At 29.1% G+C, this 101,124-nt stretch overlaps 2 protein-coding genes and 1 long non-coding RNA gene across 3 annotated transcripts; all 3 read left to right on the forward strand.

Annotated features, from left to right (window-relative positions):
- Window positions 1-23,207: 23,207 nt before the first annotated feature.
- Window positions 23,208-58,764, forward strand: LOC129971457 (streptococcal hemagglutinin-like). Its single transcript, XM_056085238.1, has 11 exons — window positions 23,208-23,336; window positions 24,315-24,428; window positions 24,517-24,551; window positions 25,634-25,763; window positions 27,293-27,363; window positions 28,560-28,716; window positions 37,676-37,748; window positions 38,343-38,430; window positions 38,715-40,008; window positions 43,372-43,543; window positions 54,774-58,764. Exons 2-11 carry the CDS (start codon window positions 24,421-24,423, stop codon window positions 54,945-54,947), a joined length of 2,202 nt encoding a protein of 733 aa, XP_055941213.1. The 5' UTR covers window positions 23,208-23,336; window positions 24,315-24,420; the 3' UTR covers window positions 54,948-58,764.
- A 17,227-nt stretch (window positions 58,765-75,991) lies between these two features.
- On the forward strand, window positions 75,992-91,671 carry LOC129971887 (RNA polymerase II elongation factor ELL-like). Its single transcript, XM_056085863.1, has 9 exons — window positions 75,992-76,129; window positions 79,888-79,932; window positions 82,484-82,617; window positions 85,856-85,972; window positions 86,163-86,197; window positions 86,663-87,029; window positions 87,136-87,206; window positions 91,149-91,459; window positions 91,663-91,671. The coding sequence occupies exons 1-9, from the start codon at window positions 76,001-76,003 to the stop codon at window positions 91,669-91,671; spliced, it is 1,218 nt and encodes a 405-aa protein (XP_055941838.1). The 5' UTR covers window positions 75,992-76,000.
- A 170-nt stretch (window positions 91,672-91,841) lies between these two features.
- Window positions 91,842-98,793, forward strand: LOC129971458 (uncharacterized). Its single transcript, XR_008784804.1, has 3 exons — window positions 91,842-92,118; window positions 96,914-97,085; window positions 98,370-98,793. It is a non-coding gene; the product is annotated as an uncharacterized LOC129971458 (long non-coding RNA).
- Window positions 98,794-101,124: the final 2,331 nt, after the last annotated feature.

Consider the following 101,124-nt stretch of genomic DNA (forward strand, 5'->3'; position numbering starts at 1 on the left):
AACTGTTGCAGCCATTTTTTTTTTTTTTTTTTTTCAAATTAAATTTCTCTATACATATAGAGGTTTGTCCCGATTGACAGAGCAATACGTAGCACAAACCATTGAAGCTATGAAAATGAAATTTAGCAGAAAGTTACCTCCTGATTATTCTGTAAAGACTGTAGCTCTCAAAATTTTAATTAGAAGTTTGATTAAAAAATAAAAACAGAATTTTAATAACTTTCTGCTCTAACATGGAATCTTATTATCACATACAAATTATTTTCACACCGTTTAAAAAGGTAGCTTTCCAATGATACTATTTTTTTTAAATGAATGCGTTTTAGTAATTTTTGGAAAATTAGTTTTGAATGTAGTTTGTAATAATGACTTTTATTGTAATGAAATTTTAAATAATGTCATTGCTTCATCGATTATTTAAGTCACGTTAAACATATTTAACGTTGTGATTCCAGCGTTGAACGACTGGTCAGTGGAGTTTAAAAACTTTAATTACTGGAACTGACGAACTTCGCATACAGTATCTGACAATATCGGGGTTGGCGAGAGAAAGCAAGCAGGGCCCAAAGTCCACTAATGCAGGGTGTGTACTGAGCACAAACCAGCGTATTTTTTTTAAGTATAGCATGTTTTCTAACGTATAATAATGCATTGTCAAATTTACAATCAGAAATAGAAATTCGATTTGAGTTGGATTTCAAAGTAATTTTCTATTTATGGCGAAATATGTTATAACAATTTTGATTCCCTGAAGTAATAGGGTTATACTCTTTCCTACGTTACCATTAAAACAATGACTATGGTTTTGGAATAAATCAGCGAAATATTTATTCATCAATTATGTATTTAATACGCATTAATTCTTTCCTTTTTCAATAAATTAACTTCCAATGTGTCTTTTAAAAACGATTATTTTTGAAAAATTATTAATTAATTTAATAACCAGAGCAGAATAGATTGCTAATAAGACAATAATGGCCTTAAATTGGCATGAAATGTTATGCTTTTCAAATATGTTATTTAAAATTTTGCAAGTGTAAAACTTTGTCAGCTTATTTAAAATTACAAAGTCTCGAAATATTTGCCATTTGCTCCATTTATAAGTAGATCTTCTAAATTTTGCGGTGTTAAAACAATAGTCCAAGTAACTTGATACTAGTTTTCCTCTGTTAATGATGGAGGTAATCAGTTTTAAGTATTCTATTTTATTTTTAATCCTTTTGAATTGGCAACTGTAGATCTTGTAACCATGTGAGCAGATTAATCAAATTAAGTAATAATTTCAGTTTTCTATAATACTGCAATCATATATCTTTATAAAAATGCGCTCAATGGTTTTTTTTTTTTTTTTTTTTTTTTAGTTTTCTAGTATTTATCAGTTTTTAAAAGTGGTCGATATGCAAGCAATTTCTTTTCTATTTCTGATGGGAGAATTCGTACTGTAATGAAAAGTGACAAAACTTGGACCGGTGTATTTATTTTACTAGAAATGCTTGAAAATTATGAAATGAAGGTAAATGGGGGGGGGGACATTACGGAGAATGTAGTACAAAAGATCTTGTACGTAGATGAAAGGGAAAACCAAGTGTCATAACAAAATTGTCAGATATGCTACGTCCAGGGTTTTCGTGGTGTTTTGAAACGTATTGTAATGTTTATTCAATATTTCGATATTTGGTAAATTTTCCGAAAAGAACAACATCGAAATTACGAAGCTGTTCAAAAATTTAAAGATTATTGTTCATGGAATATCGAATCTGAATTTGTTAATGAAATGGTACATTTTAAATTCTACATGTCACAACTTCTCGAAATAAACGAAGGAAAAGTACCTGCAAAGAATTCTTATTAACTAATTTGTGGTAATATGGTGTAATGGCTGTGTTGAAAATTTGCAAATGCTTAAAGGTCAGAAATGCAAGCAGCTTCTACAAACTAAAGCTGCTGAAGAATTATTATAGTTTGTCGATAATTCAAGAATGCCTAAACTTTTTAGCTGTCAAGGCCAATAAATATGATATATGAAAAAATTTGATTTCCAAGATAGTTTAAAAGAATGTGTATAAAACAAATTGAGGTAGGTTACAACATGAGATTGTACATAATATAATAATAAAAGATATAAACCTAAAATATGATTCGTTTTATAATTCTATTACATAATATTGTTTTTAATTTCAAAAATATCCATCGTATAAGTAAAAAGTGTTTAAGTGATGCTAACAAGTTTTGATACATTTTTACTAAACAACATATTTCGATTTTGAAACTTTTACTAAAATAAAATATTTTGATTTATTCTCACTTTTTTTTTTTACATAAAATTCTTAATGAAAAATTTTTAAGTCAACAATTTTTAAATAATTAATTTAATCCGTTAAATAATTTTAAATTATTATTTCTAAAAATTATAAATTTACTAACTTAATTTTAAACTTTAGTATTAATTAATTAAAGTAAGATAATAATACAAATTTAATTATTTTCATATGCATTTTCACTAAAAAAACTAAGATACAGATATACAGTTGAATGAAAGATACCATTCAGTTCATGGGACAAAGAACGTTGGCACTGTTTATTCCAGTTCGAATGGAGTTCAGTTATATTAATGTTCCGTTTTAAAGCAACACTATTTTGAGGTGGATCTAGTAATTTTGAAACCGTGGTTAGATGATGGGGACGACACCTGAGCTGGCACTCCCTCTCCAAACTTCCACACCACACCAGCGGGATGACGTCTGGCCCCGATGGATGGATTTAACGTGCATCAGATCCGCTTACACGACGGTTCTTCTGTGTAATTGGGTTTCAAACCTGAAACTCTCCGCTTCCGCAATTCGAATGGAATATAAATAGGAATATTTTCGCTCAACAGGTTTATAATAAAACTCGTAATAGTTAATGAAAAAAATTGGGGATTTATGCAACTCAAACTATTCTTTAATTGAATAGATTGCTTCAGGAAAAACTTAAATAAATAAAAACTAAACTCACGTATTTTTCAAGAATAATTTTTCAGCTTCAAAATTTGAATGCTTGGACACTGTAATGTCCATCCTAATGTAATGTAAATACGCAAAGACAGAAATAAATCATTGTCACGCTATCATTTTATTTTACCAAAAAAAATTAGTATAAAAAATAAAAATAAAGGGCGGCAACTTTATTAATTTATCGAATTGACGTCCTTTTACAAGTGATACAAGAGCAGAAGCGTGAAAGAGACCGAAATATTTATTCCCGGTGATTATATACTATGAGATTCTAATAGGGATTTCTTTACACGTGTCAATTTAGGTAAGGGAAATTTAGAAATCTTTTAAAAGAATTCGCTTAGCTTGACAGATTTTTATCCCTTCCCTTGGAGCTTGTGAAAGTGCAGATTTAAGCATTTTTACAGAGCTCGTATAGCATTAATTAAATAAAAAAATATGGAATTGGATCAGCAAATAAGAGCACTTTAGCATGAAGTTACTATTGGTTGGATTAAAATAAATTAGGAAATTAATTAAGATTTAAATTATATATATATATACGAAACACATTTTGGTTTAAGTAGAATGCAGGTCGAACAAACAGTGAAGAGACTTTGTATCTTCAATTTCGTTTTATTCTATTAAGAGTGGCAGGCATGATTTTAACAAGACGCAGCGAGGCACAAAAAGCAGAAGGTAAAAAAGGAAGAAGGGACGAAACCAATGATCACTAGTCTTATATAACATAGGATTTCTGGACAGGCGCCAAAGGAATAAATGTGTTGACCATTGACACCTTTTCAAGGGCAAAAGTATCACTTTCATTTGATATGTATGTCATAGTTCTACGTCAACCTTTTTAAAATGCATCTGCTGCCAAAAAAACATACGGATTAATAAAGCAATATTGGCAAAAGCAGGTCGACCTTTTAAAAACGGATCGGTTTTCAAAGAAGCATACATAATAATAATGCAATATTAGTAAAAGTAGGCAAAAATATTTATGCGATAAAAGATGCTGAAAATTGCCATTTATGCTTTATTCATTGATTACACGATTTCGAGTTTCAAAACTCCCTAACCAAAACAACATTCATAAAAATACTTATTTTAAAAGAAATGTTATAAATTGTAACATGCTGACAGTGCTTTGGCATTGACGCACTTTATCAAAGGGATTTTAACAAAATTATTTTCTAATTGGTTTTATTCAAAAGAAGACAAATGTTTTTATTATATAAATCGAAACTTCCTTTTAGTTGGTGTCATTCTGATCAGTCAGTATTTTAAGAGGTGCTGTTTATAACTTATAATAGCTATAAATAAATAATGATATCGCGATATATTGAAAAATATCGACATGTATAGGACGATATATCGCAATGATTAACTTCCGTCATCACCCATCCCTACCAAGAAGCCGAAAGCAGGGAACTATTTATTACTATCACACATTCTAGGAAATGCGCTTGTTCAATTACTGGTGTTTCTCTTTGTGCCGTTAAATGATTCGCTGAGAATGATCTTAATCCAAATTTTTCTTCATCTAAAAAATGGAACGGGATCTTTAAAAAAAAATATTGATTGATGAATTTGACTGCAGCGTTATAAGGTGAATAGTGTATGATTTTGTTTAGTTATATTAACGTCTCGTTCAAAAGCAACACTAGGGCTATTTTGAGGCGGATCTAACAATTTTGAACTATGGTCAGATGACGAAGACACTATTTTCACTATTTTTTTTTTTTTCTTACCTAAATTGACACATTTTACAGAATCTCAATTCACACAGAATTTCCCTAATAGAAATATTTTTCATTATTTGCAGTCTCACTGATCTAGAAAATGAGCTAAAATAGCTTATTAGAGGAATTTTTCAAAATTTTTTCTCCGTAAGTAGACAGATACCTTAATATATTTGGTTGATAAAGGCTATAATGTTTCTATTCCGAAATAAAACGAATTTTATTGAACTAGTTTTGTTCTAAATGTTAATTCGTACCTTATGCATTGCCGCACCGTTCATCTAATTGCGGTGAAACTTTGCCAACTTATTGCTTGCACTTGCGAGAAGGTTAGAGGCATAGTACAAATATTATATCTAATATATAAAAATGAACTTTTGTTTGTTCGTATTTTATGTGCTGCTTGTCATCTGATGGCGATAAAACTTTGTCAATTTATTGCTTTGAACCTAGAAAATCCATGTTTTTCACATGGTCCAGTGTATGTTCGATACTCATGACTCGGTCAGCCAAGAAATTAATCGTTTTGCTGAAGACGGAAAAATATATATATATATATATATATATATATATATATATATATATTGTCTACCCTAAAGCACTTGAATAATAACGACAAAAAAAGTATATTATTTATACTTCTTTATATATCATTCAATTTCAATGAATATATTCTTGCCGATAAGAAAATAAATATCATTCTTTCAATCATTCCTAATTAAGCAAGATAGCTATTTCAAATTTCAAACGATATTTCCAAAATTATTTCTTCTGCGGTAGCAACGCGCCGGGTATCCGCTAGTGTATTATAATTATTCCTATAATCATATCTGCATCAATGTACTTCAAGCTTTTAATCATAGGTGAAGCAACATATTAAAAAAAAAAATACTTCGTTATAGTTAAAGTTCTTTCTTACAGAAGCAATTTATCATGAGCTAGAAGCGGCGAGAAAGTAGATGTAAACATGTGGATTTTCCTCTTCTTTGAGTAACTGCCAGCAAAGTAAATACAAGAGAATGGGGAACCACATGGTCTGTAGAGATTGAGAGCGCAGAGGGGTCTTCTGTTGGAAACTTCACTTGGATAGAAAAGGGGAAATTTGCCTATTGTTGGGTTACTATTGTTGAGCTACTTATATTCTGCGAATTGTTGAAGATGTTTTCTGCCAATCTGAGCATGAATTGCCGAATGGGAGAATCTTTAAGGCTTTTCCTGTCTCTTGCGTTTCGCTGAAACCTGAACAATAATCCCATTTAAATTTTTTTTCGCTGTGGAAGCCCAGATCGGGGATGCAGAATAAATGGGGTGCAGACGGGTGGGATAATTGGGCTATTCGTCGTCGGGAGAAGGGCTAGAATTTCTACATGTGATTGAACATTGGGCATCGAACCTTGTTGTATATTTCCCTGAAAATTTGAACAGGGGATTTGAATTTTAGCTGCTTATCAAAGATACCAAGTATTTCACTTCGTTTTTCCAAACAATTTCGGTACATTAAAATTTAATCCTTAATCAATTGTTTAGGCTTTGGCTGAAGATATATTCTGTTCCAACCTAATTTGGCAGGAGTGTATATTTTATGTATGCCAAAGCGCAGCCGTTGTCATGGGAACTGGGTTAGTTTAAAGTACAAAGTTACCAGAAATGTAACTCGTTAGCCGAAACTTAATCTCGCAAATTTTTTGCCAAATAATAAATATTTATTAACTTTATTATATTATCATTTTAAGTCAGAGAATTAATTCTTTCCTTATTTTCACTATTTTGTTTAATATTATTGGTGCATTATTTTAATAAATCATTAAAATTATTTTGTTTTAAGTTAATACTTATTTATACGCGATTGAAAGACTGATTCAAATCCCATATAACTGAAAGCAATGCATAAGTGAGAATGGCTCAGGTTTCTATTTCTTATATTAATGTTTTTTATCAGGTAGTATTATTCTTTATCAGGTATTTATCAGAGACTGAAGTTTAGAAGAACTATTAAACAAAATATAATAATAGTTTTGAGTAATAAGCATTGTATAACAACAATGTATGACATTATTTGCAATGAAACAGTATACCATGCTTAATAAAAAGCAACGTTGTAATGTTAAACTGAGAATTTTCACAATTGTTTTAGGATTTTCTCATTTAAGTCTAAAAATAAACAAAAGAAAGAAATTTAATAAATTAAAATTTTTGAATTAATACAATAATTAACGGATTTATATTAATAATAGATAATTTTTCATAATATATGTATATAATGATATTTTAAACTCTTAATTTAATCCAAATTAATTTCCAAAACTTTATCTGAATTTAGCCCATCGTAACTTCATACTAAAATATTATCTTATTTCGTGATCCAATTCCACTTTCGGTTTAATCAATCCCTTTGTAAAAATAATGCGCCATCAGTACTACGTATCAAATGAAAGTGATACTTTTGCCCTTGAAAAGTTGTCAAAGGTCAACACATGTATTCCACTGGCGCATGGCCAGAAATCCAATGTTATATAAGACTAGTGATCATTTATTTTCGTTCCTTTTTGCCTTCTGTTTTGAGCCGCGCTGCGTCATCTTGTTAATAATTATGCTTTCTCGAAATGGATATTAATACGAAATTAAAAATACCAAGTCTCTTCACTGCTTCGAACCTGCATTCTGCTTAAACCAAAAATATGTTACATATATATATATATATATATATATATATATATAGATAAAATTATTGACTTAAAATGTCTATAGTTATTGATTTATGAAAATCAAACATTACAAATTTAATCCAGAAAATAAAGTATTTACAAATATATAAATAAGTTTCCGTCCTTTATAGTTGCTTCGTTTATTTGTCATTTAATTTTTTTCCCACATTGTCAGCCAATATTCTAAGTTCTTTATAAAAAAAATGGAGAGGAGAGATTTGCATTGCAGTTTTGCTTCGTACTAGGAAAACCATATCATCGGATTACATGCTTGTCATAATATTTTGACGTATATCATAGCGCTAAGAGGCGATTTTTTTTGGTCCACATTTTTCCCTTTGATCTGGCTGGCAGAATTTTCTCCCTTTACCTTTTTCTAAAAAAATGAATGTATAAAAAGAGCCAAATGAAATGATGAAGGGAATAAATACAAACGGAAATACAGAGGAAAAAAAAATTCTAGATAAATCATCAGTGATGGAATGTCCGCCCTACCACCCCATTTTGATAAGTAAAACTCACAGAAAAGGAGAAATTCCTCCTTCTCTGTGGTAAAACTAACTCTGCCATAGTGCATTTTTTTCCCCTGCTTGTATCAAAGTTGCCAGTAATGAGGAGATTTTAATTTATTTTATTATTTCTTTTACCTCTAAAGTATCATTCGCTCAAGGAGAGTATTTCCATTTTCAATAACCTCAGATTTCTTAAATTAATGAGAATAATATTACATTTTTTCTCTAAATTAATGTAAACATTCTGAATTCAGTAAGTTATAAATGATGTTTAAATATTTAAGTAAAAATTCTTTGATTGCTTTTTGTTTAGTTTTCACCAAACTGAAATCTAATGGAGAGTCTGCCATATCGAATCTGTAATGCAAGTTGAGATAGACTGTTTTTTCTGTTCTAAAATAGTCAAGAAATATTTGCGGAATAGCATTAATCATTTGTTTCGCTTATTTATTAAAAATGATATTATCAAAGAATTATTCACAAGTTTTCCGAATTAAAAGCAGGAAAAGTGACATTTTGATATTTGATGCCATTCAATAATTGTTTCTATGTTTGTAAAATTTTTACTATCAGCTTTTTTTTTTTCATTTCTTTTATTGTTATATCAAAAGCATAAATTTAATACTATGCAATTTGCACTTTACTATTCAATATGCACTCCCTTTAAAATTTAATTAATTTTTTTTTCTTATTTGGACTTAATATTTCTTTATCGGAAAATACGCTAGATTATAGAATATATTCATTCAGATTAAAGAAAGCTGACATTGTTTATTATAGTTCGAAATTCAGTTTAGTTTAGTTATATTAACGTTCTGTTTTAAAGCAACACTAGGGCTATTTTAGGATGAACTTTGTAATTTTGAACCTCGGTCAGATGACGAGGACGACACCTGAGCTGGCACCCCCTTTCCGTACCACACCAGTGGGAGGACGTTTGGTCCCGCCGGATTTAACGTGCACCAGATCCGCTTACACGACGGTTCTTCGGTGGAATCGCATCTCGAACCAGAAATCCTCCCATTCCGAAGCCGAGACCTTCCCACCAGGGCACCGCCACACTAGTTCGAAGTTCAGAAAGAATATAAAATTTTCCTCTAATAACTGTTTATTAGAGTAAATTTTTTTATAATTAATAAAATAATCTCGTAATTTTTGAAATCAAGCCCATTTTTACTTACTTGTATAACGAAATATGCAAGTTGAAATTATTGTAATCGCCAGAAATTCAACACAAGATTTTGACAAATCTCAACATTTCAGACTTCCCCGTATCCATAAAGTACAGTTTGGGAATTATGTCTGTCTATACGTCTGGGAACACAAAAGTTCAAAAACGTCTTAAGGCAAACAAATTGAAATTTGGCTGTGTAGTCTTTACAACAAATTTATAGATTTCTATCAAATTTAGAATGAAATCTGTTGACATGAAGACTGTCAGTTTGGTAGTTCGAGTACAAGTGAAAACGATAGACAGTAAATAGCTATACGAATAAAATCAGTATACTAATTTAACATCTAAAGTTAGTTTAGTTTAGTTATATAGACGTCCCGTTTTAAAGCAACACTAAGGCTATTTTGGCATGGACCTAGTAATTTTGAATCACGGTCTGATGACGAGGACGACCCTTACGCTTGCACCTCCCTCTCCAAACTTCCACACCACACCAGCCATTTAAAGTTAGATACTTATCGAATTGTGAATTAAATCCATCAGAGTTGATCATTTGTTAGTCTAATTTTGCATACATTTTAGTTTAGTTATATTAACGTCCCGTTTGAAGCAACACTAGGGCTATTTTGGGATGTAAGGCTAGCGTAATTTTGAACCGAGGTCAGATGACGAGGACGACACCTGAGCTGGCACCCCCTCTCCACACCACACCACATCAGCGGCAGAACGTTTAGTCATGACGGATTTAACGTGCAACAGACCCCTTATTTAACGTGCACAACGGTTCTTCGGCGGAATCGGGTCACGAACCTGAAACCCTCCGTTTCTGAAGCCGCTTTTGCATACATGTGAACATGATAACACATGTAAACATCAATGAAATTTGATATGTGATTTTGATATTAAAACTGAATTCGGTTGTAAAAAAAAGCTTTCGAAGTGCATGTTTGATTTTCTTCACCGTACTATGAAGCGCAAAATTCATTTGCGGGTGTTTCGAAATAAAAATCTGAGGACTTCTGGCTTTGAAGGTATTGCCCACTGTCCACGATTTTATGTGGGAAGGGAGATTATGCCTTTCTTAGAGAGCATACAGGAAAGTTACGAAAAGATCATTCCTGCTAGTTAAATTGAATAAGCTTCCTTTTTTAAAACTTAATTCAAGAAAAAAAAATGTTATATTTATTAAGTATATATGTATTTTTCATTTTGTTTCCATTTAGTATAAAATTCGAATGCTTGAACATTGTTGTGTCCATCCGTGTTAAAAGTTCAAAAGAAATCACTGTCATTTCATTCTTTTACAATATTTAATAAAAGTGTTTAGAGTAAAAAATAAAAATAAAGGAAACAATTTTTTTTTACTTATTTAATCATATACATATATATTCAAGAAATTCGATCAATCCACAACGAATATATGAAAATATAAGTGTATGTATGTGTATGTGTATGTCTATGTATGTGTGTTACAATTTGCAATTAATTTATTCTCTAAAAAATATTTCCAGTATCTTTAACTTCTGAGTTGATCGTAATTTTTTCACTGAATGCATTGATTCTGAAAAGGCTGCGCGGGCAAATTCTTCTCTAAAACTATATAAGCTCAAAATATTTTCTCAGCCTTTCTTCCCTATTTTCTGCCTACCTATTCTTATGCTACAATTACTCATCACAGCTTGTACAGAGGATTTTGACAGTATATCAAAATTGGACTGTTTCCTTGGAATTACAAAGAATAAAAATCGCAAAGTATGTCCACGACTTTTGCTTCAAATCAAATTTGTTCATAAAATCCCTTTTACATACATATACAGTGGCTCAAAAAATTGAGAGTACACCTTACTTTTACTTGATTTTTTTGGTGGTATCTGAAGATATTTTACCCGATTCTTCTTGCAAAACTTGTTTTAAATGGGTTTTGTTCCTAATTTTGTGTTTTTGAACTACTTTTTCGAGTATGACCCACGAATATTCAATGGCATTGATGTTGGGGTACTCTGGTGGTGTGTGTAATTGCTGTTTACAATGGAAAAGACACCATATTTTGACGTTACGTGCATTCTGTTTGGGGTCGTTGTCTTGATGGAAAATGGTATTTCCATCTAAACCCTAATTTTTAACACTTTCTTTTAGATTGCTGCGACCATATGGTTCATCCAACTTGTTGTAGAAACGTTTCAAATCATAGGCAGAAGTGTAAGTGCTGAAACTACGCGAAATGTCATTAGACAAGCTGAATATAAAAGTCGCATTGTTAGAGAGAAACCGTTCGTCAACTTGCTAATTCAGAAAAAGCATTTGAAGTTTGCAAAAACTCATCAAATGAAGACCAATAACCTTTGGAAGAAAGTAATGAAAGAAAATTCACATTTATGGCAGTGACAGACATCGTACTGTATGTAGAAAACCTAATACTGCTTTGGATCCAAAAAATTTACGTCCTACAGTTAAACATGATGGTGACTCCGTCATGATTCGAGATTGCATGGCTTCATCCACGGTAGGAAATTTAATTCTTACAGACGGCATTATAAACCATATGGTTTACTTGGATACACATCGCAGCAATCTAAAGGAAAGTGCAAAATATTTGGGTTTAGATGGAAATTCCATTTTCCAGTAGGACAACGACCTCTAACAGAAAGCACGTAACGTCAAAATATGGTGTCTTTTTCATTGTAAACAGCAATTACACACACCACCAGAGTACCCCGGCATCAATGCCATTGAATATTCCTATGCCATACTCGAAAAAGTGGTTCAAAAACACAAAATTAGGAACAAAACCCATTTAAAACAAGTTTTGCAAGAAGTATCGGGTAAAATATCTTCAGATACCATCAAAAATTGGTCGAATCGGTACTGTGATATTTAGAGGCTATTATAAGAGTCAAAAGACATGCAACTTAATCGTGACATTTTCTTTCTATGCGAGATATTGCAAAAATTTCATTAGTGTATTCTCAATTTTTTGAGGCAAAATTCTGCATATGTTCATTTAAAATACTTCTGAAACTTTTCAATTTAGAAGTTTTTCGTTGATTTTTCTTTATTTTTACTCCTAAATTAAACCATTTGTTATGTGTAAAAATAAAAACATGTTTGCACTTCACGGTAATGTGTTATTTATATTGAAAGTCGGATTTATCAAGTAAAAGTAAGGTGTACTCTCAATTTTTTGAACCACTATGTATGTATATATTGTGTCAATAAATTGTGTTTTCTTTGTACAACTGAGGAGAAATCAGAACTATAGATGCGTTAAATAATATACAGGAACTGCCTTCAAATTAGAAAACAAGCATGAAGATAAAGTGAAAAGCTCAAATAAGTTAAGTTTCTATTACTTTTTGTCATCAATATAATTTTTCCAGAAGGGGCCTCAAAATATTTCAGTGCCTTTGGCTTCATATTGTCAAAATCCACCTCTGCCCGCGGCGGTAGTGGGACAGATGCGTACAACGATTTGCGTACAGTTCATAAAAAAGCCAATAAATCACACGTAGCTCTTTGAAAAAAGGGGCTAGGGAGTAATTATTCTAGGTTTGCTAAAACATATGTTATCTGTTGGCAAGAGTATTTGGCCTAGAAAATGTATTGGTATTTTAACTAAATTTTGATGCTTAAACACAGGGAAAAAACTTTTATTTCTATGTGTATATGCTGGCTCTGTACACACCAGGCCATCTGCCTATCAAATTTGGCAAATATATATTTTGGTGGGTAGGAAAGTGATTTTTTGAATTTTTAATTAGAATTTTAATTTATCAAAAAATAAGAGAATTATTTGATAACTTTCTAAAAATTTACAGTAAAAAATAGTTTTTACTTCTAAATCATATAAATTCTCTGCATTATTCATTCAAAATCAAAGTATGCTAAATATAGTTCTCATGAAATGAAAATCAATAAACTTTAAAAAAATCCGAAATAGAAATTCCATTCTAAAAAAAAATACACCTGAACTTAACTATTACCATCACAAACGATTCCCATTGTTTTAAAATAAGTGGATCATTTAAATGTGCATTTCAGCTAATTAATAGCACATAAATCAATAAGAGAATTTAACAGTGATAAATTTACTACTATTTGAAATTAAATCTGTTCAAAGCTTTTGAATTTCTGGAACTCAAATAAATAATTCAAATACACATGAAATAAATAATTTAAGAAGCCTGATATAATAAAAATACATCTTATTTTATATTTAAAAATCTAGTATTCTCTTTTATGTGAAAACTTTATCTTTTCGTACGTAAATATAAACGGAAGATCTTGACTATAAAACATACATGCTATGTAAGATCTGTATTCTTTTTACAGAATAAAATTAAGCAAAGACTGATAAACCAATAAAATTAATGAATTTTTTAAAAATTTTTAAGATAATTTACGTAAGACATAACAGTATTTTTTGTATTAATACTTTTAAATGCACTGAATTGCATGTTTTTTTCTTCCAAATATACGTGTGTTAAATTTAGTATCTCTACGTACAATGGCCTATATTTTAAATAGACCGATAGACGCATATATATGCATTCACTTTTATTTTTGGAAGAAAATCTTATTTTGTTAATTAAAAGTTTTAGATTAAAATCTGAATATTCCACACTTAAATTTTTTAAATAATTTTAAACGAAAAATTTGGAGATATCTGAAATTTAAAGTATATGCTTCCATGTTAAAAGCCAATTTTTTCCATTCCCTCCCCCCCCCTCTTTTGTGTGTGTGCGTATGTTATCAGGTAGTTTGTTATTTGAGTTCCTAAAACAGTCCTTAATTTATTTTATGAATTAAAAATAAAATTCGGGATATTTTAATGGAACATTACAACTGAAAATGGAATAATAATAATACGTAAGAAAGCATTTTTTACTATTTTTTTAAACTTATCCCGCATTTACTATTTATTTGATTTTTATACTATTGCAATGTATTGAATATTATTTTAAAATATTCTCAGTGCGATTTCTTTTGTCTTTTGTGACTTTTTTACAAATTTAGGTCATTTTGAAACGCTGTATTCTCTTATTTTTCCATTGATGATGTAAATTTTGAAAGTAGAATACATAAGAAGATTATATAGAATACTTATATAAATGTTTGTTAATTGGAAAATGCATATGCAGGTAAATTAACATAATATTCTAGTTGGATGAAGAAATATTTAAATATGACGAGTCTGATTAAATGACAAATCTTAACAAACAGTGATTAGTTAAAAAAAAGCAAAAAAGAAAAATACCCTCAGCTCTTGATAATTTTTAGTAGTTGTAAAAAGGTATTTAGTTCTATACTCTCATTTAATGTCAGAAGGCCCTGCAGTCAAATTTATTCAAGTTATGATCAAGTATTGATTAAATTAATTTTAGAACTTTATTCTAGTAATATTCCTAATTACCATTTACAAGTTATTCGTTATGTTATTTTATGATTCTAAAAAATTTGGAGCTTCACAGTTTAAAAAAATTTCCCTCCTTATACAATATTGTTTAGAGTGTTATAGAAAGTTTTCTTTTGTTTTCGATATTTTGCTTAAAATTAATTTTACGTTTTGACTATTTTTTTTTTTATTTGTACAATATTGAAATGGACTAGAAAGGAACTTGTGACTTCAGTTTTCAAAATTTACTACTTAAAATTGCTGAATAAAAATTAAATTAAAATCAATAAAAAATTTGGATGGTAAAAGGGGCTTCGAGATTTATATTATGTCAGGACCCCTGGAAGGTTTAAAACGGCCATGAATTCTTCAGCTGTTAGAAATAATTATATTGCTTAAAATACGGAAAAAAAAAGCATAGCTAATTAGTAAACATTTTAATAAAGGTGTAAATGTATACTGTTGAAGAGTGTATTACCAGAACTTCATTTAACACTATTTTTAATGACTTATTGTACATATATGACCGATCTTTAATAAAATTAAAGTTTCTGAAGAACATATGCTACATATATTAATGTAAAAATCATTTTTCTTAATTCTTGTTTTATTTTTTAACAATAGATTTGGATTTGGATTTAATAAACAGTGCAACTAGAAGAAAATTAAATTTGAATTCAGTTTGTAGGAGATACTAATTTTCGCAGATACTTCATATAAAAATGCAAGGTCATATAATGAAAAAATAATTTATCTTAATCAGAGTACAGATTTTTAAAAAATGTAACATTTAAATTAAATCTACGGTGATAAACAGAAAAGTTTAAATTTGTAATGGCGTTCTACTCTGGAAACTGATTTTTTTAAAAACAAATACAAATCCCTCCTTACAAATCCTTCCAATTCCACTAACCTCATTTAATTGTACTTTAAATTTAAGAAATAATTTTTAATTGCCTGTATTTAAATAACGAACTTATTGAATTAAATAAACGAATCAAGAAGAAATAAATCAAAAATTAATGAAACGCAAACTCTTTTGTTTAATGCAAAGCGTTATATTTATGTAAAGTAATGCATTTATATTTGAAATCTAGAAAAAATGATTATTATTTCGAAGTGGGTACACTATTTATATGAGCAGAAATATCATTCCCCAATGTTTTTATCTTACATTTTTAAATATATACATTGAAAAGCAATCCATCTTTCATAAAAAGCAAAGTGGAAATGACTCCTATAGTATTAAAACGCATGAAATTATATTAATGAACGTATCGTTAAGTATTCGAAATTGTGTCAAACATCAGGCTAACTCTCGCCAAATATGACACTTTTAGATAACGTTTAAGATGTTGTAACCTCTTCTAGAACTGAACCTTATCAGTAACACAACCGCATTGTAAACGAGACAACTGATTGACAGTTTTATGATTCGTACGCAAAGTGTATTGTACGCAAAAGTCATACAACCGCCTGCGGCGACGTTCTCTGGAACCATTCTGTGTCGTAGTTTTGTCAGTTCATCTTCTCTTTCTTCGTTTTCTGGGGCAGTTTTTCGGCTCTTTCTCCACTTTCTTTTTGGGACGTTCCTCTACTGTGTTATCGACCATTGTCTTAGTATCATCTTCAACATAATTGAGATCTGAGATGATTGCTTCTTTGATCTTAGGTTTGGTTGCGCTTGCATCCATTGTTAGTCCCAAATCTTCTGTAAATTTTAGGAAATATTCCTTTTTTTTTATAAGTAGATAAGCCATTTTGGAAAAAGAAATCAAAGTGGCGATTCGGGGAACAAATTTAATTTTAAATTCAGTCCAATATTTCTTATAAACTTTCATCCTAAGGAGAAAAATTAGTTAAATAATACATAAAAGTTCACTTTTTCAAAGAAGAAGAAAGATAAAACGTAAGTAAAAGGAAATAATAATGATATCTGGATAAAATAAACAAATATTGAAAAGTTTTGAAATCTAAAAATGATACTAACATTATTCATAAAACGAAACTGAAAAAATTATAAAAGAGTAGTGTTTTTAATAAAAATTTATTCGTCTTGAAACATCAACAATAAAAAGATATTGAAAAATGTATGGCAAAATAATATATATATATATATTGTTCATAGTAATATATCACCAAAAGGAAAGGGGGGGGGGGAAAGGAGAAAGAAAGAAAGAAAACAAACACACAAAATATTCCTAAAAAGGTATTCCCAAAAGCAGAACAAAATATATCTATCTTTAATTGGCAATAAAAATATTATCTCACCCAGTGTTCCCATACAAAAAAAAAAAAAAAAGCATTTAAACCTTTTCTACAGTTGCGAAAGTAAAAAAAAAAAAAAAAAAAAAAAAAAAAAAAAGACATTTATTTACGCTTATTCTTTAAACGCTTAGTCGTAACTCCCGTTGGATTTAATAAATATACTCTTTATATTTATATGGAACTGGAAAAAAAAGATAACTCTCTCATATATATAAATAATTTTCTTTCTTATATATATATATATATATATATATATATATATATATATATATATATATATATATATATATATATATGTAATGCTATTTTAAACTCTTAATTTAATCCAAATTAATTTCCAAAACTTTATCTTAATTTATAGCCCATCGTAACTTCATTCTAAAATCTTCTCTTATTTGTTGATCCAATTCCACTTTCGGTTTAATTAATCCCTTTGTAAAAATAATGCGCTATCAGTACTACATATCAAATGAAAGTGATATCTTCTGTACCCTTCAAAAGGTGTCAAAGGTCACACGTGTATTAAATTGGCTGGCGCCTGGCCTGAAATCCTATGTTATATAAGACTAGTGATCATTTGAATAGCATATAATTAAAAGACGGGGAAAAAAAAAAACAGTATGGAAAGTTCAAATGAAAATGAGAAAATAATGCATATATTTCATATTCAAAATGAATCAATATCGATGAGCGGGTAAGGTCTCGACGTTGATCTGAAATAGGGATTGCAATATCGGACCAACATTTCAATACCGGTATTCGGTATTTTTAGATCATAATACTGGGATACCGTTTTTAATATCGGTATTAGAAATTAAAAAAAAAAGAAAGAAAACACAGGTGTTTCTTTGTTTTATTTGCCAGTTTTATTAAAAAGTGTAAATATCACAAAAAATAATTTGTAACTTATAAATTATAACAGCATATAAAGAATCACAAGAAAGTAAAGGAACATCTTATTTATTTAAATCACAAAAAAAGTGTAAATATGACTATTCAGTCTCTGGTATTATTACAAATTTTTGAAATGTGATCTTAAAAAACATAATGCTTTAATTGTACTGTCATTAAGCCTGAAAAGTAATTTTGTCTAAAAATTACCAGAGGTCGAACACACTCTTTCGGCATCTATGCTAATTGGCGGTACTGTTAGCAATGCGCGATATACTTTTCCCAAGTATTTACCTTTAAATCTCGCATCTTCAAATAAGTCGATTTCTCGTCGGATGGTTTTGGATATAGCTGATTTCTGTATTGTATTTTGGTTCGTTGAAACATTTTTATTTATCTCTAATTCTAATTTTTGTTCAAGAGACAATTCCTTTTCAGTATCGACATCAGTGTCATCATAATCTTCGATAACTGAACCGAATTCTTCTTAATGTGGATAGATTTGTAGGTAAAAATTTTTAATAAAATTTACTCTAAACTTAATCAGATTTGAATTTGAATTTTCTTTTCTTCTTTTTCATTTTCATTGTTAAAATCATTATAATTATGTAAATACCATAAGACATTTTCTATTTCGGTAAGCCTTTCTTCTGTGCGATTTTACAATGTAATATATAATTCTTCAGATAGTGATGTGTGCTGTTCTTTCAATGACTACAAAATGAAATTTATTGTTGCATTAGCTGTTAATAAATTAGAATCTCTCCGACATAATGCCTCAATAGTCAGTTTTATTGGAAGTAGAGCTGATATAGTTCTGGATATAAGGTCGAATTCACTATCTGAAAAATTAATTTACAGGTTTAAATCGATTATTGCTTTTTGGATTCGATTTCTCAGTTTCAAAACTCGTTCCATCATTAGGAGTAAACGGTTCCAACGTGTTTTAGAATCTAATATTAACATATATTCTGTTTTATTTTCAGTTAGTAAATATTTTAGTAATATATCATTTTTTATAGAAGAACGTTTAAATATCTTAACAATTTTTCGAACTTTATAAATTATAGGAAGCAATTTTTGATGGGTTAATATTTTATCCTCATTAGCAATCTTTTCTTCAGCAATTACATTGTCATTATCTTCATTGTCAATATCTCACTCTTACTCTGTTCAAAGTTGGAATCCGAAGTTTCTATATCCACAGTATTTGGATTCTTCTGTTCTTTATGTTTTTGGTATAATACATCTATTACTCCTAATTGAATCCATGTGCATAGCACAGTTGCTGATTTCCACCAATCAACTTTCCAACTTTTTTCATAACTGTTGCTCCATCAGTTGTCATGGTTACAATATCTTCCTTCAGGGACAATCCATGTTTCGCTGATTTAGATTTAAGCATTTAATTAAGCCGTTAATTAGCTAATTAAATTCACCCGTTAGGGAGACATAAAAACAAAAACGTATACTATTTTGCTATGTTAGCGACCCTGAACATATAATGGAGACAATTTTAAAAACTTCTAGTAAATACCGAAAAACCGGTATTTAAACTTGTGAATACCGGTATTACAAAATTGTACAAATGCCTCAAAATACCGGTATTCGGTATCCCGGTATTGCAATCCCGTATCTGAAAGTGAAAACCGTTAAGAGGTGACCCCCCCCCCCCAAATGCTCCTAGTTAAAATTTTAATCTAATTAAATTGAAAAATAAAAATAATGATGTTTTTAGGCAAATATCTAATGCGAGTAAATGAGTTTAAATCCCGGGGCCGAGTTCCCAATTTGTAGGACGGTGTTTAGGGGGTAAAGTGAAATTTGAAAAAAGAATAATAACAATAAAATTAAACAAACAACTAATTTATTAAGCTTAAACAAAATTAAACATTTCAATATTATACATACAGTGATTCAAAAAATTCAGAGTACACCTTACTTTTACTTGATAAATCCAACTTTCAATATAAATAACATATTACCGGGAAGTGCAAACGTGTTTTTATTTTTACATATAACAAATGGTTTAATTTAGAGTAAAAATAAGAAAAATCAACGAAAAACTTCTAAATTGAAAAGTTTCAGAAGCATTTTAGATAAACACACGAAGAATTTTGAATCAAAAAATTGAAAATACACTAATGAAATTTTTGCAATATCACGCATAGAAAGAACGTGTCAGTATTTCGTTGCATGTCTTTTGGCTCTTATAATGGCCTCCAAATGTCATGGTACTGATTCGACCCATTTTTGGTGGTATCTAAAGATATTTTACCCCATTCTTCTTGCAAAATGTTTGTTGTATTAAATGGGTTTTGTTTCTAATTTTGTGTTTTTGAACCACTTTTTAGTATGGCCCATGAATATTCAATGGCATTGGTGTCGGGGTACTGAGATGGTGTGTGTAACTACTGTTTACAATGAAAAAGGCACCATATTTTGATGTTAGGTGCATTCCATTTGGGGTCGTTGTCTTGATGGAAAATGGTATTTCCATCTAAACCCAAATTTTTAACACTTTCTTCTAGATTGCTGCGACCATATGGTTCATCCAACTTGCTGTAGAAACGTTTCAAATCATAGCCAGAAGTGTAAGTGCTGAAACTACGCGAAATGCCATTAGACAAGCTGAATATAAAAGTCGCATTGTTAGAGAGAAACCGTTCGTCAGCTTGCTAATTCAGAAAAAGCATTTGAAGTTTTCAAAAACTCATCAAATGAAGACCAATAACCTTTGGAAGAAAGTAATGAAAGAAAATTCACATTTTTGGCAGTGACAGACATCGTACTGTATGTAGAAAACCTAATATTGCTTTGGATCCAAAAAATTTATGTCCTACAGTTAAACATTATGGTGACTCCGTCATGATGTAAGGTTGCATGGCTTCATCCGGGGTAGGAAATTTAATTTTTATATACGGCATTATAAACGATATGGTTTATTTGGATATACTTCGCAGCAATCTAAAGGAAAATGCTTAAAATTAGTTTAGAGGAAAATTTCATTTTCTAGTTGGACAACAACCCCAAACAGAATGCACTTAACGTCAAAATATGGTGTTTTTTTCATTGTAAACAGCAATTACACACACCACCAGAGTACCCAGTACTCCGACGTAAATATCATTGAATATCTGTGGGCTACACTCGAAGCAGTGGTCTAAAAACACAAAATTAGAAACAAAACCCATTTAAAACAAGTGGTGTAAGAAGAATGGGGTAAAATATCTACAGATACCACCAAAAATGGGTCGAATGAGTACCACAACATTTAGAGGCCATTATAAAAGCCAAAAGACATGCAACGAAATACTGACACGGTCTTTCTATGCGAGATATTACAAGAATTTCATTGGTGTATTCTCAATTTTTTGAGGCAAAATTCTGCGTATGTTTATTTAAAATGTTTCTGAAACTTTTCAATTTCAAAGTTTTTCATTGATTTTTTTTTATTTTTACTCTAAATTAAACCCTTTGTTATTTGAAAAATAAATACATGTTTGCACTACCCGGTAATGTGTTATTTATATTGAAAGTCGGATTTATCAAGTAAAAGTAAGGTGTACTCTCAGTTTTTTGAGCCACTGTATATATATATCGTATATGAAGTATGCAAAGAAAAAATATGATTATCTCCCCCATAAAAAATGACACATACACACCCAAATGGTATAATGTCTCTCTTTGTGTTCGGCTGTCTTGGAATGCGATAACTCAAAAGCGGTTTGGGCTGGACAGATGAAATTTGGTTCATGTAATTACACCAAATTTGTTTTCTACAAAATTTTGAGAAAGAAGTAGTTTTCCTCTCCGGCTATGCAAATATAAGTTAACATGATAAATACAAAAGGAAGACAGCTAGATGGATAAAATTTGGTACACAGATTTAACACGTAAAGTGTAGAAATCTATCACATTCGAAGCATGTGCATTCTGTTTGGTCTATAAATGTGTGACTACAATTGTAGTTTTATATGAAATTTTATTTTCAATGGATTGGGGTAAAAACTCGTCTAAAACACAAATTCGACTTCTATTAATCACATGCTAGGGAATAATTCCCCCTATAGACCCGTCGCGAATCACACGACAGATACAGTTAAAACACTAAATTTACGCCAAAGATTTATATTTCATAACCATTGTTTGCTTATGTTATGCGAAACGACTTTATCCAAGGTAACCGTAATTTCATCTAGGAGTAGGGAAAAGGATGAAACCTTTATTAGAGCATGAAGTTTTTTGGAGATTACTCCCATTGCCATTTTTAATATCAAAATAAAATTTAATTTAAAAGAATGTATTTCATTAGACAGGTGTTTATATAGTTTACTAGTATTCTTAAGTCTAATGTTCATATTATTTCACAAACTCTCCAGACTATAATTTTTACCCGATTATCAGCAAGAAATTGTAATGTTTCTTTAGTAAATAAAAACAAATGGTTTTTCATTGTCCTCCACCCACCCTCAAAAAATCACAAATCTAAATGACCTAATTTTAGGGCAATTTCGAAAATATGTTTTTTACATTCGTGAAGCAATTTTTTTTTTTCAAAAATTATTGAAAAAGCAGAATATTTGGATAGTTTTAAAATCTGTTGTAACTTACACTTTCATAGGTTTACTTTAATTTTCTGCACCATTTTAAACAAATATTGTAATAATAAGTTATTTATAAATAACAGTGTTTGATGTTTCTTTTTAAAGATTTAGTTACAAAACAAATATTGAAATAATACATATAATTATTAGTATAATCAAAAATGTTAGTTTATCACTATAAAAAGATATTGTTCTCAATTATTAAAGTTTGTTGAAATTTTTAGTTTTAAAAACTTTGTTTTGTTTCTCTAAATAATTTAACAGATAAAGTTTGATCAATGCAGCTGTTAGAAATATTTGATATTTTTGATTAAATATTGATATTCAATTATTTATTTGACGGTCTAGGCTTTTTTTTTGCCTCTTTTATTCATTAATTTTTTTAAAGAAATTATATAGTCTACCAATCGAGATATTTATTTGAATTAAATAGTAAAAATTAATTGACTATGAATTGCTTTATTGTTCGAATTAATCGTTTGATTAAATTGAAATAAACTGAATATCAGAAATTCTGTCTCTTCTCTCCGGGGTATAAAATTCCACTTTATTCTGACATTCCAATTATTCTTTTTTTGAAGAGAAAAGTCATCATTAAATTCACAATAATATCATTTATCCATTTGGTTCAACTACCTGTTGACTTGATCTGATTCTCCAAAAAAATTTTTTGTTAAAATAACAATCATATATTCTCGAAGTGACCTTTTTTCATTTTTTATAAAATATAAACCAACTTCACTTTTATAAAATATATAGAATATATTATTATAATAATATATACCAACCCTTAATCCTCACGTATGCTCTGTCAAGAGATAAACGTCACTTTTATTTATTACGAACTCTCATGCATAGCCACGCCTACTCCAATATGATTGGCATGGTAAATTCTGTCACCGTTCTGGTGAGTAAACCTACCGGGATCTGGGAAACCTGTTAACTCAGAGAAGGAGAACTCTCTCTCTGTACTTGTTAACTTCATTGTCCACTTTCTGTTGCGGTCTCTTTTTATCTCTCTTCCTTAATCTTCATTCTGTATAGTGGGAATTCTCCGCATCAGCGTAAGTGCTCTTTAACTCCTAACTGACTAAAGCTTCAATTTGTTTTTGTATGTGTACTCGCTCTTGTGTTTATAGATGAAAATGCTTGTTCTCTACATCTGGAAACTGGGGATGACAGCCATTGTTGCTATAAATCCTTACTTCTTACCCCTTTCAAGTTGAAGAGGAGAGGATGAAATCTGAAAGTTGCATTTTTGAAAAAGTATTTGTTTAGGAATGTCAGAAATTATATTTCTTATTCTTCTGAAACTGTATTCAGAATCAAATTTTTTCATACCACGAAAACAAACACAGATGATAATGATTCTAATCTAATGGAACAGTGACTCCAATGTACTAATTCGGATTTTTCGCTCAGGTGCTTTATAAATTGACATGATGCAACTCTTAATATAGTTATATCAGATAAAAATTTTTATTAACTTGTTTAAAATATTGATCTTTCTATTCAGGTATTTTTTGAAATATTAACTGAAAATCAACTATTTCAAATCTTACTGGCTTGTATATTTTTCACAATTATATAACATGAAATTAGCCCATAATCTTCCTGTCTATAGCAATGTGTAATCCACTGTAAATCTGTGGAAATATTTAGTTTTTAATGAATAGTTTCTTATAAAACAAGAACTGAAATTTCTTTCATTTGCATATAAATTGTGGGAATGCATCTTACTGTTGTTTTGTTCTTTCATATTATATTAATGGTAGAAAAAAATAAGGAATAATGTTTAAAACAGTAGGAATATTGGTTAATCCAAAATATAATATACTAAGTTGAAATAATCAAACATTGACTTGAAATTATTTACATGAGAAAAGCACTTAATGTTGTATATATTTGATAGAAATTAGTAATTTATGAATGATTTAAGAAATAAAGTTTATTGTTTTTATAAAATTATAATTTGGATGTAGTTGGTTTTTTTGGTTGTCAATTTTTTTACACTAGTTTTATGAACTTATTGGATTTTTTAGAACATTGGAAGATGTAGCTCTTGTGCAGCAACAAAAAAAATCAGTATTAAACCAAGTGTTAACAATTTTGAAAAAAACTGGAACAAAAATAACAAATCAACAGAAAATGAGCCAGTAAGTAACAATTTAAAAATTTATACTTTCAAGATTTTTATGCAAATTTTTTTCGATGTTTCTTTTCCCTTCTTCTTTTTTTTTTTAGATGCAGAGAAGATAGAATGCCGTATTCACTTGCCAGTATGTATAAAATTTATTCTCTAGTATCCTTTATTATTTTATTACCAAAGAGCTTCTTATATCTGGTTCTGGACTTCTATCCACCTACATCTCTGTTAAACAAGACAAGTAGCATTACATTGAACTGGAGTTTTTACTTTTTAAAATTAAATATTTCTGATTTTTTTTGAAAGAATGTCAAAGTTTATATTGAATCCAATTTTCATAATGTGAAAATTTGAAAAAATCTCGTTAGTAATTCTTTACTAATGAGATTTTACTTATTTACATACTTATTAATGATATGAGCTAATTCCATTAATTTTCATGATGGGGGATGTATCTTATATTGTTGAGAGAAGGTGGAATATATTCTTAAAGAAATAATTTGAAAATGGAAGATAAATATCAAACATTAATATTAATCATGAATTTGTATAAGTTTGAAAAATGTAGTCAAAATATAAATACATGGCGGTACTTGCAAAGTTATTTTAATAATTGTAGAAAATTTTGATGAAAGGAAAAATAAAAAAGTCATGATTTAAAGTTTAGTCTGTATCAATTAAGTTTTCTATTATCTAATTACAATCTCAATTTACTTAAGGATACTACTATGCTTGAATGAATTTATATAAGTAGCCACTTGTATCAGTTTGAGAAATTTCAACTGTGTGAGAGGAATTTAAATTTGGATACATGTTTTTTTTTAATGTAAAATCTATGTAAGATTAACATAGAAAAGATACAAATAGGAAACTGTTTATAATTAAGAATAATTATTAGAATTAAAAACAATAATTAAAAAAATTTTCTTATTCTGTCAAAAATATGTTATTTAATTTATTATATGCAATGTGATATTTTATTTCTCTAATGTATAAATGAAATTTAAAATTTTCTTTTCTGTCCTCTACTGCACTTATTTTAGTCTAGTTTAATTAACTGTTAATTTTCTTTCTAATTTGTAATTTTTCTTATAATGTTTCAGCATTAGACAATTACTAATGTTGAAATTAAAACAGAACACAAGGTTTGCTAGATTGTGTAAAGAAATTATATAAATTTCTATAAATCCTTATAATTTCTCTTCTTAAAAACAGAGCTCAAGAAAGTAGCAGCAAAACGCTTAAGTACTTTCACAAAAGCATCTGGTTCAATGGCAGTAAATAGAAAAGGAAAGAAAAAGTTTATAGCCTATAAAGGTTTTGATATTGTGAGCCAACCATTAAGGTATGTTTAAAAGTGTATGAATTGTTATTCTTTCTTAACAATGCTTCTTTCTTCCTTGACTTTAAATGAAAACATAAGTTAATTCTGGTATAAAAATCAAAAGCAGTGTTTGGATTTGACTACTTGAAATGTCTAAAATTTTCATATATAGTATATGATCATTTATATTAGAATATTTTTAAGTTTTAGGTGTTTGTTAAAACTGTTTTCTTGGTAACATATATTTGATTTTCAATAATTTTATAAAATTTTTATTTCAAGTATATTAAAATGAAAATATTCTATATTCATTGAACTTATAATCGCATGTATTAATTTGTGATGTTTTTTTTAATGTTCCAATTTTTTGTTGTGAATTTGAAGATTATTGCCCAACAATACGATTTCAGTTTGCTATTACAAATAAATGTGTTTTTGTTGTTTTATAGTGAAAACAGTTAATTGTTTTTTTTAAATTCAGGGTGTTCTTGAATTAATGGACCGAACTTTAAAGATAGGTAAAATACATGTAGAGAAACATTTTTTGTATAGCAATAGGATGTTGGAAATGAAAAATGTTGGCACAAAAATCAAGAAATACTGTGAAGCAAGCAGTTTCTGGAGTGGTTGAAATGAACCACTCTTGCAGTACTAGTGTAAGCATGGAAAAATTTTATGATTGAGTTTTATTCTAGAAGCATAGCACGACATAGCATAGAAGATGAAACACCTCTCTTCTGTTACAATTTACAGCATTGTGCACAAGATGCATGTCTGCTTTCTCAAATCATAAATTGCTTTGTCACACAAAAATATTTTCCAGCAGCATTTTGAAGCTCTTGTAATATCATTCAAAACTATCAACAATTTGAAAATACCAGCTAAATGAATTTTCATAACAATTCAGTATTTTTCTTTCCAAAAATTCAGTTTTAATTAATCTGCATCATTAAATTTTTATGTTGTCTGCTCTAAAAATATTACCTAAGAATTTTTTCTTTCATTTTCTTGACAGTTCTTTTTTTTTTCCTACATCTTTCAACTTGCAACTTCCTATTGCTATACAAAAAATGCTTCTTTATATGGGTTTTACCTACCCTTATAGTTTTGCCTATGAATCCAGGGACACTCTGTATATACTAACTAATATCCTGTAACATATATTTTTTACTTTACATTAGATATAATATTTTGCTAGATAAAATACCCTGTATTTATAATTCAAATTTCAATAATTTTCATTGCAAGAACACCCTAACCATCTTAAGCAGAGATGGAATGGATTGTTGTTTCTTGATTGTTGATATTATTCTTTCTTTTACGGTATCTGAAAAGAAATTATTTTATTGAAATGTATTGTTTGGCATGGAATTAATGATAAATCTTATTGTATATATATATATATATATATATATATATATATATATATATATATATATATATATATATATATATATATATATATATATATATATATATATATATATATATATATTATTTTAACTGCTTTTATTTTTTAATTAATTTTATGTTCCTCTCTTTTTAAACAGAAAAAGGATCATACATATGTTAGCATTAAAACCTAGTAAAAAATCAGAAATTCTGGATAGGCTGATAAAAGGTATGTTGAATTCAAAGTGTATTTAATTTTATAAATTTTCACTTCTAGGTAAATTTCTATGACATAAAAAAAATGTTAAAATGTTTTTTTATTTATACAATAGAAATTGTTAACATATATTACATTCTGCTTTTTTTGTGTGGTTTTTGTTTAATGTTATCCCAAGTAGAAATTTCATGTTATAATAATAAACTAAGAATTCTATATTAGATTAAAATTGTCTATGAACTTGCCATTGTAAAGATATATTTATGTATTTAAATGTTTGTGGAATTTGTGGGTAACCAATTTAAATTATGAAATATATGTTTTGTACCCTGCACATTTAAATGATAGCTTTATTCATACCATTGTTTTTGTAATCATTGTTCAAGTAATTTCTGACAGTTTTCTGTTTTTGTTGTTTTAAAATTCATGAATTTTGTATGCAACATTTTTTTTTTAAACTTCCATTTAATGTTTAAATTGTATGAAATGGCTGTGATTTTTATACTTATTTTACTCATTTCAAACTTTACTTTTTATTTCAAGAAAGAAAATTATAAAAAAATGTATTCAAAATTTAGAAAATATTTTTCATATTAACTAATATATTGAATTTTATTAGATTTACACTATATGTTTAATGTTACCTCTCATGTTTTAAATGTACAAAAGGGATAAGTATTCCTTTATTTTCTGTATGACAATATCTGTTTTTATAACTTGGAAAGCAGAGGACTTCAAAAACAGTTAGATGCTATTTGCTCAAGAGAATGATATTGATGTTTTTTTTCTTTTCTCTCTCTTGTTATTCAGCTGAAATCAGTTTTAATACAAAATATCAAAGCAGATGTTTTTATCACTCTTTTATGCATTTAATTTGAAATTTTAATTGTATCTTTTGAATTTTTAGTGCTTAACTCCAAGAACATTTGAAGCTTATTATTTGCATGAAAAAGTGATATAGCTAAACTGTTTGTAATTTATATATAGATGAGACATTAAAAAAATGTTAATGTATATATTTCTCTATTCTAAAAGGAAATGTTTGCATATTAAATAATAGCGTGCCTGATAGCAAACTGAACTCAAAATTTTAAATCTGGAATGAAGTGGTTGCAATATTTTAATGTATCCTTAATTTTTTTTTAAATTAAAACTTTTTTTTTTTAATTTGGTTCCTTGTATGCTGACTCTACTGATGTTTCTTCTAGAGGGTATCTCTGAATATGAGAAGACAAATGTATTTACCTTGTTATATCAGATTAGTTCATCAAATATCAAAATATTTCATCTGAAAGCCCAATTGTGGCAAGAAGTTGAAGATGACTGGAGGTTTTATTCGCCAGAAGAGGCAATAATTGTTCGAAAGTAGGTGACCTTCCCTCCCCTTCCTCAAACCTTTCTTTCATAACCAACTTTTTAAGAGCTTTCTTCTGAGCCAAGCAATAATTGCTTGATGATTTATTAGAGGAAAAAAAATCATTTCTGGTATCTATTAAAGAGAATAAATGGCAATTCTACTTATCTGTGAAAATTTGGAAAGAATGCTGGCTTGGTTAGCATCCTCATCATTTGATCAAGATTTAAAAGTACAAGGTCTTTCCCTAAATGCTATTTCTCGTGTGTTATAAGAAGAATATTAATCTTCACTAAACTATGATTACTGATACTAACTGGCTGATTAAAATTGCTGACAATGCATGTTTGCAACTTTCTTTGTCATTAAAAGCCAAGTAACAATAATTTTTAAAAAGTATTTTAAACTTTTAAAATTTCAGTAAAACTTTTCAATAAATTGTACTTATTTGTTAGTCATTAATTGTTGTTTAAGTTTTATTTTCATATCCATGGGATTTAAAAACTTGGATGGGGATGGATAGTGATTAATGTATATCTTCTGAGGAAAACTTAATTGCATTAAGGCCTTATCACACGGCCAAATACCGTCTACACTTTCGTGGACAAACGCGCATGGAAAAATGTGTGTAGTGACGTCACGTGGGGATTTGCTGTATGGTAATCCTAAAACACAGGTGTACTTTATGGCTAATTTATCGCTCTTTATTCGCTTTTTCTGTTTGGTGAATATCTGTAGTTTACACATTTCGTTAGTGGGATTCCTGTTCATACATTCCATACATTATATCCTGGGATATATTGCTGTTCCATCAATTTTGTTAATTTTTCAGTAATAATGACAGGTTTACGTACAAAAAAAAATCTAATAATTGCATAATGTATCTGTATTGCTATTTCATAGATTAAATTGTGAAAATGAAATTGAACACAGAAATATGCTAAAAAAGCGATTTTGTGAGTTGGATTTGCAATTAATTTTAAAAATAAAAACTTCACTATTATTTATTAATTAAAGCATTAAACAATAACAGAATCATTCATATTTCTGCAGTTCCCTTAAATGTACTATATAATGTGCTGCACAATATTTCAGCGGTAAGAAAATGAATTGATCCTTATTAACTTTCACAACAGCAAAGAATTAAATAATTTTTCAACTGTATGGAAGATGTTAATTACATATTTTAGAAATTCAAAAATTATACCATTATTTTTAAAAAAATTAAAGATTTAATCTGATCAAATACAGTTTACAAAAAGAAGACAGTTCACATAAACATTAATAATTTTTTTTTAATTCTGAAAATAAATTTTATTGGTTTTAATGACTATCTACGGGTGTCAATATCTCTTCGTCTTCTGATAATTATTGTACAAATTTCTTCGTGTAACATTTGTCTTTAATAATGAATTATTCAGTGGATTCCAAATAGCCAGCTTTTGATGAATAAAGTCGGTCAAAACCCATTTTTTATCACATGACCATAGAACATTTTGGACATGTGTTTACAAATTAGTTTCATATTAGCGACAATCGCGCCATTCTTGGCAACTACGTCAGTACCAAAGCCATGCATGACTGGTTGAATTTCGTTTGCAAACAATATTTCCGTAGCTATCTTCTACATTTTCAAGCTGGTTGAAAAAAGCTCACGATGACGGAAAACTTGCTTGACCGGTTGCCTGCGGGTAAAAACGGAAAATTGTCCACGAAAGTGTAGACGGTATTTGCCCATGTGATAAGGCCTTTAAAAGATTTTAACCCTTTTACTGTGGTAGTCAAGTATGACCTGTGTATGGAATTGTAATTTTAAGTTACTGTTAGCCATTCATGGACATTATAATTTGACAAAAGTGTGAGCATTCTATGAACTATTAATTGATTCAATGCAAAAATATATTCTAAAAGATAGAAACATTATTGTAATATAATTAAAAGTATTTGTGGCTATCCTTGTAAGTAATTGGGCTAAATTCAACTAGACTTGACACATTATTATATAAAACATGAAAAAGAATATTATTACTTTTTCAAAATACAAAAATTAATTAAAAATAACTTCTTCTATTTTTTCTTATAATGTTTTGAACTATTCTACCATAATTTTTAAAAATGTTTCTTTTTTAAAAATTTGGCTTTTGATAATTCTTGTATTGATTTTAAAGTAATGATTTAACAGTGTTTAAAAGTAAGCTTAGGTCAATCGCTCAAATGAATATAATTTTTCTAATATTCAGCATTTGTAAGCAAAATTTGCCGGACTAATATAATAAATTGCTAAAATTATCTATTAGTAGTTTTTAAAGATCGTTTGTTCAATTGATGATTCTAATCTTACTTAAAAATGTTTCAGGTGATAAAAGAAATGTTTACATTAAAAATATTTTACGGGAGAGATTTTAATCTTGAACAATTCTGGGTATGTTAACAAGTCTAATAATGGTGATAATAACATAATTGAAGAATCTAAGTTCTCATGTAAAATTTTGTTACAAATAAATCTGTTATACAATTTTCTATATAAGACAAGTATGATATTATTCAGTTTAAAAATTAAATTGTTTATTAATAAAATTGTTGTAATTTGAACTATTTTGATTCTTATCATTTGATATAATATTTGGTAGTATATGTTGTGAACAACAACAAAAAAAATTAACACTTGACGTTTTTTGATTTATTATCACATTTATATAAATTTTGTGTTGCTTGAAATGACTATAGAAATTGGATTTGTTCCACACATCAAAATGATTAATCAAATTGATTAACATTGTTAATTAATTAATATTGTAAAATTTTTGCATTGTGGACACCAAGATTTTTTTGCGGAATTAATTTGTTATCTAGAAATTAATTTCTCAATGAAAATTGTTAGAGTTATAGGTTTTAAAAAATGACACTTTCAATGTTAAATGAGTCTTTTGAACTTTTCGCGATATCTCGGAAACTTATATATCTCTCAGAAAAAAAAAATCACTTACAGAAAATTATCATATTTCATAAAATGTCAAAATGCATACATAACACAAATTTAATATTTTTATGAATTTTTAAACATAAATGTGGGGAAAAGTGAATTGTAACAAAATGAAATTTTTGCATCAGAGCAATGCTGAAATGTCAGAATCCAAAGAATCATGCGCATATCCCAAATAGTTTTTGAAATATTTACAAAAATTGCGAAATTCTCATAATCAATTTGCAATACCCGCTTTTTGAGGGGCCGTATATTACATTTATTTGTATTTATAGATCTACCCTTTATGAAGCCCAAGTTCTAATTGCTCTTATAATATGGCAGTTTATATAATATTTATTTTCAAATCAGACGATTTTAATTGAATAAGAATTTTGCTAAAATTCGAATTCAGGATCGATTGATTTTAAGAATGTTAAATTAATTTTTATTCTTTATCAGCAGTTCAAGTAAATGAAATAAATATTTAAGGAAATCCATATCATTTCTTACCATTCATCAAATTATGTAATGCTAAAATAAGGAAATTAACGCCAATTATTATTTAATGTTCAGTATTCATTCATATTTTTTTAAAAATTAGATGAAGGATATTTTCAAACTATCTGCAAAATCTTTCCCTTAAAGTTATGAAATAATCTCCCCATTGTGTTTATGTTTATAAAAAGCATCGTTTGAAACTTCTAATTTAAGAAATTGTAGCAGGATAATGTGCTTGGCTCAGTTTGTTTGTATTTATTTGTCTTGATTGCATCAGTCATGCATAACAGAAAAAAATGTGTATCACTGTGTCATTTTATTCAGTAGCTCTTATCAGCATTAATATTGGTACAAATCTGTAATGTTGTTTCCTAGCTCGGTTAGGTCAATCACTGGAAGGACCGTTTTACGATCAACTGTGGTGGATGCTGATCGGGTGCCTAACCAATGATATCGGAGCTTGGCGACAAAATAGATAATACTGGAATCTTCCAGAATGTTTGCGCTACTGCCAATAGGAACCGAGATATGCCTGATTGTTCCAGAACCTTCTCTGCCCGGTTCCGGGAACTATAAAAGGCTGGCAGTCTCAGCTGAAGACAGTCATTTTTCTCATTTTCATGGCATTTGCAGTCTCCAGCCATGGAGGGAGACGGACGCTCTGATGACTCCTGTAGTGTCAGTAGTGTTAGTAGTGGGCCATGTTGCTATTCTGCACGTGTCTTCGAAATCATGAATCACTGTACTGAGATTAGAAACTTAGATAGAGAACTAACTGCAGCTAGTAATAAATCTTGGCAAATTAAACATAAATTAAAAGGAGATTGCAATCCAGAGGAAAAAGCTTCCCTTCTAAAACGCTTAGAAGTACTAAATAGAAAAATTCAAACTAATGAGGAGAAATTAAAAAACGCAAAACCCTGCTTAAAAAGAAACTGCACTAAACATGATGGAAATAAAAACCTCTGTGCACACATCAACTACCAGCAAATTAGATCTCATCAATTAAACTCAATAGCAAATTCTTTTATCGACACCTTACAACAAATGAAAGATGATAACCTGGAACATACAAGCCAATATAAAGAAGACTATATTAAACTACAAGGAATCCAACATGATATCAAAAAGATTGAGGAAGAATTATTTGAAGTTAGCCCCTGCCCCATCATGAATTGCGACAAGCATAATTTAGAAAATGAAAATCAGCCCTCCCATCCTGAAACTATGATGGAAACGACAGAAAGTAAGAATAATAATCTTGAAGAAATGGAAACCGAACTGCCCTTTCAACCTGTTGACAGAAAACACTCCTCAAAAAGAAAAAATTCAGTTGAAAACCCAGAAGTCACCACCAGAAACAAATTTCAGATTTTAGAAGAAGAAGCACAGCAACCAAGAAAAGAAATCCCCCCCATCCAGATGAAATTAACTGAAGGATATAACTTAGTACTGCAGCAGCTCAATAGAAAATACCCTAAATCTGAAAATAGCTACTCTAATGGATTTATCAAGATCACCCCAGGCAGCGATGAAGAGAGACAGGGAATCCTGGAATTCCTGACTGAAAAGAAACTAGAACACATCATCTCCGAAGACCCCTCCGATAGACCCATTAAAATCATCATTAAAGGACTGCCTCTTAATCAAGATATAAATGACCTGAAACAAGAACTTGAAGCCCAGAATTTCAACATTGGACGCATCTCACAGCTTAAAAATTTTAGAAATAAGACCCTCTACCCTATTTTCCTGGTGGAAGTCAAGAAAACTGGTAACTTTAACAACATCTACAATCTTAGAATCCTATCCTATATCAGAGTTAAAATAGAAACGTACAGAAGACCAGCAAAAGCTACAATGTGTTTTAGATGCGCAGGATTTTATCACAGCGCTAGGAATTGCAGATGCAATCCGCGCTGTATAAAATGTAACGGTAATCATCCCACAAATGAGTGCTCTCAGAAGGAAAAAGTACAAGATCCCATCTGCATCAATTGTAACAACACAGGACATCTGGCCTCATGGAAAGGTTGCCCTGCCTACCCAACAACTGCCCCATCGACAACTAATAGAAAATCCTATGCTGACATCCTCAAAAATAGGAAAAGTAATGCAGAAAAAATCGTAGAAGCAGCTCAAAATCCCCCTGCTCCCAGACAGAGACCCCAGCCTCAACAACAGATACCGGATCCTACCCCAACTTCAACAGATCACAGCCCTCAAAACAACACCCTGGAAATGAAAGAACTTATTGAAACGTTAAGAGAAATAAGAAATCTCCTGAAAGAATTTCCTGGATTACTCTCAGTTGCAGCGAAATTAAAGGGAACTTCTTCCAAAGAGGAAAGAAAACTCATTCTCCTTAATGCACTCCTGGACTAAGTTGAAGCTCTACCGCCCACCTGCAAGTAGAAAGTCTCTGATTGGCCGCCCAGAAACAATAGTTCATCCGCTGCCTGGACCCTCCGAAAGACCAAAATGCTTCTACTTCTCCCCCACCTACTCCCTTGACCGTCTGCTTTACTATTGGCTGAGACAGCTCACCCTCTCTCCCTCACCTGCCATGCGACTTTTCTTCAGTCGACTATGTTTCATTTTCTCTTCTACCATCTCAGGAGACGTTACAGTCCATGTAAACTTATTTCAAGCCAGGTCACATCAATTTTGCCATGTAGGAGGTAGCCCACATCGGGCGGGAACTCCTTTAATCTGTGTCATTTTCTGAAGACAGTCGTAGAAAGAGTCGCCGAAACGTTTAGAGTTGCATAGCGAGTCAACGGCGAATAGTTGTATCTGTCCAGCGAAGCGTAGGTGTTGTGAGGAGCTCAAGTGTTTGTCATATGCTGGTGTATATTATAGAAGCTGCATCGAGTCGTGTAGTAGTGACTCTGCAGTTGGATGCAGTTAAAGCGAGGAGACAGTGTAGAATTAAAGGCGTTTCGAAAGACCAAAGAGAGTAGATTCTCTCTTCCTGCTGAATTCTGTATGGCTGCTTTATATGCTGTGGTTGTTTTTACTATCGATTACTATTTGTGGGCTACTGTTTGTTGTGTGCTGCTGTGTATTGCATGTGTTGTCTGTGTAATATTTGGTTCATGTAAAGTCCTGAATTTTCTGGAATAAATATTTTAGACTTTTAAAGGACAGTTTCTTCATCGACTAACGAATTGAAAGAACCCTGAATTTATAACAACAATTTCCTTTTGTTTCAAAGAATGGATTTCGTAAACCCCATCAATCGGTTTATAGACAGAAAGCCATTGTATAAATAATATGTTAAAAAAAGGCTTAAATGTATCATGTAGTTCAAGAGTTTTCAATGTTGTCATGATTTTAAATACGATTTTTTCTATATATTATAAAATATGCTTATGTTTGTTAAGCTTCTTCGTTTATTGCATTCAATCCAGTATAGCTTCCAAATCTCTTTTGTCCAACAAATTGGATCTAAAGTTCGTTAAATTAACAGTTTAGATGTCATAATTAATCTAATCATTTTCTAATAGATCTGAAATTTAAAAAAATTGGCACAGATTAAGCCTTTACAAAATTCCACCCATCTATCCTTTTTTTTAAAAAATAAATAAATATAAAGACAGTTTAAATGTTCCTTAAGACAGTTTAAATGACACTTCATTCCAATTATTATTTTGATGTAAAAAAAAAAAAATTCATTCTTTTATTATGTTTCATTTTTGGGTTAGTATGCTCACAGACAGGGATGTAATTAAAATATACTTTTTAGTTTGGTTGCAGAGTTGCCTGAAAAATGAAAATTTACTATAATCTAGTTATTAATTTGTTTCAAGACTATTGTTCGTTATTCTGTACATATAGGGACATGTAAAAATTGTTTATTTAAAATATTGTTTCCTCGTCGTAAATATTATCCTCATGCAATTCTTTAGCCAGATAAGTTAAATTTCATCCCACTAATTAATTTTAACTTTTATAATATTTTCTTATTTTAAAATTTTATCATTTTAGTACTAACAGATAAATTTTTAAATGTTAGACATTTGCTTATATCATTCAAGTAATTAAAATGTGGTTGATCTATATTTCATAATGGATTTGACAGCACATTTAATTACCATAAAAATTAAGATGGTTGTTAATTTCCTCGGGTGGGATCAATTAAAAAGGCTGAAGGATGCATTGATTTAAAAGATAATGGAAATGCTTCAATATTTAAATAATATATATATAATTTAAAAAGTCATCTGCATTTTAAGAAAAAAATCTGAATCCTATTGTTTATTTTTCTGAAATTCCTATGAATAAAAACACAGTTTTTTTATTTTACTACTAGCCGCCTTTGGCGACCAGCCGGTTCGCCAGTATTACCGCTCGCTACAATTTTCAATCAAATATTTTAAGTAACTGGTCTCTTAATATATTCTCAAACAAAACATTTTTATTCTTCAAATTTTGATAGTCATAGCAAACTTATACTGTTGTTTAGATCATTTCGTTCAATTTACTATATATATTTTGCTAATTTGTTGTCATTTCCGGTAAAACTTCAACTTTAATTTAAAGTGGAAATGATGAAATGGCAATTAATATAAAGATATTTTTTAATAAAACCAAGCGTTTTATTTTATTTATCATCTTTATTGTTATTTATTTATTATTATTATTATTGAATATGAGTATTGCAAACAGAATCGCTCGGTATTTAAGTCTTATGTGAACTACAAAATATTTTTCATAATTTATGTAATATCTCAAACAATAATTCAACAAAAATTTCTCAGATTCAGCAGAAAATTCAGTTTTTAGTTTTGCTTTCAAAAGGATTGAAATGAAATCAATAAAAATATTTTGTTCCAGCCTATATATATTTTTCAAAAAGTATGAAGTCTAAATTTAATGCAGTAAGGTATCAGATTCTGAGAAATATTCTGGATACACCAAATTTTAAATAAATAAATGAATGAATGTTTCTATTTTCCACGATCAACTAAGACTTATTTATGAAGTTTTGAATGTTAAAAATTTAGAAAAACTCAACATTTTCATAATCTTAGGCCATTTAATCTTCATCATGCAAAATTAAGTATAACTTGAGCTTACTGCAAATTTTGAAAAAAAATTTGACACACATTAAATAAAAAGGTCTGCTGAATCGAGTGATTAAAAAAATCTTCATTTCTGTAATGGAAATATTCTGAGACAATATTTCATTAACATAGTTTCGAACTAGTAATTAACATAGTTGATGAATGGCTACCTTCAGTTGATAAATTTGGTTAATTAACTCAGTAAATCAGTTTGTCTATCTCAACAAAATCTGTCTCTTTAAGCCATTTCCATCGATACCAGTTTTGTGAAGATGTGATAATAGATTATAAAGTTACTGAGTTTTTTTTTTTTGATGTTGTTGAAGATTGTACAAATAATGATAAGTGGAGTAAATTTTATCTTTTAGATTTATATATTTTTGGTTGTAGAATATTTGTTTAAAAAACGTTTTTTAATAATATATATTTTTATTATAGAAAGAAGCAAGAGGCGTGTCAAACTGATGTAAATATAGAACCCAAAAATCCATCAAATGTTCTACCTTCAAAAGTGAGAATTTTTATTTTGATTGTTAAAGAACATATTAAGATTTTGATTACATTGTATGATAGGCTTCAAAAACTATTAAACTATCAGTAACTTAAAAAAAAATGCAACTTTATTTTGCTTTTTTACAAAAAATAAATTATTAAAACATATTTGCTGCTTTCGATTGCTAAGAATATTAAATATTTGCATTCTACCATATAAAAATGGCATTGACTTATTTATCACTATATTTCAAGCATTGATTTAGAATCATGTAAACGCTGTTGTTTCAATTTTTACATATTGCAATGTGTTTTGACTTTCTGTTCAACCCATATCAGTTTTCATGTTGATGTAATTTCTTAAAAACAAATATTATTTAAGTAAAGTAAATAGAAAGTAAAGTGCCAAATCTTTAGAATTATTGTGATTACTTTCCATCTATTAAATTGAAATGTAATTCAAAATTCATGTGATATTCATTAATAGAAATATCATTCTTAGTATTGTTTGTTGTTGGTTTGTATTCCATTTCTAATAAAATTAACAAATAATTTTATTTAAATATCTGAAATACCATTATTATAACTAAACATTTCAATAATTTTTAAACAGAAACATTCATTAGTGGATGATACCATTGCCAGTTCTATGCCTATCCAAAAGAAACAGAAGGAAAGTAGTGTTAAAGAAGAAAACCCTAGTATGTCTTTTTTGTAATTCCTCAGTTTTTCTTTTTCATTTTATTATTATAACGATTGTTTTAATTTTTTTTACTATTTTAATACTAAACATATAAGTTTCATGAATTTTTTTTTCGTAATTGAATGTCTTAATTAATTCATCTAAAACACCAAGAACTTGCATTTGTTATTATAATTTTATTGTGTAATTCCAGATTATATTTCAGTTGTGAATCTGTATCGACTTTGTTTATAAATATAATTATTGATTAATATATATTTTATTGAATTCTCTTTATTTCAGGCCTTTTTTCTTTACTTCAATATGTGAGGAGGAATTCCACACATAAGAATTGCCCTAGTCCTAATTTTGAATCCAAGGAATCTAACAATCAAGTTACATCTCCTCCATCTTCTAACAAGAAATATAAAAAGATTGGAAGAATTCAGAGAAAGAAAGATGAAAATGCGCCTTTGAGCCATTCAGAAGAAAAAAGTGATATGCCTTCCACTGTTATAAATATGACGCACCCTGTCCTTCTTAAAGATTCTTGTCCGGTAGAGAAAATTACCAGTCCTTCTGTAGTACCATCTTCAACAATTGGTGACACAACATTAGACCCTAATAAAGTGTCTTTTAATAACTCTAGTTCATTTCTTTCCTTTAAAGATGATTCTTGTTTAGCACAAAAAGCAAAAGTTCCATTTCTGAAAGAGGCCCAAAGTAATAATACTTCTCAAATTGTGGGGAAACCTACCATTTCTAAGGCTGAATTACAGAATTTGGATTCATTTAATTCTAAATCAGAAGAAATTAATGAAAAAGGCATTCTTTCAACAACTGTGATGGAATTACCTGAACTAGTCTCCAAACAAGGAGAATTTGTACTTACTGATTGTTTAAAAAATTCTGAACCTCATGCTTCGAGAATACAAGAACTTTCTTCACCTTCTGCATTTTCATCTTCACATTGTACTTCTTTATCTTTATTTAATCCTAAATCTGAAGAAACTCACGAAAAAGGTATTCTTCCAACAACTATTATGGAATTACCTGAACTAGACTCTAAACAAGGAGAGTTTGTACCTACTGATTGTTTAAAAAATTCTGAACCTCATGCTTCGAGAATACAAGAACTTTCTTCACCTTCTGCTTCTGCTTCTTCATCCGCACTTTCTGCTGCTTTATCTTCATTTTTTGCGTCTGCTTCTTCATCCGCACTTTCTGCTTCTTTATCTTCACATTCAGCTTTTTCATCTTCACTTTCTGCTCCTGCTTCCTTATCTTCACTTTCTGCTTCTTTATCTTTGAATTCTGCTTCTTTATCTTCACATTCTGCTTCTTTATCTTCCCTTTCTGCTTCTGCTTCTTTATTTTCACATTCTGCTTCTTTACCTTCACATACTGCTTCTTTATCTTCACATTCTGCCTCTTTATCATCACATTCTGCTTCTGCTTCTTTATCTTCATATTCTGTTTCTGCTTCTTTACCTTCACTTTCTGCTTCATCATCACCTTCTGTACTGTATAGTATGTACAAAATTCTGGCAACTCAAAATGCAAAGTCTCCAGATCATAATGCTGACACTTTTAAAAGGTAAGTAAATTAGTTTTTAAAAGTATTTCTATTGGTTATTTCAAACCGTTTTAATTCCGACACAAATGTCAGCATTTGTATAATTTAGTTACTCACCAAGAATAACCAAGAGAAAATTTGGCATATTTGTGTCAAAAAAATTAAATGAAATCTTCATACTTATGGTTTTTCCAAATAATTATAACTTGAAATATTCAATCCAACTTTATTCCAATCAACAGTCTTTTCATCAAAGTTAGAAAAAGTTCTAATTTATAATCGATGAATTTTTTACGAATGCTGTTTATTAGAATCCTTGTTAAAAAATAAAAATATTTTATAATCTGTCTTATTTTGGTATTAACAGTATCTTTTTAAGATTTATATATATATATATATGCAATCATTTTTGTTAATTTCTTTTAATATAAATATTCAGTAATGACTTGTCATCTGTATGTATAAAATAATTTTTTAGTGCTGCTTATTTTAAAAAAAATTGGAACTCTCTTTTATTTATGAGCCTTACAGACCTTTTGTTTCCCCCATCTTTTTTAGAAAAACTTTCAGTTATTAACAAGAATAAGGCTGTTTACTTTGGAAAACTGCAATTCATTCTTTAAATCTCTATGCCTCCAGTCAACTCAACTTTTATCTCGCATTCATATATACTAGGGAACTTCTCTCGTCAACGGCATTGTTATCCGATACTGTATGCAATGTTTATCAGTTCCAGTTAGCAAGTTTATAAATTCCTCTGACCATTTGTTCAATGCTGGAAGTTTAATCTTTCTATGATATGAGAATGTACATGTTCCAATCGGCCTACTTCCGATTCAAAACTCAAAGCCTCACGATGGAAACATTCTTTGCTTATATCGCCAATATCTAAATATTTAATCAATTTTTCACGTATAGCCACCAACTTAGCAGCTTCTCGATCAGCTTTTCTTTTCAAATTGCTAGATTTTTGCTCTGTCTTTCTTCGCATTTTCCTTTAACTGATATCGCTAAAGCTCAATTACTATTAAAAAAAAAGAATGTAGGTTATCATGTATATTGCTCAGGTATTCAGACAATTGCTGGACAGGAGACGAAAGTTATTTATCAGTGTTACTACAAATGGTGTGTCTAATAGTAAAGTTAAGAAATAATATTGTTCTAACTCATTTACTGTTAATTTGGCGCTAATTATAGTTTTGTTTTTTTATGTGAATTTCACCATCAAGTGCAATATTAATTTTCATTAAATACTTCAAACAATACTGGGAAAACTAACCTCAAATATCACGGGTCAGGTAACTCCCTATCTTGAATCATAAAGCGACAAGGTCACCAAATTTCTCGCCAAGATTGGCATGTCAGGGATACGTTTACCACTTTGTAATAATATATCTATCTATATAATACACCAGGTGTCCTTGCATTCATAGGAGAAACTTCGAGGATACGTAAAATACATATAAAGAAGCACCTTTTTTGTATAGCAATGTGAGTGCGAGAATGAAAAAAATTGTCGAAATGAAAAGGAAGCTCATTCCTTATTTAATATCATAGTAAGTGCACAAATATGCCACTACCAAACATCAATAGAGGTTTGGTAAGGTTTAGCAAGTGATTGGCGTTTTCTTTTGAAGTTCCTTGGTGTTTCATGAACAGTTGCAGCAGCAACCGAAAGTTTTGCAGTGAAGTCCTCATTAGAGTCAAATGGAGTCTTTTAGACACTGAATTTTTCTGCCTTGCTTGTATTTATTCTTACTTGTTCCACTTATGCTTTTCATTTTCGACCTCATGTTGCTGTTCAAAAGTGCTTCATATATATATACATATGTATGTCTATATACATACATACTAATATATATATTGTAAGAAATTTTCGGGGTTCGTTTGGATAGTGGGAGTTATATGGTGTGGAGAACGCTCAATCACCAGGCGGCAGTAGAAAATAAAACAACGACGTTTATTTACCCGAAGACACAGAGGGCAGCACAAAGACGACAACTATATACAGCACAGAAGACGATTATCTTCAGCCGAGACGTGCAGCATACAACAGACTCTACTGCAGACAGTAGCACATAGCTTAGTTCAATACTAGCTTCACTCCGTCGCTGCTCCGCTTATTTCTGGAATGCCAGTTCTTTACCGTCGGTTCCGACTACGACCCTCCGATCTGGTTCACGACCCTCGGCAGCTGCGGCTGCTTCCTTTTATAAGTCTCAGGAGGCGGGGCTAGAAGCCTCTCAACCAATCAGGCGTATCTCGGTTCCTACTGGACGGATCGTGAAAATTTTCGATATTTCGGGTATAATCTATTTTGGCGCCAAAGTCGCCAAGTTTGTCGCCAAGCTCTGGGACCTCGTATGGAACCAACAATGCTGGGAAGCCGCATCACAGATTCGTAACAATATATATATATATATATATATATATATATAGAGAGAGAGAGAGAGAGAGAGATACATACGTACATACACACATATGTAAATATGTATATATACATGCATATTGTATATATAAAATATATACATTATTAAAATCATATAGCAAACTTCAAAAGTAAGTCAGATGTAGAAAGAAGTCAATTTCTATTATAGAATGTGGGCTAACAAATGCAAAGGCGAAGTATTATTTCTCACTGAATTAAAGGAAATGGATGCATCACATGAAGATTGCAACAAGAGTTGAATCTAAAATCATGGGATAGGTATAGCTTATTAAAGCACTTTTTAAACAGAAATATGTGGGCTGAAATGATTATGTTAAAGATAGACAAAAGAAGATGAAAAGATAGAATTATTGTAAAGAGATATTTTGCAATTGTATAATTAAGCAATGTTTTTCTTCGTTTCTTTCATATCTTTATATCCATTTGTGTGTGTCTCAATACTTCAGTTTTGCCATTATATAAAATATATTTTTTTAAATATGTTCTATAAAAAAATTTAAAATTTTTTAATTTTATTGAGCTATAGCTTCCCTGAAACTTCACCCAGTGATTGGAAGTTTACCTGTGTTGTAAAATTAAAATGCGACTCACCCCCCCCCCCCTATTCTCCAGCTGACAGTTTCTTGTATCAATTCTTTGCTTTTGCTGCCTGATATTCTATTCTAAGAGTGATTTTTTTCTTTCTGTTTGTTTATGTTTGTCCTATGATTTTAGAATCCCATTTCATACATACATTATTTCTAAATAATAGTTGCATGAACTAATTGTATGACAGTTCTATGAAATATTTATTCTACTTCTTTTAAAAGAACACGCTTGGATACTATTTTTCTCTAAAATTATGGAAGAGATATATAATATTACAAAATTTAGTGCTGAATTTCACTTGCATGAATTATAATGTATTGAATAATGTGTACAATTTTCTCTTTTAGGAAATTTCCTAAAATTACTTCATTTGTGCAGAGAGACATATATAAAGAACAGTTCGATTATGAATTACCTATTTACGAAGCATTATTGAAATCTGTGAACAAAGCAAATAAAAGAATGAGACGTTTAGAAGGCGATTTGAAAACTTTTAAAGAAGGAACCCTTGAATATGAAGTAAGCAATTTCTGTTTAATTACTTATTGCAACATATCTTAATGACCCTCTGGAGGGCCAGTTATTCAATTCCTACTATTAGTTCACACTCTACCTATATATATTTATTTATGTATCTTGTTCAAATTTTCAATCTTTTTTAAAATAGTTTTTATTCATCCACTCAAATTTAAATACATTTTTTTAAACTTGTAGTGGATGACACTTGATGTAAATTATCAAATATGCAAGTGAATCTTTAAACTGAAGAATTTCTTTGAATGAGCAGTTTTAAAGAAATATAAAGCAAAGTAGGAAGTAGGAAAGCATAAGTAGGAATTGACTTAAATTTTTTTATATTACTTGTTTTGATACGATAGCTATCGGACGTTAATATAATAAATGTCTAAAGTGTGCATGCAAGTGAATCTTTAAACTGAAGAATTTCTTTGAATGAACAGTTTTAAAGAAATATAAAGCAAAGTAGGAAGTAGGAAAGCATAAGTAGGAATTGACTTAATTTTTTTTATATCACTTGTTTTGATACGATAGCTATCGGACGTTAATATAATACATGTCTAAAGTGTGCATGCAAGTGAATCTTTAAACTGAAGAATTTCTTTGAATGAACAGTTTTAAAGAAATATAAAGCAAAGTAGGAAGTAGGAAAGCATAAGTAGGAATTGACTTAAATTTTTTTATATCACTTGTTTTGATACGATAGCTATCAGACGTTAATATAATAAATGTCTAAAGAGTGCATGCAAGTGAATCTTTAAACTGAAGAATTTCTTTGAATGAACAGTTTTAAAGAAATATAAAGCAAAGTAGGAAGTAGGAAAGCATAAGTAGGAATTGACTTAAATTTTTTTATATTACTTGTTTTGATACGATAGCTATCAGACGTTAATATAATAAATGTCTAAAGAGTGCATGCAAGTGAATCTTTAAACTGAAGAATTTCTTTGAATGAACAGTTTTAAAGAAATATAAAGCAAAGTAGGAAGTAGGAAAGCATAAGTAGGAATTGACTTAAATTTTTTTATATTACTTGTTTTGATACGATAGCTATCAGACGTTAATATAATAAATGTCTAAAGAGTGCATGCAAGTGAATCTTTAAACTGAAGAATTTCTTTGAATGAGCAGTTTTAAAGAAATATAAAGCAAAGTAGGAAGTAGGAAAGCATAAGTAGGAATTGACTTAAATTTTTTTATATTACTTGTTTTGATACGATAGCTATCAGACGTTAATATAATAAATGTCTAAAGAGTGCATGCAAGTGAATCTTTAAACTGAAGAATTTCTTTGAATGAGCAGTTTTAAAGAAATATAAAGCAAAGTAGGAAGTAGGAAAGCATAAGTAGGAATTGACTTAAATTTTTTTATATTACTTGTTTTGATACGATAGCTATCAGACGTTAATATAATAAATGTCTAAAGAGTGCATGCAAGTGAATCTTTAAACTGAAGAATTTCTTTGAATGAACAGTTTTAAAGAAATATAAAGCAAAGTAGGAAGTAGGAAAGCATAAGTAGGAATTGACTTAAATTTTTTTATATTACTTGTTTTGATACGATAGCTATCAGACGTTAATATAATAAATGTCTAAAGAGTGCATGCAAGTGAATCTTTAAACTGAAGAATTTCTTTGAATGAGCAGTTTTAAAGAAATATAAAGCAAAGTAGGAAGTAGGAAAGCATAAGTAGGAATTGACTTAATTTTTTTTATATTACTTGTTTTGATACGATAGCTATCAGACGTTAATATAATAAATGTCTAAAGAGTGCATGCAAGTGAATCTTTAAACTGAAGAATTTCTTTGAATGAACAGTTTTAAAGAAATATAAAGCAAAGTAGGAAGTAGGAAAGCATAAGTAGGAATTGACTTAATTTTTTTTATATTACTTGTTTTGATACGATAGCTATCAGACGTTAATATAATAAATGTCTAAAGTGTGCATGCAAGTGAATCTTTAAACTGAAGAATTTCTTTGAATGAGCAGTTTTAAAGAAATATAAAGCAAATGTGGATTTTATCTCCAGATTTAAAGGTAATTTTTCCTATTTAGCTTCTTGAAAAATTGATATGGAAGCTTTCAATATACAGCAATTTATTTTTATTTGTATAAAGTATAGTAGCCATCAATGAACTTTTTTTCATGATTTTGATAAATTTACTTGTTTTAGACCTTCTTAGTTTGATAAATGCATTTTTGGAAGTATGTCTGTATTGAAAAAATGAATTTAGCCACACACAAAAAAAAATTCTTATTCTTAAAGCAATGCTTATTAGAATAAGATAATATAAAAAGCGACGAACTAGATAAATAAAATTTGTCATTAAAATTAGCGAATGATTTCAAAGTTTAGATCCAAATATACAATGTAAGGGGTCTAAAAAGTATACTTCTGACTACTGCATAATGTTTCTGTCTAGGGTTTAAGGTAGTAGGCCTCCACGCGGTGTAACCTGGTTCACACTAAATCTGGCAACGGCTTTACCTCCTTCCTTGTGTCTCTGACATTATTGGACCCATTCCACCGAAGAACCGCCTTGTAAGGGGGTCTGTTGCACGATAAATCCGTCAGGGCCAAACGTCCTCCCGTTGGTGTGGTGTGGAGAAGGGGGTGCCCGCTCAGGTGTCGTCCTCGTCATCTGACCGTGGTTCAAAATTACGAGGCCCGTCCCAAAATAGTCCTAGTGTTGCTTTAAACGGGACGTTAATATAACTAAACTAAACTAAACTGACATTATTGGAAGGCTAAATATCTAATGGCGCCATAGCCAATCTAGGCATTTGTAATCTATACTTATAATAAAGCTCAATGTGTGTGTGTGTTGGCGCTCTACAGGCCAGACCGTTTGACCTACAGCTACCAAATTTGGCACATGTATACCTTGGAGGCTGGGAATGTGCACCTGGGGTTCCTTTTTTCGAATTTTTAATTAGAATTTTAATTATTGATTAAAAACTAACTTTCCAGCCAAAAAAATCTTCCATTTTCCCCACCGCCAAATAAGTAAGGCTTCAGTTTTTTTTCTCCCAACAGTAATGAGGCTAGGGTTAACATTTTTCTGTTTATTTTCTTAATGTTTGATGGATTTAAAATTAACCATTGTTAATTAGTCGATCTTTCAGATTCATTCTGAAGTACTTTTGAATTAAAATAAAACAGAATAAAGGAAATTAAAAATGTCTAATCCGCATAGCGTTACCCCAACTGGCGTAGAAAAAATCACGTATTTGCGTTACGTAACTGGCGTTGAAAATTCACGCATGCGCATTGTGTTCTGAATTCCGCATTGTGTTGACAATTATTATCAACGGATGCGGACTGGATTTAAATTATTTTTAGGTTCGTTGTATGCTTTTGTAATTAAAATGTATTTATGTTAGTTATATATTTTTTTGTATATGCTTATAGTTTTAAGTACATCGTTTTTTAAGTAGTTTTTTTTTAAACCTGTTTTCAACCGTTTATTTTAAACGATTCGTTTTATTTTCTTAGTGTTTGATGCATTTAAAATTAAACATTGTTAATGAATCGATCTGCTCATAATGAATCTAAGAAAATTTTGTTGACAAATTCTTGAGATATTACATAAATTAAAAAAGATATTCTTTAGTGCCCATAAAGTTTAAACGCTGAGTGACTCTATTTTCAGTAATCAGATTATAAAAAAATTGCTTTGTTTCAGTAAAAAATATTATTATATTAATTGCAGATTAATTCTTTCCACTTTAATTTAAAGCATAAATTCTACGGGTGCTAACAGAAAATTAGAGAGATACATATTACGTTATGACTGAATGCCTTTATAATATTATGAATAAATTATATGACAATCAAAATTTGAAGTTTTAAAATATTTTGATGAAGAAGCTATTAAAGTAGGAATTGCATAAAATATTTAATTATTAAAATTTTAACGAACATTAAGATTGGCGAACCGGCTGGTCGCCAAAGGCGGCTAGTAAAAAAATAAATAAATAGATGTTTCTATCGAGATGAATCGTTATCTGGTTAATAATATTTCAGATTAACTAAATGAAAGCTGTAGCAGAAAGTCTCATAATTAAAAAGAATTAAGAATTAAATAAAAATTACTACTTGTTGTGCACATATATAGTAACATTAATAGTTTTGCTTCCTTTCAATGTGATCTTCTCTATCCATGATGTCCATGAACTAGTAATTCAATAAGAGAAAGAAAACAGACATGACACATGCCTGGAAAAAAAAATTATGCAAAAACTGCTTAAAATATAAAGATATTTTTAGAATTATTACATAAAATGATCTCAAACATTGATAAAATTCGATTTCGAAAATGCCGAAATTCGGGTTTCTGCAGAAGTGAAATGCTAAATACAAAATAAAAATAATGCCGAAGAAGCATTCTACTTATTAATCTCCATTACAATCCAACATACACCCTTCCACATTCCCTACGCCATAACTGGCAATATTTATTGATATTTGGCTATATGAATCTTTTAGTGATTAATTATTTTGTGCTTCTAATTCCTGTATGAGACAGGGTATGAATAGAAGAAAATATCTGTCAGCGAAAGTTTCAGGGGATGTATGGGCAATTACTGGTGGTGGATACATCACAATTAATCGATTTGTCGGTGTCTGGAATGGAAATCTGAACCATTCTCAGCCTTGGGTTATTTTTTAAAATTGTTAAATCTTCATCATCTGGAAATTCTGCAATAGTTGCGTAATCAATTGGAGATGGTATTAACTCTGGAAAGAGCATCTGCAACAACGTTTTCTTCTCCCTTGACGAAACAAATATTCGTTGAAAATTGAGCAATGTAACTAATTTTCTTGCTTTTCTTGGAGAGGCTTTGTCTAAACTGTGTTGAAAAGCGATGGTGATAGGTTTGTGGTCCGTATAGATGTTGGAAGACCTTCCCTCTAATATGTACCTAAAATGCTTTATTGCGGTGTAAATGGACGAGAGCTCCGGATCATATGCGATGTACTTTCTCTCTGTGTCGATTAAGGTGCGTGAGAAGAAAATTAATGGACCCGTCTCTCCCTAGTCAATTTGATGAATAACGGCCCCGATAACTGTATCAGAAGCATCGCCTGTGAGAAATATAATAGCGTCAGTTAAAGGATGAACCAGCATAGTAGCGTGAGCAAGTGCATTTTTGGGGTTTTTGAATGCATTGCGAGAATCTTCCGTCCATGTTAGCGGTACTTTACTATTTTTGCATCTTCCCCTGGTGGATGATGTGGGTTTGGTTATGTTTTGTATGACATCAACTTTCGCCGAAAGAGGTCTTATTCCTTCAGTTGTGATTCAATACCCCAAATTTAATAATTTGGGGTATTAAATCACAACTGTTTAGAAATTCCAAAAATACATTTTGCAACACTGATGCATAAACCATAGTCGTTTAACCTTAGAAAAACTGTGTATAAGTGTTTACGATGCGACTCTCGGTCTGGAGAAGTGATTAATATGTCATTTAAATAGAAGAATGTAAAGTCCAATCCTGATAGTACCATATTCACGAATCGTTGAAATGTCTCTGCCGCTTTGCGTAAACCAAATGTCACGAATGGGAATTCAAACACCCCTAAAGAAGTTATAATGGTCGTTTTTGGGATGTCGCTTTCGTGCACTGGAATTTGTTGATAAGCTCTAATTAATCAATGGATTAAAAAATCTTGTTTTCTTGTAGCATATAGCCACAGTTGATGAGGAACAGTAGAGGATATCGATCAGGATTGGTGATATTATTAAGCGCCCTGTAATCTCCACATGGCCTCTAATCACTTGATTTCTTTAGGGTGAGATGTAGAGGGCAAGTCAAACAACTTTTTGAAGATCTGCAAAGACCTTGTTGCAACATAAACTCAAATTCAGCTTTTGCTGCTTTTAATTTTTCTGCTAAGAGTCTTCTGACCCTAGCCACAACCGGGGCCGCTTTAGTTTCAATGAAATGTTCAGTGTTGTGATTTTTGATTTTATTATTGATTAGTGTTGGCCGCAAAAGATCTGGAAATTGTTTGAGGATTACTTTCTTACTGATTCTGTACTGCATGAAGCATTGATGAAATGACATCGTAGGCAGTGGCGGATTTTGACAAATTGAGGACACTGGCGCTAAATTATTCTGAAACCCACTTCTAGATAAATTGTATGATGATTAAAAAATAACATGAACAAATTTATTTGCGCTTTTAAATTCATCTTTATGCTTATTTTAGTTATGTAATATATATATATATATATATATATATATATATATATATATATATATATATATATATATATATATATATATATATATATATATATATATATATATATATATATATATATATATATATATATATATATCCCTTTATCTTTATTTTTTTCTGATTTTTTTGATGATATTAAATGATAACAGTGATTTATTTCTGTCTTTGCGTATATACATTACATTAGTATGAATATTACAGTATTCACGCATTCAAATTTTAAAACTGAAAAATTATTCTTGGTAAATACATCAGTTTAGTTTTTATTTATTTAAGTTTTTTTTAAGAAATAAAATATATTCAATTAAATAAATAATTTGAATTCATAAATCCTCAATTTTTTTCATTAACTATTACGAGTTTGATTATAAACCGAGAACTGTTGTGGTAAAATATTCCTATTTATATTCCGTTGGAAGTGGAATAAACAGTGCCAGCGTTCTTTGTCCCATGATCGGAATGATATTTTTCGTTCAACTGTGTATCTGTATCTTATTTTTTTTTTAGTAAAAACACATATTAAAATAATTAAATTAGTATTTTTATCTTATTTTAATTACTCAATACTAAAGTTTAAAATTAAGTTGATAAATTTATTATTATCAAAAATAATAATTTAAAATTATTTAATGGACTAAATAAATTATTTAAAAATTGTTGCCTTAATTTTTTATTAAAAAATTTTAAGTAAAAAAAAATATGTCAGAATAAATCGAAATATTTTATTTTAAGAAAGGTGCCAAAATCCAAATATGTTATTTAATGAAAAGGTGCCAAAACTTCTTTACATCACTTAAACACTCTCTACTTATACAATTGGATATTTTTGAAATTAAAAACAATATTATGTAATAGAATTATAAAATGAATCTTATTTTATGTTTATATCTTTTATTATTATACTATGTACAATCTCATGTTATAACTTACCTCAATTTTTTTTTTATGCACATTCTTTTAAAGTATTCTGGAAATCAAAGTTTTTGACGCATCATGTTCATTGGCCATGATAGTTAGAAAGTCGTTCAGACGTTCCTGAATTATCGACAAACTATAATAATTCTTCAGCAGCTTTAGTTTCGTGAAACTGTTTGCATTTCTGACCTTTAAGCATTTGTAAATTTTCAACACAGCTATTACATTCGAGAAAGTTGGTTGTACCATAAATCAGTTCATAAGAAATTCTTTGCAGGTACTTTTTCTTCGTTTATTTCGAGAAATTGTGACATGTAGAATTTAAAATGCACCATTTCATTACTAAATTCAGATTCGATATTCCATGAACAATGTTCTTTTGAGTTTTGAGCAGCTTCTTAATTTCGACGTTCATTCTTTTTGAAAAATTAACCAAATACCCAAATATTGAATAAACTTTACAATTCGCCTCAAAACGCCACGAAAGTTCTAGACGATGCATATCTGACAATTTTGTTGACACTTTGTTTTTCCTCTCATCTACGTACAAGATCTTCCGTGCTACAATCTTCGTATTATGTTTTTTTTTTTCGTTTGTTTTTATCACATAATTTTCAAGCATTTCTTTTTTGTTAAGTGTGTTTTCAGAAAATTTCAACTGGGAGAATTCAAATAGTTATATATCCCTTATTTACTATGGACATTTTTAAAATAAGAATTTATAAATTGTTTTCTTTCACATAAAAATATTAAATTAATAAAAAAAAATTACAAAGCCACAAAATTAAAATAATCATTTTATTTTTTATATAAATTACGTTCAATTCTTTTTAAATTAACATATACAAAAAACTATAGAAGGAATTCTCTTTAAGTCATTCAAAAATGACAATAAATAAATATTTATAATAGCTGATAAAAATTGTGTTTTTAATTTTTTAAACTACATTTGTTTATCTCTACACTTTAAAAATGTGTTCAGAAGCTGGCATCTTCAAAATTCTAGCGAAAAGAAAATCTCGTGAGAATAAAACACTTTGGAAATATAGACGACAGGAAACGAAAATGCACAGAAATCTCTACAAATCAATGTCATCCCCTCGGCCTAAGGTCAAGGGTGAGGTCAATGTCACACCCTTTTGTCGGTGCAGGGAATGATACTATAAAAAAAAAAAATAACATTTCTTGTAAAAGGGGGAGCTCTTTTTTTCTTTATCTTATGTTAGCTGTGAAGTCAGTTAGCCAACGAAAAGAAAAAAAGGATCTCAAAGATCTACAAACAAATTTGAAATAAATAAATTCTTAGAGAAATATTCTGAAATTTGACAGAAAGTTAATTTTAATTATATTGCATTCCAGTACACTATCCTTGTAAATAAAATAAATCAAACACAATTGCTCATTTGTTTCCGAAAAAAAAACACAAGGCATTTAGAATGGTATGCCATATATCCTTCATTTGTTAATAATATTCCAATTATATGATTTTGGGAATTATATTGCAATTTATTCGGAACAAATAGTTTTGATATATTTCGTTTTTTTTAATAAATATTTTATAGTTTTTTTATATCTTAGAAATTTTTCGAATATCACTACTTTTGCAATTATTTATTTACTTTTGGTTTTTTCGTTCCTAGTTAGTTCCTCTTATGTTTTCGTTTGACTCTTCATTTTAATTGAATACTTTTTTCTTTTTTTTTTTCTCAGTAAAGGAAGGGGGGGGATTGTGTGTAAATCTGCAACCAAAAAAATAACTGTCGATTCAATACTACGATATAGTTTTTGAGCCCCCACCCCCCGTGGTCTCAAATCATGAGGCGACCGCCTCCAACGCCTGTGCGGAAATCCGCCACTGACCGTAGGATGGGTCATCAATAGAGGACAATTAAGTGATGCTAATCAATTTACGATTTTTGCTGTCAACTAAAAGGTGGAAGTGAGACAAAAAGTCAATATCTATTATTAGTTTATTGACATCAGTTATCACAAAAGGTCAATCAAATGCTCTTCTTAGTCCAAAATCCAATTTTAGCAATTCTTGCCCATAAGTCTTAATTTTGGTTCCATTTGCAGCGAAGAGTTCCAGCTTTGCAACAGATCTTTTTCTTTTCGATAATGGTGGAATCACGGAAATTTCGATTAAAAATTGGGTGGTGCTCTCCTTGTCACACACACACACACACACACAAAAAAAAAAAAAAAAAATAGAAAAAGGACGACACATCTCGGCCCTCTGTCGTCTACGAGAGTCGGGGATTTAATTTTCCTGCGAGTATACGTTGGTTTTGTTAGGCCAATTGCAAGGATTATTGCATTTGAAAGCCTTATCGCCAAACCTTGAGTGATAATAACATATTCTTTCATTTCCGCTACTACGCTTTTTTTTTATAGAATTACTTCGAGAACGGGATCTGAACCGTTGACGTCTAGAATATTGTCTTTTATTTAGTTCGCTAACTTGTAGGGATAACTCTGAAATCTGTTCTTGTAGTTTAACTAAAACATTGTCATCTCTAGAGCAAGCGTCTCTGATGTGACGTGGATTTAATTTCCCACATTTTATCGGCCATTGTCGCCAATTTGGCTAAATCGTCGCCACTGATAGATGAAAGGCTCGAGATTGCCGTGGATAATCTTTGAAGCCAGAGAGTTTTCAGAAAAAGCTTCACCTACCTTATCTGAAGCTAAATTCTTCATTTCATATAACAACTGTGAAGGTTTTCTGTCACCCAATTGCACTTCAGTTAATAATTTTTGGATCTTTTGTGTTTCGGTTTCGGCGAAGATGGAAATTAGTCTGTCTTTAGCCACGTACTTGTCGGCCCTTGGTGGATTGATCAGAATGTCCGACACTTGTGATCAAATTTCAGAGCCAATGGAACTCACGACATAATCATATTTCGTTTAATCCGTCGTAATTGCAGCATTTCGAAATTGAGCTTCCAATTGGAGAAACCATAACTTTGGGTCCGGTTTCCAAAACATTGGGGCTTTAATGCTAACTCTAGCGATCGATGTCGCTAATGAAGCGGATATTTTATGTTAATCTTTTACCCATAATAAACTTTTAACTCTTTAAGTGAACAAAATTAGATGATGCGATGACTTAAGAAAAGGAACACATCTCGTTTATTTTTTATCAAAAACAATAATATCCTATGTTGCCATCTTACAAAAATTAAAACGTATATAAATTAAAAATAAGATGAAGAGGAAACATAAAGGATGCTACACACCGGTTTAATTTCGTGATTAAAAAAATGCTGTCTTTGCTTTAATTTAAATTTGTTTTGTTAAATTTTGAAGCTGTGCGATATATTGTCTGGCATTGGCTTCAAAAAATACTTTGGAAAAAATGCTTCAGCTAGCTTTTTTTAATTTTAATTTTGCTTCTTCTTACTACGGGTCTGGCTGGCTTCTTTTTTTTTATTTAATTTCATGAATTTGTTTCCGTTATTTGTGAAAACTAAGACTTGTTAACGCATTTTCATTTCTTCGTAAAATATATAATCACGTTTTTCTGTAATTTTTAAAAAGTTAAAATATGCTGCTGTTTTTTTTTTCTCACAGAGGTTAAAAAACAAGTTTTTATTAAGTTGTCAGACTACTCAAAAAATGTCTTTACTTAACCGCAGAATTAAAAAAGCGATAAGACAGTTTTTGCATAGTCTGACCATTTTTGAAAACTTCTATTCTTTTCTGTTAAAATAGTGACCTAAAAATAAATTTAGAATATAGCTTTGTTCTATCCTTAAATTCACGGCAGTTTTAGCCAGTGGTCCTGTGATGATAGCCATTCTGGAATGCTTTAGTTCTTATAAGACTGCAAATAAAACTACTAAATAGAGTGAATTAATGCTGGATAAAATTTACACTTTCCATCCCAACCATGTTAAATCTTATTTTTTTTATCGCATATATAAAAATCAAATACAAAATGTTCGTGCTGTGCTTTTATATCATTATTGCCATGGTTGTGCGATATGTGCAGAAATTTTGTTATATTGATTATTTTACTTTTATAAGTAAATTAACTTTTACAAATTTTATTTTGCAGGCTGCTTTGATGGAACTGTGTAAAGCATATAAAATGTACATACAAGATAGCATGTACAAAGAAAATTGTCGAGTACTGTGCCGTATGCGTGACTCATTGTTTTACTTAAGGCATCTTATTCTTGAATTTGACAAGGAACATGATAGAGATTTGTCATCAAATAATTCTGAATAATTTTTATTTTACTTTTTAATTTCCTTTTGGAATGAATCTAGATAGCTATGTATTCATTTATTAGAATGTTCTTAATGCCATTTGTTAGTTGGTGCTTGTCTTGCACCAAACTTTTTTAAACTATCTCTCCCTGACTGTATTTATTTTGTAATAGAAATTGAATTTTAAATGGCATCCATCTCTATTTCCCCATTTCTAGTTATTGTCCATTTTCATCAGGGTAAGTCGTGTTAGTTGTACCTTTCACTGTTATCACCATCAGATCAAAGTATTCATTTATTATGAAGAAAAGCTCTTAGCATATGTTTTTTTTTTCTTTGTTAAATATTAAGTATGTGGTAACAAGTTGTAATAATTTTAATTTAGTGAATTCTGCCATATATTTAGAAACTATAAATCGTTTGCATAACTTCTATTCCTTTTTGTGATTTAGCACAGGATGATTGAAATAGTGGATTTCCTTTATTTGAAAGGAAGCTTGTTTTATGAATACGAAACATCTAATCAATGTTGCAGTCTGAGAAAAGAAGAATTTTTTTAACCCCGGTTTTTTAACAAAATTTAATAAAAGAAACCTAGATGTTTGTACAGAACTTTAGACTAGGGATGTTTGTACAAAATATATCAGTGTGTAGTATTCTAGTCAGTGTTTTAATAACTATAGTTTCTGTAAAAGAAGAAAATGTTAATCTTATATCTTTAAATTAGCAATCCTTGTGTGTGTCTGTATATAAATATATATGTATTTCATGTATCTGAAACGGCTCTAACGATGGCTCAGATTTTAAATTTAGGTAAAGTTTTGCTTTTTAAGTTTATCTATATAAAGTATCTTTCCTGTAAAAACGCGATTTCGAACGCACACACACACACACACACACACAAATGTATAACTAGCCATTAGAGTCCAAGAGATGGCCATATTTGGGGAAAATGCGCCTATGTGCAATAGATGCAAAGTTAATTTTACTATTTGGCATATCTTAATTGAATGTCCCGTCTTTAATTCATACCGTGCTCGTTTTTTTTACCTTGTCTTCAACATTGCAGGACTTAGTGGGTGAAAGATACCACCCAAATATTTTTAAATTCTTAAGAGCTACTGGCTTTTTAACTTGTATTTAGACTTTTTAATCATTCTTTTTTGCGTTGAACATTCCTTTTTGTGTATTTGTACGTTTCATCATTGTAACAAAATCTCATGAATCATAGTTTTTAAATTTTAAGATGTTAAAACTATTTTCACATCATTTTTTTGGGTGAAATTTTCTTTATATGTCTGTGTTAATTAAATAAATGGGTGTTTTCTTTAACAAATTTTATACTTTTACCATTTGATTGGCGCAGTATAGCCAAATATGGCTCTTGCGCCAGTAAAACACACAAAACCAACCAAGAGATGGCGTTACATGTCCAAGCAGAACGTAAACAAATATATGTAGCCATCCGAGCTTCAGTAAAAATCTTATAGCTTTAATCGAGAAATTCTTGTATATGTATATATATATATATATATACAAATTTATTTTGTGTATTTTGGATACAGCTCTAACGATTTGGATCAAATTTTATATTTAGATAAGGTTTTTATTTATAAGTTTATCTATATATGTGTATTTCCTGAAAAAATTCGATTTTACATGCACAAAAAAATTTATAACTAAGTATTAGAATAAGTTTATTCAAGTTATTAAGTTTGTGCGAGCAGTGCAGTATAGTGTTCAAAACAACATGGCTGACGAGTGTGTTGCGGGTCTTCGGGTTCGAGTCGCGCGTTTTGCTTTATTTTATACTTAATTATTAATATTTAATATTTCTGCTTTTTAAGTTTATCTATATAGATGTATTTCCTGACAAAATGCGATTTTACCCTCACATAAAAAAGTATTTTCTTACATTAGAGCCTTCTTCTATCTGCTCTCATGCTGACAATGTCATATAGCGCCATCTCGGACCCGATTTCACCATGGCAAAACTGAGTGTAGGTTCAAAAATATAAGTACAGTAGACTCCCGATTATCCGCGCCTGCTCACAAAGTTTTTTTTTTTTTTTTGACTGATTTTTTTAAAAAAGGTGTAGTTTTTCAGTTATGCTTTTGTAATTACATAATACATTACAGTATTAAAACAGTACATATGTATTAATTTTTCTTGTATCCTTGACGCCTCTCATAAGTGCAAAGCACTTTTCTGTTTTCATTAACAAAATGCATTTTAGGTTAGTTTTGAGTGATATACTAAAATATTAAGCGTTAGTTAAACATTTCCTGCTGTTTATTTTACGTTTTATTGTGCATAAAACGATTTTTCAAAATTGGAATGACTGTTTTTTCTTTTGCTATACCCGTTTTTAGCTTTTTTCGGATTATCCGCGGCGGCCGCGCCACCCGATTCCGCGGATAATCGGGAGTGTACTGTAATGATAAATAAACTGTAATGCAGCAAATTGTTTTGAATAACATGTTAAACTAAGTCCACTGATGATTTTTGTTTTCTTTAAATGACCAGTTCATATGTAGGTAAGATTATATTTTTTAATAATTTGTATCCGATGTGGTATTCGTATCTAAATGTATTCTTAATATATATATATATATATCAAGCTAAGCTTGGTCTTCCTTGTACTGAATGATTATTTATTATAAAATGGGCAAATAAATGTTTGAAATCCTTTATCGAGCTCATACTAATTAATAAACACAATTATTTAAATGTTTCAGATGTCCTTTTAAATTATTATTGAAAACTGATTTACCTCAGTTTCATTTTCATTTTTCAGAGAACTGGTAAGAATCTGACAATATTGATATCTTTTACTTGTTTACCCAGTTCTGGTTGTTTATTTTAAAATGTTTTTGTGCTTCTTAATTTACAGATTTCTTGTTGATTATCCAAATAATTCCATGTATTGAGTTGTATATGCAATAATTGCAAGAATTTTCTTTCTTTCTTTAAAGAAAATCTTTGAATGTTATTACAGAAAGTATTGAAATTTTTAAATTTTATAGAAAATAGTAATAATTATTATTGTATCTTTATTAATCTAAGAAAAAAAATAGTCTTTGGTTACAATAAACATGAGAGATCAGCCCTTCTGCATGGTTCATTGGCTGTTGATTCATTTTACTTTAAAAGCACAATTTTAAATTGCAATCGTTAATTTGACTCTTCATGCTACATTTAATGGAATTCATATTAGGTATGCGATAGCGCATTAATGTGTAGAGCTAAACATATGAAAAATAGGATACTGATATTTTAAATATGTTATAAAGATTATAATTCTAAAAACTCATTATCTAATTATTATCATTGGATTCACATTCTTAATTTAACCCTTTAAAGGGCCATTTTTTTCTAGTCATATTATGTAAAAATATTTTCACGCTTGAAATTAGAATAAGAAAAGGAATTCATTTAGCTTATTAGATAAATTTAATTAATTAATTAGGTTAATTAATAATTAAGTAATAAATCAAGACACATCATTTTGTCTGAGATAAAGAACTGAAGCATCTAAGTTTCTGACTAAGTTTAGTTTACTAAAAAAATTTGTTAGAACTTATGCCAAGCTATATAATTTCATACAAAGGTTGATAAATTTGGTGGGAAGCTTACTTAACATGGCCCTAGAAAGGGTTAATTCTTTATTTTAATATTTTGAAAAATAATTAAATTAATAAATCTATTCTTCAAGATGTTTAAGTAAAGAGTGATAAACTTTTTGTGCATAGTGCATACATTATTTAATAATTTATGTGTTTAAAACGAAAATTTCTGAAATTATTGCTTTAGTTTTTAATTAAAGATGTTTTAATCTTTGTGCTTTGTTCTTAGAAAGATAAATATTTTATATATATAATTTTTTTTAATTATTAATAATAATTGTTGTTGAAATTTGCTTTGTACCTTACTTTGAATGAAACACATAATGGAGAATATTTTCCAAAGGTTTTGCATGTCATTTGACCAAATTTATGATAATTCATAATTTTTGTCTGTTTTGAAATGTAAATGATCATTTTCAACTTTGGTTGGGAGTATGATAAAATATGTGTAATAAATATTTAATTACCTTTGCTTTAGTTTGTAAATTGGCAAGGTTTAAATACAACTGTGATATATTGATTTTAGTTTGCATCCTTTTCAGTTATATGTTCTGAATTACATGCTTGTAATTTTCTCCTTTTTTAAATCAATCTGAATGTTTAATGAAAAAGTCAAACTTCATCATGATTATTTGTAATATGACATTTATACACACTTGTTTTATTATATATATATATTGGTGTCATTTGTGATAGCTTACCTTGATAAGCTAATGTTATAAGATATTGTAACATTTTTCTATAAAGTGATTATGTTCTTGAATATGTCCTTATCTGGATGTGACCTGTACTATTTTTTGATGTTTGTCTTGTCATACTGTAATGAATGTTTTTTAATAAAAAAAATTAAAATGCATTTATGTAATATTTGATTTACTTGCTTCTGTTGTTTTCTAAAACTACCGATATTTGGTTTATTTTGTAAAGATTTTTAGGTGGGAAGTTTTATTATTATTATTTTGCGTATTCAGGTAATAAAAAAGCAATTAAAATAAGCATTGGCATTATAATTTATAAGAAATACGTTTTTAAATATATATATTGTTACGAAATTACTCTCGTCTGGATTCTTTTGCGATTTGTCGGTCGATGAAATAAAACGGTCCTTTAGTAGAAAACAGCAACAACGTTTATTAAACACGAAGGCACTAACACAAACAAGTCAAATATATACAGCCGAGACGAAGACAGGCAACACACAGTGGTCCACAAGTAGTAATTCAGCAGAAGGAGGGAATTCACGTAATTTCACTCTACGGCCTCTACAAACGTTTACAATTCACCACTGCCTTCTCGCTTTAGCTGTTTCCAACTGCCGCCTCGCTACTACATGATTAACTATTCCACACACGACCCGACGTTGCTTCCACAATAAACACCAGGACTCGGCACACAGCTCAGTTCATCAATCATCTGAGCTCCACACAACGCTTGTTCTTCGCCGGACTATTCCACTGCTGCTTCGTTATCCTCTCGACGACTCCAACTCACAAGTGACTGCAGCTTGAGGCTGTTGCTCTTTTATAGTTCCCGGGAGACGGCATGAGAAGGTTCTGAACCAATCAGGCGTATCCCGATTCCTATTGGCTGAACTGCTAAAATTTTCTGAGTTTCCAGTAATATCTATTTTGTCGCCAAATTCCTTACCAAGCTCTGTGATCACTGACACAGCACCCAACAGAGCTGATCGTAAAACGGTCTTAACAGTGATTGAACTAACCATGTTGGAAAGCAACATTACAGGTTTGTAACAATATAATATATTGCAGGTTGCATAGCGTCAGGAAAAGTGCTTAAATATAAAATCATTTTTGAGCACTTTAAAAGTGCGTAATTTTGTAAAATAAGGTCCTTAAAATGCGCTTAGTTTTCTTGAGAAAACTTTTCGGGAGGTACCAATGGTATTAAGAAAATAATTAATGACTTTTTCCCACACCCTCTTCAACAATGTTCATTGTTGTTATTGGGAAGGTTGTCCCGAAGGGACAGTACAACAGAGTTACCATGCCACCGGGAGAATAGAGAAAACAGGGAATTTAAAAAAGCAAGTAAATTTGAAAATGTTCATAAAAACAAGGAAAATACAGGGAATTTTTAAATTTCTTAGTTATATTTTTTCAACATCTAAAAAAAAGCTGACCTCTAAAGATAGAAGGAATAAAAGATCGTAGCCATTGCTTCCAAAAATGAATCAATGCCTTTCGCGGTTGTGTAATGCAGTAATTTTCTTTCTGTATATGATCTGTTTCTTTCGTCCTTTTTTTTCTGTATAGATCATTCCAGTTTCGATTTGCGAGACTGTTCTTTTTCCTCGAGATTCCCTATTTTGTAGTTAATGAGCATGCGAGAGACTTCTGTAACTGCGCGAAAGAATAGAATACATTTGTCTAGCGGGATTAGGAACATTCAATCTTCAGAAGCAGCGCGATGGTGTTTATTCTACCATACATGAGTTAATTGAATGGCTTGTTTATTATTTGAGAAACTGTGAGCTTATTCAAAGTAGATAAGATAATTTTTTTAAAACAATGAGCTGCTCAAAATCCGTATTTAATACGATTCCGAAGGATAAAAAAAAATCAATTCTGATTTTACTGAATGAGTTCGAGATGTTCCACAAAATCCATTTGTTGATACAGCTCGCTCTGTAAGAAAATAATAAGCCTGAGTAATATTGGAAAACAGACACTTACTTGTCATGCCAAAAGATTAAAACATACAAGACTAAGTCATCATTGATATTGAATTTATATATCTAAAGAGAATATAAGAAAATATGCCACATCAAATCCGAAAACGTCAAATTTAATGTTCAAAAATTAATCGATTCCGAACTTTTTAGTTCAAGAACAGTAATTTAAAGCTGAATATTTATGGGCATTGAAACTGGTTGCGTCACATTCATCCCTTAATGCATTCAATGATATATCGATGATATTTTCACATATGTTCACTGAAAGTGAAATAGCTTGTATGTTAGGCAGTTCAGAAATGTCGTACCTCATTTGTTACTAATTAAGTTGTGGTGAAAGCTTATAAGCCAGTTAACAACTATTCTACCCTTTGGGCTGCGAACCACAAGGTCCCAGGTTCTATCGTCGCTCATCACAATCCGTTACAAGGTCTGTTAGCTCCATGAAATTCATGGCAGAAAAGTCTGCCGAAATTGATGCCCAAATATTTGAATTGTCAAAAATGAATAAATGAGGAAAAGTAATCTTGTTTTGTAATGAGTTTTGCTAAGTAATAATCGGAAGTATTTGTATTAGGATCGCAAAAATGTTTTTTGTTTTATTTCATCCGAATCCTTAATTTTATGTGACTTGCAGTTAAAGAAAATGAGACTTAATATATTCCCCCCATTAATATATAAATGTTGTCTTCTTAAATTCTAGATAGTAAATAATTTTGTTTATCTATCTGTATGTAGGTATAAACCTTCTTTTAATGTGCCATTGTACTATAATGATAAATTGTTGCTTCCTTTTCTAGCTTTTTTCCACTTCCAACCCATATTCCATTATAACTAGCTCATGTCTGCTATTTGCGCGTTTCCTCGTTTCTTCAATATACGTACAGGAAAAATACAGGGAATTTTTTTTTTCCAGGTTTGAGCGGCAATCCTGTACAAAATAAGTACTGTGACAAATATACATACCTCTTGTGACTCGGAAAAATGTTCGAACTTCAGTGGAATTCAAAGATGATGAAGAATTTGTTTCAGTTATGCCTGATAAATATATGCTTAACCTTTTTAGTTATTAAAGAAAAATACGCAGATTGGTTGGACGAGCGGAAAATAAGAATACAGATGAGTAATCCACGACTGTTTGAATAACAAATAATTTTGCTATTGTTATTTTTAAATATTCGTTCGAAATATCTGTTATTTCAATCATATTATTAATTAAAAATTATTGATTATTATTAAATATAAAATTTATTAATTGTAATTAATATTTAATTTACTGTTTTAAGTAACGTGTGATTGAATTAATTTATCCATTTCAGCTTACTTTTTAATTTTAATTTTTTTCAAAACTATTAATTTAATTTATTTATTGGAGTAAACCATTTTCTAAAAAGTTAAATTAAAAAAAATCATTAATAAAATGTTCACTTTAGTTCTATATTCTGCCAATAGATGGCGCCAGCAGAGTAAAAGCAATGTATGCCATTAGAATCATGTCACAGCAATTAGAAATGATCTTAGTGGGGTAACGCATTGTCAAATACGAATATTGGAAAGTCAAGCGGGGCGTTTATCATAGCGGAGCGGTGACTTCACAATTATGAACACTTTCCTGTGATATTTCCACTTTCAGTGATATGCGATTCAATGATACGATAATTCTAAGAATAACCGGTCCGTTCACTTTTCAGCCCATTCACAGATTGCATGATTGAATTCTTGTTTGTGACCTTCCATTGGACAGATCGTATCGATTGTTACTTTCTATCGTGGTCCAAGACCTTTAATCGAAATATCACCAATAAGATCATGTCAAGGATTTGAATCACACCCCTTTTTGAAAAGTATTGATCACTGGTATTTGTGACTTTTTGATATTGGTTACGTAATAACCGCTCTAAAAATATTCGTCATCCTTCTGGATGAATTTGGGGCGACAAAGAGATGTAACGAATATGCTCTAAAAACACCCTACAACGAAGCCTCTTTAGTCCGTTACGCATTCTATCATTGTTCTCGTCAATATGTTGTTTTAGAGCAATCTCTTGAACAACATATGCAAATGAATTTTACTGTTCCATATTGAGTTGCAATGCATTCTTATGTGTAATAACGTTAATCGACCGCATAAAAACTAATATGAACTTGATCTAGTAATTTTAACTTCAAGCCATAGGTTTTCAATTATTGTGGTTTCTTTTGTTGTTTTTAAATGACCCTATCAGTTTTAAAATTTTTGTTTGTTGAACCAATCTGGACACATTAATATATATATATATATATATATATATATATATATATATATATATATATATATATATATATATATATATATATATATATATATATATATATATATATATATATATATATGTAATATTTTCGGAAATCCTGTCGACTTTTTAAATGTAACATTATTTGTTGTGAAGCATGATGCAGTTTGAAGACATTGAAGAGACTTTTTACGTTTTTAAATTCTTTTTAATATCCATTGGGAAAGCATAATTATTTACAAGCAGAGACGCGGACAAGATGTCCGCCGCAGCGCAGTACAAAAGCCGGAGTGGGGAAAAAGGCTGAAATAAATTATCCCTCGCCTTATATAACCTTAGATTTTGATAGGGAAAATATTTCTTCATTGTGCTAATATATTAATAAGATTCTGATAGGGATTTCTGATGCATGTCAATCACATGTAAGGGAAACACAGGGATCTTTTAAGAAAGAATGTGCTTACTGGACATTTTTACCCCTTCATGCCGAGCGTGTGAAAGTATCGGTTTTTAGCTGACTAAGCAATTTTATAAAGCTTCTCTTGAATTAATTAAGTAGAGAAAGTGGAATTGTATCAGGAAATAAGAGAATATTTTTAGAATGAAGTTACTATGAGCTAAATTAAGATAAAATCTTGGAAATTAATTAAATTGAAATTAAGAGTTTAAAATATCATTACATATATATATATAGAAAAAGAAGGAAATAAACTACCCCTCGTCTTATATAACATGAGATACGGATAGGGAAAATATTTCTTCATAATGCTAATATATTAATAAGATTCTGATGGGGATTTCTGACGCATGTCAATCGCAAGTAAAGGAAACACAGGGATCTTTTAAAAAGAATATGCTTACTGGACAGTTTTCTACTCCTTCACGCGGAGCATGTGAAAGTGTCTGCATTTAGCCGATTCAGCAGTTTTATAAAGCTTCTCTTGAATTAATTAAGTAGAGAAAGTTGAATTGGATCAAGAAATAAGAGAATGAGCTTACTGTGGGCAAAATTAAGATAAAACTTTGGAAATTAATTAAATTGAAATTAGAATTAAAATATTATTACACACACACACACACATATATATATATATATATATATATATATATACATAAAATTTTAACCATTATATCTAGCAGGATATATATATATATATATATATATATATATATATATATATATATATATATATATATATATATATATATATATATATATATATATATCCTGCTAGATATAATGGTTAAAATTTTCAAAGAAAAAAATTTTATATAAATTTTATTTCTTGCTTTTTAGATTCTATAATTTTTAGAAATATTTTTTATTTTATTTTGGCAACTGTTACAGACTTTTCTCTTCTTTTTTTTTTTGTTTCCGAATTAAATTTCTCTATACATGTAGACGTTTGTCCTGATTGACAGAGCGAAATGCAGCATAAACCATTGAAGTTGGGAACATGAGATTCGGTAGAAAGTTACCTCTAGGGTGTTAGAGGTCTACTAAGAACGGAACTTTCAAAATTTTAATTACAAGTTTAATTTTAAAATAAAACAGAATTTTAACACATTTCTGCCATAATACTGAAACTTATTATCGCATAAAAATTATTTTCACACCGTTTTAAAACTTTAAAAAGGTAACTTTTTAATGATACCAATTTTGTTTAATTTAATACCTTCAATCTGAGGATATCACCCGCATGGAATGGACAGCACGTCATGCACCTCCTACATCAATACCGGCCCTTCAGAGAGTATTGTTTGCTGAGTGGAGTAATTTTCCCAGAGATCAGGTTCGATAATTTCATACTCAGCATGTCTAGGCATTATACGGATTGTATTTCATCTTCCGGGAGATCTACAATGCATTAATCATCATGCCAACCATATAGAGTTAAGTTTTTGAAAAGGAAATATTTTTTGTAAAAACTCCAGGGAGCAGAAATCGTAGTTTCCATGAATGGTATCACACATACAAAATCCTTTTTGTTCTTAATTTTTGTTTAATAATTGGGCTTTACGAATAAGTCGCTTTTGTTTTGTTTCTGAACTTTATTTGCCGGAGCTGACATTGTTCTTAATTTATGAACCTGAGTGTAGTTTAGAAAATGTAAATAGCGCCTAGACTTAGCTTTATCGCTTTTTCGGAAAGGATATTTCGCTTTTAAAATTCTCATTCATGCTTCATTGTTTTGCGCCCATGGCGCCTCCTAAGACTGGCACTGGCAGCATTTATACCCCCCCCCCTGCCTTTCCATTCATATGAAGTTGCCATATAAATACACAGGTTTTCACTTCCCTGGTGAATACAATAATAGTGGTTATATCTGATTAAAAGACTCATTTCTCAGAGCCAAATAACTTTTGTAAGATTTTTTATATGCAAAGTAAATTTATTTAAGATTTTTTTCGCTATCCAAACTTAAAAAAATAGAAAAAGATATTTTTCATTGATTTAAAAATAATGATTTATCTAAAAAGTTTTTGAATAAGAGATAATGTAACAAATTGAAATAATAAAACTTTTAATTTTGGCTAATTCAAGAGTTGGTTATCATATTCTGCGTATAAATAAATTCATTAAATTTTTTTTTAACTTACTCATTTCTGAATAAAACGATAAACAAAAAAGCACAAAACATTTTTAACGCATTCCAAGCACTTAAATAGAAAATTTCCTATGGTTTTTGACTGCTAAAAAGTCATCTAAAAGAATGAAAGAGAGAGAGAAGACTCACAGATTTATAAGTGATATTGAAAACGTTAGAAAAAAAAAACCCTTCGTATATTGTTTATAAAACTTTAGCGATATTTAATTTTAATTTGAATACCTTCAAACATGTGAGCATTGTAAATCAGATGAAACCATATTATTACATAGCCCTGAAACATGGCAAAAAATGTAGAGGCTTCGAGAACCTGTGGTGATTTGGGATGAGCGAGGATAGAACCTGGGACCTTGTGGTTCGCAGTCCAGTTACATGACCGTGATACAAAAGCAATTGCTCGTGCAGCTTAGTTGTTTACTGGCTTATAAACTATTCACCACAAACCCTTGGAAGTTGAATATTTAATAATTCGACTCTTCATGTCCAATGACGGGTGGAGCTTCCTCTGAAGGATGTCTCTGTGTGGTCAGCTCTGAATTGTTAAGTATTTTATACATATCTCGATTCAGTACCTGTATTATATTGTCCAGGCCTTCATGGACCCCTGGACAACACAACTTCAAGCTGAGATTATAAAGATGCATTTTTTATAGTTATCAATCATAGTCTTCAGCTGAAGCTCACCAAAACTAACAGGATATGAAATTACTCCCCCCCCCCAAAAAAAAAGGTTTTTAACTACTTTGCAGGTATATTAAATTATGTGAACTAGTTAACGGTCTCATTGCTGATGGCAGGATATATCACCTAATGGTTGTATTACTTTGTAGAGGGGCTTATTTTGTTGTTTTCTCAGCATTTATATTGCTATTTACAATCCAAGCTATTTGCTCTTCACTTCTATTGTTATTTGCTCTAGATCCACAGGGCCGCCTGCTCTATAAAGGGGTCTGGGTACAAAAAAACTATTTGGGGCCCTAAATTTTTTGTAAAGTAAAAGAAAAAGTACAAACACGAACATATATTACTATTGTAAGTTTATTTTTGCTATTAACTATTTCGTAAAAATTAATTTTTTAAGATTACAATTTTTTTTTTTTTTCAATTTTCTTTTCAATGCTTAATATAGCAAGTGCATTTAAGGCTTCAGTCCAAATGTTTGACAGAAGACAATTCTTTGTTAATTTTTAATTTGCTGAAAAAGTGCTCAGCTCTCTCTCTAAGACTGAAATAATTAATTTAGAAAAATATGAATTAATTTGAAATATTCTTAAATCTATCTTCTATTTGCGCAATAACGATTCAATTAAATTGTTAAAAATTAGCATCTAAATTCCTCTATCGGGTTTTCTTTTAACTTGCTATTTCGGAATATAATTTTTTTTTTTTTTTTTTCAAAAATATGTTCTGAAATATTTAAATTACATACTATCAATTTCGCTTCGTCTAAAAATATATTACATTTTGGATTTCAGTTTTAATTTTATTGACTAAAATTAAATCAATCAAGAACAATTGCTTTTGATCGAATAATTTATTGATATTGATAAATCTGGGCAATATTGCAAGCCATACTATTAAACATAAAATAAACGCCACTTCTGGTATTGAATCCTCCAGACTTTTAGCTTCGGGAGCCGTATTTGCATCAATAAATTCTTTTAGGACATTACAAATTTGTTTATACACTGTTTTTACCAAATCTGTTTTGGCTTCCCAACGAGTGTCGCATAATAGTTTAAGAGTAATGTTTTTTGTAGGATTCTCCCGCCTTTTGTAGTTGCAGAAAATAGGTAATATAAACGTTAAAATATGCATTACTAGAAATGGCATCACAAATTAATAAATTAAAAGAATGTAATTGGGGAAGCATATAATTTGCATTAGGGTTCAGAGCAATTATTTTAGATTGTACGCTTTATATTTTTCTTTCATGTTGTCACCGTTGTCATAGGCTTGATCGCTACAATTCAAAATACCTAAATCAAGTTTACTTTATCTTTCCAATAGAATTTTTTCTACTCCTTCTCCAGTCACATCAGTTATTTCTATAAACCCCTGTAAAGGATTCGTTTATAGTTAATCCAAAATTTATATACCTAATTTATTCCTTATGGGAAATATCAAGAGTATATTTATATACTATAGTACGTGGAAGCTTTTATACCGTCTTTTGTTTTATTAAAGATTTCATTTCCTAGTGGAGAAATAATTTGTTCTTGCGATCTATATGTTAAATGATGCACAATTCTATTTTTTGATTCTGTTTATATAATCCTTATATTAAAATTGTATTTACTTAATAATTCGAATAAACTTTAAAAATTGCCATTATGAAGGGATCCTATTTACTCTTGGGTTCCTCGCAGTGGAAAATTATTAAATGCTCAAATTAGAATCAATCACAATTTTTTGAAATAGTTAAGTAGACACGTTTTTTTTTAATTTATAGTAACTTGATTTGTTTTATCAATCGTCGAACATAAATTCAGCCATTTTAGCAATTCTTCCGAAACAATAAACGAATTAAAGTAGCCAACAGAACGCTCATGATCTTGAATTCCATTTGATAGCTATCTCCGTTTATTATAATCCTTTACAAATCATGTAGATTGTTCATTTCCACTTCGTTTCGAAAATAGTATACAATAAAAACAAAATACCGAATCTTACATTTTTGAACATATTAACCAGGTGCGAGCTGGGTTTCACCATTTGGCATTTTTTTAGAAATAATATATAGTGGAAAATGATCTATCTTCAGGATTCTTCGCAAAATTTCTTTGTGTAATTGCAGGTCCGATTTTAACACAACATTCTAAAACTTATTCGTTATATTAGTACTTGGCCATAAATATTGATCACTTATATTCACTTGATAAAATATGTTATCGTTATTTTCTAAATCGATCATATTCTTTATAAATGTATAGTTCTTCAACGAATTTTGCAGTTTTTGCATTTCCTTTACAAGATTGTGTAGTTTGTACGGATCTTTCTTCTTCAGTTGAAGCTCGAATTGTAACTTCTGAGGTCGAAGTATTTTCATTGCCAGAATTACTTCGTAAACAAGAAAACATATCTTTTTGTTACTGCTTTTTTTTTCTTTTTTTCTCTTCTAATATTTTTTTTTTCTTTTTTTTTTGACACCCAGAGGGATATGTTCTTGCCATGAACATAAGATCGAACAATATTAAATATTTCATAGTATGAATTCTTACACACTATATGCAATCTTACTTAATAGGCGAGGTAAATGATGGTAAATTATTGCCTTAGGTTTGTAATATGTTGCATACTTGCATTAGACAATAATATATTCGTATATTTCCAAACCCGGTGATTTTTAAAGTTAAATTTCTTTTTCTCCTCTTTCTATTCCGCTATTATAGTTCAGAATATTATTTTAGTTCTTGATCATTTTGGGGGCCCTCAATCCCGGGGCCCTGGTGCATAGCATCCTCCGCACCCCCCAGAAGGCCGACCCTGTCGATCCAAGAAACACATTTTTGGAACTTTGTATCTCTGTCTGTCTGCGAACACAATAACTTAAAAAAGGCTTGAGTTAGTGGCATTAAATTGGTACATGGTCTTTAAATCAAACTTGCAGATTTTTGTCAAATTTTAAAAGAAATCCATCCAGACGGTTTTTGTCTATCTTGCCATTCGAGTGAAAGTGAACACGATAGCCACAAAATCTAAAGGGCTAGATAAATAAAATTAGGTACCCAGGTTTAGTGCCTAAAATGCTGATTCTTATTGAATTTTGTACCAAATCTGTTTGACTGCCTGTTGTTATGTACTTTCTCATGTGCGTAAACACAATAATTCAAAAACGAAATGATTTATATCAATGAGATTCAGTATGTGATCTTATGACTGTAACTGCAGTTCGGTGTCAAATTTTGATTTCAATTGGTATGAAAAAATTCTTCTCGGTAAGCTGGAAGGAAGAGGTAGGTTCAAACATCTAAATTACAATCTATCAGCCTAAATTGTTGATATTGGAAACAGTCAAAATTAGGGCTTGAAAATCACTTTTCAGTCCCTAACTTATAAGATATTGCAATTATCGAAAAACTTGAAATACAAAAATTGTTCGCCTTAATGAGACTCTAATTTGAATAACTGGATTTATTCTTCTATCTTCAATATTAAAGAACTTATAGCGAAATGAAAATTTTAACCCATCACCATTTTCACCACCTTTGAGCAAGATGGGTTATTTACGAACTCCTCCGAGATTTTTACATTTATAACAACATATTCAAAGTTAGTTAAAATCTAAACAAAAGTACTCTAGTTAACCTGTTCACAAGATAAGATGGGCAAACCATTACACACACACACACACATTCTAACACATGCGCGCACACACACAGCACGTACACACACGCACGTACACACACACACACACACAAACACGAAAAGCATGACATTAACGCGCGCACACTTTAACGGAACAGTATCTCATCTTATTTTGAGATGCATAATCCACACTTTTTTGAATAACAAATAATTTTGCTATTGTTATTTTTAAATATTTATTCCAATTACTTGTTATTTCAATCATATTATTAATTAAAAATTATTACTTAATATTAAATATCAAATTTATTAATTGTAATTAATACTTAATTTACTAATTTAAGTAACGTGTGATTGAATTAATTTATCTATTTCAGCTGACTTCTTAAATTAGATTTTTTTTAAAACTATTTATTTAATTTCTTTATTAAAATAAACCATTTTCTGAAAAATTTGAATTAAATATATATGTTCATTTCTTTAAATTGTTTACTTTAGTTCCATATTTTACCAACAGATGGCGCCAGCAGTAAACGAAATATATGCAAAGTTATGTCAGAAGCAATGAAAAATGATTTGTATGGAATAGTGCATCATCAAATGCTAATATCGGAAACTCAAGGTTACTCTCATGAATTGGAGCGGCGACTTCACACTTTCCAGTGAAGTCACCGCTCCGATAAATTTCAGCGATATGCAATTCAATGATACGATAATTCCAATAACCGGTCCGTTCACTTTTCAATCCATTCACAGATTGTTCGAGAGCTTCCATTGGACAGATCGTATCGATTGTTACTTTCCAGTGAAGTCACCGCTCCAGTAAATTCCAGTGATATCGTATCGATTGTTACTTTCCAGTGAAGTCACCGCTCCAGTAAATTCCAGTGATATCGTATCGATTGTTACTTTCCAGTGAAGTCACCGCTCCAGTAAATTCCAGTGATATCGTATCGATTGTTACTCTCTATCGTGATCCAAAACCTGTAATCGAAATATCACCAGCAAGATCGTATGAAGGATTTGAATCACACCCCTCTTTAAAAAGTATTGATCACTGGTATTTGTGACTTTTTGATATTGGTTACGTAATAACCGCTCGTAAAGTATTCGTCATCCTTAATCTCATTATAATTTCAATCGCAATGCACCATGGGAAACGAACTTTTGAATGAAGGGTGGTTTTGTGTTCTAGGGACCATGATTGGAGAAGAACTGAAGAAATTTTCCCGGAGTCTGTCATGAGAAGCATTGCAATAGGTAGTCTTACTATGGGAATCTACCTAAAAAAGACTAGATTCAACAAAAAAGCTAAATTCTTTTCAAGGATATTTCGATTTATTTCGTAGCTATTATTCTAGTAGCCTTATTTCAGGTCTACAATTTTATGCGAAGGATAAGAAATAAAACTTTTATTGGAGAGTAAGCATGAAAGTTTTTGAGAAACAATATTGCCATTGGTTTATGATCTAGAAGTTATTATCTTCTACTATTTAAAGAATTTTTACTGAACATTCAAATTCCAACCATACAATATAGGAGCACTTTTCTTCATTAACAATCCTTTATTTGAAAGCAATTAACTTTTTTTGTTCATCAATATCTTTAACATTGTTACACCAGCATTTAGTATCAACAAAATACTATAAATGGAATTTTTTCTATACAAAAATGCTGGAACATGAGATTCTTTTAATCCATAAAATTTATCTGGAACTAAGCAGATTTGCTTGTGTGACAAAATAACGCTCACAGTTGTAAGAAAAACATTTTAATATTTTAATAAAACTAATATTTACAAAAAAAAAAAAGAATTTTTAAAGAATTTCCTTAAATTATCGTTTGCGTTTTTTTCTAGAAATTGTTAAGTTGAGAGATTTCAATTAAATCGCTTACGCGATAAAAATGAATTTGTCATATCAATGATCTCATTTGAGAAATTTGAAAGATTTCATTCAAATAGTGAAATTTTAAGATGATGAAATTTATTTAGAATTTTACCCTTTGAATATCAGATAAAGATAAAATATCTTTTGAAATCTAAGTTTTCAAATGTATAAATCAATGAATAGTACTGATTTTTATTCTAAGGCATTTACTTTCTTAATTATCTCTTGATGATTCATGCATAAATTAAAACTAGAGAGAGTAATCTTTCCTTTACTCTTACGCATACTCTTTAATAGAGACGTTATCTCAGAGAATGCCTTGCATGGAACTGGTGTACAATAGTTACGACATATTAACCTTTAGTGTGAATTTAGTAGTTTTACTGAAGGAATTGGGTGATCCTTTGCAAGATATTTGGCGATTAAACCCTGCATGCGTTAATTGTATCCGAAAATCGAATCTGTGTTTTAAACGCGTTTTTCGCAACTGATTGAAACTGAAATGCGACACAGGACTACATTTGTAATCACAAAATCCCATACCAAATTTGATATATTTAATTATTTAATTCATTGCATTTTTGAGTTCTCGCGTTTATGTGTTTCTGAAAGTACAGATTGACATATAGTCTCCCCGTTGCTGGTTTTGGCTCAGAATTTGGTAGGTGTCTATATTATATATTTTAAATCAGTGTACCGAATCTTATCTATCTAGCCGTCTTCGCTTTGTAGTTATCTTGATAACTTATATTCAAACAGCCGGATATGCGGACTTCCTCTGAACAGATTTCACTTAAAATTTGATATATGTCTACAAATTTGGTGTAAAAACCGTATGTCAAATTTCTACCGTCTGGCTCTAAGTACTTTCGAGCTATCTTTGTCACAGATAGACAGACAAACGGATATTTTCCAATTTTTTTTTAAACTCAGAGAGATCTAAAACGTGGAGATCTGTCAAAATCTCGTGTTCCAGTTTTTTACGATTACTATATTTTCTCTATACTACGTATACGAGAAAGTAAAAAATATAAAGCAATGACATTTAATTAAACCAGTGGGAGTGGTCAATGCGAAACTTTTCTTTTGAAATTTTTTACCCTATTAGCACACAAATATTGTACAATATTGTACCAGAGGCTCTGCTACAATATTGTACCAGAGGCTCTGCTACCTGGGTAATAAAGGTGTAATGCCCGCACATAAAACCTTGGATCTTGTGTAAGGAATGCCACAAATGTTCAGATTTTTATGTGCAGAGTCTCAAGCATGAACGTTCTGTGCTTCGTAATATAGAAAAAGAAACCGAGTAACCAATTTCTTTTTTTCGATAGAATGAAATCAAAATTTGACACAAAATACAATTTTAGTAATATGATCACATCTGTGAATTCATTTAACAAGCTGCTTTTTTTTAGTTATTTTGCTTACATACACACGAAAGCATAGAATGACAGACTATCAAATATTTGCTCGTCTGTCAAATTTGTTAACAATAGATGCTGAAGTTGACCATCAAGTTTGATATATTCAGTTATACATATATGCGAAAGCTCAAACAGATAAACGGATAGCTCTTTGTTAGATCTGATTCAAAATCTGGTTAAAGTCTACATCTGAAACTAAACCAGTGTTCCGAATTCCATCCGTTTTGCTCTTTATGTTTTGCAAATTTTTGGACTTGCATTTGGGGAGCCGCACAGAAACACTTCCACTGGATGGATTTTGTTTAAAATTTGATAGATATTTAGAAAGTGTAATTTTTTTTTATAACAATAGATATCTAAGGAAGAATTTGGTGTAAAATCAACATACCAAATTTCATCTTTCTAGCTTAAAGCGGGTTTGAATTAATATATTCACAGACAGAAAGAATGAACAACAGATAAATATGTATAAATTCAAAAATTTTTTCTTCAAACTTGAGGAGGTCTAAGATGTGGAGATTGGTCAAAATCTCGAGTTCGAATTTTGAGACGATTCCACAACTTTCTTTTTGTATACTTTATATAAGAATCAACGGAAGTAACCTCTAGGAAATCTGCTCATAAGTTCTGTAGTAAAAGTGTTGTTCCCCTTACCTCGCATAAAATCGTGGAGCTTGCGCAATATCATGAACATCATCAGAGCACAGTTTTTTATTTTTGCTCATGTGTGCTTCGTAGTACAATAAAAAAATAATACTTGTGTATTAACTGCATGCTTTTGGTGAATAATAGCTATGAAAGATCGATCTTTGGAGTGAATTTAGTGTACAATCATTGGTGACTAGTCACTAACAACCAAAAGAACTGAATATATATTTTGGATGCTTTTTTTTTCATTGACATAGAACAACACACATCACAGATTTTTTTCGTTCTTTAGCAATCGCATCTGTTTGCTAGCAGAAGTACAGACCGATAAACAGCCAATTTTTCTCCGGATTTGATTCCAAATTTGATCCGCTCCTATGTTTTTGATGCAAAACCTGAGTACTAAATTTCATCTTAGCTATATACATTTTGTGATTTCGTATTAATACTCGAGCAGCAAAACAGACAGAGAACCTGAGATTCTTTCAAAATTTTAAAGAAATCAAAAATTTGCTATAAAGATAATATACCAAATTTTGTGGATCTAGCTCAAAGCTATTTTTAATTGTCTTATTCATAAGTAGACAGACGGAATGTCCCTAACTTCCTGGATTCAGCGGTATTTGGAACGCCAAGGTTCGTCAAGATCTTGAGTGCGAATTTTTCGCAATTACAATGTGTTTTATTTATATACGAAAATGTAAAAAGCAATGAAATATTTTTTTTAACTTCTAATTGCTAATTTTTTGCACTAAATATAAAGACATTTCACCGATACATTGGAACTACCATCTGAAAATGGTCATTTGATCGCTCGTGGTAAACCGACCGCTAGAGTTAAAACAACGAAGTAGATTCCTTTATTTCAATGTTATTCAGTTGAGCTCAATTTACATCAAAGATCTCTTCTAGGTACTAACATAAAAGTGAATTTTAATAGTGATAATATAAAGACAAAAGTTTAATTTTAACAAAGATGAACCAATAAAAAACAACTGTGCTCTTTTATAAAAATTGAATATTTTGCAGCAATATTACTACGAGGTTGGTTTTGCTTCTAATGACTTAAGAATCGGAAAAGGTGAACCTAACAATCTTCAATCATTTATCAGTTTCACATAGTACAAACTAAATAATATAGTCCTTCTAGTGCTAATTGCATGATGTATAATCATTTCCATTTTTAATACTTCATATGGCAGCAATTTGTATTTTGCTAGACCACGTGCTTGGCTCTAGTGTATCCTTCGAGAAATAATACTGGTTCTAGCCCTTCGATTCTAATGCTGGGCAGAAATGAAAAATTACTTCTCAGAAGAAAGTATGAATTGCGAAATAATTAAAATATAAATAAACACTGAGTGTATTCGTCAATATTCTGTAACCAAAGACAGATTGATTTTTCTTTATTTGAAGAAAAACATAAAAATAAATGACAATTTTTGCATTTCAACCAATCAGAAACTGGTGCGAGTAGCGCGTATGTCAAGTTGTTAATGCGCTGTTTTCGCAATGGAACGAGGAATAATTCTCAGTTACCTGAAGTAGAAAAATGTCTATTCTGTTTTATACCTAAAATTCAATTTTTACAGCTTTCCGATGGATTCGCTGGTGGAGGGGAAAACATACAGTCTTTCCATTGATGAAAAGAATATGGGCAATAAATCATATATATATGTGAAGTTGACGGATTCAATGGTGAAATCAATAGAAGAACATACAAAACAAGTAGGTAAATTTTTTTTAATATTTACAAAAATAATACATTGTATGAAGATTGTCATTAAATACCTTTATCTTAAGAGTACTGTTTTTTAATGATGAGCAAATGCTTCTAATGAAAATTAAGTAGATTTTATTTGAATTTAAGTTATTTATCTTATTTTGGTGCATTATTAACGCCGCATTTATTTATTTTTTCTTTTTCTGCTTACTCTATTTGTGATTCTATTTTTAAGTAAAATTTATGTATTTTATTCAATATTTTCAAAAGGAGAATTTTATATGCGTTTAAAATGTATTTAAGTGTATAAAGTTATTAATAACAAGGCAGTATTGTGGGGTGATGTAAGAGCATCTAAAGAAATGTCCGAACATTCTAAAAATTCATATTTTAAAATGAAGGAAATGTTTCTTGATTTAAAAGGTTATTAGGTACTTGTGTATAAAACAAATGTCATTGGTAGTCAGATTTTAACTAGGACTAACATGGTGTAGTAAGCATCTAACTAATTTGATAATCACTGGTCAAAATCAACATGACATCTTTAGTGATTAATCACTGCCATGTGGTTAATATGCAAATATATTATGTGTTTATGAAAATAATTTATTGCTGTCAGGAAATCAGCAGTGACATTGTTCCAAGAGATATAGATGTCTTCAGTGCCAGCCTGAGCAGATACTTTGGAGACAAAACATTAGTGAATTTATATTATTTTTAAAAATCTAATATGATAAGAGAGTGACAAACTAATACCATGCCTTACTAATCATGGAAAGGGAATAAAATATAAGCAAGTTCCACTTCCCTCATTATGCCATTGCCGGTCAGATATGAAATTTCCTTTTATAATAAAAGATCCAAATTAGAAAATAATATTTTATCCTTAAATTACTAATGTTCTGAATAAATTAGCAATACATGTAGGTAATTACAATTCCCAGTTTTTTCACCAAGCAAGCGAGAAGTATCACCTAGATGGCTATCATATGCATAATGAAGGTTGGCATAATCTGAAAATGACCGAGTAAAGTAAGGGTGGCAAATATCCACAAGTACTAAATTAGTTTATATATTTTTAATATATATATATATATATTAGTAGTGATAATATTTTACATTTTTCTTTTTGATAAATTTAAGCTAAACAATGCTTATTTTTGACAGTTTTAATAAATAAATTTAATATAAAAATATTAATCCACTTATAAAAAAAATCCTGAATATGTACTGCATTTTATTGTACTAAATTGAATTTTTATAATCCTACAGTAAATATAGTATAAACGTATTACAGTATATAATCCTGCAGTATGTAGTATGAATTTATAATGTATTTACTTTTTAACTTTAATTCTAATGTGGCATAGAATTTATAAAGATGTTATTTAACATCATCTTTATTTCTTTGTTTACATATATGTAATGATATTTTTAAAACTTATTTAATTTGCCTATCTTAACCCATATTAACTTAATCCTAAAATGTTATCTTATTTCCTGATTCAGTTTTTTATTTAATTAATGCTATAACAGTTATGTAAAACTGCTGAAATTGGTAAGTTCAACACTCCGAGTGAAGGGATAAAAATCTTCATTCTAAGGAAATTCTTTTAAAAGATACCTATATTTCCCTTTCCTAAGTCTACATGTGTTCAAAGAATCCCTATCAGAATCCCATAGAATAAGGTCATCCGGGAAAAATATTTCGGCCTCTTTTCGCTTTTTTGCATTTGTATCATGATGTGAATGAACGTCTTTCTTGTGCATATTATGCCTCCTGGGATGGAATAGAAAGTTTTAAAAATTCAAAAATGGCCATAAAACTGCTTAATATATATATATCATATAAATTTTTTTAAAATTTAAAATTGATGAAAAAAGTGTCCCATATTTAGTTGCCTCCCATCAAAAAATCATTCAAATTGAAAAAAAATTAAGTCTTCTGAAATCGTTCAAAAATTTGAATTTTTTTTCCAAAAACTTTAGATTTTTAATTTAAAAAAACCCTTTAATTAAGCATGAATATTTGTTTCTGAATACAAAAATATAATGTTAAAAATAATTAACAGTAACAAAATTTATATTTGTATCATGTAAAATTTAGATACATTGGGTTATCATTATTTTATAATACTATGTATCTATTTAAAGAGTATTCAATACATCTTTTAATATTCCATTTATGTTATAACTAGAAGTTTGATTACTTTCACCTCCAAAGAAGTATCTTTTCTTTTACGAACCATTATCAAATTTTTAAAAATCAAGAACATTCATTTGTTTTGTTTTTGTTTGAATATTTAGGTAAATAAATTTAGTTTTCATTACCAGAGTAATTTATATACTTTATGGCTCTTAATTGTAGTCAAGTTCCATATATAATCCCAATGTAAAATTAAGGCCCGTTTAAGTTTAAATTAAGAGCCTTTTTTCTTTTTTCTCCCTCTAAAGGAACATTCTTTAGATATTAAAGTTTCTTCAAAATCAGATAATTTTTTGATAAAACTGTTTAGCTACGATTAGTTTTGAGAAATTCATCATCAATGTGTTATTATAAATATGTTGCTTTCATTTACAGATATCCTGGCATTCTTTGAAAATGGCTAGTCAATTAATTGTTCTTTTCCAGATGTTTATATTTACATTCTAGAATGTAATGATATAATTCTTTTAATGTGTATCCAGATAAAAACTTACCAAATCTTAAGTGATAACTTAAATTTTAGCAATGAATGTTGGTAATAATGAAGTAATTATTGATGAGTGAAGCCTCAGTCATCACCAAGCTTTGAATAGTAGCATTATTCCTTTATTGCTAACCTTTAGTATATTATTTCTTATTTAGTGATAAGAGTTATTGTCAACATGGCAGCATTTTTTTTTCCCACACAAATTTGCATGTGTCTTTATAAAAGAAAATGGTACTTCAAATGAATTTGATGTATCATTTAGAGAGATATATATGAGGTTGCACTAAGCCATTGAAATGATCTATGAATAATGAAGATACAGTTGTTTATAACACCATTCAGGTGGAAAGAGTGGGTTTTGAGTTAAAGCATGGAACCATGCTTAATAAAGTTGTAGTTTGCAAAAGAGCACCATCGGTAAAGGCAAGGATTGTCATAGTATAATAGTTGGGCAAAACATTTCATAAATTACATGCTTATTCAACTGTTTACAATAGTTATTACCCATCAGGAGATTAAAATTTTTGGCTAAAGTTTTGAAAAATGAAAAAAAAAAAAAAAAAAAAAAAAAAAAAAAAAGAAATGAAGAAAAAGAATTAAAAATATGTTTCTTTGTTTTCAGTTATAAACATAATGTGTAAATGTTATTAAATTAATGTATTATTATATCCAGATATTTAAAGAATCAAGGAAAATAAGAGGATCCAATTTATTAGATTTAAATTGTTATACCTTCGTATTTTTTTAAAAAAACTTCTCATTTTGTATAAACTTAAATGTTATTGAATTTTTGATTTCTGTCATATCCTGATCATAAATATTATCGAAATCTCAGTAATGAAATTATGTAATTATATATTTTTGTTGAAGAAATCTCTCAGAATCCTGAATTTGCAGTGATATTATTTATTTATAATTCTTGCTAGTAATTAAATAAAGCACTTCAGAGAATATTTAAAAAAAATGAAGATTCTATCAGCTCTAACTGAATATTTTTAAAATTACTTTTACATAATCATTAATCAATTACTCTATCAAAAATGTTTAAAATACATTCTTCATTTTTATAGGCTGGTGGTTCTAATCCCAAAATTCAGTTCAATGAATATGATGGAGTAAGTATTATTTTTTTAAGAAAAAAAAAAACAAAAACCTAATGATTTTGTTGCATAGTTTAAACATAATGTTTTTTTTTTTAATTTTTCTATTTTGAATGGATTTGATAAACTCATTTCTACTACTATTTGTTTAAAGTTTTATTTCTGATATTTCATGTGTTCTTCAAGTAGATGTTTTTATTTAGTTTGTAACAATTTGAGACTTACTAATTTTTTAAAAAAAATCTTTATAAAAATGTTATTTTACTTGGTTGGACCTAATCAACCTACATCGTTTGCATACTTACATAGACTTAAAAAATTTATGGAGATATTATTTGTTTATAATTTGAAACTTTGTTCTATCAGCAATGAAGACTTCATGATTTGATGAAATATATTTTATCAGAAATTCACTCGGAAATAGGAGTTTGTTTAGGTAAAAAATAAACAATGCATTTTGATTTCCATCAAAAAGCTTGAAACCTCTATTGAAAGTAATTTTTTATGCAAATATAAATTTATTGTAAATAAATGGTAAGATTTATCATTCAAGATTTTTCACTCATTGATATTTAGAGAGGTTTGCTAATTTTATCTGGAGTATAAAAATCAACAAAATTATCTCTCGATACAAGAGAATGAAGAAGATGCCAATGGCTCATTCCATGCAACTATGTCTTTGCAACATTTTTAAATTATGCACCAATTCATCCAGTTTAATAGAAGGAAATAGAATAAATCATTGAGATTTTGGTAAGTTGCAATACAATCGTTGTTTTGGATGTTTATCTTGTAATTATGAATGAGTTTAATTCTTAAGATAATTATGGACAAATTGCTAGTACTGTGGTAAATATTCTTATCTTTGAAACTAAGAGGAAAATATGGAATAAAATAATGATTGATTTCATGTGCAAAAATGGCTCGTTTCCATGCTGATGCTTATGTACATTCTGGGGATGTCAACATTGTTTGTGGAGTATTGTTTTGTGACCAAGAGAAATGATTGAGAGAACTGCACAAAATGTTTTTATTAGATAAGTTCCTTAAAGATTTTGTTTTAGGAAATAAGATTATTGAAACAGAAAAAAGAGCTAAATTTGAAACAGTAAGAAAAATTGATGATTTATTCCTCCTCTGGGTTTAAGCAGGATGCAACTTTTGCTTCATATCTATCTTCCACTCCTAAAAAAGCATTAATCTTTTTTTCAGTTATGCTTTAAGAAGCCAAAGTTTCAGAAAAGAAAAGAAAAAAAAAAAAAAATTGTAATTTTATACTGAAATTGATATTATGAATAAATTAGTTACCACTTATACATGCAGAAGATGAATTAAGAGAACAGCTGGTGAATTAATTATCTAATATAATTGAGTTTGTTGCAGTTATGTTGTTTTTATCCATATAAATCCTTTCTATAACCAAAACAAAATATCTAAAAGAGGTCTTTTTCTAAAAGAACCCGGAAGAAGGTTAACTAAAGCTCATAGAAATATTAAGATAGGAAAGAACATTCCAGTTACTGAGAAAAAGAAAATACGTTTTATTTTGTGAAATATCAGAAGGTATCATCATATTTAACCAGGAAGGTGCAAAAAATGTAACCCAAAGAGAGTTTACAAAATCCAAACAAGATGTGCATCATGTTGAAGTTTCCTCTGTCAAGAATGGATAAGCATATATTGTAAATTCTGCTTATCATATATACATCAATAGCAAAGTATATAAATGCAGAGTTAAAAATTAGAATTAAAATATTTATTATATTTTATAACTAAAATTACATATATAATTACTACTATGTTTTACTAATATCCACAGACAAGATACTGAGAAGAAGAATTAAGAGAAATGTATATCTTGTCCAAACTCATATTCAGTTGTGAGATGTAAATCTCTGTGTTATTCTTTTATATTTATTTGAAAAACCTGGGACTATTAAAATTTTTTTGACATATCTTTTTATCAAAAGCTATTGTTATTGGTGTAAACTTTTTAAAAACTTGAATATAATAGATTATTATAGTTACTTAAAAGTTGAATATAATTAAGAAGTGTTTAAAAAATATTTGAGAAATTTTTTTAAAGAGGTATTCAAATGCTTATTTAAATTTCAATATTCTTTATGTCCTAATGATAAAAATGGAATTCCTGAAAAAAATGTATAAATATGTGAAATTTGCATTATTACTAATCTAATTATGAGAGATGATTTTGAGATATTTGGAGAATAAATAAATTCAAATTAATTGCAAATCTTAGGAGAAAATCTGAAAGTATATTTTTAATATAAAGTCTATTGATTTTTTTGTTAATTATTAATTGAAACTCATTTCAGTTCAATAAAACGATTCTCTTTTGTTTATACAAAAGATTTTATACTTTTTTTTTTTTATGTATTTTATTTGTTAAGTGCATTTTAAGTTAAAAGCCAGTCTTAATAGTGTTATAAGTTTGAAATTTCAATAATTTTAAAGATTCTTCATTAATTATTTGCAAGTCATTTTTAATATGCAATCTTTAAATAATATAATTTTTTATTCCTTTTTTTTTTCTCCCTTGCAACAGATGATAACTTTCCCTTCAGATAAAGGAACACAGAAGTATGCTTTCAGCCTTTCAGATACTGGAGGAAAAGAAAATGAAGATTGGAATAATCTTCCAAACAGGAGTTTTGAATGTGTACAGCAAAATAAGAATGGGTAAGTAATCAAGATTTTTTTTGTTTTTCAATTTCTTTGATAAACTAAGGAATTTAAAGATTAATATTATATTTACTATTATTTTATCAATAATACTTTTGACAGACACATTTCTTTTCAGAAATGTTGATTGAGTTTTATTTTCATTAAATCTGTTATGCATAATGTAGTTTGAATGCTTCTCCCTTCAAAGTATTTTTAAACTTCAGATTGCAAGGCATCTAATTTATAATATTTTCCAAACCTTGTATCTATTCTATTCATTTTATCCATAATTTCTTTATTGATGGATCAGCTAGTTTACAATTTGAGTTTTACTGTAAAACAGGATAAATGAAAAGTGAATTAGTCAAATAACCTATATAATGAAATGAAATATTTTTTTAAAAAATGAATTGTAAAAATAATCATTTGGCATCAAAGTATTAAATATATGTCAAAATACCTTTCATAGCTGTCTCATTATCTTTGCTCATTTCTAAAATTAAGTTTTAAGTGTATTATATTTTGGAGGGGGGGGGGGAGGGAAAGAAAGAAAATGACCTTTAAACTTTGTTACAATGAAATCATAATAATAATGAAATCAATAAATGCATTCGTTACAATGAAATCTTCTAAATATATTGAAGTAATGATATAAGTGAAATCAATTAAAAGTGTTATAAAATGAAACTTTTTGAATAAAATAAAAGTGATAATTTGAATTGAATTTTAACATTGAAAATTGCCATAAATTATATTTAAAAATTGTCAAAATTTGTGGAAAAAATTAGAATAATCAAATAGGTATAATAATATTGGTTCAATTGTTGAGCAGTTTTTGGGTTTGATAATTTTCTGAATAAAAATATGAAATAAAAATCATTTTAAACTGATAATAGGTTTTACAGTTATCTATAAAAACTGCCAAATTTTTGCTTAATTTTTATTTAATTAAAATGCCGAGAAAATTTCTCCAATATATAATATTCAGTTTTCTCTGGTAGATATTGCAAAATTTAGTATTTCTATATTTAATGGTATGCCTTGTATAAATGAAACAAAATTATACATTTTCATTAATTATTGTTACAGTCTAGCCAATTTGATGACTACTTTGCCTGCTAAAGGGATTAGTTGTTTTTGATATCAATTAAAATTTTAAATTATTTCTAATTTAATAGAATTGGCTTCAACCATGAAAGTTGTATGGGTGAGATCAAAGAATAATTTGTAATGAAGTGAAAAAAAATATTGGATAATGTAAAATTGATCCACATGCTTCATTATTTTCCATTTGCTTAATTTACTACTTTTCTTTTTCTATTATTAGTACTTGATATGTTTTCTACTGGTAATTAGTATTTCAGTGCAGTTATCAGTTTGTGATATGCATATTGCTTTTTAATTTTAATTTAAAATTTTATAGTTTATGTTTTCTTTTTAATTTGAACAAACAAACAAAAAAAACAAAAAAACATTGAATTTATTTTCACTGCAAGCTTTTTGAGGAAAAGCATTTTTTCTTTTTATTTATCTTTTATTTATTCTTTCTTTTATTTATTTATCTCTTTGCATACTATTTTTGTTATTTACACAATGTTTGAACTACAAAGAAATTCCTTGGTTGATTTTATTACAACTACTAAAAAACTTTTGCAATACATTCTTTTCCCTACTGATTATTGTATTTTGGAGGAAAATGCTTCCTAGATTTCAAAATAATATTGTAATATTAGATTTAGAATCTGCAAACTTTTACGATTAAATTCAATGACATGCTTGATCTTACTCTTCCCATACGTAATCATGTGCCTTTAAAATTTGGGAGAAATTTGCTTCAAATTTTTGTAATATTCTACAGCATCAAACTATATAGTAACTTTTACTATTTAAAGAGAATTTGCGAATAAAGCTAATAGAAAATTTTAGTAATAAAAAGAAAACATTCCAAGGTTTAAAAAATTGCTGATGGTCTTAATATCTGTCTCAGCATACTTGCTTCTAATATGCAATACTTGCACATTAGAAGCATCAAACAACTGTCTTAGAGAAAAATTTATTCACTTAAAATGGAAATAATTAAAAGTATAGAATTAAGTATACTATAAAAATTATACAACTGTGTGTGCAAATAAAAAAAATTAATACTTTTATAGTCTGGCAATAGACATTTATAAATATTGCTTTTGTAAACATTCCTGCTGTATTTTAATTTTTTAATCAACATTTTTTTGGATGCAGCAATCATATTAAATAGTGATGCAATAAAAAAAAAGAATACTAAAGCAGGTAAAAATAATCAGTGCATATGTACAGTTTTAAGTTAATTTTTTTTTCCTCCAAAGCTTGGAACTAAACTGAGAAAAATGCTATTTCAACTTTGTTTCAAAAGAGATAAACAAAAATGGATAAATAAAATTTCTTAAGACTGAAATCCTTTTTTTAATCTATGCAAAACTTGATTTAAAATTATAAACTTAAAAAAAACATTTAAAAAATTGAAATTCTGTCTATATGTTGGAAAAAATGTAACACTGTAAAATTCTTTTTATTTAGACATGTTTAATTTAATATTTGCATTGTACGAGAAATTTAAAAGAATATTTGAATATGCAAATTTTTCAAAAGTTAATATTGGAAGGAAAGGGGAACAAAAAAGGATACATATGATTTAATTTGGGTATGAATTTAATTATAAACTAAATTATGATTTGCATTTTTATCAATAAAGAAATTTAAAGACAAAATTTCTTTCAAAATTCTTACATATTTTAATTCATTATAAATATTTTATTATTAGAGACTCCTTAATTATATTGTATAGTGTTCAACATAATTTTTAAAAACATTTTTAGAAGTTATTAATATATTCTAGATACATTTCCATAATTATTTTTTTTTCTTACATATGTTCTAGAGAATAAAACTGATTTATACTTTTAAAATATTGTTACATCTGTACAGAATCAAACAAGAAGCAATCATTTGTAAAATGTCCTTTTAGTGAGTCTCTTTGATGATTTATAAATAAATTAAAACATTTTTCATTACTTTTTGTTACATATTGATTTCCGATTCTTTAAAATAATGTAAATTAAATAAATATATCCGGTTTAAAAGTAATTCATCTGTATACACCTGTATTACAAGGAAGTGTTTTTTTTTAATTAAGCTATATTTTTAATTATGTAGTTATTTGTTTATATTTTTATATGATAAAACCATTTCTAAAAGTTAAAAGCATTTGAATTTTTAGTTCTTTAGAATCATTAGGTGGCTTGATGATGAAAATGCAGATTCGTGCTAAAGAAGATAGTTATGAAAATACCAAGTCTAAAGTGGCTGCTGCAGAAAAAGAGCAAAAACAGTATTGGTAAGAATTTTTTTCTATCAAATTGTATTTTTATATAAAAGAATATTTTTTTTTATAATCAACTACTATAGAATAGTTTTTTCTTCTTTGATATAGTTTTAATATTAATCTGCTATTCTTATACTGTTAGAAAATTAGTATATTTAGAACTTTATTTTTCACTTAATTTTTTATTTCTCCTCTTTTACAGTACAAAAGAGATTAAACCATCCATATATCATCTAGGTACGTGTGAAAAAATGTTTTTAGTATTGATTTTTATCTTGAATCTATGTCAGCTGTTTCAGTTTAAATAAATTTCTTTTTTTTTTTCCCCCATTTTGTTGCAATATGCTTATTTTATTACTCTGGTGAAATGAAGCAAATTATATAAATTAAGCTGTAAAAATTTACTAAAATTTCAAAAATTGTTAAAGTTTTATTACTAAGAATAATAAAAATGTTGTATCTGTATTTCAGTCAAAAATATTCTGTTCTTTATTGGGTAAAATGGTAGAAATGGGATCTTAATGATATCAGAAATTAATTAGAAGTATCACTTTTTATTGATTTGTTATTTCCTCATCATCTTCCACTGAATTTTTTTTATTTCTCTTTGCATGTAAATATAAAAAAATTCTAGAGTTTTCAATAAGTGGTATTAAAAAATAAAATTATGATAATTTGTATATATTAATTTTTTCCCATTAGGACATCAACTTATAGTAAATCAACAAAAAAGTTTTGCAACTTTCTTGAACTCCTGCTCTTTACCAACAGCCAAATCATTAGCGCCTGTAAGGTCAAAAAATAATATTGGAAATATGTTGACAACTGTTTCTTCAGCCAGGCATGATTCTAACCCTTTAGTCAGGCCCATGTCCATCTCTTCAGCCAGGCGTAATTCCAACCCATCAGTTTGGCCTATGCCTATCTCTTCAGCCAGGCGTAATTCAAATCCTTTTGGCAAGTCTGCATCCATCCTTCCAGGCAGTCCTGAATCTATCACCTTTCAGCATCAGAGAAAAGAAAATTCTAAATCAAAAGTACCATCAGGAATCCAGAGACAACCTTTAAGGTATTGTTTTAAGAATCATTTTCAAAAGTATCATTGATTGTTTAAATATGTTTTAATGTGTCATCTTTATTTCCATTATTAATCTATTTGCTCTATTTCTCTCTAGAGATCGCATTATACATCTCTTAGCTCTAAGACCATACAAAAAGCCAGAAATTTTACTCAAGCTGAGAACAGGTATGGTTATTTTCTTTTTTTTTCCTGCATTGTAACTTTTAATTTGGTTCAGTTTTGCATTTTTGTGAATATATTTTTAAAATTATAGTAATATTACATTCTTTTGAAATTTAAAAAAATTATATAAATCATTTTAATTTTTAGAACATTGTATTTCCATTTTGTTGAATTGTTTTTTAAAAAATTTAATTTACAATATATTTAATTATTTTAAAAATAAAAATTATCATAATGTGAATGGTTAAATACTAATAAAAGGTGCATTAAGTTTTAAAAGTCTGATCAACGTTTTTGTTATATAAATATTTTAATGTAATTTTTTTAATACAAATTGCAATTTAGTTAATACTTAACTACATTAGCTTCAAATTTTTGTTACCATTTCCCCTCTAAAAAAAAGCTAAGATATTTTGGTCATAACAGATCTGATTTTCAAGTAATTATCTTCACAGTAGCATTATAATGGAAGCATTTTCAAAAATAATCAAAGTAGCAATGGCTTCTGAAAATATATTTGTGGTGATGTTGTGAAAATGATAGAATATATTATAAATTTCCATTTAAGTCTACTTTGCTGATTTCAACTTTTCTATTCATTCATCTGGCATAATTTTTGCATTGATCAAATTATAATTTTTAATCAGTAGTTTTAGATCATAGTTAATCTAAAAAAATGTTCCAATTGAAATCATTTAATTCATTAGAGTTTATTGTAAAAATTAAACCTTAAAAAAAACTATTTTTAAGAAAGTGCAATATAGGGAAAGGCATAGTTGAAATAACAGTCATGACTTTCCTTATTTTAGCATCTATAGGAAAGCTTGTAGTAGTAATTTTGTGCTTTTTTGTAGATAAAATATTATGTTAATATTAAATATAATTGAAAAGAAATGGATTGATAAAAATAATGTATTCAGCATTACCAATTTTATGTATTTATCATAATTTTGAATTGTAGATTTTTTTATTATGTATTTAATTTAAAATTATTTGCAATAATTTTTTAATTAAAAATATTTAAGTACCTTTCATACGTTTTAAAATTGAAATAATTATTAAAATAAACTATTTTTTAATTAAGATTTTACTGTAATTTTTATTTTAACGGATCATATATATTTTTTTTCAGAGGGTGTGAATGAAAAAGATAAAAATAATTTAACTGGGATCTTGGCTCAAGTAAGTACAATGAAGAAAAATTCTTACTATCTTTCTGATGGCCTTTGGAATGAAGTTCAAGAAAACTGGAAATTCTACTCCCCAGATGATGCTGAAATTGTCCGAAAGTATGTTTTTTTGCAGTATTATTCTTAATGTAATTAAAATTGAGATATTTTATGGAAAAAAAATTATGAAATCATTCGTGATGCTACAATGAATACTTTTGTTATGTTTATATTATGATTGAAATTGTTAATTTTATATATTTATAATTGCTATATAGATGTCATTTCTCCTCCTAAATATTAAGAACCAAGAACAGTTATATCAAAATTCTTTTTTTTTTTTCAGTAATATTTTCCCCTTCTCTCTTTGAACTTTTGCTCTTAACAAAGCCACTTTTCTTCATTTATATTATAGTCATTTGCAATTATAGTATTTAAAACAGACTTCTCACTGAACCTATTTTGTCAACTGAAAAAATATCTGATGCAAGTGAATTTTAATTTCCTGAAACTAATTTTATGTTGAATAATGAAATATATAAAGAAAAGTTAGTATAAATAAAATCTAATGATACAACTCTGTTTAAAAGTTACTCTGATAAATTATCTCTTATAAAAATAGCTTTTATTCACTAATAATTATGAAAGTGTGCTCCATCCAATGCTTTTCATAAGACCACTGAGTTATTTTTATTAGCTTTATTATAGTTTCTACTGTGACAGCATAATTTTTAGACATTCTTTTTTATTGTTAATTAATTGAATATATATCAAAAATTTTTTTTTTTTTTTCATCTTATATCAGTTACTCTGAAAACATCTATTATATAAAATGACTCGTATCTTCTTTTTATATCTTTTCTACTATCTCTCCACTTGCATCAATTTAATTTTTGTCATCTTTAACAAATTGTTAAATGCATCCTGATCTGTTTTTACTTTAAATGTGGTAACCGAATATAACTGCAAGATTAATACCTAAAGCATTCCCACAGATTTTGAAATGAAGAATTATTCTATTTTAGTTTTATATTTAAATATTTTTTTTGTTAAACTTTAAGTCAAATATATCTTAAGAAAATAATGATCTATAGCATGAAATAATAGTGTTTAAACAGCTCTTTTATCAGTGTTGAATTTAATAATTGATTAATTTCACAATTTCTGTGGAAATTGATTTTTTTGGTTATTAATTTTGAAATAATATTTTCTGAATTTCCTTTTGATGATACTTGTCTATGATATTCTTTTTGAAGTTATATTATTGCATTTGAAATCATTTTAAAAGCTAGTTTATTATTTTACATTTTGCTGATTTTTAATAATTATTGGATTGAAAAATTTATCTTTTGTCCTTCATAATTTTAGAAACACATAGATATTGTTCAGTGTCTTTGTTGATTTTTCTTTCAATATTTGCTTTTTTTTCAGCAATTTGAAATTATTTAGTTCAAAATTTTTTTAATTTAAAATATTTCACAAAATAATTACAAAAAAAAAATTATAAATGGACTGCAAAACTGATAATTTAAATAAGGATAATATATGTACATGTTTCTCAAACTATGGTACATGGACCCATAATAGTACTTTATATTATTTTTGGTTGTACAATTGCTACACAAAAAATTTAGAAGAATGTAAAATTGTGAATCTTTTAATATTTTCTCTCAATTTTTATTATTCAGAATCTTCATTTTCAAATTAAAGTGCACTCTTTCTTTTAAATTAATACTTATGTCATACTTAGCTGAAATTAATACTAAAAAACGTTTCAGACTTTAGCTTCAAAATAAATATGGGAAACAATAGTTAATTTAACCTGAAATTAATAATAAAAAAAATACTGAAATTAAAATCAACGAATCAAGTTCATTTATTGTATAAATCCTCATCAATAATCAATTTGATTATTTAGTATAATGTATTATCTATTATTTACCAAAATATATAGAAAAATCACTTATGAATGCAATTAAATATTATAAACACTCTATTCAGTATGCTTTAATTTTGAGTTGAAAAATGCTTCAATGATGTTATATTTACTTTTGATTTTTTTATATAATACCAAATTTCAGAAATTTAAATTTGTCTTTTTAAATTGAGTAGTTTCTAATATTATGGTGCAAGAGTAGGTTAGGTGCTAGTTAGTTGTAGTGGTAAAATTTTGAAGATTAAAACAATATTTATAATTTTTTTTTCAGAAATAAGCAACAGCATGTTTTGAAGAAAATCCATTTAGATAATCAACCAAGTACATTTCCAAAAGTAAGAATATTGCATGTATTTACTTTCAGTATTTCTATTTTATTAAATAATAGAATAATCAGCCTTATGAAGCATAAAAAACTTTTTATTTTCACAAAAACTTTTATTATGACGACCTTTTAAATTCAAATTTTTTTCATTCCAGAAACGTTTGCCAAATGACAACAGTGCAAATATTTACCCATCGTTAAAGAAGCAGAGAATATCACGTTTGAATGGTCAATCAAAAAGTAATATTTTTTTTGAAGTTACTTTGTAAATGAAGTTTTATTTATTTTGATTGCTAAAATTATAATGATAATAAATGTTCTAAAGTGCTAAAATTCAATCACTTTTATGCACACACACATTTTTCACTGATCGTTACATTATCTAATTTAATGGAAACAAATATTTTTTGGTATGAGCAAATAAGTCATACATATATAAAATATTGTATTAACAATTTAAATTTTAAATAGATAAGTGAAATGAAAATGTAATTCAATTTTTTTTTCATTTAAAGGTTTATACTCACGAGAATCTAATCAGCATGGAAATCCTGAAAATGCATTTAAAGGTATGAATTTTCTTAACACAAAAGCTTCGCTGATGCAAGAGACTGAAAAACATAGCTCTTTCATAGAGTCACACAACAAGGATTATAAAAATACCAATTTTAATCAAGTATCTCAAGCAACCAAGTTATTTAGTCCAGAGTACAGAAAGAAAAACATAGATCTAAATTCACCCACAACCCAATCTTCTGGATATGTAAGCAAAGATTCCAGCCGAAGTTCCAAAGAGCCTTCTTCTGATGAATTAAATTTTGAAGGGGTAATTTATGATCAAAAATTGAAAAGGGAAAGTGATTCCAAAATGGCAAGAACTGAAGACTCCAACCTCAGTTTTTTAGTTCCTTCTTCTTGTCTAAAAAATGACAAGCAAAATTCTCTTCAGAAAACACCAGCTTCATCTTATAAACAAGAAAGGAATAACAAAAAGTTTTATGAAAACAACCCAATTTCTTCTAATAATAGAGAATATGAAATGAAAGCTGACAACCTGAATTCTTCTACATTATGCTCAAATTTAAATGGAGATTCCAATTGCGATCCTTTTAAATCTTCCAATTTAGAATGCGAAAAGAAAGAAGGTCTGAAGCTTGTGTTTAAAATAAAAAGTGATAAATCAATTAAGCCACCAAAAGAATCATTTCAATACAAACTTAAAAACAACAGTCAAATTTCTTCTGCCCATTCTTCTAGATTGTTGAAAAAATCATATGATGCTGTTAAAACATCTACAGTGAAATCTTCTTTGAAGTACGACCATTTAAAATCATCACCTATAACTGAATCTCCATTGCTGTCAAGCATTCAAGATGCAGTTTGCCATCAGACTTCTGATGCTACAAAATATACTTCTGAAGAAACTGAAACACTTTCAGATAATTCTGAAAAAGAGTTAGAGTGGAATGCAAATTACTTTGAAAGGTAAGGATTTACTTTTCCACCTTCAAATATTTAAATTCTGCCAAATAATGAATTATAAATGTGATTAAAAATTTTTACTATTCTTTATCACATTAAAAAGAATAATGTAATGACACTTGTTTCTACAGAAAATGCCTGCATTCATCTTGTGTTATTTGCAGTAATTACTCAAAAAAAAAAAAAAAATTAATGCTTGATTTTAGTTTTTACCCCACATACTTTAAATTAACTCCATTAGTTCCATTTAAATTAAGAGACAACAAAATAAATTCCAAACTTAAGAAATGAAAATAATTAGTATGAGTGATCTTCCCAAAACTTTCTAGCATATTCTCCAATTTAGGTCTTATTCCCTGAATACCAAATATAGATCTTAGCTATGAATCTAGTATTTCTATTGAATCTATCATACAAATATTGACTTGGAACTACAGCTGTAGTCACAAAATGGCATATAAAATTTCATTGATTTATTACTTCCGTGAGGTATTACAATAGTACAGACTGGAAACGGTCAACCTTTAAGAGATCTGCATCAAAATTTGCTAAGAATCTACATTTTAGATGCTAAACCTGTCTACCAAATTCTATCTATTGAATTCTTTACATTTTGCAGGTATTGAATTCACTTGCAGTCAAATAGATTTCCTGTGAAAGGTTTTCATTCAAAATTTGATAGAAATCTACAAATTTGATTTAAATGTTCACCCTTTTAGCTCAAGATGTTTTAGGGTTATCATGTTAATCAACAGATAAAAAAACAGACAGGAATAATGCCAATATATATATATATTAAATATTTCAAACTCAGGGAGGTCAGAAATGCAAAGATAAAATCTAAAAATCAAGTTTTTTGATTATTACAATACTTTCTCTATACTTCTTGTATGAGAAAGTAAAAAAGAGTTAATATGTGATTTTAATTTTTACCATATACCTAAAATTATTGGTGCATGTTAATTCTGTAAGCGCCAAATATTCCTTGATGTGATTTGAAATTTTTTAAAAAAAAAATGATGGTGGTTCTAGAACTATTTTGAATATTTTAAAAAAAACAACAACAACTTTGGAATTAAAATGTGGTGAGTTATTGCTTAGATATGTCGGGTTTTTGCCTATAAACATAATATACTAGTATCTTTCATGCAGCTTTAAAAAAGGACATTTATGTAATCCAAATTAAATCTTTAAAAATATAGCTTTTAAAAATTTCGTAGTCGTTGCAAAGAATTACATATCAGAATGCGGGAAGTCACTCACCGCTCGCTTTCCGCAAACCAAGTGAAGGGTCAAAGGTCGTGTTCTTCCCCTTCTCTCCGCTGGAATTGATCTCCTCTTCTCGCCGCGTTGACATTTTTTCTATGCTAGTGGTGAGCCGCTACAGGAGCCCTCCACCAACGACAGCGAGATTTTAGGAGTACCGACTATTGAACCGAACACGCTATCCGGAGCGAGCAACAGTCTCTTGCCGGGTAACCCTCTCTGGCGTCTTTGCTCATGTACATTGCTGAGCGAGGACTCTGACGCCAGATATCGAGTGTTGTCGCAATCGTGCAAAACAATAAGCAGATTTCACACGGTCAATATTCACCGCGAGTCCTTTTCCATGTTTGTCGATTTTGAAGCTTTTCTCGGTCCTATGAAGAACTCGAAACGGACCCTTAAGGAAGTTGGAGGCTTTTCCTGAACGCATCCGTTCGGAGGAACACATGAGTGCACGATCCAAGAACCTTGCTCACAACACTGTCCGCGAACTGTGGAGTTGGGGTTTAGGAGGGCAATAGCCGCTGCATTACCTCTCTCAGTTTCCCCACAAAGGTAGATGGATTGGGACTGTCCACTGTTGGGCTTAAAAACTTAACTGGAAGTCGAATGGTAGCACCATACATCTCTGCAGTTGTCACTTCCAGATCATCCTTCCATGTTGCTCTCTATCTCAAAAGGATTGCCGGCAATGCTAAGGACCATTGTATTTTTCCATGTGCCATGATGGCTGTTTTTAGTTACCTGTGGAATCTTTCGACTTGTCCATTCACAGCTGGATGGTATGGTGTTGTGCGCTGCCGAGAGTACCCAGGAACTTGATTAGGGCTTAAAAAAGTGCAGACTCAAATCGCGTACCTTGGTCCGTTGTTAACCTGAGTGGTGGTCCAAATTGGGTTATCCATCCCGAGTAAAAACCTGTCGCTATCGTGTTAGCCGATATATCCACCAAAGGGAATGCCTCTGGCCATTTAGAGAAGCGATCGGCGCAGGTAAGGCAATATCTAAAGCTTTCAGAAGGGCTAAAAGGTTCCACTATATCAATGTGAACATGCTCAAACCTAGCACTAGGAGGTACAAAATCACCAAGTTTGCTTCTAGTATGCCGTGACACTGTATCACGTCAGCTCTCATGGAAGGCTAAACATATCTTTCGCTGATCATCTTTACTTATGCTCGTATACTTATACTACTTTACTTATGCTGGATGGGAAAGTGCATGTAGTTGCCTAAAAATGCTGTTTGGACTGCGAGAGTGGAATAACTGAAATATCTGCACCTGTACCAATCAGGAATTTTGAAGATGTTGATCTATCTGACAGGTACAAACATTGGATTTCAGTTGAGCCGTCACCCAATGATTCGAGTGATACCAGCTGTGGGAAGGATTTCCCTCTTCTCTGTTAGCCGCTCTCTGGCGAAATCGTCTTCCAGATTCTCGGAAAGGGGACCTGGAACATGCCTCCAGGCAAGATTGGAGTGATTAAATCTCCATCAGAGTGGCTTGCATGGATGCTTCCTCCGATGACACAGCATGATCGAAATAGTATCTGTCGCAGCTGCCATGATTCCGTCGGCCATCTCCGCTAACCGCTCCAATTTGTCGTTGGTCATAGCCAAGATCTGCTGCACGTGGGTCGGCAGCCGTTGCAGGAACAGGGACTTCAATACATCCTCGCTGAACTTATTTCCGGCCTTATTCTTTATTTCTACCAACAATCGGGACGATTTTCTATCCCCGAGCTGCATCCTGGAAATGACATCCTTTAACTTTTGCTCTTCACTTTGAGCGTACTCTCCACAATCTCCTCCGCAACACTTCGTAGGGCCTTTCTGCCGGCGGATCTTGCCTAATGTCGCCGACGACTTCCAATTCTTCCTGTTGCAAAATCGACACAATATGGTAAAATTTTGTAATTTTAGTAGTCGCACCGGCGAGAATGAATTGGCGCTCCATTTGCTTGAACCATAGTTTCGGATTACCACGTCAGAACGGAGGGGCTTTGACAGGCGACACTTGCTGTTCTGCATAATTAATCACGACCAGCAATAAAAATAACGAGGAATTTTGTACGAGCACTGTTCAAGGATATCGCTACACAAAACTTTAGTCACTTTCCTGTTAAAACCGTTCTGATGGTGATGGATTTTCACAAGAGGCATATGGTTCGTTCAAGTCCAAAGGTCACTAATATTGGGATAAGGGAAGTCGCATACCGCTGACGTTCCCAAGACTAAGTGAAGGGTCGAAGGTCGTGTTCTTCCCCTCTCTCCGCTGGAACCGGTTTCCTCTTCTTCTCGCCGAGTTGATATTTTTTCCGCGCTAGTGGTGAGCCGCTACATACATTATGAAAGTGATTAATTTGATATGATTGATAATTAATATCTTGTTTTGTGTTATGTAAAATGCATTTTTCAAAAAAATCTGGATTTTTTTTCTTCTTTTATATGCCATTATTCGTGATATTGTCCTTCTGTTTCTTACAAAATACTTCATAAATAGAAATTCACATTTTGAAGTTTATTGTTGAAAATAGCTTATTTTTGAAAATGTTATAGGATATGTGTGTAATATCTTAATACGCTTTAAATATATTAAATAATTTTTTAAAAAAAATAGAGGAAGAAACTAATTACAATCGAATATGCATACATCCAACCTCCAAATATCAGAAGCTCTATGTTCCTAATTTTTTTTTCTTTTCTGAAATTTTGAAGTTTAAATAGAAAATGTTTTCTACGCATCAAATAAACTTTCAATATACAGAATAAAATTTTCAGCAGAAATTACAGTCAGTTTCTTTTAATGATGAAAAATCTATTTTGATAAAAAAAAAGAAATATTAATTAAAATTTAAAAAAATTGTTACTTTGGTTTTTGCTGAAATAGAGATTCTTGGTTAATGGAAGTCGTTTATATAAAAACTGATGAAATCTTGCTGAGGAGTCGTGTAATTCTTAGCTTTGGTTTTACAAATTCAGTTAGGTTTCACATTTTCAATAGTGTTCTAAATGGAACTCTTTAAGTGGGAAAAAAGAAAGGGGGAAAAAAACACTTAATTTTATAAAAGATACAGAAAATGGGATGAAAGATAAAAAAAAAAAAAAAAAAAATACTCATACCAAAATTAACTATACTAATAATACACAATACCAAGAATTCTGAAAAACCTTTTTTGGATTATTAAAACTTTTGAAAATACTGAATGGGATCTGAAACATTTTTAAATTCTTAAAATTTAACTACCAGATCAGTGAAGCATTATTGAAATGTGTAAAAAATGAAGATAAGCAAAAACATATGTGACTGGGCCATTTGTTAAGGATAAAATGAATGAATATGGTGAAACTTTAGGAATCCGTCGGTTTTAATATTTATTCTTGTTAATTAAAATTTACATAAAACGAATTTTTTTGCAGGATATTGAAGATTCAGTTTCAATTTATTGATTATATATGTTACTTCCACAATTTTAATAATGCTGCCTTTGGCAATTTATTTATCTGTTAAATTATTTTTTTCCTCCATTAGGCACTATGTTAAAATTGTATCTGAAAAACAAAGGCTTCGTTATATAACTGTTTATAATGATGATGTCCATGCATACAACGAGTTATGGAAACAGATTTCAGCAGTTCGTAACAATTTTGTAGCTTTACAAAAGCAACTTGAAGAATGTGAAAAAGGATCAGCTGAATATCAAGTAATTTATTTTAGTTTTAATAAATTAATATTTTCTGTTCATTTCATTTTAAGCATTTTTTTTATAGAAATTCTTTTAAATCCAACATTATAAATAGCTCATTTCAAAAGGAAAATATTTATAATAAAATAACAATGTAAACAAAAATATTGTTAAGAGAAAAAATATTGCATGTTAAGTAAATTATTACCTAATTTTTTTCTCATTTGTTTACATATTCTTTTTCTAGATTTAAAATAGCATCATTTAGTATTTAAAAATTATTACTAAGATATTGCTTTGATTAAAATTATAAGCTTAAGAATCCTTGAGTTAATGAGCAAAAGTTTAATTATTTGTTTCCTATATTTTATTAAAAGTCAGATTTTTGTTTATTTATTTCATCAAATTTTATTAAATTATTTATGTAGCTGAGCTTTTATTTATTTAAACAATTTCTTAATCAATTTTTATGTCATACATTGTTATGGAAAATTCGTCCAGTGAATGAAAAGTAAAACAGGCTCCATTACTAATAACGACGCTTCATTCGATAAGAACATACACCGAAAGTTTGTAGAAAAACATAGCCAAAACATGCATGGAAAAAGCACTTTAAGATATCAATAACACACAAACAGAAAACTTCATTAAATAACTGCAACAGCAGAAAGCACTCAGAGAAAATTTGATAGAGATCAACACTTGAAAGAGAGAATTAACTTGATTATTACCTACTATGAGTACACCTCCTTCTTATATAACTTCCATGAAAGCCTCTAGAAAACCTTGGCTTCTAATAGAGATATCTTCAAAATTCGTGTACTTTCGAGAACCTTCGTTTTTTTTTTTATTACCATCTATTCTGCATCTCTTGATACATATCTAAAATTATGTTCCATACTATAAGATAAATTATACAGATAACAGTATTGCAGTTCTGTAACAGTGTGTTTCCATGATAATGTGTTCATTCTTGCTTTTGATTTTTTACTTATGAACTTGGAAATTTTTTAGTTTTTTTAATAACAGGTATATAAAAAAAATAATTTGTTTTGGAACAAACATTGAGAATATCTCTAAAATTTTGCATTTCAGTTTATTTTTAGGAGTTGATTTCTAAATTACATGTGAAAATGATGGCATATTTCTAATTTTCAATACTAATAATTTTGATTATTTTTGGTTGATGACTAGTTAATATAGTTAGTTGAGAAATTTCTTTTCAAGTCTTATGTGTTTCTTTTTTCTTTTTTTTTTTTGAATAATTTTAATAAGTATTTTTTTTTTTTTCAAAATTTTCAGAGACTTGAGAAAAAAATCCAGGAAGAGTATGAAGCAGCTAATAATTTTGAATATAAAAATAAGCGCAAAGAATCCTTCTATTTGTATGGAAAATTATGCCATATCAAGAAATTACTAGATCAGTATGATCTAGAACAGAGAAAATCTAAGTAAAAAGTAACATGTATTTCTCCTTTATTATTTTCTTAAATAGCTTATAGAATGAAAATTTTCTATGAAAATGTAGAAAAGATGATAAGGTCAAAAACGAGTTAAAGCAATACTGAGGGTGCAATTTTCAATGCTATTCAAATAAGAAGTTAATTTTATTATATAAAATGTTAAACATGAGAAATTCTTGAAAATATTTTTCTGTTAGTTCAGGGTTTGTATATCTATGCTACATATAATTCCAGAAGTATACTATTTATATACTAGAATATTATTGTTGCCTTGCAAATGTAAAAACAAATTGAATTTGTTAATCTTCTATCCTGTTATTGTATTTATAGATGGCTTTTTATTAAACAGACATTTAAAGAAATAACTTTTTGTAATATTTCAGTTTGTCATAATCTTAGAAAGTGTAAATTGTACATATCCATATTCTTTTCTTTTTAAAATTATTTAATGAATTATGATTTTTTTTCATTTACTTATTCATTATTATATATTAATATTATTATATATAATATAATTATGATATATAATAATTGAACCACTAAACTGCTGGTAAATAATTTTAACTATTTTAACATAATTGAATTATAGTAAATGTTCAGAAATTATTTAATGCATATATTCAGTAAACTGTTGATTTGAGATCTTTCATAGACAATTCCATAAATATAGAATCTCATGAAGAAGTAATGAACCTTCTATATACACATTAAAGTATTTAAATATTTATAAATTAAGAGAGAAAATTGACAATACATTAAATATAAACTCGTTATAATTCAACTGAAGAAGATATGATATTTATTATAATATAGATATACTCTAAAGTTAACTTTTATGCGCATAAATCATTGTCATGCAATATCAGCTAGTCAAATGCATGAATTTAGAATTATATAAACATATGAATAATTATATATTACACTTCAAAAATATCTCCTTTTGTACTTTTGCATTTGTTATCACATGATTATTATTCAGATTTGGAATTATATGTAGCTACAGGATTTATCTTAAATGAGCTTAAATGAGCAATGAAAATTATCCACAAATGTACTATTACAAACTAGTATGATGAATTTAAAGTTACTAATAAATTACACACCTTTCATCAATCAAATTCTTTTGGGTGCATTAATATTCTCATATTAGTTTAATTTTTCAAATTTTATGTTAAATATATGCAAAGCATTTTAAGACATATCAAATATAAAATTATTAAATATAAAAATGAATTATCAAATATAAAAATGAAATAAAATGCAAAATTACAAACAAAAAAATTATATCTTCAAATGAAAAAAACCTTCAAATTAGTCTAGTACATTTAATTACATAACCAAATATAATTAAAACTGATAACATATATTATAAGATCAATTGTTTATTTTACAATCTTTAAAAAATAACAAAGTACATATAGTTTACTCTCATGCTTATGATCTGAAAATGAAGATTCTGGGAGTAAATATGTTGATGAATAAAAGTAGATTTAATATTCATTTCTCAAAGAATAATTTTCTATTTATATACTTTAAAAAAATATTTTAAAATGTTGAGGAATTGCAGAAGATAGAATATTCTATATTGAGAATTTTTAATAGATTATAGAAATAATAGTATATTGAGCAAATTTACACATATGAAATTTAATCCAGTCTTCATATGTTAAAATACTCATCTTGTTAAAATATATCTAAACTTTTAAGCAAATATTCAGATTGCTTGAAAGAATGTTCTGTTTTATTACATTATAATTTATGTTTACCATATATGTTTGAGAAAACTTTATGTATTCCATTCACTATTTATTTCAAATGCGTTGTTTACTTATGTACGTATTTATGCATGTTTATTTCTATCAGTTTTTTCATGTTTATTTTGTGTTGTTTCTTTATGTATATTTTTATAAATATTTTTCTCTTTATTGTTGTGTTGAAAATCAAAATGTGCCAAATAAGGAACACTTAATATAAAGTGATAGAATAACTTTAGAGCTTTGGTTTTGTTTACTGACTTTCATAATGAACATGCAAGTATTTATCATGACATGTCATATTCCTATAATTATATCTTCACTGTTAAAATTGTAAAAGCTAGTCTGTGATATATACTAGTGATACTTTTGTGATGTTTATGATATTTATCCTTTATATTTGTGATATTTTTGATATGGATATAATGCCTGAAAATCAAATCAAATGTGCCTTCGATTCATAATCACTTATTCTCAAATAATCAATGAATTAGATTGTTGTGTAATGATGATATATTTTCATATTATTTCTATAAATTAATGTATTTTTAATTTTGACTGTTTACATCTACAATTCATTAAAAATTTTTTAATAAAATCCCCAAATGGATCAATTAAAAAAAATTATAACTGCAATTTCTTTTTTTAAAAATAAGATTTGAATATAATATCTGAATCATGTTGTTTGAAATTAATATTTCCTATAATACAATAATTGAAAGGATATTCACAAAGCATTTTACTGTGCAATTTTTATTTGGATTAGGAATTTTGGGACAAATTTAGGTTGTTTCTATTTGTATATATCTAATGTAATTGTGATCTGATTTCAAAAATTTA

Source organism: Argiope bruennichi, chromosome 6, assembly GCF_947563725.1.
Source record: "Argiope bruennichi chromosome 6, qqArgBrue1.1, whole genome shotgun sequence".
Lineage (NCBI taxonomy): Eukaryota > Metazoa > Arthropoda > Arachnida > Araneae > Araneidae > Argiope > Argiope bruennichi.

Coding starts and splice junctions, on each gene's coding strand:
- LOC129971887 (XM_056085863.1), top strand. CDS start 76,001: ATGGATTCGCTGGTGGAGGGGAAAACATACAGTCTTTCCATTGATGAA. Junction 85,973..86,162: donor AAAGAGCAAAAACAGTATTG/GTAAGAATTTTT, acceptor CCTCTTTTACAG/TACAAAAGAGATTAAACCAT. Junction 87,207..91,148: donor TTTACTCAAGCTGAGAACAG/GTATGGTTATTT, acceptor TTTCATTTAAAG/GTTTATACTCACGAGAATCT.
- LOC129971457 (XM_056085238.1), top strand. Junction 28,717..37,675: donor GAGGCAATAATTGTTCGAAA/GTAGGTGACCTT, acceptor TTTTTATTATAG/AAAGAAGCAAGAGGCGTGTC. Junction 40,009..43,371: donor AATGCTGACACTTTTAAAAG/GTAAGTAAATTA, acceptor TTTCTCTTTTAG/GAAATTTCCTAAAATTACTT.